At 42.6% G+C, this 125,498-nt stretch overlaps 1 protein-coding gene across 2 annotated transcripts; it reads right to left on the bottom strand.

The window, feature by feature from the left end:
* Nucleotides 1–7,975: 7,975 nt before the first annotated feature.
* DRC11 (dynein regulatory complex subunit 11) lies at nt 7,976–117,625 on the bottom strand. Of its 2 annotated transcripts, XM_075430249.1 has the most exons (19): nt 117,521–117,625; nt 106,727–107,051; nt 103,039–103,152; nt 100,666–100,854; nt 99,881–99,952; nt 88,232–88,419; nt 63,248–63,332; nt 56,306–56,452; nt 51,540–51,615; nt 45,236–45,342; nt 44,932–45,021; nt 38,285–38,346; nt 35,410–35,492; nt 32,534–32,641; nt 28,956–29,155; nt 20,361–20,447; nt 16,690–16,867; nt 12,857–13,095; nt 7,976–8,488 (listed from the first exon to the last, which is right to left on the bottom strand). In XM_075430249.1, the coding sequence occupies exons 1-19, from the start codon at nt 117,529–117,531 to the stop codon at nt 8,375–8,377; spliced, it is 2,475 nt and encodes an 824-aa protein (XP_075286364.1). In that variant the 5' UTR covers nt 117,532–117,625; the 3' UTR covers nt 7,976–8,374. The 2 variants fall into 2 exon arrangements, with proteins under 2 accessions (XP_075286364.1, XP_075286365.1); XM_075430250.1 differs by lacking the exon at nt 32,534–32,641.
* Between the last annotated feature and the right edge of the window lie 7,873 nt (nt 117,626–125,498).

Below are 125,498 nucleotides of genomic sequence, written 5' to 3'. Positions count from 1 at the left end.
TCGTGTGACTCAGGATACCAAAAGCTGGGGCAAATAACGATGTGCCTGGCCTTGAAAGCCAGCATCTCTGATCCTCTTCTCTAAGAGCTTATTGGCCTGAAATGTGGATAAAAATGCTGCTGGAGATGGCTGAAGCAGCCTGATTTGATCCCAGACCTGAACTGCTTTCATCTGGAAGAAGTGGTGGGAAAAGCCCTAACTAGTCCGAGATCAGTCCTCTCCCACTGGACCGTGCTGTGGCTCCAGGGTAGGAGAGGGGCTGGGTGGAGAGGGATGGAGACCCACAGCATGGGGGAGGAGGAGGGACTGCCGGTGGAGGAGGTCCTGTACCCCTTCCCACGTCCACCCCTGCCCCATCCAGCAGCTCAACACGTGGCTGTTCATCACAGGGCTTTTCCTTCTTTTCATGAGCGGGTCAATGGGGCAGCAAGGACCTCTCAGAGACCCTCATACCCCCTTGTCCCATGCACTCAGGACCTGTATGCTCATTGCTATTGTCAAAATGACTTTTGATCCCAAAGTGCGCTTTTGGAAGGAAACCTCTAGAAAATACTCTACCCAGTGCTAGACCCATCTGAGACGCTATGACAGCCTGATGAGGACGCTGAAACCTCACCCTGAACACCTGCTAGAGAAAGCGGTGGAGGAGAACCTGCTGAGGTCCCCGGGCTTCATGACCCTGTTCACCCACAGCAGCAGCAACTGACAAGTTCCTCCTGCTGTGAGGGCAGCAGGTGGACTGGGTTTCTAATTTTCAGGTGATACACTGAGCCAGATAAAAGCCCCAGCCCCTAAACTTAGCAGGGTTTATTGGTTGGCTGTGGGCTTTGGGTGGTTCTTTAGATAATGCAGCACTTCCAGCCCTTTTCCTTCCTGATAGCTATGTGTCAACCATGTCTGTGCAGAAGCTCTGACCCTTCAAAGGAGAGAAGGTGAGTTCCTTGTGTTTGTTTTTTCTGTATGCTGGTCTCTGGCTTTCCTCTGCAGGTCCTCCTCATTCCTGTTCCTTGCTCTCTGCTGCCTGTTTTGGGTTTTGGTGCTGCCGTTGCCTGTGCTGTGAGATGTGCTTCACTCCTTCCTAGGGTTTGCATTAGTCTTTGCCTTACTGCTGGTTGCCTTTTCCCTGTTGGGGAAACTGAGGCAGGGTAGAAGCCCAAAGTAAGGGAGCTCAAAGAGAATATTAGCCCTTTACCTTGCTGCTGGCTTACAGCTGCCTTCCTGAGGAGCAAACAGCCTTATTTTGTGCTTCTCTTCCCCTTTGTTGCTGGGTGCACTTAGTTGTCTTGCCAGTGATGGCTCTCCTGCTAGTCTGAGCAACTTAAAGCCTGAACACGTGTAAGGAGAGGGGCATCCTGCCTATGGGAAACTGCACAGGGCCAGAGCTGTGTGAAGAGATGCAGAGGAGACTGGGAACATGTTCAGCCTCCTTTCGGAGGACTGAGAAGATGGGGAAGGGTGCGGGGTTTGCCTTTCCCACCCTTTGGCCTCAAGGTTGCCGGGCAGGCGGGAGCAGAGCCCGGCAGTGCCCTGCCCAGGGACAGCACCTGGTTTGGGGCTCCAGGAGCTGGGTGCTAGCCTCTCCCTGCTCCCATGTTGGCACATCCCCTATTATTTTCCTCCCCCTAGCAAGAAAGGGGACTCCAGCCAAGGGCTGTAAAGCCAAAGACCAACCGAGGCTGTGTTCGGCCCTTTTGCAGGTGGCAACGGTGTATAAAAATGGGCTCGTGCTTGTTTGCTCTGGGAAAGAAACGTCCCCTCTTCTGCAGCGTTCTCCCAGGGTAGCGGCCTTTCAGCACAGAGCTCAGGAATGAGCCGGGGCTGGGTAGGCGCTGCGCCTTTCATTGCACCATGGCAGCACTTTAGCAGCAGCCTCCAAAAAGCCTCGTTGGCCAGCGGCATCCCAGGGCAGGGAGCTGGGGGTCTAGCTGGAGAACCCCGCTCTCCTCCGGAGAGGATAGCCCCATGGGTGCTGTAACCCCGCTCCCCTCCAGAGAGGACAGCCCCATGGGTGCCGTGCAAAGCCGAGCAAGAGCCCTAAATGATTTGGGGATTTTATGTAGCTTGTTATCTTAAGTGTAGGGTTTTTTTTTTGAAATCCCAGCAAGAAATAATCCTCTTTTTCTGAACGGAATAGAAACGGCTTGATGCCACAAGGCAAAAAATAAAAGGCAGCTCTACCTGGTGCTGTGATGATTTGCAAGGCTAGTGAGAGACTACATAAGGCGTTTTCAAATAGACTCCAATATTTTTGAGTGCTTAAAGAGGGCCCGACTACGTGACACCTTTTTTGAAGCCCTGATTTACAATGGAACCAGGCTGAGTGCATTATAATTTGCTGTGCGAAGTTCCAAAGTCGCAGTACTTTCAATAATGAGGAGAGAAGCCCTAATATGATGAGACTTTTTTCAGTATTGTGTTTAATGAAAAGCTAAAAATGTGCTAATTTGTAAGTCCTGTTGTGGTAGTGGCATCGGAGGCTTTTGAAATGCATTACTGACTTAGGAAGTATTAAGAAAAAATGACATTTTGCTACTAGCAGAAAAGTCAATTATAACATTTCCACACTTTAGAAAATTGCTGATGCAGGATGGGATTTAATAGAACAGTCAGCTTCACTTTGTATTACTAGATTTGGGGGGTTTTGCTGAGAAATGTCGTGAGGTTTTTTTTTTTTACATTCTGAAGGCAACTTAAACAATAAGCTACAACAGACACTGTGTGGTTGGGACTTGTCTCTGGCCAGGGCGTGCTGGAAGAAGATGTATTCCCTTGAGCTGTTACCACCTGAAGTTGGAGAGTTTACCAGCTTGGCATGATGCAGGCTGCCCAGGACCAGGGTAAATCATCATAAATAAAGTTTTAGCAGCGTTTTGCTGTTGGGATTATCTCTCCCTGATGGTGGAGGAGCAATGTGCCAAAGCACTGAGTGTGGTGCAATCAGCTCCCAGCGCTTTGCAAGAGGAGTGCTGTTAATTTATCAGAAAATATTTGAACCAAGAAACTGGAAAAAATGGCTGTCTCTACCCACTGGGCTCTCAATGAAGCTTTTTCCCATCTCCTGGAGTAGAAAACAGCAATAAACTTTTCTTGAGCTCCTGAGGAACGGAGAGGGGGGAGCTCTTGGAGACTCACTGTGGCTGCCAGAGCTTCAGCACTGGTGATAAAAAATTCCGGTGCCGGAGCAGCCGGCTTTTGGGAAGGCAGTGGCGCTCCCAATAACCCTACCTGTAAATCAGTCCGTACAGGCTAGCAAGGCACAACAGCTCATGCAAAACTGGCAGGGATCAGAGACAAGGGCTGGCACCGCTTTTAAGAGGAGTTAGTGTCTGTGATTCAAGGGCTTTGGCCACAGCGGCATAACCCGAGCGCCTGACATAAGCCAGGGACCTAATAATACCCGAGGCGCATTGCGAAAGGATGACTTCACGGCGGCTGCCGCCTTTTACCTAGCGAGGGCCTTTTCCCTCCCTCCTGGCTGAGCGGGACCGGGGCTGCCTTCAGCCGGCTGCGTCCCTGAGGGCTTGCTGCCGGGAGGTAGCGGTGTCTCCTACATGGGTACCAACAGGGATGGAGCCTGGGGTCTACAAAGAGACCCGGGGGGGTCCCATGGGTGGTTGGTGGGTGCTACAGGGCAGCGGGTAGAGCTGATGCCTCGTGGCTTAAGGCTCCACTTGGTTTTGGTTTCTTGCTCGTCCTATTCCAAAGCACTATGGGAGCCTGCTTGCATTTCTCAGGCGTATTGATAGGGCTTAAATCAAATGGTGGACATCACTTCTGAGGCAGGGTATCTGCCACACACCTGAAATCCTGATTGGCACTTTTTTTGCCTTGTGGCAAACTGGTAGTGACTTATTTCTGGCTGGAGCGGGTCTGTCCGCTGCAGCCTGAGTCTCTGCTCTGGCTGGTTTGGCTGATGCCCAGGTGATGGGGGTTGGGGGTTATTGGTATTCTAGGGAGGCAAAGGTGATGGAGGGGGGATTTGTACAACAGGGAGGTGGGCATGAATGGCTCCCAGGTGCTTCCCCTGCCTTAGAGGGAGGCTGAGTGCTGCGACTGTGCTCCTTGTCCACCACCCATGACCCTGCCAAGCTGGCACAGAAGCCTGGGCTGCTACTCCAAGCATAGCCTCAGGGGCTATATTTAAAGCACATTAAACTCCACAGGACAGGGTTATGCCAAGACTTTATTGCCTCTGGGAAAGTGAAGTCGCAGGTTGCTCCCTCTATTTTTGGCTGTTCTTCCCCAAGTGTTTCAAAGGGGAGTTCCTGCTTGGTGTGGTTAAAGCAGAAAGATGGGGAGTGAGCCTGAACACTTTTTAAAAGTCACGTCATATGTAGTTCTCCTGGGTTTGGAGGAAGCAATTAAGGCAATTAATTTATTGGTAAATTATCTTATGATGAAGTACAAAATAACTGCAATGAAACGCTGACATTCACATTAATACCAAATTAGTTACTGTATTATGACTGTTCTTACAATGAATGCCCAGTAATTTAATAGTAATGGGACATTTAAATAATTTAGCTGATAATTCTTTAGATCACTTACATATATAAATGAGCATGACAACTTCTTCTCTCAACTTTGCTGGTGCTGCTGGATTACCTCCCACCACCACACCAGGAGTGTCACACCTGGCACCCCTCTCCACCACCCCTTGAAACTCACCTCTTGCTGGAAACTAAGTAGGAACCAGGGTGTAGCAAAGGGGATTCCCCCCCCGTCAGATTTCGGGGTTGCTGTGGCTGGAAAAGCAGAGTGCAATTGTGCTGTGGCTGGGTTTAGCAAAGCCACAATTTTATCTTTTTTTCGTGGTGAAAGATCTCCAAGTAGAGACGCTCTACCCAGGCCTGGCAGAGCATCCCTAGTCGTGTTCTTTCTGAGAGCACTATTTAGCCTCACAGCAGCGGGGCAGGCGTTGGAGATCCAGCCAGGGCCACTTCATTGAATTGTTCAACCATTGACATCAAAATTACTGTGTGTTGGCTCTGCTTGATGCAACAGCTTCATTTTCAAGTAGCTGCACTTTCTGTAATAATAATTATAAGTAGCATTAAGATTGTTCCTGGTTCTTCCCTCCCCACCTGCCCCTGAGGACTCTCAAAAGGAGAGCGAGGGCTTGGCAGCTATGCAGGGCAGAGTTTGTCTGCTTTAGGGCATCTTTGTCACCCCCCACCCCGTGCCCATGGAGTTGTTTGTAGATACACCTGCTGTGGCTTCCAGACCCCCCTGGGGACAAACAAACAAAAAAAAATGTTGTCTACACTGAAAGCAGCCACTTTTGCAAGCTACACCTGAAGGCTAAATTGCCTCAGTGTGCTGCTTTTTTTTCCATAAGCTGGTGAGTACTGCAGGAAAATCCACAGGCTCTGCCCTGCCAAGCGCACCTGGGATGGTGAGAGGTTCAGGCATCCTTTCTGCATGGGGTCGGAGTCGTGCCCTGGAGATGGATGTTGCCAGTCAACGCGTTACTTTGCTATTGAGATTGCACTGAACCTGCTGAAATATTAGTAAATGGGCTTGCTTACATCCAACCTCAATGCGGTCTTTTCATCACATCACGTTCTGCTGTCAAACCTGTTGTGGAGAGGAGTAGTCTGCTGTTGGCAAGATTGAGGATGGAATTATTCAAATTAGTCTTCTTGCAGATGAGAACAGCAAAAAGGTTTTTAACACAAGCTCTGCCACTTCTCGGGAGACTCTGGCTCTTCTCACTGAGGATAAAGTTGAAGAGTACCTTTTTTAATTTGGGTGTGCTGCCAGATTGTGAAGCCAGCAGCCTGCTATGAGTAAGCCTCTGTAAAGAAGGAGTAAAGAAAGGAAAGCCAAAGTTTGTGGCTGCTCTGCTGGAAGCGATTAAATCCAGGGCCTGGCAGATCAGGCTCATGGGGTCCCTTGTGTAGGTCACGATGAGGCTCCAGCAACCACGTTACTGCTGGGGGAAGGACTTGTATAGGCCACAACTGTCCTGGGGTTTTGCACAGAGGACATCTAGCAAGTGTCTCCTCTTCTGTCATGTGGATTCCCTTGGCGGGGCTGGAGATGCAGCCTCAGGGTTGGAAGGCTGAAACCTAGAGGAGCCCCATACTGGACAGCAAAATATGGACAAAGAGGGCCACAAAAAGCCTGAGCTTGTGCTGTGATAGCATGGCAGCCTATTCTTTCCTCAGGGAGCAAATTCACTTTATTAACCATAGCCATCCAGTTCCCTCTGCTGTGCTCAATGAGATGATTACTGGAGTTGTTTTCTGTGCTCTTAGTTGCCTGTAGGAACTTTTCCAGGCTTTTGTTCAGACTATGCAATTTCTAGGAGCATCTATTTCCAGGAGCATGTTTTTTCTATGAGTTTCTTCTTAGGAGCCAGGAGAAAGTCAATACCATCCCCTTCCCAGCAAGCTTTGTTAGAGCAGATTCTGAAGTAAGTATTCAGGTGGGCTTTTGTCTTTCTGCAGAGTTTCAGTCTTAAAATGTGGTGTGTATTGACCATTTGGGTAAAAGCACAGTTTCTACTGGTCACTTGCCATGGTATTTTTGACAAGATGACCCTGTTCTAGGAGGGGAAGCTGGAGGTGTAAGGGGTTGGGGTAGTACAAAGATGCAGAAATGTTTAAAATGCGATCAGTCCCTTTTACACAGAAGACATACCAATAAGATCTTAATGAGCTGTGAGCAGTGCCATACTTGGGATGCAATGTAACTGGCAGAGAGTTGGTGACAGTGCTGTCCTCAGCCTGCCCTCCCCCAAAGGCGGGTTGGCCTGGCTTCTGCTGGAGGAAACCCAAGCGGTTTCTACAGCAATGCAGCCCTCCTGGTACGTGCCAGCCTGTCTGTAAGAAAGGTGCAGGGAGATCCTTTGACTCCCTGGGGATGGTGTGCCTTGTGTTGGCAGCTCAACTGGTATTGTGAGTTACCTGCTGTCAAGTCAATGTAGGTATGCTGTGGTTAGAGGTGAAAGTAAGTATTTGTGGCTCTCATTTGTAGAAGACCCCTGTGAATGAGATCCTGTACTTGGTATAAAAGTGGTGCTGGCTCCATCAGTGTCATGTAGAATGTCCCAAAGCTTTAGCGTGTTCTAACCACTGTTTATAAATACCTTGCACCCAGAACTGCTGATTTGTGAGCGAACAAGACTGATGGCCTATCAACTGAAACACTGTCAAATGCTGTCATGGGGTCCTTGGTGCATTGTGGTTCTGAGCAGGTTTAGCTCCATGCACTTGCTATTTGTGATATTTGGATGTCAGGCCTAATGCACTCTGTTGGGTGGGAGGTACTACATCACAGCACAAGGTCAGGAAATTTCTGCCTCCAAGTGTCTCAGGTCCTTCTGCCTAGAAGACATTCCTGCCGCAAGCTTCAGGTTTTGCTGCTCGAGCACATAAACAGCCACTGTGATCCCACAGGCTACATCTGTACACGGCGGTACGTGTGGGTTCTGAATGGGATGGGGCAGGCTGTCACGAGTGAGCTGCTTAAACAGAGCTTGCAGGACTGGATTTGGAAGTTGTTGAAGCAGGTCTAGGTGGATTGGGTTTAACACAGCATGAAACAACCTTTTAGGAAGCTCAACAGGCCTATTCCAGATAGCAGAACAGCAGCTGTAATGACAACATATGGTTTTTTTAAGCAACAGGTATATTGCTGTTTGTGCAGACAAGGTAATTGGGCATTGTTTTCTATTGCAAATAGATTCTCGGGACATCCACCAAACTGAACACCACCTGGCTGCTTTGCTTTTGCTTTTGTTCTGCTTATTAATGTTTTCTGTGAACATCCACGTGTGAGTTTGTCTGTGATGAGACATCGAAAGGTGAAACGGTGCCGGTCCTCATGTGGCTACGTAAATATTCAGCTTGTGGTAGATTGCATTAAGTGTCTTATAATCCATCCCAATTAAAAAGCAGTCTTTATAGCTGTAATAGTTTTATTGAGAACTGTAACACATTAGACTTACAGATATATAAAGCAGTTAGTTTTATAAAGCATATAGGATATTAAAGTAATGAAAGACATTAATGTGACATCAATTTTTAAGGAGAGTTACTTGCTGAAATAAATGAGTATAGCCTAAAAGTTGATGGCATGTTACAGTCCTGAGTAATGAACCTCTCTGCCCCTAAAACTTCATAGAATAAATAATGCTTGAGCAAGTCAGTGGTCATTAACTCTTTATCCTCTGAGAGCTGCGTGTCACATTGATGTCTCATCTGATTTTTTTTTAACTTTTAAATATTAATTCAGAAAGGAATTATCTTTCCTGGAACAGCTATAACTTGGTGTGCAGTGTTCTGATATGTCTGCTTTCCTAATGTTGTCTTCTTTTCAGTGAAGTAGAGCTGTGACTGATACTGCCAGATGAAAATTTTTGAGGAAGTTAGTTTTTCTTTTTTCTTTTAATTCCTCCTTTTGTTTTTCCTTTTTCTGCTTTCTCACTGTCTCCCAGTGTTCTGATCCGTGCTTTACTGAGCGGTGTCTTGGCGTACCAAGCCTGAAGAATCAAGAAGCATATGTATGTTTTATTAAAATTTAAAAAGGGAAAAAAGAGAACTTCAACTTTTTACTAGTACAATGCAGCATTCCTTAGGAAAAAAACCAAAAAAACAAACAAAAAAACAACAAACAAACCCAAACCCTTACAATTTTGGCTGGCTTGTGGAGAAGCAGAAATGAAATCCTCAGATCTCCCAAGTACTTTATTATAACAAGTATAGCAATTGCTTGCTTGAAGTGTGTCTCATTAACAGGAATACTTAGCTGGGCCTTTTGTGTTGCTATAGTTATGGAAACGTTAGAACTTCTATGATCAAGCCTATTTCTGAGGTATATAGCTCCTGTCAAAACTCCCTCTGGTCTGAAAACTGGCAATAGACAAAGCATGTACTTCTCATGGCTCTGCAAATCAATCCAGACAGTTTTTATTTCAATGAGAGAGCTTAAGAAGTAAAATAAACCCCAAACATTAAGAACCTGTTTATTGCTTTCAGCTGCCTGTTCACAGTCCTGTGACCTGGAAATGATTTTGGTGTAGCTGCTCTGAAAACTTGCCAAGCTCCTGGACTGTAATGTCGACAAGGCCATGTGACAATAATGTAAAATGGAGGAGAGGGAAGTGCTTTAAAGTTAGTCGTGTGTTGGAATTAGGTTTTCCCCACATGTAGTGTAGGAACCTTTATTGACAACGTCCTGCCTACACCAGAGATAAAAATGCCACTAGGTGTTGACATGATTGATAAAATGCCTTCCCTCTTGCCCATATTCATCCACGTGCTGCCCCAGGAATGAATGAATGAATGTCTTTCCTCTGACCACAGAGCACTATTTAATGCCACAACTGTGTCTCCTCTGCCCTTTGCTTGGGTAGTCTTTAACCTTCCTACCAACGTGGTATCCTGTAAAGTCTGCCTTTTCCGTATGATTCATCCAAAATGCTACCTCCAGCTTGAGCCTGGTAAGGCTGCCTCTAGGAATTTGCCTTGTCCAGTTTCCTAATATGTGTTGGAAATTTAGAGGGAAGTGAAAGCCCTGCTGTTCCTCTCCCAGTCCCAGATGGTCCTTCTAGGTGTCATGCTTCTTATAATCTTTGACAAGCACCCTACTTGGATCTCTTGTCTTGCAGATTAAATACTGTCAGCAGGTAAATGAAGTCTGACAGCTGTCAAATGTCCAGCTGGTTGCTGAGCAGCTCTAGCACTGTGGTCTCTGCTCTAATCGCCCCAATTAGCTGAACACCCCTCCTCCAACGACCCTGACTCCACTGAATAAAACATCATGCAACCTCTCGTGCATCCACATCATCTGGATGGTGTCACGGGAGGTGTTTGGGAGGAACTCCTGGGCTCTCAGTGCAGTGGCCAGGGCAATTGAATTTTGCTGTCCTGAAGATGGTTTCAGGCCAAGACATTCCTGTGTTAGGGAGAACAGACACAGCTGGGACAACATGGGGCAGGGAGAGGCCTTGAGATGGTCCTCTACCATGAGTGGGATAGGAAGGACGAGATGGTGGTTGTGATGAGGAATTGACTTCCCCAGCAGTATCTAGGGATGAAGCAATGTCTCTGGCCTTCCATGTGTGACAGGCCATGAGGCCATAGAAATTCTGTCTTCCCCCCGGGTTTGTTGTACTGGGTATGATGTTCTCCAGACCTTCAGTGGGAAAAGGAAAGAATGACTAACTCCTGCCAACATCTTGCTAGGAGCTTGGTAGGATGGAAAGTTCTGCTTGGTGGGTGCAGACTGGGGAGGTCACCTCATTGCTTATTCTGCGTTGCTGATAAAGGACTGCTGCATCTGTCAGGAGGAGCTGAGTGACTTGTGATGTCTTCTCTTGTTGCCTTTCCATTTCTTTGTGCGTGTGTTTCAATGCATTAAGTTACCTGCTTGTTTGCATGGGATGATGGCTGCTTTTGACTCTTTAGTGGAACTGCTATGTGGGATTAATGAAGGAAACTCCTCAGGTGCAGTTAAAATAAAAGTAGATTTATCACTAATGCATGAGCAACTGAATGGGAGATGTAAGTGACTGATCAGAGTTAAAAATCTTTGCTTGTTGGAGGGATGATGTCTGCAGTTCTTTAGCATGGTTTTTCTTACACGTTGTAAATATTGTGTACCAGTTGCTGCCAGGCAGCAGTAGTGTGCTACTTGGACTGCCCTTTGCTCCTCTAGGACTACAGCTATTTCTGTGTAAGGATTTGTATCAAGCACACTGGTGCAATAATTTATAATTTCAAAAATGTGGATCTATAATTGGGGCAGAAATTTGAGTAAATTGAATGAAGAAATCACATTATTGCAAATTTTGCATTATTTATATTCATTTTGGAACACTGGCAGAATATAAATGTAGAAAAGAGAGATTCATGTTTCCAGTGAATAGAAATCAAAGATTCATCACACTGCTAATCTTCACTTTGAATACTGTGCTTTAGCTGCCCCACTTCAAAAGGGACAAAGCAAAGCAACAGAAAAGGTTCAGCGATGGCAATGATTAGAGGCTCAGGAAGAGCGGCTTCTGTGTGAGATGATGATACTGGAGTTAATGCACGAGGCCATTTTGCCAATCCTATTCCCCTGTGCCGTATTACAGGTGCTGGGGCAAGGTTCCATGACATATAAAGGAAACAAATTTAAGATGGATAAAAGGAAATACTTTCTTAACAGCTGTAATTAATGCAAGGAAATCTCATTGCCATAGGATGCTGAGGACTGTAGCATTGTAGCCGTGTTTGAAATGAAGTACTACCTGCATACTTTGTGCTGTATATAACTGGCACGTTTATATTAAGTGGAATAATATTTTCAAGTTAAACTTGCACTAAATACTACCTCTCATGTTTCAGGGTACAAATGGATTACTACTTGGAGCTGGGAAACACAGGGGTTTTTTCTTTGCTGCAACACTGAACCATTAGCCTTTCCCTGAGGAAAGATATTGGTTTAGATAGGAAGCATGAGGAAAAAAGAGTAATTTGCCAAATATCACAAATGTTGCCTATGCTGAGTGAGCCAAATGGCTCTAAATGGAAATTGGAAAGTATTCAACAGGGTTGGGAGAAATATGCACTGTCATTAGGTTAGCAGTGGAGGAAGACTTGGTCCAAGTTGTTAGAAACCACATCCTGTTTATCTTGCGAGGCACTGTGGCGATCCAAAACCAGAGGGGATTCAAAAAGCAGCATGGAGAGGAAACCTTTTAGTCATGAGAATCGGCTGTTTTATAAGCATGTCTGGGTAGAATTTGGAGGGGTATGGGACCGAGAAAGCTCTTTTGGGGTCTCTTGGCTTAAGTACAGAAGTCCTATGCCATTCAGAGCCCCTGGCACGGGCTGCCTGCAGCTCTCCCCGGTACGTCGCAGGGCTATCCTGTTCGGCAGCCAAGGCTTTTACTGGTGTTCAGTAGACTTGAAGTGCCTCTGTCAGACATTGTGCTGTTTTTCTGGGGTGTCAGTGCTGCTAAGCTGTAGTGTTGCGCTGAACTAGATAGTTCAAGCTCCAGTTCAGCTGCTGTCCCTAAGCTACTAAGTCACTACAGTAAATAAATTGTAGACCTGTACTTAAGCCTGGTAAGCTGTTCCCATCATTAGGAAAACCAAATGCAATACAGTGGAAGCAGAATTAACCACTACATAAAAATAATCCTAGTCTAGGGAAAGAAAGAGTAATTATTATTGAGCCATATGTGGAAAAAGTAGTTGTGTGCAGGGTGATCCATGTATATTTGAGGTACACGTAATGCACCTCAAATGCACTAGGTCTTGCCTTGAGGATTTTACAGCCCTGAGGGTGGGGAGAGGGATGGAGTTTGAGGCAGAAACTAATTTTTGTAAAACCCTGTAATGAGAACCCTTTTATAAGAAAATTCTTGTTTGAAATCCTTTCAAATAAGGGCTTAGAACTTGATTCCTATGTGGAGCACCCTGCTGACCCTGCATGTCCATTTTTTTGCCTTCTGAAGATAATCTAGCCAGGCTTGCTGAACATGTCAGCTCTGAAAAAGGACCAATGCACTGTACTAATGGCACCTGCATGATTTATCCATGCACATGATGGCCTCTCTGCTCAACATGAGCTGGGTGCAGGCAGCAGGTTCAGCAAAGCAGTGTGCCCGGTGTGTTGCCCATGCAGAGTTGCTGCCTGTAGTAATGCCTGTTTGCCTGGCAGATTCAGCAGCCTGGGCTGCCAACCATCCCAAAATGGGGGAGATGGGCGTTTGGTGCTGTTGAGCCATACGTCATCATTCAAATAGTGATGTGCCAACCTATCAGCAGAATTAGCAGTGTCTAGATCAAATGTGCATGGACAAGGATATGGCAGGGGACGATGAAAGACAGACTGTTAACATAGCTCTTAATGTCACCTTAAATGTTTCTTCCTCCTCTTGGTACACGGGGTCATGTTGGGCCAGAGAAGTCATGAACTCTGAGGTCCTCAGCGGCTTCCTGGTCATCCGCAGGAGGCGTAGCTCGCTCAGGACATCTTGCACTGCCTTGATGATATGTCCCTGGGTGAAACCATCAGACAACTTTGCTAGGCAGCTTATGTTCAGCAAGTTGGTGATTATTCCACCGTTCTGCAGGATGGTGTGTTTCCACAGCACTGTTCATCAGCACCCAGAAAAAGGGAGAATGCCAAAGACATGCATTAAGCAAAGCAGGAGAAATATTTCTGCATTTTGAAATCAAACGAGGCAAATAAGGGGTATCAGTTAGCAAAGCCAAGATTCAAATCTTTCTTGTTTGCTTGTTTCTTTAATCTACAGATTTGTAGCATAGAAGCCTTTAGGCACATCTGTTCTTCAACCTTTAGTGATCATTTGTTGGCTACCAGTCAGTACTTTCAGAAAGTCATTAACAGCATATAATGTGAGGTGAATACGTGTATAAAAATGGCGAGAACTACTTAAATATGCATGTGTGCATACACAGAAAGACAACCTGTCCAGAATGTTCCCATTTGGGTGTGTAGAGTTATATTAACCTATATTAACAGCCTGTTTTTATTTCTGTGACCCTGATCACAGGTTACTCCTGCTAACTCAGGGCTGCTATGCGGACTCAATGTCTGGCTTGGAAGCCAAAGGCTTCCAGCTATGCAGGCACATGTTGTCAAGGCCAGGTGTAGATTTCTGTGATTGGCGTTCTGCTTGTTAGCTAAATGGTGAACCTGTTTGTATCTTTTAGCTGTGAACCTCTGACATGAAGGGGTTTTTTAACGTTTGGGAAGTGCCTGAGATTTTTGCTTCCAAAAAATCAAATTAATAGGAGTAATAAATGTTGTTGTTTTATCCTCTGTAAAGCAAGTCTGTCTTGGGGGAACTTAGAAAAACTTTTATGCCATGTCACCACGTTTTGCTTTAAAGCCCTACATGAGAACACTTGGAAAAAATAAGTTTTATGCACAGAGATTAAAAAGGTTCTTGAATGAGACAGCTTGTGGTTTGAGTATCCTGTGTTTGACTGCTCATCTGTAGTATGAAAATGTTGGGTGGAAAGCTAATGGTATTGGATGTTGGGGAGGTTATGTCATGGGAAAAACCTGCCTTACTCTTGCTTTGACTAATGCCGATGCTATGGACTTGTGCCCATAACTATTGACAACTTTGTACTACACTTTTCACTCTGGCAAACTGTGATCTTCCACTTGAATTATAACTATGCTCGATAATTATTGGCTGAATCATTAACTCAGAAAAGAGGAACTGATGCATACAACAGTGAGCACTACTTACGCAGAGCCATGCATTTTGTGCCACAGCTGCTGTTGCAGGTAGGATCACACATAATAAGATATACTGACTGGCTGGGTGATAGTGAGAAACCAGCGCAGGACAGTGAATTTCCCAGTTTAATGATTTGCATTGCATGTTTGTTGCTTCCATCATGCACAGAGTGGAGTATTCTGGTTTGTAACAAAGTAGAGGGCTGTAGCAGACAGGTAGTTTGTGCCCTGTGGCTATGAATACTATGTCATGGCTTTTGTGGCTATGAATATTTGTTATGTCACAGCTTTTCTGTCAAAACAGGTTTCTTTAGTTCTTAGATTGGGTGTTAGGCACTGAAAAATGTCAAGGTTAGAAGGTGAGTGCTCTGTACTGTAAAGATGGTATTTCTGTTGAACTTGAGGGAAGGTTGGAGCTAATAAGCAACAATGGCACTGTCTTAAATGCAACAATGTCAAAGAAGTAAAGCTACAAGTTTAATCTGCTTTAAAATGCCAAGAGTTAACTTTTTGGGGCATTCTTAACTTTGCAGTTGAAATCCCTTTGGCTGGCCCTTTTCTTGACTCCCAGTTAGTGGTGAGAATCCCAGAATGTGATGGTTCCACCCTCAGAAGTGAACACGGCTAAATTCAGTTGCTATCACCTCCTTTCTCCAGTCTTATGTCCCTTATCTGTTAGCAATTCATCAGAGTTGTAGCATAACATGAAACACATGTTAGCTTGCTTCGAGACCTTTTCCCATCCACACTATGAAAATTATTGAATGTGGGAGAGATTTACAATGTGCTAGGCCGTCAAAACCTGTCTTGAGCTTGCCCAAACGTGTATCATCTCAGTACCTTGGCTGCCTCCATGGGAGGCAGTATAAACTGGACTTCACATACAGTTGCATGATTTCTGTAATAAGGTGGCAATACGGAGCAATATTCTAGCCAAGGTACATTTGTGTAGTGAGGTCCCTGAACTTGAATATGGTTTCCTTTACTACTGTGTTCTTCTGGGAGATGATCCACTGGAGATTAGTGGCATGAAGGGAGTCTGGTTTTGTTGATATGGTGATCAACAGGGATAGCCATGATAGGAGACACTGACAGAAGAAACACACCCTTGAGAGTCCCAGTTTGAAGTCTTTGGTGCCATTCTGAATAGTCCAAAATCTTTTTTCCACATTATCTTCAGATTCAACTTACACAGCCCTTCTGCTCATGAGTCATCACATCCAGACTCCTTAGTACCCAGAAAAATATATGAAAAACCACATGATATCTGTGATAAAACCACAGGAAAAAAGATTCTATTTCTGGGAACAACAGTTTCTCTAACAGCTGATTCTGAAGGATGTGGACAAACCACTATTTTTCTTGCAGTAATTGAATCACATTATTATGCTTAACTTCGAGCATTTCTTCCTAGTCAATGTTGAGCTATTCCAGACTTCAGGGTGATTAAAATCTGAAAACAAACTTGCATGCTTGAAAATTTGTCTTTTTTTTCTACCCATGTAAGCTGGCCTAATAATTGTAGAATGGTTTTGGTTGGAAGGGACCTTATGGATCACCTCGTTTCAACCCCCCTGCCATGGGCAGGGACACCTTCCCCTAGACCAAGGTGCTCAAAGCCCCGTCCAACCTGGCCTTGAACACTGCCAGGGAGGGTGCAGCCACAGCTTCTCTGGGCAACCTGTGCCAGTGCTTCACCACCCTCAGTGAAGAATTTTTTTTCTTATATCTAACCTAGATCTACCCTTTTTCAGTTGAAAGCCATTACCCCTCGTCCTATCACTATATGCCCTTGTAACAAAAGAGAAGTTTTTCATTATAAACTTTACTCTTGGCATACAGGGTCTTCAATGAATTTGGCAGACCTTGGGAGGGCCTGTCTATCACCACCTGATAGACTCAACATGCAAAATCATGGATGCTTTTACAATTTCTCTCACAATCTGTAAGTACAGAAGTGGAATTTGACAGTGACAAAACTCATTTCTCCAGACATGGTTCTACTTATCGGGGGGGGGGCCTGAAGTGTGTTGTTTAGAGTATAAAAAATGGATAGGAATAACAGAAATTCTGAATCCCTGTGTAAAAAGCAAAGCTTAAAATAGAAAGTGTGTATTGAAATAGGATCTCTTCCTTCCTACAGTGAAAAAACAGTGTGAGATGAACTCGGTGCATGTTAAACAACTCACAAAGAAATGCTAATCACCGCAGAACAGTATGTTAAACCCTCCTCCCAGCTTCCACTTCCCTTACCTAATCTTTTGAGTAGGCTACGTCAGTATTACCTGAACTGTTGTGAACTGAAAATTTAGGCAATACTGAAATTACCCGAAAATTCATACCTGGGGTGTGAATTAATAAAAAATTCATACCTGGGCTATGAAATTAGATTAAAGTCAGTTCTGAGGTTAACCAGACAATGAACATGGATTTTAAACTGTAGTAATCAACAGGATCACTTGAAATACTTGCCAAATCTCGAAGCATAGTCAGGTCTAGGAATCAGAATAATTTTTTGGTAGACTTTGCAGAAAAGTTTAAGATTAGCATCGAAGGGACGATTGGTGGTTCCCACTAGCAGCACTCTGTCCTGTGCTTTCAAAGCCTTAAGGAATTTGGGGAGGACCTTTTCCAGTCGTCTTGGGCTCGTCTTCAGCGTGTACATGTAAATACAAGGAGGAAAGAGTTGTTGTCAATGCCAACAGTTTAGAGTTAGTGAGGTGAAGTTGTAGACATGCTATATAAAACAGGATTTTGTGTCTTTTTTAGTAGTCTAGTTGTATTTAGTATAAGCGGTCTAGATGTTCAACCTAAGTCGAAAGCCCCTGTCTTCTGAAAATCTGGTAAACACTTGATTCCTGCTTATATATCTGTGTGTTAGTGCTAGTGCCTTTCACTATTGAATTTGCTGGTCCTGTTATTGAAAAGCAGGAAGGAAACAACTAATTCAAAGGAGGAAATCCTGATTTCAAGTTCAGGTATGTGGGTCCAAGCAATATTTCTCCTTGATGAACCTTAACAGATAGAATCCTCCCAGCTCTTGGAGGTTATGCTCTACCAACCTGAGAACACAAGCTCTTTGAATTCAGGATTCATTTCTTTGCAATAATTTACTATTTGACTTTGTAACAATTATTTAACTACTATTTACAGAACAGATGAGTATTGAGTGAAACATCTTATTGGATAGTTATCTTTTATAATGTTCAAGTGAATATTGGTTGGAGAAGCTTAATCAAATTGCTGTGGTGTCAGTCCACCGTTAATAAAGCTGAGAGAAGAACTGGGTTAGGACACTGTATCAGAGAAACCTCATGACTTGGAAGCCTCTTTTGAGAAATGATTGTGACTTAATATTGAAGTCACCAACAGTCACTTGAAAACTTCAGTCTCTACATCACTGTGTGAGCTTTTTTTACTATATAGCAAGCAGGTCCCTGAGAATCTTAAGCTTCAGTTTCAGATCAGCCTTCCTTAATGTCAATAAGGAGGAAACTGTCCTACAAGCCTGCTCAGCTAAAAGGCAGTAATAAACACCTGCGAATCTACATTGTGTGTACAACATTTGTGATCCACTTTTTCTGTTGTCTGCAGTAGCAGATAGCTGATGGAAAGGAGACAAAGCTGTGTTCTTTAGAGTGAAACCTACAGAGGAGGGGAAATTGGGAAACCAATAAGAAATCCCCAAAGTCTTGGGGTATAGTCACACTGTTATTTTCTAGCTAAACTTGTCTTAATTATAGTACGTCTGTTTTCTCATTCTTCTTCTCATGGTCATACTATGCATCTTCCAAAGTTTGCCAGTTGCTTAATCATGATAATGAGTTGACCATGCCTTTGCGCTAGGGCTTAGTTTCCACTTTGGAGCATGGACATGTTACTTGCCAGGATGCTACATCCAGCTCATGCTTTTGTTCTCGGATGAACTCTTCCTACAGACATCACTGAATACCAGCTGCCATGTTTTCATCTCCTCCTTGTTGTGCCTATGCACCCAATGCTCCCAGGAGAGTGGGATGCCTGCACTTGCTCCCAAAGAATGGGCCTACATTGTAAGCACAGTAGGTCTGCCCTAGAGCAAAGGAGAAGTCTTGGCTTTTCTCTTGCTCAGAAGAAAAGGATGTTGTTCCATCCACAGTGAATCAGTATGTTTGCTGTCTGAGGGCATGACTTCAAACAAAACAACAAGCTCTTACCCAGACTTTGCCATTCCCTTGTTGGGAAGCTTTCGGTAATGAACTTGGCTTCGCTGAAGATTAAACTAGCTGCTGTTACATAATTTATCCACAGCATTTAGAACATTGTTTTTTGGGTGACAAATGATACTCATGGATTCCCACTTATCTAGAGTTGGTTACAGCGAGTGATCATTGCTCAGCTTGTAGCAACCTTAATTTTAAATGATTGAACCAGTACTAGAGACCAAGATAAATACTCTCATGTTAGTCCTACTAAGCCAGACTGGCATTTATGTGTCAGCAGCTCCTGTCATGCTTGCAAAACTAATGTGTGTCCATAGTGCACACACTTTGGGGATATGTCCAGAAAGCTAATAATGATGTTTGAAAGAAATGTGTCAGTAGCAAGAAGGGCAGCTGAAGAGGCAAGCTATGATTTCAGCCACCATGGGGACCTGAGCTGGAGGAAAGTGGGGTGAATCATGAAGGTGATACCTATTTATGTAATTGACTGAACTGTTTCTGCATCATCCTTGGAATCTGGGTTACCATAACATATTTGATATTTGACTGCTTTGCATCTTCTAGGGAGGACTGGAGAAAGACTACTTTTGTAGTGGGCATTTGAAGAATTTAAGGCTTTTTTTAGCAGGTTCTCAATCACAGAGCCAGAAATCTCATGGTGGGATGAGTAAAGTGACTTCCACTCCCCTTGGCTTCTTCTGAGGACTGAACTTGGCTCATATTCTTCAAACCCCACCCCACCCTTGAAGTTCTCCTGTGGAAGGATAGCCAGGCTGCCAGTTACAACTGCCTGTCCCTCCTGTCTCATGCTCTCTGCTCCCAAATATGAGTTATGGTGTGAACTGTGTGGGACTCGAGTGATTTCAAGCTTGGAGCCATCCACTCCCACGAAGAACGTGAGGCATTTTGCTTTGCGGAATGCCTACAGGTCTCTGGATGCAATAGCAGGCATAGAGGTGATACTTATGACATAGGCATGGGGAGAAATTTTTCCTTATTGGTGGCTATGAAAGCAGACAAAGATCATGAGTACTCCAGGCAATCTTTGGCCTCTACCTTCAATTTTAATCCCCATCTGCATTTGCTGTCAAGGTTTGAGCCCAAGACAAAGGCTCCCTTTTGGTGTAGGGACCACTAGAGGGCATCAACTACTGCACACCCATCAGCTCAGTCAGCCTACACAGAAGCAACAGCCTCATCCGAGGTGATGCTTCACTGGTCTTCCAAAACACAGGCTTGTGTCCATCCCACTGCCTCAATGCACAGGACTCACCTTAAAAAAAGGCTTAATTTTTCACATAGGGCTCTAAAAGTAAAATATTTTTCAAACAGCATGAATCTAATTAGGATTTCAGGTGAATAGCTCTCTTCTGCAGTGGTTGGGTTGCTGTGCCTATTGGGCAGCGTTTTAATTTTCTTTGTAGTGGGGAAGCTGCACAAGGGAGGAAGGAATGGAAGCAATGGTGATAAGACTCGTGGGAGTCCAAAGAAAATAATCTGTAAATGTAACTATTCAAGATAGGCTCTTTGTTTTCACAGTGGAAATTTATCCTTGTTACTTTATTGTTCACTTTGGCTCCATCCAATTTCTCAAATTAATAGAGCTGAACAATTTAAGCTCATCTTAACTTTTAGTTTCTTGCCTCATATTTTGAAATTCTCCATTATTCTCTTCTACTTTTCAGTGCACTGATGAGCAGTGACTGGACTATTTTTAAATTAAGCAAGTATAGGTGGGTAGAAATGTGACCTATTAGAGGTTTTTAAGAAGTCACAAGACTCTTAAAAGAAATGTTAGTGAGACAAGGTATTATCAAGCAAGCTTTGGCAGATCTGGTCATACTGGTATGTGCTGAGCGAAGAAATACACTTGTCCATTTGTGTCAGCTGTAATTCAATGGGAGAAATTACTTGCACTGGAATAAAAAAGGAGCAACTCACCTCTTCATCAGCTTTCGACACTGCTTTAGAAAATATTTTTTCTGTGTCTCCAATCCACACAACTGAAGGCTGCAATTGCTTAGCCACCTAAGAGAAAATGGGGGAGGGAAGGCAGGAAGTTGATTAAAATGACTACAGTTTCATACCTGGGTGCTTACAGTTATGCTTTTGAATCTGTATTTCAGCAGTTAAAATTAGCCTGGTTTAATTTTTTTCCAGAAAAGTTCAGCACTCATAGATAGCACTGGCTCTGCTCAGCAGTCCTGGCAAATCAAACTGTTTCTAGTTGGGAACCTAACATAAAGATAAGCATAGTTGTGTTCTTAAACTTCTCAACCCAAATTCCGTTGCAGTTTTGAAAAAGGAAGCCTGGACTTTGAGTTCAGTGGCAAACGACAGACCAGCAGCAGCTTTAGACTGGCTGCCCTTGCCCGTAGCATACCTCTCTGGTTTTCCAAGGGCAATACACATGGGGAGACAGGCAAGACGTGGCTATTGCATGAGAAATGAGGGTATTGATCTTTAAGCAAAACAGGCTGATACGCAATCTTCTGGCTTACGAAATAGCACTTAATTTGCAGTTAGCCCAAGAATTATATTGGAACCTGTTAAATTTGAAGGGGTTTGGGGGGTGTGTGGCTATACAAATGGGCTTTCCGGCTCTGAAGTTAGAGGCACTATACCTCTGGTTCACAGCAGGATGGCAGCAATGCTACAGGCTTTTTCACATCTTGCGCTCTCCCCATTGCTATAGAAACGCCAGTGGTTTAGACATTCTGCTGCCAAATTTTAATCACTTTCCAGCGGCTCTCAGAGCTGTGCTAGTTTGCTCAGCAACAAAAGTGATGGCTCGAGGAGTCAACGGGTAACGAGAGAGACAGCATTCTTTCCTGCTCTTTTTTTCCCCCCATTGAAACTGCTGCTTCCAGGAAGGAAGCTTACAAAATCAATAGGTTGTATACATCATAAGCTCAGCGTCTGATTGACAGACAGTGCAGGAGGAATGAAGTCATGAACATCTTGCTTCAAAACACTGCAGTTCATTTTTATGGACGCATTTCAAAAGCCCCAAGCATGTGTGTGTCTGTACAGTAAAAAAGGATTGAAGATAGGGGAGAAGAATAGTAGATGAGGGCTGTTAAACTTGTTTGCTCTGCTGTGCTGCTGATGGGATGAAGTGGAAACAATGTTGTTTTCAGCATGTGACGCTTTATTTGCGGTTACTCGTCAGTCCTAGACTATGTCAAGTGGAACCTCCATGTTCAGAATGATTTCACTGAGGAAAACAGCTTTTTCCTTTGTTGCAAGGCAGGAACTTCAATCTTTAGCACTAATAATGAGGATTTAAAAAATAAAAACATGTCATGAAAGATAATATGAAAAACCTGCAGAAACCAGTGTGTGGACCTAGGCAGTTGTGTGAATGTCTATCTGCATGTACAACTTCAGGGGTAACTTCTCAGTTCAGCAGTGTATTGAGTCTACAAGCTGGAATAAAATGACAGATTGAAATTGTACAGTGATATCATCTGCCTTTTTAAGGCCAGATGCTTTTTTTATCTACCCTATTTAACTATTTTCAGAGGTACGTTTGGCATATTCCTGTACACACTCTGCAAGGTGCCTTTGACAAGGCAAGCCTGTGGCTTTCACTGAACTGAGCTGTGTAGCAGGCTTAGACTTGAGGATTTTCTGCTGGGTGTCCTGCTAGTCAGGGGCTCGGATACCTGCAGCAAGTGCAAGTCAGTCCTACGGATTCGCACTTGCAGGTGAATTCAGTTAGCTCCTGGATGTCTGTAAACAGGCTTGGAGATAAGTGGTGAGAGAAGAGTAATGTGGTAGCATGGTCATATAACAGGGATAGGATAACTAGCATTCTTTGTAAGATTAAGACTTGGAAAGAAAAACATAGGTGTGGTTTAAATTGCTAAAAAATATCTGCAGCTTCTTAAAGAACTGTGTTTGCATTTCATGCACCAGCTATGAAATCTATCGTGATGTGTGGAAACCGACTCGGAGGCCCTTACTGAACTCAGCACCACTAATGAATTGGACTATCAGCTGGGGCTTTCTGATGTTTCTGATGGTGACTTTTACCTTCTGAAACATAAGATAACAACCTGCTCTGTGCGAGCCTGGAGACAGTGTCAGGCGGGACATGAGGCAATGGGAGATTGTTCCCCTTGAAGCCTGCCTTTTGCCCGAGTGAAAACTGGGCTGGTGGCACCCTGTCTACTCTAGTTCACAGACTGTGTGCACACATGCCACCACCCCAATAGACTCTGTGGGATCTGCTGTTATTGTGGTGCTTTCTCCCCACATTTCTTGTGTTTATAATGCTGTTAGTCTCAGCTGCTGACAAGGGTTACTTCTCTGCTAAGGCATGTCCTAATGTTAACGCAAAGAGGTGCTGTGCGTTTGCTTCCTGAGGAGAACAGTCCTCTTCTGGTGGTATTGCTTTGTGCGGGTAATGCAGCTGTACGATGTGTGGGGAGCCGCATAGCTGGTTTGTGATATATTCTCCATACCTGCGTGTCTGATGCTGCAGTGTGATGTGATGGGGGGAATAAGGGTGGGGGAGGTGACAGAGGCTGTAAAAGCTGTTGGAGATGGTTGAAATCTGCTTGTGTACTTCAAAGGGAACCATGTTGTCCCTTCAGTGGGGCCACTGCAGTCGAGGACGTGCAGATCTTCCCCATTTGGCTCAGAGATGGATTCTGTGGTTAGCAGCCCTCTAAAATGGGGCCTTAAGTTTTCAATCAGACTATACTTACATTTTAACTCCTAAAGAAAAGTACTTGCTGTTTTCACACCTGCAGTTGTCTTTTTTTTTTTTGTCCCCTTTATTTCCCCCACCTGGTAAGCAGAAAAGCACTGAATAAGCTCAGTTCTATCTTTCTTAGATACTTTCCTGTGCTTTCTGTTTTGAGGCAATGATCTAAACGTATAAAGTGGTCTGTGTGTAATTTTCTGGTGTTGGTAAACATTAATATGACCAAATTCAACACACTGTATTTGTGGCCAGTTGCTTCTTTTTTTTCCAAAGACAGATCAGACACCCAGAATCCATTGGCATCTAATTTAAATTGTTGGCAGATACATAGCAGACTGTATATCCCCCGTGGAAGCGCTTCATTTGAATTATCCATGGACAGTTTGAATCCATGGATAATTAAATGCACTGTACATAATTAATTTGTAATTGAAATTTTATTAGCTTTGCTGTATGCGACGGTTTGTGGGAGCTGCCAGCAGATGGCCCCTTAACCCTTCTAATACCGCACCGAGCTTTGCTTCGCTCTTCAGGAAAATCATCACGAAAAAAGCCTGCTCGTCCCGCCGTCTGTCAACATTCACCAAAGATCAAATCGCGTTCTTTGAAAGCCTCGGGTTAAACTTTTTAAACCTGAGAGCCAGAGTTTAACAGTTAAATTGCACACACTTGAAAAATACAGAAACTTGATTCTTGCAGGGGACATGTGCACAAGGCTCCTCCAAACTTGCAAGCTTTGGAATACTTTTAAAAGACCCGAGACTAAGATTTTTCTGGAAGCTCAGTTTGCTGTCAAACTGCTCAATCCTCTGTAGTTCACATTCACAGAATTGCTCCGAAGCAGCAAGACACTGAAACCTGTTGTTAGAACTTCTCTGTGGGAGCCTTGCCAGGCAAATATTCCAGGGCTACAGTCTTGATGCCACTGTAGTTTGGTTTGTTAGACAGAAAATAACTATACATACTGTCTTCCCACAAGATGCACTTCATTTTTTTGACATTAGAGTAACAAAAGGTAAAGCTGCTTTGTCACAGAAAGAACACTGTATGTTTGAGCACCGGTGATATTTCACATTTAAAGGGTCTAGGCTTCTAGCAGGCTGAACTGCACCAGGAGAAAGGGTGAAGAAAGCCTGACTGTATTGTTGCCAAATTTCAACTGTAATGGAAGTGTGTTGTGTGGCATGGAAATGCGAAATACACAGATACTTCTGTCAATGTGCTAGGGTAAACTGTACCTCATTCTTCACACTGTCTAAAAAATGACCTGTCTGCGGGGACAATACAGCAGTTGTTACTAATAAATGAACCTGATTCAGTGGAAAAAAAATTGACAGACTTCAAAATTATGTTGCCTCTAAAGGCTGGGATTACATCTTTTAATCTTAAATGAACTCCATCGCATTCCTTTTTTGGTATGACACTTTTACAGTCAACTCTGACTTGCTAAATAGCATAATCAAATAGTCTGATAAGAGTCCCCTAACAGCGACAGTGCTGAAACACTTCTGTAGTTTGCAGCTCTGTAAAATTCCCTGTTCAGTAAAGACAGCTGCACAGCACACACTGAGCTGTTGATCCACATACACGCCTTCTGCGCTGGTATTTCCTCCTGGCCACCTCTTTCCCAACCTTTTAGCCTGGTCAGTGTTGCACTAATAACACCTTCCCATGTGTGGCTTCTTGTACAATGTGCTTTCTGTGTGCCCTGGTGAAGGACCCGAGAGGGGTTGTCTCACTCTGGTAGTGATTAACCTGATGGCTGCCTTATGGTTGCTAATGGAAGGCCAGTGCTTGTCACTTTTATTGCCTTGGAGTTAAGCTTTATGAACTACCTGCATTTTTGTACCTCTGTGTCATGGAGTCATACCTTCCACCTTCTCGATCATTCCTGGATGTGCTTTTGCTTCTATGCATCCTTCACTATCCTTCTTTGCTTCTTTTGTACAAGCTGTGGTGGTGCTGCAGTGTTTCATGCCTTGATGGGAACATGGGAGAGCCATGCCACTGGCTGGCACAAGCTGGCAGAGAGCTCCGTTGAGTGCAAGTTGGCTCAATACATGGAAAATGTGGCTTAATGGAAATATTCCAGCATGTTCTGGTTCACACTTGAAGGATGAGTTTTGTTCTGGGGACTGCTGAGAAGTGCTATATTAGAGACAGATCCTCTCTTTTCACTCCAAAGCAGAGCCAACCTGGCAGGCTTTGCTGTGTCTTTATGGAGAACACAAGTGCTTGGGCTTGGTGTTTGCAGCTTCTTTCCATAGTTTTCTTATTCAACATTTATCTGCCTTACATTTCCTTTGAATAGGCCGATTGAAATGTCGGTGTTTTCCTGCTCTGGTATGAGAAGTCATTTCCTCCGCATGACATTTAAAGTGCCTGCTTTGAGTAACACACAAGCCTCTCTTTTGGATCAGGGCTGGTATGTCTCTTGCAAGTCTCCTCCCCGAAATAAAGGAGGGGGGAAAAAAGAATTTGGCTCTTGCATCTGAAACAGATTAAAGTTTCATTTTTTTCCAATGCTATTCACTTGTTTAGGGTGTCTCCCACAAAACAACTGCCAGCAGCCAACACTCATTTATGGACGGAAAGTTTCCTAATGGTCATTTTATGCTCTCCAGAGTTTCCTTTGATTACAGAAACTGTTGTTTGCATATGTGATAGGTAATCAAAAGTGCAAGGTTACTTTGCCTTTATCACAAAGCACCATTAATTCTTATTCACTAAATCTTGGTGTTTAACAATGGTTACATGGATCATAAGATAACAGAAAAAGGGCTGTCATGTTTCCTGTCATTCACTTACAACTATAAGTGGAAGGTCTGTATTCTGCTTGACTAACTGTATGTAAAGATGCTTCTGGAAAGCTGGAATAGAAAGCTTGCTTGACAACAGTTACTGTTGGCAAAAAGCCATGAGCAGAAGTGTCTGATTAGAGACGTGGTGAATCTTTCAGTGATCACCTTCGTGCAAGGCACTTTAACAAGGTGTGCATTGGTGTGTCTGATAGTAGACTGAGCGCTGTGAATATTAACTGCTACATGTCAGCTGCAGGGTATCATTCACTTCCATGGCTTCTGTGCCACTCTATATTGTACTCTTACGATAATTCAAATGTGTTTACATGAGAATTTTTTTCTATGGTGAAAAATAAACTTTTTTTGACAAATACCAGTGTTCATCAGGAATTTGTTTGCAATGTGTGTTGCCCTTGTATTTGCTTCAGCTTGGGTAACGGTAGATTTCTGCAAACTGGGATAGAAAAGATTCCTTATCCTTTGTTTCCTTGTGGAGCTGTTTTCCTAACATACAAACAATTTCCCTTCTTGCAACTTTTGTCTATTGCCTCTTGTCCTATCGCTGTGTGCCTCTGGGAAAAGTCTGGCCCTGTTCTCTGTGCCAGGCTTGTTAATACTTGCCTTGTAACAGGGTAGTCCCATACTGGACACAGTATCCAGTTGTGGTCTCATAAGTGCCAAACAGAGGAATAATTACTTGCTTTGTGTGGTTGACTACACTCTTGATGATACAGGCCAGTACATGGCTGACTCTCTGCTGCGTGGACACACTGCTGACTCATGTTCAACTTGTTGTCCTTAACCCCTAGGCCTTTGCTGCAAAGCTGCTGTCTAGTTGGTGGGCTACAGCCTGGACCTCTTTGTTCTGCTGGAGCTACTCATCCCAGGTGCAGGACTATGGTACTGGATGGGAGCATTGGATGTTGTAAAGAAGCAGCAACTGATGGCAGGACAAATGGAGTGGATGGCTGTGGCAGGGACTTAAGAGTTCCCAGAGGTGGGAAAAAGGAGACACATTTGGCACTGTCAAGACCAGAGAAAGTGGGATTGTAACTGTAAAGGTGAGAGCCTGTGTAGATGGAGGATTGCTTCCAGCCTGGCTCTGAGAACCTCAGAATCTGAGTTGAGATCATCAGCAGATCAGACAAATCAGTGACTCGGCTACAGGCACAGAAGGTGGCACAGAGAGAGGTGAAACAACCAAAGGGACAGGGAATAGAAATACAACATAGATGTTTTGAATAATGCTAAGACAGGCCCATGCTCTGTCATTGAGAATTTGCAGAGAAATGAACATGCAGATAAAGTATCCCTTGGAAAGAGATACTCTGTGCTGTTTGCTCTGTTATTAGAGGAGCAGAGTTTGAAGCAGTACTGCTGTTGTAGTTAGTACAAGGCACTTTTTGATAAGCAAGTGCCTGGACAGCCCTTGTTCCACGTGATTGACTGCGAGCAACTTCCATCCTGGTAACTCATGGAGGTTCACTGAAGTGTCATTGCTGCTTATGCAAGAGCTACAGTAGAGAAGTAAGCTGGACCACTACCCATAATTCTGGGGGAGGTGTTGGATAATGTTTCCATTTGTTCTTAAGTAATGTGGAAGAATATAAGGGTTTTTATAGACCTATGTCTATACTTACCTGCATATATATGTATTGTGTGTGTATATACTTACATATCTAATGTGTATAGATGTACAGAGGTGTTTTATCTATGTTCTAGTTATTGTATATATTATATAGGTATGTATAAAAAATTTAATATCTTCAGCTGGAACCTTCTACAGGAGTGAAAAAAGCTGCCCTCCTTTCTCCTGTGTGTTTAAAGTCATTGTGCTCTAGCAGGGACTATATGATGGAAAGGATGGTGTGTGTGTGCACAGTGCCTGCAGCCAGACCCGAGCTTTGCTATTGATGAGGGCAGAGAAACTAAGTGGAGAAGGGTGAAATGTGCGGAGCAGAGGGAGTTTTAGCTCAGTCTAATGGCACTAGCTTGTGTCAGGGAGTGCTAGACCCAGTGTTAGTGTTACGGCATCAAAGCTGCGTGATCACAGAACTGTCGCTTTTCCTTAGGCACTGCTCTGACCAGCAAGAAATGGGGTCCTTGGGGATTGCTTTGCCTTTAACTGTGAAACCTGTCTTTTCTAGGGATGGAGGCACCTGTCACAAAACCTGCTCTAATACTGGATTTAATAAAATACATCTGATAAATCCCAGGGAAGGCCAGTTTGAATTCAGTCTTTTAGTAGGCCTCTGGCACTGGAAAAATATTGTACTTGGCTTTTTCTAGTGTGTGTGCACTGTGGTTTTTCTTTCTAAGAGTATTTTGTCTGGAAATGTTTACCAGGTTCCTTCCTTAGCAGAAATGCTAAAGACTTAAAATGTGGAAGAAATCCTGCCAGGATAGTGTCTTTTTTCTAAGGAGGACGTGGGATATGTTCTTCACAGCTCATATGCCTGCTTTCATTTCCAGTCTTCTCATACATTTCTGTTAATGTAATCCTGAACTAGGATTTACTCTTTTGAAAAGCTTCCTGATAGGTAAACAGAGAGCCATATAGGGGAGAGCTGTTTACAGCAACAGTCCCAGAGAGGAAATTTTTGGCCATCTCCAGTCTAGTATTTGATTAAATGCTGCATGGCAAGCATTCCTGACTGATGTGCATATAAACAGAGAAGAGAATTTTCTTTATCTATGATGTTTTTCATATTCAAGGTAACACAATGCTTGCACAAATGTTAATGTGAAAAATGTGGCTACTATGAGTGATTTCTCAAAGCGCATTAAATCCTCCACAGCGGTGCACACACTGGCTGTCAACAAGTGGTTTTGAAAACTTGAAAGCAGGGAAGGAATTTCAAATTGGGCTGGCATTCCTTTGGACCTTGGGCAGCTTTTCCCTCATATGACTGGTGTGTATATTCCTCGGTATGGAGGAACTACAATTCAATTCCCTTTTTGTTCCACAGAAGATGTGATGAACTGAACCATCTTTGTAGAGAAGTACACAAAATACAGTACCTTGAGAACCATGTGAAGCATCATTTGCAGGCCATCCTTGCCTGGATATTTCCCAGTGATGTTGGAAGCAGATAAGTTGAAGAGGTTGGCTCCTGCTTCTGTGCAGATGGCATGGACCAGCATTTTCTTTCCAACACCAGCAGGTCCAGCTAGTAACAAGGCTTTCGTCACAGGAGCCTTCTCATGGACTGTTTGGGAACCTGTAAAAAGTTGTAAGGCACTGTTATTGCTTTCATTTAAGTCTGTCATAAAGGTAGTGGAATGATTCTTCCTTTTTTCTTCACTGTAAATAATTTATAACGTGAATTCATTGTTTCCTTAATATGACATGAGTGCTTGAGTTCACTTTGGTATAACCAGAGCTGTGGCCATAGCGTATCGGAGTTAACATCCCTGTTTGCAGCAAAACTCTACCACCCTTATTTTTTACCTTCTGATGTGTGAACTTCAGTTCTAAATCTATGCAAGCTAAAAGAAAGGTAATTAATAGGTAAATTTTTGAGGATGGACACAAGATACGAGCACTGAAATGGAACTGCTGCTGGTGGCTATGTGTATAGACAAGCCTGGTGCTCTGCTCAGGGACACTTGCCTTCAGTTGCACGGTGGTTGTTCGCTCCCTCCCTCAGCTGTTGGGCAGAGGTTGAGTTAGAGATGTACCTGTGGCTCTGACCTTTGCGTTTGTCAGAGCAGGCCCTCACTTTCTGCAACAGGACACCGGTGTGGACTCCCGTTGCACATAGGGCTAGCAGCATTCCTTTCTCCTCCTGTCTGAAACAACGCCTTCCAGTTTCCTCATCTTTAAAGAAAATAAACTAATGGATTACCTGTTGGGGCTGTGTTTGTCAGTGATGTTGAAATCAAATGCTACCATGTGTTTTATTTTCTCTCCTTTAACTTCTGCCTGCACTTCCCTTTTAGGATGATATTTCCTCTTAAATGTTATTGCTGTTCAGTGAACATTGGAGACTGACTGTTGTCACTTAGGCTAGCTCTGCTTCAAAATCCTTCACTGCTGATACCCCTCTATGCGTGCCTGCTGAGTGTGGTGTCAGCTCATGTGCAGTGGAGCCAATATATGGAACATGGCAGCTGCATGTTGCAGAGCAGGTACGAAGCATCTGCTAGGAGCAGGTGGATCCTTTGCTGTTGCCTTCATTATATTTGGGTGAGCAAATGCCAGAGTTGCTATGCTTCACTTGCTCTGCCAGCAGCGATGACTGCTCAGCATCTTTAAATCTGTTTCTATGGATGCTCCAGGTAAACTCATTCTGAGCTGTAAGAAATATGCTCCATCATCTGGGAAAATCAAGCAGAAATGCCTGTGTTGTAAAAACAGAACCACAGAGAGAGATTTAGGTGACTGACAGTGATAGAACTTGTCTTCCCTGCAGCTCTGTCACTGTATGGATTAAGCACAGGTGAACCTCCAGAGATGGAAGTAGCAGGAAATGTCAAATGCTTTATCCATACCCCCTGGCATTCCAGTAACGTCACTGCCTCAATGCCTAAAAATGTCCTGTGTCAGTAGTAGTGGCTGTCACAAAGTCAGATTTGACAATCCATGTGAGCGTCCACTACTTCTGCAGGTCTTTGGGACTGGTGTCTATCAGACAATGGGACTAGTGGGGGAAACTGGCCCCAGAGGTGATGGGCTGCAGAGGGAGCCTATGGTTTAGCCTGGAAAAGTTCTCAGGGTTAAGGGAGACAGCTAGGTAAAAAAGTATTTAAAACCAAATCCAGTCAGGCTGCCTGTCTGTGTCCTGATGGTTTAACATCCCAAATAAATGACAATGAATGGAGTGCTAAGATGAATGCCATTATTCCACCACTGCGCAGGATGTAGTGAAGTTGTCAGCCACCCAGGCTTTATTAATATTTGGTCTTTCCATACCAATCTATTACTATTACACATAGATTTATTACAAGGGGAGCAGCAGACTCCTGCGTGGTTAAAGATGAAGTATATCTTCTACTTCTCCTTTCAACTGCTTATAATTTTCTCAATGCCATTTAAGCTGGAGCTTTTCTTGCCATTAGATGACTATTTTGAGAAAAACTTTCACTTCTGCACATACACAATTATGTAATGATTAACTAGTTCTGAGGCCAATTAAGTAAAATGTCATCCATAACATATCACCCAAAAGGTGAAACATTCCTGTGCCTTTTTTTTTTGGCTCATGCAATACCTCTTTTTTTTTTTTTATCAAAGGCATTTTTCAAACTGCTGTTGCAAATACATTCTGTTTGTTTAACTAGCGCGGGGTCTCTTCTTCCTAGATTTTTAGCCAATTTTATAAATGGCAGAAAATTTATGGGTTCTCTTTCCTCTTGCCTTGGGGGGGGTGTCTTGGGGCTTGATTTCACTAGATTAGATGGTGTTAAAACATAACCTTGGAGGAGTTACCTGATATGTGAAATACCACACTGCAGTCAGTGCAGACAGGGATAACTGCTGAGCTCTCTCCTAGCTGGCTGTGGTCAAACTCACAGCCGGCCTCTGAGGATTTACCCGAAACCAGTCGAGAGTGTTTTAAGTGGGAAGAGTCCCATCTTGGTTGAAGGCAGGGGTGCTGCCAGTATCCTGTTTGTTAACCTGACTCTTCAGGTTGGTCTGTAGGGCAGCAGGAGCACACTTCTCTACCCGAAACCCGAATGAAGCAGACTTGTGCACTGTTGCTCTGTACTCTCCAAGGCCCACCGAGCCTTTCTGGGGGATGCGGGAGAGCCACAGAGCAGCCTGAGTGCTGGTCCTGCTGGAAGGTGAGCAGAGGCGAGGGAAAAGCAGCAGCTCTGTGTCGTCTCTGCTCTATCTGCCAGAATAGGAGACAGGGAGACATCAGCCCTTTTGCCCTATAAAGGGGACCTGCAGACAGTGACACAGCCTGGGGGAGAATATGCCTAGTTTAAAACCTCCCTGAAATTCAGTCAGGAATGGAAAAGGATGCAAGTGAAGTATGAGTAGAAGCCCTTGAGATAGGCACTTCTTGCAATCACTAGAGTTTGGCTTAATGCCATTTCCAAGTAAAATGTGGGATAGATTTTTACATTAAAAGCAAACAACCCAACCCAGCAAAGCTTTGTTAGATATTGGCGAAGTCTGGCATAAGAATTGTAAGGGCATTTAAATGTTCTCTTTGATGTACAAAATGCGTTCAGACTAATTCCTTAAATGATTGCATTGTTTAGTACTGAGTAACATTAGCCAGCTTGTAAAAGGTAAATTGCAACCTTAGCCCTTCCCTTAACTTGATTAATTTTGATCACTGGAGCTTGTTTTAGCTATTATCTTTCCCAAGTGATTTCCTTTTATGTGCTGCCATTCACAAACTGTTAACATGCAAGCAGAGATGGTATGGAAATGCAATACCTGACAATAGCATGTGCAAGCTCCTTTATGCACTATTAAAATGATATGGTCTTCACTCACAAGGCTTAATTGAAAAACAATTATGCCGCAAAATGCTTTAGATTACGATTAATCAAGCCCTGTCAAAGCCAGTAAAAATGCATGTTACTGACAGGAAGCACAGCCATTGAATTCTGCCCTCTAGTAATTTTTGCTGTGCTCTTACCTAATGGCAATATTCCATACAGTGTTATTAGCTGTCTGACATCTGCAAGAGAGGGCATTGGCTCTGTATCTGCCTGACGAAGTGTGGTCCCCAGATAGCTGTACTCGCCTGTAGGGAGGAAGCACGGGCTTAATAAATGTGACACTGCATTGTTATAAAATGCATAACTCAAGTAATGAAAAACTACCACAGAATACCAATATAGCATGCTCTCAGCAAACCCAGTACCGTCAAGGGACAGGGACTCATACAGGGCAATAGTGTCGTGGAGTGTGGCCCTGAGAAATTTGAAAGGTGAACTGCAAAGGAAAATGAAGTTAAACACACGGTGGACTCTCCCTTCCAGACTGTGGAAAGTGTTCAGTAGAGCAGTCAGTCTCAAGTAACCTTTTAAAGAAACTTTGTGGAGAAGAATCATTAGTAGCAGCATAAATCACGCTGCTGGCAAAGGATTTCCAGATTTGGGATTTTGTAGGGCTGGAATCCCAGTGAACCATGCTCTATCAAAAGGATTTCAAAAAGGAGGAAAAGATATTTTAACAAGCTTTTCCTCTGGCTGCATCACGTCTCAGCTTCTCACTATGTTAGACATTTAAGTGTGTCACCTAATTTGGTGGGGCTCTTTGCTTTGCAGTTCACCTTTTTCTAATTCAAAAAAAAACAACCCCTCCACAAAATAATCCCAGATAATTAAAAATCCCTGACATGAACTGAAAAGATCTAATCTTGCCTCGGCTCTTATTACAGAACCATAATCACATTGCTTGCCCTGTCAAAGTCCATGTACAAGACATGTTAGAGAACAAAGATACAGAAGGGTGGGCCACAAGCAAGAAAACTAGTTGTGGCAAATGTAGTCAATGATTACTTTTTTGCATAATACATGTTATAGTGAATATTATTGAAAAATATTGTGTTTTATTGGAGATAAAAAGGGAGAGCACTAGAGCTTTCTTGAGCAGAGGTAAATTAGCAATGGTTAAGAGAGAAAGTGGAGTTGTTATTTTGGGGGCAAAAAGGCAGAAAAGCCCTGGTGCAACTTCCCCATCCCCTCTGAAGAATAAAATTAATTTCAGGTTTTATCTTTTATTTAAGGAGAAATCAAAAGAACTGGATAGGAATTAATCTTCACAGATTTAATTAGAAGGCATCAAAGGGTTTAATTGCAACTGAACATAAATCACAGTGGATATTCTCTGACTAATTTAGATAAGGTCACCAAGAAAATTAGTTCAGTGATGTCGGTTTGTCATGGGGGGGGGACATTTTGGTGCCTTTACTCGCTGTGTAGCGCAATTCCACTCTTTGTCCTTTCCCCAGGAACCAGGAGTGAGTGACCTTCCTTAGACTTCAGCCCTGTAAGAGCAGAGCAGATAAGGACTTTTTGTTCTGTGGGCTTTGACTGTGTCCTTGGAATCTTAAAGGTGGAGGTTTTTTGGTATTTAAAAAAAGTTGGATCCAAATCCTTGGCCAATTTTAAATGCCTTGTGTAGCTTGTTCTGGCAGCTCAAGCAGCATGACTGAGTTCTGAGGTGGAAAAAGCTGGCTTTGATGGTCTGGGCCAGCTTCTGTGCTGGGACACGTGGGGTACCTGGCACAGGTGTAGGCAGCCAGGTGAGTATCGCTGGACTTGGCACTACTGCGCCCAGTATCTTCTGCTGGGAAGTGAATATTGCTAGTGTAACCTGGAGCAGCCCTTGTGTTGCTTTATGATGCAGAGGAGCCAATGCTTAAAACCTCAGAGTCAAGGGAAGACGGTCCAAAGCCATCTCAGCTGTTAATTATTATCCACTGGCTAAGATGTGCTTTCAAAATATCTGTGGTAGGGAATGTCTGTTGGACTGAAGTGACCTTGATGGTACTGGTTGGGTGAATGAAGGAACAATGGAAATCTTCCATTACTTTACTTCATGATCTTTAGTGAGCATAAAATGGATGGAATACTTGTTAATTCAGCCTTCAACAGTATGGGCAAAGACTCTGAAGGCAATAATCGGTGCTTTTAAGAGTTTATATAAACATGGCATTTGGAGGTGATGTAGGAGAATCTAGCTCTTCTGGCTCAGGTACATACTACTTACAGCCGGTGATGTTGTGGCTTCTGGATGTCTGCAAGTTTAAATAATGGTGGCATTAAACAAGTGAATTTTTGTTTTTTTTGCTGCCAATATTGCTGTAACTGCTGTATGGCACCAAATGCTTTTGGAGATGGTGTCAGACCCCTGTGCAGCCTGCAAGTGGGTTTTTGTTTGCTCTGTGCAAAGCATGGACAAGCATGTCTGACTGCAGGTGCAGGTAACAGAAACTGGGCAAGACGACTATGAAATGCAGAACTAGGCAGACACAGACCTTACTCAAATCAAGGGCCAGATATGCCTCAAAGCACTGCTCAAAGTTCAGGGGCAGTCAGGGAGGTGGCGGTAAGGGAGTGATCTTCTCTTCTGAGTGAACAAACGCTGAAGGTTGGAGGCATGGTATTTACTGTTCTCTGGGAAATATTCTGGATGGATGATGACAGCCAGTCTGTTGTATTTGCAGTGTCTTGCTAATGCCTGGCCAGTGCTCCTTAAAGGATGTTCTGGTTCGACCTCAGGGTAGTTTGTGACATCCAAAAACATTCCAGGCTTCCAGGTGTGAGTGCTTTGAGCCAAGCACCAGCTCTACAAACCTGTCCTGGTTTCAGCAGCAGAAGTGAAAGATACTAAGCACCCTGCAGCAACAGACCTGATTTGCATACTTGGCTTTAGATATTCAAATTTAAAAGTCCTGAAAGTGTAATTACTCACTCTTGACTGGAAATAGGGGTCAGCGAACACTGAATGGCTGGAGGTTTGGTTAGATTAAACACCATATTAGCTGTAAAATGTGTACTTTACCAACATAATCGGTGAGATTCACAGTCCTGGCTTTTATTAGTAATCCTTCTTCCACTAGTTCTTCGTACAGAGAATCGATGGTCCTACGGACAAGAGACATCATTCAGAAATTCTAGGGCACTATAAGTAAAAGCTTAGTTCTTCAATTGCTGGAATAGCTTCGGAGTTATTTATGCTTCCCCAGCTTTATAACTGTAGTTTTGTAGCTCAGAGGAAAAGATGATTAGCTCCATCAATATGAAATCAATAAGTACCATTTTCTGCGTTATGGTAAGGAATGTCTTTTACTACCTCACACACTGCATGGCTCCTGCTCACAGATTCCATTACCCATTTTCAGGTGATGCAAGATCAGTTATGACTTGTGTAATAGACTCATTCATTAATATCAATTACTGGAAAATTATTTTTAAATTATGTAATAATAGCAATCCTAACACTACTATACCTATTCACTTAGCTCTCCAATTAGCAGTAATTCATTAATTCTTCCTGGAATTTATTCTGTTTGCAATATACAGCCTCATCTCATCAGGAACACACTAGAAATGAGTCCCTCAGAGCAAGCAGTTGTCCATCTACTGCAGTGTTAGGGTGATGCTGGCCAAAGGAGAATCGGGGAAAGACATACAGTGGCAACTGTGGCATAAGTTTTCCAGTGGAACGGTTTCTTCCTATCTCCATTAGTGGCTGGAAACAGCTCCCAGTAACTGAGGATTTAATACACTTATATTTGTATCCAGTTTTCTGTTGGCGTTCCCCTTAGACTCTCTTTTGGAGTTCTATCTAAATGTTAATTTCAATTACATATTTGGTACTAGGTTCTACAGATTGATACTGCTTCAAGAATTACATAAAATGAATAAGCCTGTTGGAAATTCTTATTGTTAGTGTGAACAATATTGATTTGAACCTTTCTAGGTCTTTCACTGTTTGTGTACTTTTCGTATCCTTTCTCTTCAATATCTGAGCTTTTTTTTGTCATTGTCACCTATCTTAATTGGGACATTCTGGTATTGCTACAATAAAAATATTTAATAATTACTCTCAGCTGGCTAATAAAACCATATATAATTTGAGTTCTCCAGCCCTTTTCCATTTCAGCTGGGAAGTTTTATGTTTATGCAGTGTTAGTGGCACAATTAATATAGAAGTAGTAATAAGGAAATACAAAATTTAACGCAGCTTCAGTAGCTTTGACTTTGTCGCTCTGACTCTTGCTTTCATTCTCAGTGATTTTATATTGAGTATGCACCATAAAACAAGCAGAAGGTAGAAAAGGACTAACCTGACAGTTCTGTTGGGAGCATGACTCCTACTTTTCTTGTCTTATTATTTTTACTGTGCAAGCTTAATGATGCATGCCCTGAGTCTCCTCCAAGTAAGTGTGATGTGATCAGTCCCTGACTAAAGCCCCCTGTGCCCTTTCCACCATGTCAAAAATGAGATGAACCTGAGCTTTTCCTGGTTGTTTCTGAAATACTTCCTCCTTCCCTGCTCAGTGGGGAAGAGAAAAGCATTGGAGGCAAAATGCCACGTAAACTGTGATTGAAAGCCAGCTACTAAAAAGCCTGTGCTCTTAAATGGCTGCCTGTTTATTAAGTTTGTTTATAAGAAGCAGGTATGTGCAAGAGTAATTTTAAAAGCACAGAATGTATGCATACTTGTTAGACTTTGGTACTGCTCTTGTAAGAGAGGTCATGCTCTGTTATAATCCATGACATGTTTATTTTAAATATTTGCTTGGAGAGGCTTTTTATTTTAAAGCAGGTAAAGAGATCATTGATTGTGTAGCGCTAGCACCCAAATCATCTAGTCCAGGTCTTGCTGTGCATGTCTTGTACAACTGGCTTTGTGGGGTGAATCCCCTGTGCTTCCTCCTGCAGTGACTGAGTGTGTTTGTCTTCATGCTGTTCTCCAGCCCTGCTCCCTTAGAAGCTGGGTCTGCTCCTGCCCTGCACTGCTGCTGGGTCAGCAGGTCCCAGCAGTGATCTCTCTGCGTAGGTGTCTGCATTATTTGTACAGGTGAAAAGTGGCCGGATTATCAGTGAATGCATCACGAGCTCACTGAATGTACTGTCAAAAGAAGAAATCCTCTCAAATCCTCCAAATAGAATAAGGGTGCTTAAAAGAGCAAGGATACACAAATTGCCAGGTCTGCCAGAACACTTATTGATAAAGAAGACTGATTTATATGACATGTACACTTTACCTAAGATGTGAAGGGTGATTTATAGAGTACAGGCACCTGCCTGCAGCCTCACTTATTGGGCTTCAGCTGGGATGGAAAATCTGACAGTCAACAAAACTGCCAGGTGCTTCTGCACCTGCAGAGAGGATGGGAAAGAGACAAACAGGGCGATATCCTGCCTAAATATTGCATATGTTTAGTTTTGCATACTGGAATTAACCTGAATGAAGTTAATGGAGACTGGCTCTAGTGCTGTCATGTTGCAGAATGGGGCTCTTAATTTGTCTGTGGTGTTGAATATGGGGGAGAAACAAGGTTTGTGCTGTGTACCATTAAATGAGTGCTTTGTTGCCCTGTTGTTTGTGGTGCTGTGAAGCCACCAGTTGGGCAGGGCAGTGGGGAGGTTCCAGTGTTCACTGCAAATGTAAAAAAGGTTTTAGCTAAAATGTATATGCTTGAAGTTTGTGAAAGATTTCTTTTTTTATCATCTAGGCTTTTTATGGATGTTTATAGCTGTTAATAAAGAGGTTTTATTTTATTGTAGGGCTCCTGATGCTGGTAAGCACAGCAATGTTGAGATGCTTTTTGTGTAAGTAAAAACTAAAAGGGTTGACAGCACATCTAATGCCAAGAGGATGCAGTCTCTCCTTGTCTGAATCTCAGGTAAACAGGTCCTCTCTTTACCTGTCAGGAGTTAGGTCTTCCTCCATCTCGGGTATCTTTTTCCTCTTGGTCATCTTTTCTTTCTGAGGATCGCAAAACCAGGTAGGAATTAGTGACCTTAATACACTTAACGCACATGTACATATTTGAATGTACCGAAGCAACGGGAGGGCCAGAAGAGCAAATGTTTCAGTGCTTGAATGTGGCCCTTGTTACTGGAGGAACTGAAAGGGAATCATTGTATCCTTGAATGCTCTGAGGGAAGGAAGGCAGGAGGTATTCCCATTTGTAAGTGCCTCACCAAGGCACAGGAGAGGTGAAGCACCCCTCGGCTTGAGAAACTTTGTCCAACCTGCGGATCTCATGTAGATTGATTCCTTCCTTTGTGGAGCACAAGCTCTCAGGTTGAGTGGGTATGGCCCTTACTTGAGAAGGAAGCAGGAAGGAAAAGGGTGTGGGGTCCAAGTAGCTGATCTAGAGGCTGTTTGTGTGTGTGTGGTGTTTGGTTGGTTGTTTTTTTGGTGGTGTGTTTTTTTTTTTTGTTTTGTTTTGTTTTTCACATTGGGGTAAAATATGTAAGCAACTTCCCTGAGGTCACACAGGGTGCTCACAGCTGGACCAGGACCTCAAACCAACCCTCCTGAACCTCTGGCTAGCCTCCTGCCCACCAGATATCCTTTCTTCCTTTTCTTTCCTAATGCCTTGGGGAAGAAGTTTGACAAGGTCAGAAAATCATGACCTGCTCTTCTCTTGATATTCTCACCACACCTTCACTAAGGGAAGATTTTGACTTGTGTGACTAGCTTGTTTACGTACGGCAAAAAACCCATGGAAAACATAAATAAGAAAGATGTGAATAAAGCCCCTCCACTAATTACAGCTCACAAGCCATAAATATGGTTAGGGGATAATTAGCAGTGCAGAGATCATCATTAATCCACGTTAGCGCCCAGCACTGGTGTCCATACTTAAGTTCTGCAAAGCACTTCAGGGTGACTTCAGTGGAACTGTTTACACAGCAACATTCACGCACCATGAGACTTCTTTACTGGCTTAAATTTAGGCATGTGCTTAAATGCTTAGTTGATCAAGACAGCTTATTCTTTCCAAAAGTTTGTTTGATTTCCTGGGAATACCATCGTTTGCTTTATTTTCCTCAATAGCGAATACTTCTGCAGAGCTCTAGAGGTTATGTTGTTGAGTTCAAAAAAAAAAAAAGTCCTACCCAATTAGCTGGAAAATGCTGGGTGTTTCTTACAATGGATAAGCAGTATTCAGAAATCTATCAATTTTAAGTTTTCAGGGACAGTTGCAATGTAAATAACCTATGGTTGAATCACCTGTTAGCGTTTGCAGTGCAACAAACATAATCTAGATGAAAACGCAAATTAAACCCAGAACTATATGGATAAGCTAACTGGGAAAAAGTGATGTCTTTAAATTCTGGATTAGAATAACGCAAACAACTCTGTTTCTGCAGAACTATGCCTCAGGTTTCTTTACACAAATAAGCTTGGCAGTAAATACTCGTTAGAATAAACCAGTGGGGTTTTGTTTTAAAGAACAGGAATGGGAAGAACAAAGCATGTGCCATGCTGTTTTAATGACTGAGGAAATATTGTGACTGTCAGCGGTTTATTTCTGGTGTTCCTCCAGCTTTGTCTCTTTAACCTTTCTTCCAACAAGCTAGAAATTGCATATCATGGGGTCTGACTGGGAAGAAAAGCTCATTTCTACCTATGTAAAGACACTAAGCATATGTTGAATTTATTGGCCAACTGGTATGGTCCTCGAGGCAGTTTCACCAGTAAAATAACTCAAGAGCAAAACAAAAATGAACTATGCAGGGGAAAAAATGTGTTTTCCTAATTAACGTGAGCATTTATGGGAATTTGGCAAACACTGAGATGCGATAAGGGGAGATATGAATTGTAGACAATGGCTTTCCTCCAAAATGTCTTACTGGGAACTGCTTTTATTTAGAAAATGATAATGTTTAATGAATGTGAACATGCTCATCATTTAAAATGGAAATCTCCTTGTTTCTGTCTCTGAAATGTCAGTCTAGCTTCTGTGTAGCCATCCATTTACTTGGTTATTTTCTGCTTTGCTAAGTCACACGTAGTGAACTGCAGTAGTTATTAGTTGGCAGATGACAGAAGACTGTCTTCCGTGCTCAGTGTGATATCTTGTCTTTCTGTGTGGGCTCAGGAAAAAAGCTGAGTAGCTCAGAGGTTGCTACAAGCAAACATGGACCTGATTTGAGAGCAGATTCCAGAGCAGAGAGTCTCTGGCACCAGAAGTGAGATGGTAGCCAAAATGACTCATTGAGGGAACTGTTGCACTTTGGAAGTGCAGGATCTGTGGCACCCTTCGGCTGTGATCATACAAGTCCTGCTGCCATCACAGCTACTGCCACCAAGTATGTGGAAAAGTAACGAGAGGAAAATACTCTTGTGCTTTAAGGGAAATGACGGTGTATAAGCAGCAGTCTATGAAGAGTGTGAGTGGATTCCTTGGATCATGTGTGATGCTTTGATGGGAGGCTGAACAAGTGCAGATTTGCACTGTGTGCATCTGCTCTGGGTTGTGAAGTCTTTCCTGGCAATGCCAAGATATAGAGAGCAGCTTCAGGTATTTGCATTGAAAAAGTCCTGAGACAAAGATGTTCCCACTGATTATTAAGCTCTTGCTAAATGAGGGGTTCTGGTCTGTAATCCCTGCTGGATTTAGCTAGAGCATCCAATTATGTTACAGCCCCCACAGCTGGCTGAGCTCTGGGTGCTAATCTCCATCAGATACAGAAAATCCAACAGGGTTTGTGAATCACGGTCCTCAAAGCCAGCCTTTCCTCAGTTCTGACCCAGCTTGTCTTCTGGCTTTATTCACTATGGCTTTGCTATTACCAAGTCTCTAGACTGATGTCAATATTCTTGTCATAGCCATTGCTATAGTTAACCTCCTGGGGTTTTCTTTGCTTCTGCCTGGCTGCATCAAAAAGGGATATCCAAAGCTGCACTGAGATGCTGGCAAGGCCTATTTCAGAAGCAACTATTGCACTCTTAGGTTCCCATGTCCCCTCTTTCTGTTTTTTCTGAATTCTGGCCATGCCTTTGTCTGTGTGGGGGTGTGTTTACTTGCAATGGGTTGCTTTACCTGCAGTTGGATAGGAAACAAATCCTTGGAGCAGCAGAGCAGGAAAAGCAGCACAATGGACTTGACAAAAAAACACTCTGCTAAGCACTCAAATGTAATTTCCAGGTCGGTAACTGGAGAGAACTGATTTTGGTAGCTCTTGAGTTGGGTGGAAAGCCTATTTAAAGAAGGTAGGTCTGTAGTAGTTTACCTAGCTGCAGATTTCCAAGGGAAATGGTTGCTAAGCCCTCTGGGTACCATGGTTTGGGTACCTGGCATCCATCTGGAATAAATACTTGTAAAGCTGGTGGGTTGTGTTGAGCCACCCAAATCAGAAGCTTGGGCTGTTGGCAGAAAGGGGTGGACTCAGAACAACAGCATTTCATTAAAAAGTTTGCGCTGGTACAAGGATGCCACCAACTTGCTAGAAATTGAATACTTTGGAAAATGCCAGCCCTTTTTCATTCTCTTCAGGTGCTTTATAACACACTTTGTTAGGCTGGGTGGGGACTTAGATGTTCTGACATCTCTTTGCCAGCCTTCCTAGACACCAAGGCCATATCCTTCACTAGGATCAAATCTTTCCTCAGCCTGTTTTTACACAGGTGCTTACAATCCCAGCTGGCTGATCCATGGCTGGGCAGATGATAAGCTGTGACTGTGCATAGTGAAGAAAAGTGCAATTTGCAGGAGAGCTGAATCACATTCCTTTATTTCTGTTGTATCCTCATTCCCTCTCCTGCGACAGATCTGGAGCAATAGGAGTCCAGCGCGGTGTGTCTCTTAAAAAGGACACTTGTGGTCTATAACTTGTCAATGCTGGACCCTAAGGACAAATAACAGTGGGACAGTCTGTGGGGTGAGAAGCTTTCAACATGGGCAGAGGGGCAGGATCCATGCCTCAGATGATAGCAGGGTGGCTTGTTCCATACTAGGTGAGATCCAAGCAGTTTCGGTATTTTCAGACCAGCACTACTGGTCTGGAGACCCGTTTATAATGAGAAGAACGATTTGCCTTTCCACCCAAGATGATTCTTCCACAAAGGTGGGAAATGGGTTTTTTATCTTCAGGGGAAATAAGAGCAATTCTTGGTAGGGTTAAGTGTCAGCTTGTAGTGTTAAGTGGTATTTGAAGGTCTGGAGTCAGTTACAAAATTCAGCCTAGAAAGTACAGTGCATGGAAATAAAGGAGTGGTCTACACATATGACTGGATCTCTTAAATTTTATTTAAGACCTGAGCCATCAGAAACACTAACTGGGAGGGAGCAGTTAGCTTCCTTATGCTTTCCCTTTAGAGTCCAATTCCAAAATGTCATTGCTGAATTCCCTACAAAAGAGACTTTCAGACAGGATTTTGAGCTCAAATAATTTGCTGTGGGTCACGTAGATTTTTTTTTTTTTTTTTTTTTTTTAATACGGACTTGAAATAATTTTTTAGAGTTGTACACTACTTATCCTAAGGCTTGCTTAAAAAGGTAGAGGACATCTGCCCTTGGGTAGTGACTTCTTTGCCATCCAAAAAAGCCCTAGTTCTACTGTGGTGTCTTCCTGCAAAGAAAGTAAAAGAAATCCCTTCTTACAAAAGGTGAGATGGTCAAATGTGGCATTGTGAATTGGGGTATATGCCCCTAGACAGAAAACTCCATTTTTAAGAATTCACTTAAAGAAATTACCCTTGCTGCCTGTTCCCTACTGACAGAGTGCAGAAAAAGTTTTGTATTCTCTGAAGAATGTTGAATCCTCCTGAGAATGCTTTGCAGAATATCACTTTTGGGCAAAAAAAAAAAAAAAAATTACATTGTGCTCCAGATGTATTTGTGTGTACAGTGAGAATCCAAACCCACCATTATTTCACACTGTGTAGTTCAGAGGGTGGATATATGGGACCCAGGATGTGGTAACACAAGCTTTGGAAAAACTACGGGAGTTTTGCTGAATAACAAATTCATAAGCTGCTTCCAGAACTTTCCAGACCATTTCATCCTTCTGGTACAGGTTAGCTTTTCATAAAGCAGATCTGAAGCCTGTATGCACAGCTATGCACACACTATTGGTTTATGGGTTGAGATATTTATGCAAATACTAATTAGAAAAAGTCTTTGTCAATGCTGATTAGATGTCTCAAATAGCTTTGCACAGGGAAAGGTGGGCTTTGACTAAAACTGGATACCTCCTTGCATTTCCCACCCCTAAAACAGAACTAATTTTTTTTCAGAGAAATTCTTTAGGGAACTTGTATTATTTAATTAGTACTTATCTCTTCCTTTCCTTCATTCTCTCAGGCTACTGGTACAACTTGGGAAAACAAAAGTTAAATAACCTCCCTCCACCCAAACCCATTCCAACACTATATTTAAGGAAAAAATACAATGCTAACATAAAGCTTTATAATTCCAGTGTGACATTTTGAGGCATTTTTGACCAGCTGATGTAAATGCTCATGACAACTTTGGGAGGATTGTTGCAATATTTTGTCTGTGTATCTTCAGTGTCCCTAATTTTGAAACAGATTTATCAACCCAATTGGTCTCAGTTTTCAGGGTTGCTCCAGTCTTGCATTATTAAATTGCACCTGCACCTTTGTTGGGTGACAGAGCATTTTTAAAGAGAATTTGAGTAGAAGTAATACAACAGCAAGTATTTGCATGTTAAAGGGATTATAGAAATGAAATACAACATGAGATTAGAGCTGGCTCTTTGCCCTGAGCATTTTAAGTGGATCTGCTGATTGAATGGTAGGGTCTGTAAGCTTTGAGTTATTTTGTGCTGACATGATCTATAGTTTAAATGCTTGGGTAAGGAATTCAGGGAACTGTGAGCTGTGGAATTCTGCATGTGGTAATGCTGTGAAACTAGATGTGAACATGATGGGTGCTGGGCTTCAGTGGGTAACACACGTTAAAATAATGTACGTCTTTAACCTATTATATAATAAACTTGGCTTAATTGTGAGTTCCCAAACCCTTGAACAGTAAGTAGTAACATAGTAAAACAACGTGTACCTGGCTGCATGGGATCTGTGTTGTACAGATAAATGAAAGGTTACAACAAGACATTCAAAGGGATTCTTTTTTTTGTGTACAGTTTTGAAACACATTAACCAGTCCTCATTTAGAAGGAAAACAGCCAGGGCAACTTGCTGGCATGCAGATCCATGTCTGCCTTGGAAGACTGTAGTAATCAGAGCCTGTCACATTAAAGGGAAGGACTGTTTGGATTTTCCTGTTTGACCAGATCGGAGGATTTTAAGAGGGTGTGTATGCCTCTTGGAAATCTGAACTGTCATGTAATGATTTATTTGTAGAATAGTTCAACTTGTCCTAAGCAACATTTATAAAGGGTAAGGAACAATAATAGCAAAGGAAAGCCCTGAAAAAACCATAGGTGAACAGATTTTTAAATGATTCTGACTTGAGATTCAGTAAATGTTCAGGGTGGACATTTTGACACTGATAGGGTTCGCACTGAATATCATTGTATCTGGGCAGAGAACTGATATTTACCCTGAATTCTCACAACTTGTTTCTCTTACCTTTTTATTTCCTTTTTTCTGTTTGTTACTCTTCTCTCCATCCACAGCCAGTTTGAGATTCTCCAGTTTCTGTTGCATCAATTCATCAACCTATCGAGATACGCACAGTTGAATCTTTCTAAGTTTTCTGTTCTGCCACCACACTTCAGACAAATGTTCAGCTAAACAACTGTTAAAGCAAAGAACAGATAGTAGGGACTCTGGAAGGAGGTAAGGTCTATGCTAGGGCCGGTTCTTACAGCTGTAGAAAAAACATATACAGGCAATGTACATTATTAGTGTCTTCTTACTATTGTAAGCACACCTGCACTCTGATCTCTTCCTCCAGTTCTTTCCGTTTCTCTTCTTTGATCAGCTCCGGGTCATGATCCTGGAGAAAATCCCATCCCTCGTCTCTGTTCTGCCAAATGGCTGTTATCCACAAGAAAGAAAAAAGGGGGGAAAAATGTTACAGAAGCTATTGGTTTCTCCAACTGCTTCTGGAGGCAAAAAATATGTAGTGTGGGCAGCTTTTATTAAATTATTAGCTGTAGAAAGTAGCAGGCTTTAGGGACCCTTGCCAAGTTCAGAGCCCTGTTGTGTGAACTTCTGGAAATCTCGAGGTTAAGTTTTTGCCTTGGGCTGTAAATTTGTATCCGATTTCAGGAGGATAATAGGATATGGAGGCTGTCATTTTCTGGTTGTAAAGCTGTATGCCTGGAGTGGTGCTCACCTTCAACAACAGGTAGTACAGTATTGGCAACCTGTGTCGTGCCTGATACTGGCAGCGTTCTTCTGTCTGCTTAACAGCACCATGCTTAAATCTTTGCCGTGAAGAAGTCAAAGATGACTCCTGTCTGAGGAGTGTGCTCTCTGTTCATGTCTCTTGGCTGGCATAATGCAGGCTTGGTGGACAAAGAAAGGTGTTTAATTTAAACCAAGAAGTTGTCTTGTTCTCTCCTGCTTAGTTATCAAATGCCAAGTTAAAGCTGCTGCAAGCTTCTGAGTTAGCCTTTGTAGTAATTCACGTCAGGCTGAAATATGGGCCAGGAGCACTGGAACAGGCATAAAAGCCTGCCCTGAGTGCATGGAAATGGGAGCTGAGGTGACAGTGATCCTGACGCAGCCATCATCTGTATCCAACCCACAAGTGACATATGGCCACGCAGAGTTCAAACTCTATCTGGGCAGTCTTGAGCTTGATACAGTAACTGAGAGGCAGTCCGAGTCTTTTTGGAAAAGAGACATTGCCCACCTGATTGTGGGGTGTTACTTAAAGCAGTCTTACTGTTGTGCAAAGGGTAAGTAATAAGGAGACCAAACTCCAGGAACAAATTAAGCTTGTGCAAACTGATGATCAAAAAACCCATGTTTACGGTAAAGTAGCTAAATATCCTGAGATGCAGCTCTTTATTTTTGTGGAGGCAAACTGCAATTTGCTCCTTAGAAAGAAAATTACACACGGTCAGGCAAGCTCAGTGCATCTCTGAATTCTCTGCTGTTAGTAAAAGGCACCATTTCTTTAAGTGGAAATGCCTCTCTGCTTTCTACATTTTTTGAACTAATTTAAAAGAGGACAATTAATGTCTTTCATTTCCTTGCATTTTGAGCTCTGATAGTATCTTTATAAATGACAGCTGATCTCCAGCAGTATGTGCTAACTCAGTTTCCAGATGATTTAAAATGACAGTGTTCCACTTTAAGACATAGGCTCCTTTATGAATCTGTTTTGTACAGGGCACTTTTTTCTGTACCTACTGCCATTTCTAAGGCACTATAAATTCAGGAAGGTTTTCACAGTACCCATAGGAGATCGTTCACGTTTTAGTCCAGTTAATATAATACTGGCTGCTATTTCTATCCCCCATGAATTTACAGAGTCCAATTTCGTGCAGCGTATTTGTGGCTTTACACATAGGGAATAGTTTTTGCAGGTGAGTAGTCTTAATTCCATAACTGAAAATAGTAGAGATGGAGAAAGTCAGTGGATTTTTTGGTAATGAGGAAAGAAACTCAAAGGTACAGACACTAATTTCTTTAAATTACTTGCGTGTCATCAGATGGCATGACAGATGTCACGTAATATTTCAAGAGGGAAAGCTGATTTGCCCTAGTTAAAAGGTACCTCCTCCAGGGTTACCAGCCTGGAATTTCAGCCTTGGGGAATGGGGAATATTACATGGGAGTTATGTGAATTTTTAAGCACTTTCCTGACTGGGTCAACAGGTTCCAAGTGTAACATTTTCACAGGAGTACTAGGTTTTATGTGTTTATTTTTCATAGAGAGGTACATAGATTTTTGTTCTGTTTTTCTAATAATCATTCATTGTCATTTTGTAAATTGATTAGCAGTTAATATCCACTGCAGGCAAACCAGTGACAGTCCCCACAACTCGGGCAGCTGTCTCTGACATTACCTGGCAACGGGTTTTCCAAGTGCTATATTAGCCACTAGGTTAGAGGTCCCTAATTTTAGAAAAGAGATCAATAACTCATAGGTGTTAGATGCTATGTTATTCTTTTATAGATCAACAAAATGTTTCAAAGTTATTTTTGAAGCAAGGTCAGGAGGCTAAGGATGTTACGTTTTCACTGGCTGGTCAAAAGAGCCTGGTATTTTGTTACAGAAATGATCATCCAGCTACGGGAGCTATTTTTGTGCATGTGTGTACGCAGTGCAATTTATATCACCTATTCTAAAATAGTGCATGCTTATCTTTAGATTATTTTAGATGCATACTTCTCTAGCTCAGGACTCAAAAGACAGCCCGGTTACACTAACGTGGTGGCTAACTTCACCATTGTAGCAGTATTAGTTTTCACTCTGCAGACTAGTTAGTAATTCCAATATCTCTGAATTTCAGAGAACAGTTTGTGACTAATATGTTGAAAAAATATTTATCTGAAGCATGAAGCTTTTCTTAAAATGGCTACTTTCAACCTCCTAGCAAAAGGATTTGAATCTTTTGACTCCTGTTTAAAAACCACACGATATCACCATGTCTTAAAGTTCGGGCCATAGGGTATTTGAGTTGAATTCAACTATCCTCTGCAACACCAAGCACGTCAAATATCAACTGGCCATCTGTATAATGGGGGAAACAGCACATTGCTGCCTCACGGCACAGGGTGCTGCAAAAATCAGACCCATGAAAGATGGAGGTAATGATTCAGACTGCTTACCTTTGCTCCACCTAAACTCTTGTTATTCCAGTGTAAAAAGATGATGTCACACAGAAATTGGCTGTTTCCAACAACAGTATATAAAATGTGTTTTAGATAGAGCTTGGCAAATGTAGTTTAGCAACTAGCAAAACTGCCAAATACAGTTTTAGGGGAATAAGTCTTCATGAATTCCAGTGAAATTTAGGTAGTAGGTCTAGCTTGGCGGGGGGAAGGAAATAATTGGAGTGGAAAAATCTGTAACTGAAATGCTTAGATCTCTGTGAAAACTGATCTACATATTTAAAAATATTTAAACTAAGAAAAAAGAAATCTGTTTCAGGGGATGGCAAGACTTTCCTAATAGTAAGTGTTGAGGGGGTTGTGTGAGTGAAAAAACAAAAACGCTTGTTGTTTGATCAGCTGTCACTTCAGCAAACTTTAGATAAACTCATAAGGGTCTTAAATTATCCCATTGTAGGTATCTGATACAAACCTTTCTTAATCAAGTTCCCTTACTTCAATGATGTTTTTAAGATTTATCCACTAATAAATCTGAACTTCTTTGCAAATTATTGAGCTACTTTTACATTAGAACAGAAAAAAGTTCTCAGTGTAGAAAGACCAAACTCAAACCTCTTTTTTTCCTAAACAATTCTGCTACTGAAATGAAAGGAGGCTAAAATAAAAAATACAAGAAACTGCCCACACTGATCTGGTCAGAAGTTGTTCTAGATTTGATTCTGGAGGCCTTGAAAAAAGGAACCTTATCCATGGCCAGATTAAAAGTAAAATTATTCTGAACAACCACCAGGTAGTATTGTGATAAAGGGTGTCCTGCAATAAAAAGCACTTAGTGCTTGTGAATGAGGCAGGAGACTGCTGCGTGGAGAAATTAGCAGCTGTTTACTAAAAATAAATATGGTGTCAAATAGACTTGGTTCCCTAGGAGGGAAAAAAAACCCCTAGGCCTGAAGTTTAACGGAGCAGCTATAGAATCTCGCTTTGCGCAAGACAGAACTGTAGCTATTCTTTGAAGCTTGCAAGAGATCCCTTTCCACTCAGGATTTCTGGTTGTGCTCTGTGCAGAACACGGTTCCTTCTTATGTGCCTTTAGAGCTGGGGGAATAGCTGTCAGTTCTGGCAGGATGGGCTGGAGATGAGCATCGGTGTTTAACTCTGAATGCCAGGCTGGAGTCTTTATCTACCACAAAAGGATGCTGCCCGTGCCTGACCTACGTGAGCACATTATTGCAGTGTATCTGCAAGGGCTGCCAGTACGTAATGGGGAGATGGAGGTACTCACACTAACTTTAGGTCATCCAATTCAGGTGCCTGAATAGGAACTAAGGCTCCACAGACAGTTAATAGGCTGCTGAGCTGCCCTTGGGAGGCCTGTGTGAGATATACAGGAACACAACACCCCCAATACAGCACTCATCTTCATGCAAAAAAAGTTAGCATGAGTACCCCCAAATGTTATATACTTGCAGAGCTCAAAGTGGTTATTGTCAGGAATGGCAGTGCTGGTGTTCAGATACAGTTTGGGTGACAAACGTGTCCCCCACCCTCTCATAAACTCACTGACTTGTCATTACTTCAGATCGTCACGAAATCTGGGAGTCTCTATTCCTATTTAATTATTGTTTTCTGTGGTGTTTTTATTCCTAACACTGGTAACCATTGCCATGTTTGGAAGCACTGTTTAAAGTCCCTGTGTTGAGGTAACAGCCAGACTTGTTTCCTACAGCCTGGAGGAGAGTTATTTGTACAAATACAAGGAGTTTGTGAATTTGCCGTTCAGCACTGTGTTGAAGCCTGTTTGACCACAGAGCCTCAGCAGGGGTTCCAAGCAGCACTGGAAAGCATAGCTAGTACATCACCTACCCATCAGCAGAGTGCTGGATAAGCACATCACCAAGCCAATGCAGCGATGCAAAACCCTCCTGCCTTCTTCTTGCTACTCTGCAACAGGTAGGGCCTCTACACTGCTCCTTCATTGCTCTTGGGACTCGCTGGATGGGAAAAACTGGTCTTGCTGTTGCTGCTTTTGGATTGCAAAGTGCCATTTCGAGTGCTTAGAAAAGGACAGGTAACCATCTTGGCCAGTTAAGGAAAAGAGGCATTGATGAATTTGATTCTTCTCTAAAACTTCTGCTGACTTCAGTGGGATCTGATGTAGCATTCAAGAGTAGAGTCTGGGATGAACTCCTCTTTAGCTATAAAGTTGCCTTATGATTCATAAAGTGTAAGAAAATCCTAATTGTTAGAAGTCAGAGATCAGGCAAAAACTGTACTGATGTATATTTAGCCTGTAAGTTGTACACTTCTTTCTCCAGCCAACCCAAATCAGGCAGAAAACTTTATGTCAGTAATTTGTCAACAGGAGGGAATAACGGAGTTTTTTCATATGCGGAATTTTAGCAAGATGCTAACTCTGCAGAGTGGGGAGGAGAAAATAAATTTTGAATAATTTTTTTGAGAATAGAACCTGCATGAAATACAGCAAAAATAGCCCCCAAAATCTCTAACTGGGCACACTTCTGCAACCAAGGACTTCAGTTTGGCTTGTCTGACCTTTGGAGTCCTGTTGTTCTGTTCACTTCTAGTTCATGGGACAGGTGCTCCTCTCCATTTTGTATGGGGTGTAAGACTTCTGTGCTCGCTTCCAGGCCTAGCACAAGTCACTGCTAACTCATTTGTGTATCTAGGGTGAACACTGAAGACAACTGTTTGAGACTGACAAAAGGCATCAAGCATAGAGGATACGGGAGAGATGGAAGAGAGCAAGATGTCCTTTTGCAAAAACTGTCCTTTAAATATGAAAAACCTCACTTTTGGATACTTTCTCAAAGTGAAAAACCAGCCAGTCAACTAGCAATTAGTTGAAGTTGCACACACTTTGAATAATGCAAGTATATTCATAGTCCAGCAGCATTTCTTATGCCCTTGCTTGAAAAGATTATTTTCCTATTAAAACATGTAATAAAAAATAATTGGATCATCTGTAGGCTGTGTAAGTGAATGGATCCATGGACATTTTCCATGAATGAGAGGATAGAGACAGGATAAAGAGCTACAGGAGCGTGAAAACATTGATCCTGAAGCCTGATCTACAGTACAGTGCTTTTGAATTATTTGCTATTCAGATGCCATTTTTGTTGCCCTCAGAAAATCCAAGAAAGCCCCTGCATATACATCAAAGCACTTTGGTTCTAGTTTGGCTACTTTCACTTGCGTAGAAATGTACCTTCCCATATGATTATCTTGATAATTTTGAGAGACCCCTAAGGAGGGTTAAGGTACTGAGAGACTCCCTTCCTAAATGACATTGTTTTTCTATTGTCCTAATTTCTGTAACATTCCATAGCTCAGGCAGCTGCACTGTTTGACCTTATAGGAATGAAATTCAGTTTAAGCTGAATTAGAAGAACATTCCAGCTGTAATTGTTATCTTTTCTACTGACCTTCGTATTGACTGTTTCCTTCCTCCATTATTGAAAGGAAATTACTGGGAGCCATTTTCCAGCCCTCCTCTTCTTTCTAGATTGGAGGGGGTGGGGTGAAAAGAAAAATCAGAATATTAATACGTAGAAACTTTGTAAGTATAAAAATAGTTGTAATTTTAATTGATTTTTTTAAAGATTTGTTTTAATTTGAGGAATAAGATGCTGTTGTCTCTTCAAGTAAAATCTTCCTACCAGGCTACAAGGAAGTTTCATCCCCTTCAGTGGAGAGAAGGGGATGTCTGTTCATCAGTTGACCTGCTGAGGTCACAAGAATTAGACTTGGGCGTGTTTGAACATGTAATATAGGGAGGAGACTTGCAACATGTAAATGACATTTTTTCAGTTACTTTTATTGTAGGACTGCTCCCTCCCCCCCTAAAAGGAATTCCCAACTCGTGGGTAATTCAAAACTGCTGAAACCTCACTTTAATGTGTAATCAGAAAGAAAAATAGTGATCTCTGTGTTTTGCAAAAGAAAATATTTTGTTTCAACTTTATCAAAACATTTTGGTGTATTCCAGTCTAACGTAGATGACATTGATATGTTCCGGAAATAGCTAATTTCACTTAACCAGTATCTCCAACAGAAAAACTTGTCAGAAAATTATGAATGTTTCTTCATGTTGTAACAGTTAAGTCCCCAAAATTTTATGAGGTAACAGATATTAGTGGGAAGTTACGTCGTTGTTTAGGGAGGAGGTGAATGTGGATTTATGTGAGAGCACAAGTTCCATCAAGCTTTGCTAGCCAATGTATAGTCTGTAAGCCATGGGTTATCAGTAAGATACAAAGTGCAGCTCCTGGAATAACTTAAAACAAAATGAACCCACTAAATATGCCTCTGTAATTAAGCAGCTATTGCATACCTGCTGTCAGCAGATACAGTTTCAGCCAGGTCATGTGAATTATTGAGTATCTGTTTTTAATTAAAGTGTTATTACAGTAATTAAAGTTTGGGCATAGACAGATATGCAAAACCTAAACATATTTATCACATCTACCCTATGCTCTACAGAAATATTTGAAAGACTCAGGAGTTTCTTCACTAAACATCAAGAAATATTTTTAGTAAAGAATAACCAAGTGTTTGAGGATTTGACACCCAGAGCTCCAATTCTCAGTTACTCTAATGTATTCTCAATTTCTGCAGTGTATGGCACCTTGAGATTCATTCTTGGATCTTTTGCAGAATACTTTCCTTTTAACATTCTCCCATGATATTTCACAGAAAATAATTAAATCATGATGTTCTAAGAGGTATTACTGATAATTGCTAACTATATAAAAAAACAACCAACCAAAAAATACCAACACAAAAAAACCCCACCCCAGAACAGCCTAAAAATGGGTTATTCATTTTTAGCCTTTTAATAGCATTAGACACATCCATGTTTCTTTTATTGTTATAAATAGGCCAACAAATCATTTTAATTACTGGCTTCAATGATTTTATACACTGATGTAAATAATATTGTTGTCAGTCTCATTGATTTTAATCAAAACCACTGTGCATCAAAAGGACAATTGCAGAATGCTGTTCTGTGTTCCCTCTCGCCTCTATTAACAGCAGAAGAGTCAATGTAATAGAAAGAAGTTTTCCCTTTGAAGTCAGTTCACGTATTTTTCTATGTTCAGTTGATTGATTCCACACTTGTTCTGTATTAAATGTGCTAAGGTGCCTTGAACCAACAATATACGTTTCAATCTAAGCAGAGATATGGAAATAACAGTTTGAATATGCTGAATATACTTCTGAAGCTTTCCAAAGCCTAGCCCACGCTAGGTGATTCTCATTCAACATCAGGGAAAATTTTGAATTGACTCCATTGTGCACTTTTGCTATGGAGATTTTGCTAATGGGTTTCGCTAAGGACAAATTGTGTCTCACTGTTCAAAATTTCTGGATGAAATCTAGGGATGTACAGCCTTGCTCATGTTCAGTGAGACAGGTTGCAGCATGTTGCTGGTCAAGGCAGTCCAGACTGGTCTAACATGTGTTCTGCTATTGTAAAGAGGGATCATATGGTGAGGAAGTAGGTGGTGTGGTTTTTTTCTTTTCTTAGGTGCCCGATGGGAAATCAAATCAGCATCTTACAGAGAAAAGAAAACGAAGTTACTTTGATATCAAATATGCCTTTTTAAAGATTGCTATCAGGCTGTTCAGAAATATTTAAATTTCCTTCTGGGATCAAACTCTTGTTTTCTTTAAGAACTGAAGTCAGGAGCAGGGCTTTTTTCTGCCTACATCACTATGACTTATAGCCTATACTTATTTTAATAAGAGTCCTGCTGGTAGAACTTTTCCAAATACTTCTCAACTGGTCTTAGATACTATTTTTTCCCCTGTCAGTATTATAACCTTGGAGAGAATGTTCCCTTTGTTCTTTCTCAATGAACCATAGAGAACCTGACATAATGGCTCAGAATTTTACTTGACAGGACTTGTGACAGCTGAGGAGATGAGAGCAACATGAAGTTATAAAACCCCAGAGCTCTACATTGTTATTTCACCCCATTTCAAAACTTTGCAGAGGCTGTGAGGGGATTGAGATTAATTTTTGGTATTGTTCATTTTTATCTAGTGAAATATGCAAAACCAACAAGGAATCAAATTTATCCCTTGAAAGTCAGGTTTTTAAGCAGATAGATGAGTTGTCATCTGGTTTCCAAAGCTTGGGTTGGGTTTGGCATTTTTTGCCACGCCTAAAGATTAGCATTTCACTTTGACTTAGACTGAAGTGCCTGGAACAGCCTTTCCTATTGTCTGTGTGAGACCAGAGGCATCACAGGGCTCTATTCTGGGCCAGCTGAGTCAGGAAGGAGTGAGGACAAGGACAAAGCCATTAGAGGACACCCTCGTGAATCCTCCTGAAAGGAACTGGTCTGTCTGAGATGCTGTGGGGTTCTATGACTGTGAATGACAATCCTCTTTAAATTCTCTAATTTCAAAAGCTTTTCTGAGCTATTGCCTTTGTACACGTACTTTTACCTAATCTTTCCCTATGAGTTCTGCAGTGTATGTACTGATTTAAGGGCTAACACCACGAAGTGGTCCCACAGAGCTGAACTCAGTGCTAGTACAAGTCACCAGACGTCTTACAGACAACAGACAACTTGGTATCAGTGTTATTTGGCATAGTCTGCTGGCACTACCCTTTCTCCCCATTGCTCCCCCAGGTTGGCTCTGCTCTGCTGCTAAGATACAGTGAGGTGGTACCAGTAACCACCTTCCACTGCTTGCAGCATTATGCCTTCACTAATGCTGTGATAGTGTGACCCTAATGGCAAACAACTGCCTGAAGACACATGTGACCGGAACGTAAAAAATTTCCTGTTTGCACAGGAGCAGCCACTACCCTTCCTAGCTGGCAATGCAAGATCAGGCTTAAAAAGCTTGGAAAACTCATTCATGTATGCTGCTCCTTCAGCCTGCTGTGCATCTTCATTTACAAAGGGAAAAAAACCACTCCAAAACCCCCAAACTTTGTTTTGTATGACCCAAATAGCATCTTTGCTGGTTGAAAACACTAGTTAAGTTACAAGTTCACACTAAGATATGTATCTCCCAACTAGATAGACTGATGCTTCCTAGGTTCATGTAGTTAAGGTTCCTGGCTAGCTATTGTGAGAGCTTTGGCCTGATTAATGGATGTTGTCCAAGACAAGCATCTTTTCTGTTATATGGTTGTTCTAGGGTTAGGACTTAAAATTAATTTGTGTAAAACTTGCAGTGAAGAGTAAACTTTGCCCCAGAAAACTCACTCTTCTCCTCCACATACTCAGTGAGAGATTAATGATCCTTATTAAAAATATATATATATTGTTTCAACTTTGCTTATACTATAAAGTAAATGAGAAATGAAAGCTGCTGCTTCAGCAAAAGCCTACAATTTTTGCTGCATAGCTTGCTTTCGAAGATGCCCTTTGGTCACTGCACTGTTTTACAGGTGTTTTCCTCAGTGAAGTTGCTCCTGGAATAATTTGGAAGCATACCTTCTGTGAAACCAGCCCTTAGTATATTAACCATTTCAGGGAGTATATCATACATTAAGTGGTGTCCTCTGTGACTTGAAGCAAAAAGGAGTTCGTACCCTAAGAATGTGGATTAAAAATGCATGACTGCTATTTACAGGCTTACAAAATACTGGCTTGCAGTACAAGAGAAGCAGCCAGCCTCTATGGAACTGTACTTATGAATTACTTCAAAGTAGTACATGCAAGCTCTGATGCAGGTATCTGACCAAGACCAAGATTCTTGTTTCCTAGTTCTTGTGTGAAAGGGTGACAATAACTAACTTCTCTGTACCCAACACTAAAAGTGAAAATGCTTGGTTAGAGTGTTGGGCACTGTTTTATTATCTGCATAAAAAAAGCGCAACAGTGCTTTGAAAAGTGCACGCACACTGTCTTGGTAACAAAGTTAAAGCCATAGAGTGTATTTTTTCCCCTCATCTATGTCTCGGGCAGCCTGCGCTTATGTCAGCTCTTCCCACTGAGCTGAGTCACGGCCATTCCTAAAATGAGAGGTAAAATTCAGTTCACCAGGACTCATCAAGGTGATTGAAAGGCTGAGTGGGACTGGCCTCCAGCAGTTCCCCTGTCTTCTGAACCCAAGCCTGAAGCCTCAGTGACCAGCCTAATTAATAGCCTCTGCCCACACATGGCTGAAAAGGCTGGACTTTGGTTCTGTTTTCATTAGCTGATTTTACTGCAGGAAGACTTACTTTCTTTCCAGTTTTCTGTGAGGTTTTTCCTTCAATTTTTCCCTTCCCTTCTTTTTCTTTTTTTCCCTTCCCTTCTTTTTCTTTTTTTCCCTTTTGGGCTTTTTCCTGCAAAGCCATCTCCTGCTTGGCAGCCAGTTCTGCAGCGACCTGAAAGAGACAGAAAGGAATGTGAAGAGTTGGTCAAATATTTCCACATGTAAGGTGTGTTATACGTGTGTTGTAAGAGTTATGAACCAGTATGTATCTTTCTTTGTTTTCAGCTCTGCAATATTGGGGAAACATGATATTCAATACACATTGCTTGGTAGCCTCTATGAATCCCAGAGTGGCTGACTATTACAAAGAAGTCCTTTAAATATATGCTGAGGGCACTCCCATCTGCAAACTTTAGCATAGGTGCTGACTATCCCAATATATCATTGGGTCTAGCTCCCAAACCGCAAGGGCTTGTATGGAGTAAGACCAATTCCTGAAACCACCCAGAAGCACAATATCCTAATGATGTACAACTTAAAGTTCCTCTGGGCTTGGACATAGATTATGAATCTGTCTTAGCCTTTCTAACCCAGATTGATTCTACAGAGATGGATTTTGAGAGATTGCCCTGAGGCATGTCTACTTTCAATATGTGGCTACACTGAAATTGTTCTGGTGAGAGATTGGATAGAGATATCGTGAGAAACTCTGGTAGATATACACAGATAGACCAGCATCTTCATCCCTGCAAGCTAGCAGCAGCTCGTAACTTGGTACAGCTACATCATTTTCCATAACTTCAGTTCCTGGCCGTTTCTCTTGTTCCCAGGCACCTTTCATTGTGTTCTTCTATACGATCATCTACTGATGAGTGTAAATCAGAAAATCTGTGGCCATTGAAGTTTATTAATGGATCATTAATACTGGCAGTACCATGAAAGAGTAGATAATAAAAAAATTTCAGTTGTAAGATGTTTCTTGTAACAGCAAAAATATTTGTTTTCTAAAGAATGCCTTGTAATGCATTGAAGACTGGGAATGACGAAAAGGGCTACACTTTGCAGCCAGTGAAATTTCATTAGCAGATTTCCCCAAGCATTTCAGTATCTTACATTTAATTAAATATGGTAATTTAAACCCCAAGCACCATTAAGTCATATCTTGCAGTGATAAGCAGCGAAACATTTAATTCCCCGGGATAGATTAACAGATTGACTAGAGTTCAAAATAGGTTTTTAGTGTCCCAGCAGGCCTGTTGTATCCAAAACCAACAGAGCTACTCAAACTGTACCCTTGATTGTAGCGCTAGTACCCTGCCAGAAATCCGACCTTGTCACCTCCACCCCCTGCTCTGACTGCCTACCAAAGTGTAACTGTAACAGTTTCCAGCATCTTATGGGGTGGGTTTATCCAGCAGGATACCTGTATGCACACGTACGATTGACAAAATGTTTTCATTTTAAGCAGTGTTTTTGAGTTCTGCTGGCAATATTTTAAGTATATCCAGACTCTGATCAGAATTATTTACTTCCATGTTTTTATACAGATGAATGATACTGAAAGAGGTTATATAGAGTTTCTGTTCTCATGAACCTGCTATAATGGGACTGAATGGTTGAATTGTCCTTATCCTTCTGTCTTGCCTTCATCAGTTTTGTAAGATAGCATGAAAAAAATATTTGTTTACTGTTTTCAGAACTGCAGTGTGAGCTATGATGTTAAGTCTTGAATTAACTGCTCTTATAGGGAACAGAGAAAAATGGTGCTTGCAGTTAACACGGAGTGAAACGTATAGTAACGCAAGAAGCCAAGCCTAGAAGCATGCACAGTGACTGTAGCCAGAGGCTGCGTACATCCAAATCACACCTGCACAGTCTCTCTCCTGGATGCCTTGGCAACATATATGTAGTCTGAGCTGCCAAGCAGGTTTGGTGAAATGCTCCAAAGCCATGCAGCTGGCAATGCCCTCAGCATGTGGAGCCTGACTTCTCTGAAGTGGCTCTGTGCTTCCCAAAAGAGAATGACAGAGCAAATATAATTTTTCTTTTTCTGTGTCAGATACACCTTCTTCTGTATACTCTTTTGGTGCTGCTTCTCCAGATCTGCTTTCACCTCTGCTCTAAGCAGCTGCATAATTGCAGAAGACTGGGAGCTGGGGTGAAGCTGGCTGTGTATCTAACCTTGAATGGCTTGTACTCTTCTACACAGAACAATTTCCCCTCTAGCTACAAGAAGATACCTAGAAGAATCTGACAAAAGAGGGGGAAAGAAAGGGAAGGGCAAGCAAAGGTTAGTTTGAGATACTAAGTAATTCACACATGTTACAATACATTTTTTTTCCCTGAAGAAAACTTCATAGTGGAAATAAAAGCAGATGTCTTTCTAAATTATTTTTGACTGCCCTTTTCTTTGCTAGGTTGACTCTTTTTGAAATGATGCTGAAAGCGCTCAGAAAACTCTTAATATTGGGGAAGAGGATGTACATTAGTAAGAACAGCCAAATTTTAGCCGCCTTTTTTTCTAGTTTTGCTGTAGGACTCCTGTTGTGCTAGTGATGACTCTTCTCCAGTAATGTTTTCTTCTGAGGCTGAAAAGACATTTTCCTCTAAACTGATATCCCACAAAAGTTGCATTGACATTTCATACATCAATTCAAGTGTGTTTCCAAACTCTCGCAGTGCAAATCCCCTGGAATGGATTGCCCAGAGAGGTGGTAGATGCCCCATCCCTGGAAACATTCAAGGCCAGGTTGGATGGGGCTCTGAGAAACCTGATCTGATTGAAGATGTCCCTGCTCGTTGCAGGGGGGTTGGACTAGATGATCTTTAAAGGTCCCTTCCAACCTAAAGCATTCTATGATTTTGGAGTGTTGTTTACTTTTAGGTGTGCACCTGCAAGCAAAGCTTTAGCTGTTAAAAACAACCCCAGCGATCTGTTTCTTGCAGGAATGAATTCAAAATGTTGGGTGGAATTTCATAGCTTTATGGGATCTTGCAAAATCTTATGGTTGGCTTTAATAGACTGTCATGCATTTCAGTCCATGATTGATGCATGCTTTAGGATTTTTTCTATCTGGCAGATGTTGCCCAAATGTAGTTTAACTCACCAGTTAAACTCTCGCACTCTTCTGTTAATGTTCTGGCAAACATTTCAAAACATTAGTCTTTACTGAATGCGTTTATGAGAAATCTGAAATCTGTCAGCTTTGCTTGGTGTAGTTGGTGGTGGGTTTTTTTTTTGTTTATTTGTGGTTTTTTTTTTGGGGGGGAGAGGGTGAGTGGTAGAGGTGAAAAGGGGTTGTTGATACTACCTGCCTTTAGGCATAAAATCTAGACTACTGACTTCAAGCGACAGAGATCATGATCACAGGCAGTGGAGAGCTGCTGGACTAGCAGTCTAACTGCTGAATGGCTTCATTGCAGTGAATTGTTGTCTGGAGGTGAATGTATCTTCTTGTTATTTATCTTAACAGAGACTGAGTAACTTTTCTGTCCTCCTGCAGGGTTAACTTGAAATAATTAGAATATTTTAAGGCTTTGAGGAGCCTAGCTCCAACTGATGGTACTGTGTACTTAGCACTTGTGAAAATCCAGCCTGATGATTTCTAAGAGGAGCATCCAGAATAGTATGGAACAGAGAAAATAAGGGTGAATGCAACTTTAGGCATCTACTTCTACTGCTGAAAAGTATGCTTGGTGCATTTGCTGTCAGGATAAAAGCATATTTGTAAAATGCTGGATATGAAATAGTACAACTCCACAGAGCCTCTTGGGTCTTTCTCTAAACTTTAAAGCTGCTTGTGATGCACTCATTTGGTAAAAGTGAGTAAGATGCTATATTTGGAGATGTGTGTGAATATTGTAGTACTTGGCTGCATAATAGCATTTTACTGTCCCTACCTGGGAAACAGTCAGGGTTACTAATTAAATATTAACTAACTACTGGGTATTTTTTACACTGCCATTTGCAATCAAACTGATTACTGGGATTCATGGGGATTTTCAGCTGTTGGTAATAATGAATACTAATTAGTGGCACAGTATTGCATAGAGTGCCAAGCAAGTATCAGGAGAATATGTCTGTAGAGCAGCTAACACGTACTTTTTCTCACCCATTCTCTAGATGCTGCTGGATCAGATACTGCGATTACAGTAACATGGAAACGATTTTGTCCTCCATGTAGCAATCGAATGTACAACCAAAATCTTGGTAAGTAAGCATCTTTTTTTACTGATACGTTATTTAATATTGGAAATGAAGTGGGAGCTGGGAGAGAGAGAATGTGCCTGCTAAATGGCAACTCTGGGCTTATTTTCATGGTGATGAGACTTAATGAACTACAGGAAGAAATAATAATTTTGCTGGCAGCAGTATAAGGACAAAGCTAAAAATTGTAACATCTGATGATTATCTTTGGAGAAAAACATAAAAAACTATTAGGGACAGGCATCTGAAACAGATGCAGGGAGATTTCACTGATGTCTCAGAATCTTAAATTTCTCTTGAAGAATATGTAAAGAAAGGCTTCTTTTTAGTAAAGAGACAGTACATGTTTTTCTGACTAAACCACTGAGTACTTTGCATTAGGATCTCTTTGGCATATCTTTTTGAAATGTATTTGTAAAATGTCATGAAAGCAGTTTGTTCAGAAGACCAGCTATATTGCAAAGTCAAGTAAGGTCAGACTTGTCAAAGGATAAAGAAATATAGAATGTATAATAATGCAGCAATGGTTCGTGAAGTGATTAATTTGTATTTTATTTTCCCCAAAGTGTCTTTACCTAAGTCTTATAAAATGCTCGCTTTTTAAATACAGTTCGGTCTTGATTTTTCATGGAGTTTAACTTGGGAGTAACCAACCTATTCACGGAAAGTAATATATACAAGAGGTGAAATCTTGTCTCCCCTGAAGTCAAGGACAAAACTCCCATTAACTTCAATGGGGCCAGGATTTCATTTACTATGTTGCCCAGTAGACCAGTGTGGAACAAAACCAGTTGCCTTAGGGATTTTTAATATGCGGCTGACTCAGTTAAACAAAAAATGTTTTACTTGTCTGACATTCAGGTAAAATCATGATCGTACTGAACTTTCTTTTAGCAGCTGCTTTCTGGATATCTGTTAAGGTTATGTGACATATGTTCTGCTCTAGGTTGTGCTGGCTAAAAAGATGAAAAAATGGGGCCTGATAATCTTTGAAAATCAGATAATTGCTAGTGAAAATTTGTTTGGAAAATAGATGCAGTTTTTTTCTTCCAGGTATTTTTCTTTTGTGCAGGGAAAGCAGGCAATAAAACAACCTCTCTAGACTTTCAGCTTGCTTTATTTTTTTTATGCAAAGAGAAAGCAGATGCCCAGGAAAGACAGCAAAATAGCTGAAAGTGGGAATTCAAAGCTGGGAGTTGGACAGGAAGAATGTGTGTCTCCAGAATCTACTACTATATTCAATTTCTTATATAATTTCTTGTAACTCTTTCTGAGTTGTGTTTATGCTTGTTGGTAGTAGGTCTAATTAGCATCACATTCCCTAAAGCCTTCTTTAGAAATAAGCCATGCCTGCTGAGTGGCTCCCCTGCTGCTCAGAGCAGCCAACAGTGTCTTCTCAACTCTGGCATGTGTCTCTACTTCAGAAGCGGAAAACTTAACCGATGGGTTTCCTTCACCCTGTCTGGGACTGAACAAGAGAGTGGCTTCGGTACAGAGGCCAGCAGGGTTGACCTTAGCATACTCTGAACTTGGCTAAAACCAGGAGCATGCCCTGAGCTCAGTTTTAGTGAGCCCCAGAGAGCTGTTTGTAGCAGTTGTCTTTTATGTTTTTGTAAGCAAAGTAACTAATGGTTAGAATATTATACTTTATGCTGGGCTAGTCTGTATTTACGTCTCTTCAAAACACACAGAGACTGCTAGTATGCCTCAGGCTTTTCCCTGTGATTCCAGGAAGGACTGAATCCAAAATACTGTTTTACCATACCTGTGTTAGATCATCAGTTGGAGGCAGCTGATGAACACACCAGTCTGTCTCAACAGGGGAGCTTTAGGGACCACAGAGTTCAGTTGCTGACTGTTCAGTTTTCCTAGCCCACCAGTAGCCACCATGCCTGGTTCATTCAGCGGCCAAATCCTGCTCCTGTGTGCAGGGCTTCCTGTTCATAAATTCCCTCAACAGACTCATCATCCTGTGAAGATCATTGTGGTGGGTGGAAATGGCTCCAAGTGCTGACCACTGCCTCAACTGGTCTTAATCACTTTGTGTGACACTCAGATGATCAGAGGAAGAGATTATCAGCCACTTGTATTAGCCAGAGAAGTCAGAGGAGGGATTTTACCAGGAAAAACAATGAAGTTCACTACAAGAATGTGTAAGATAAACTAAGATACTTCCTTCACCTGAATGTTCAGGCTCCCTCAATGATGCTTGGCAGTAAATCAAGGCTTAGGCCTACCTGCTTAAGAAACCCTTCTCTGCTTAAACTCCAGTAATTATTGTTGGACTGTGCTGATACTGAATGCAAATGCGCTGGAACTAATTTCAGCCTCTGTGGTAGCCTTGGAGGCCTATTTTAAACCAAGGCTCTTTAAACTGTTTAGTATATATTTCTACTAGTAGCTAGCACCAGTCTAACTACATGGATTTTGCAACAGGGGAGCAACTCTTTGTAGCTGAGCCCTTTCCTCTTAGCTCCCTCAGACATCTATCTGCCTGTAACTCGCACGCTTGAGCACCTTCCACCATGACTAAGTGGCTACACATCCTGAAAGGGAACAAATTCTGGTATGTGACTTTCATGGTTTACCCTGGGAGAAAACAATTCTTTCACTTGCAGCAAAAACCTTTTTTAACTATAAGGTTCCTGGAGTGCTAGAGGTGATTGTTCTGAAAAATTGCTACTAAAATAAACTGACACGTTCTGTGGCAATTCCTTCCCCAATCCCATTAACCTTTTTTGTTAGAGAAGTTGACAGTACCTGCTCTGGAGTTTTTTGAGACAGGATAGCCATTGAACCTCCTGCCTTTTCAGTAGGATAGTCAGGAAACTTGCCTACGATATGCCTGTGTGAGAAACAAAAGATGGAAAAGGAGTTAAAATCCATGATTTTTCATCTGGTTGACAAAGATACTAGATGGTAGGGAAGCATACACTCTCTCATCTCCTGCTCAAAAACAGAGAGTTGGATCACTTCTTATGGCAGTGACTTATTGTCTAGTAAATTCATCAAAAAGGTTACCAACCTCTGTCTCTTCTCCCATGGTCCATCAAACACTGAAAGTTGTTAGGGAATTTCTTAAGACTGCACATCACTTCATAACCAAGAGACTTAGCTTAAAGCGTTCATGTTTGTAGCTCTGCCTTCTGCTTTCAACACCTAGCTTTTTCAAAAAAATTATTTCAATCAAATTTTGATGTACAAATTCCAGATTGTAGTTCCATGTCAGGATCTCCACCCTCAACTGTTTCCAATGTACTTGCACTATTAGGTGGCGATAGAAGCTGGTGAGGGGGCAGAAAGTGACTTTGTGGTAAGATTTAAAGGATGGCATGGGTAACAGAGTGTGCTTCCAGACCTTTCAGAAAGAGATTAAAAGATATAAATCATAAATACAGTCCAAAGGCCATTTACATTGATAAGGCTGTTCCACTTCTTTAATTTTTGTAGCTTTTTGGATTATATTGGTAACATTTTCTGTTTGTTTGGTAATATGAGGAAGATTTTCTGTTTCAAAGAAAATTCTGATGTTTCAGAAAAATCCTTGTGCTACTTTCAAATAGAATGGTAACGTTTCCTCTAAATGAAATGAAATTTCCCTTGAGAAGAAAATAGCTCAGAAAGATCTGTGCGATTCATAAAAATTGTTTTAATTTTTTTAAAAACAGCTAGTGCCTTAAGGGACTTTCCATTTTAAACTGAGAACCTTGGAACAGAGCATCAGTTATGTTTCTGTAATACCATGTGTACAACTTGAATCCCTAGATGGTATTAACGTAATACAAATTACAAAAAAACCCCAAAAACATTTGTCTGTGATTGTAAGCTCTGACTCGCATGTTCAACAATTACTGTTCTATATGCAAACAGATGCAATACTTCGGTCACTGCATTCCCAGAAACCAGTTTGCATGAACAAAGGGGTGTCATTGTTTGTATATTTTTTTAAAAATCTAGTATGAATGGGGTTTTGGTCTCAGAAACCTGCATCATCTAGTTTATTTAAGGATAGATCATATTTCATTTTTTACAGACAGCTAGAAAATAGCTCAATTTTATGTTAAATGCAATCTTGTTTTAAATGCTGCTACAAGTCTGGCTTACAGCAAGAAATCTATCAAGATCTGATATTAAGGCTGTTGCTACTTTACTAATGCCAGCTGGGAGGAAGGAAAGGCAATATGCACTGCGGGTGAAGAATCAGTTTGGAGTCCACCGCCCACTGAATGTGGTATCAGTGTCAGCTTTCAATATTTATTAGTGTTACATTTGGTATTTGTATTAGCTTTTTCACTTTTAAATCATTGATAGCTCTTGGAGGTGGAAATATTTACCCTTTGGGTATGTATGATGAGTTTATATCAGTGCTGTAGAAAATATATCAAATTCTGAAATATAGAAGTGGGTTCCAGTTTGTTTATAATCTGTATTTTCTGTGTGATTCTTCTGCTCGCAGCTGGTGCAGATGTTTAGGATGACACGGCTCATCTCATCTTTTTGTAGTAGCTACAGCAAGTGCTTATGTTGAAAAACAACTTGAGGTGAGCAGAAGGCAATGCCAATATTTTCACATAAATGCAAGAAAAGTGTCAGCCATTTACTAACCATTCAGCTGCACAAGGACCGGGTCTTTGGCTGAGGGCAATGCAGAATGTAAGTTCCCATGGCCATCGGTGACCCTGAGAGCAGACAGCTACCACACATTTCAGTCCTGCTAATTCTTCAGGAACATCTGTATTTTTCTTTCTGGACTTCATCCTTTCCTGTGTACTTGTTGTTTAGCATATCAATTGCTGACCAACAGTAAGGAAGCAGTATTCTGAAGTGTCCTTTCCTTATCTGATGTCTTGTGGGTATTCCTTTCTCTTCTAGGTTTAAATGACTACAACTTCAATCTTGTAATGCCTGGAAAGTGTGCATATGCATGACCCTTACAGACAAATTCCTCTCTTTAAGAAACCCTCCCAGTTCAGAGGTTAAACCAGGGATTCATTTGGCCTGTAAATCTGCACAGAAAAATGCAGTCTTTGATCTTCCTGGTCAAAAGTACATTTTAAATGTAACGAATCTCAATTTTCATTCCCCATTCACTTTTTGGCAGCTTTCTACTCGGAGACATCACAATGGGTTGTCTCATGCGTCTGTCATAAGATACCAATTTGGATTCAACTGCATCTAAACTATTTTGTATAAGCTTGTTTTATTGCTGTTAATAATGACGAAACATCAGGATAAAATGAGCAGCCAGCATGTGCTCCACAAGCAGCCAAGGGCATTCCGATATCTTTGTTCCATCAGATATGCTACACATCATCCATGGCTCAAGAGAGATCCATGAGGCATATCCCACATTGAACAGGGAACTGCTCTTGAATAGGGATATTCCACACACATAGGATGATTTTGAGCTTGCTTTACAGTTCAAAATTGTTCAAATAAGTTTAGACTGCCCTTCCGTTTCAAAACTTCCTAGAAACAACACAGTATTTGTGATCAGAGCCAGTTCTAAGGCTACAATACTGAGAGAAGATTATATAAGAACTTGCTCCAATCTTGAGCCTAGCATGCTGTTTTGTTTTGCTGGAAGAGCTTGAAGGTGGAAATCCTTCTTGGTTCCACCTGTGTGGGCAGTAATGGCACATCCATGCTGTAAACCAAGAATTACAGAAGGTGGAGCTGCAGAGGTTCCCATAGTCAGCAACTAGTCTGAAAACTCATCTGGGGAGTAGTAAAGCATTATACCTGCACCTGCATTGCTCATTGACTCCAAAAGTTGAGTTGCAAATACCAACACTGTAAGTATTTAGCTCATTAGAGATCACTGGGTATGAATTTTAAACTAACATTTGTTATTTAGATTGCTCTCTTCGTTGAGTAATAAAAGACTGCTTGGTCTGCATTTTCTCTAATCTGCCCAGCATTTATTTTCAATATTCATAGTACCTTGACACTTTCTTTGTATGTCAGTCACTATATCTAGCTGGCAGATTACCCACGCTGATACCCTCTCTTCACGTCACTGAAAAGGGAGCAATATGCAAAAACTAAACTGGTGGTCAGGCAAGCCTGAAAGTCTTGTTGTGTGTCGATGAGGAGAGGAGACTGTAAAAAGCTTAAGCTCTTGGTAAGAAGAGTATTGGAGCGTGTAATATATTTGAGAGATATGGTACATGTCAGAAACACCTGGTTCCGAGGCAAGTCAAAACTCAATGAATCTGTTCCTTATTAATGTCTCAGCATTTGCAGGGGAATAAAATATCCAATTGTGCTTTTCCAGCATCTCGTAAAAATGTGCAAATGCCAGAACTGGAAGAAGAAACCCTTACTTTCAACACAATTGCTTCAGTGGGAGTGCTGACAATGTGTTAAGGACTGCAAGCAAAAGCAGAAGCAAATTCTGTTGTAACTATCGGATTTCATATGGAGGATGCAGTTCTAGTAAAACTGTTTGCTTAAATGAAATTTGTAAAAAGTATGACTGCTTGGTAGGACTGGACTTGGCGGCTGCACAGAAACCAAGTAAGGTGAGACGGAAGGGTAGGGCTAGGAAGAAACCTCCACCTTGTGAGAAACTTCAGCAGTAGCCTAGGGAAGCCCTTATAAAGACCCCAAATCCTGCTGCTTCCCAGCCTGCAGGCATGGAACCAAGGGTGGTTCTTGTGGGTGACCTGCTCCCCGTTGTGTATTCACAGCCCACTGAACAAACTGTGTTTGGGAGCCTTGCTTGCATGGCTGCAAATCAAACTGATGAGTGCCAGATACAGTTCACAGTAGGCAAAATGTCTTTTTTTGGGCCACAGCCACTGCTTTAACAGAATTAGTAAATGCTTCTGTGCTGCAGAGGACATTGCTGAAGGGCTGTGGAGAGGGGACCTTTAGAAACTGTGGTATGTGAGAAATCCATTACTTTTCTGGAAAGCAGCGAAATCCTGTCAATGGCAACATAGCATGGGTTTGGTAAACGGCTTTACAGAAAAGCCATCTAATCGGAATGAATGGGGTCCTAAATCTGAATCAAACCAGCTCAGCCGGAAGAGTAAGGGGATGAACAAAGGTGAAGAAGAAACGATCCTCTAGCTAAGAAAGGAAAGGATCTGATGGGATTCTTATGCTGCTTCTCAAGTTACATTCTGTTGTCTGGTTCACTGTTACTGCCCTCCCCCTTTCCAAACTTACTCCTCTTGCAATAACTTAGATCTGTTAAGTGTAATTGAAAAAGAATGATCTTTTACGGTCTGCAATGCAAATCCTTTTCTCTCCGATAAAAGGGTGTAGCATAGGGTTCTGGCCCTTCTGGGCTCCATTTTGTTTTAGCGTACAACCCGCATAAATGTCTGGGTTTTAACTAGGTTCAAATGGTTCTTTAACACCTCCAACTCGCCACCAGACCGGGCATGAGTCAATGTGATTGGCAGTCTCTGCTCAGCACCAAATGCTGCAGCTCCTCAATTCTGACCTAAATTCCTTGTCTGGGTGATGACCCTACCCTGCACTCGTCCCATCTCCTGCTTCCTCTGCTCCTCATTACAGGAGCGCCACCATTTTTTCTTAAGTGTTTTCTCTCCATTCCACATTGCTCAGGGATGGTTATAGTTAAGGCTAGATATGGCTGTTGATTTATGAGAACACATCATTGATCTAAACATTTTGTCTTGTAATAGACTCAACAAGTTACTACTTACTCTGCTCTCTGGCATGATTTTACATGTGTTATTCTTTCTTTTTGGCCATGGCTTCTCTAGCTAATTGTATAAAAGGCCTTGTCAGGAAAAATAAAAAATTGTTCTTTGGAGGAAAAAAAGAGGATTTAACTCTTTTCAGGGTAAGAAAGGATGTGGGCCGTGTGCAGAAGAAAAGGCATGAATGATGGCTGTACACTCTAGGCAGAGGGACAGCAGAGTGTTCTGTGTATAAGGACAAAGGTGGGGGAGAACATTTTATAAAAATAAACTCCTTGTTCTGTAGTTCTTGCCTGTTTCTGTGACCCCACCTGATATGAGTTCTCTCAAACTACTTAAATACCAGTGTTGGTTTATTTTAGGTGCCTTTGCCATGGAATTTTCTTTGCTTTTGTGCGTGTGCTTTCTTTAGCTCTTTGAAAATCACTTCCAGAAAAAATAACCTATGCAAATATAGAATTATTTATAAAGCAAGATTAATTTCCATAGGCTTCTTGTCATCTTTAATGGGCTTTGACATAGGCATATTACAACTAGTGTTTTATCTAAGGTCCTGATCCTCCAAGTGTTTGCTTATATATGCGATCATTATGCATGGAATTAAATCCGTGGAGCGACTTGCAGGGAGAAGTGTTTGGAGGATTGGAAACTTTATTGTTCTGGATAAATATTCAGCTTTAAAAGTTTAAGATCAAGTGTTGCGAGACCAACAACGTGCAAGAAGAAACACTCCCTTGGAAGAATGAGTGTGAAAGTTTTGTGGGGAAAGGTGATATCTTTTATTACAGTAACTACCATGACTAGAAACAACAGGCGGTCTTTGGGGTACCCAATACTTGCCTTAGATCTGAAATGGTAGAATTGAGCTTCAAAGCCAAGTTACAGTTGGGAACAGTTGTTGGAGGGGACAGACCTAAATGTGGAATGTGGTAATTCTCTCTGATAGTTTTATTAGATGTAGTATTATTGGCCAGGAAAGGTAGACCTTTGGCTGACCCAGTGCAGTTCTTAAGCTTCTTTAGTTCTTACAGTTAAATAGTCTGTTCTGCTTTGTCATAAAGTTATTTTACCTTTTAAAGGTTCCTCCTGGTCTTTTAAGGATAGCAATAGGAAATTAGTGTTCTCTACTAGCGTTTCCATTCAGACAGACTTGGGCATGAGCTTTCTCTACCAGGACTCCTGGTTCTCCCTGCCTCCTGCTGTAAACTATAGGGGAAAAGGATTTTTTGACCTATGGTTTACTTCAAAATTCTGACAAAAATTATTCCTGTTTTAAAATGCCAATAGGTTTTCTCCTCGAAATGAATCGGAGACATGGGAAGGTAGCTCTGCAAATTATGGCTAAGGTTTCGAATAGAAATAAAAGGCAATATAGGCATGAATAATGCCAAGAATAAATAAAAAGGGTTATTTTGCAGTTCCAATATAAGATTAAATTAAAAAAAATAGAAAAATCAGAACAAAAGTTTGGCAATATCAACACTCATAAAATGTTCTGGTACTGCTGATTTTGCATGTTCTTCTCTATCACTAGGAGAAGACTGCAAAAAATTTTCTCAGAGCTCAAATCTGAATTAACTCAGGACTGGGAGAAGTCACATCCCGACCTAAGTAACTGAACTCTTTTGTAAGAGTTCATTATATCCAACTCATACAGAAAGCTTAGACAATCCTAGAGAAGATGTGCATTAAATTGACCCACTGTCGCATGGTGATGGAAATAAGATTAAAGAGACTGGAAAGCAGACTCCTATAAGGTTATTTAGGTTTTTTTGGCCTGACTCCTGCAATGCAGAATAGTCTTGGGCAGAGCTGCTGGTAGCCTGGCGTGAGGCTCTCTGCATTAACAGTGAAGGCATCTTCTGGTGGATGTCCCATCCCTGGCCTCGGAGGGAACGGTTTCTGAGCTAGGAGGAGGGCACCTCACTGTGTCACACGGCAATCTCTAGTCTGCAGTATTTCTGCCATTGGCCTTGCCAGGCTGCCTTGTTAGTGAGGAATCCAGCAAACTGACTGTACATACTTGTGTTAGGGTAAAATCCTGCTTATCAGAAACAGGCCTGAGAGAACCAGAAATCCTGACTTTCTGCTTCTCTGAAAGCTGCGGAATAGATACTGCCATCCAGTGCTGCACCAGGTTTTGTTTTCTAGGTCTACACTTCTTTTAGTGCCTGTCTTTCTCTTTTGGACTCGTTTGTGACCCTGTGTTTACCGGAGCTATGAAGCAAGCCATCTTCCTCGAGGGGCTGTCTCGAAAGGTGAAGGGCTGCTCCCCCTTTTTCACAGTCAGACTGTCCCTAGGCTCATTTCCAGTGTCAGCTTCCTGTGGACTGTCTACAGCCTTTTGAAGAATGTGGTCCTGTCAACCCAGCTGTACGGAGGATGGCTGCAGCAACCCTTCCTGCCGGGGAAGAACTCCTCGCAGGGCCCAGCACTGCGCCTGGGGGACCTGGCTGATGAAGTAAGAGTACTCCAGAGCTCACAACTCTCGTTCATCTCTATTCTGTTTTGATTTTCTTCCATCTTTCCATTATTTTTAGAGCAAGCTCAACGATACAGAAGCCGGTTCAAAGAAATGCCAGGTCAAATTCCCCTTGCATTTACTGAATTCCTTACCTTTGGTCAGCTTATCCTACCTTCACTGAATGCCGAATCCTGACTCATATTGGCAATATTTCCTGTGCTTAGTATTAAACCTGAAAGACTGAAACAATTATGGCCAGTTTTAAGCAAGATTACTTTAACTCAGACTAGAAGCTTTGCGGGAATATCTTTCCTGCAGAGTCAGCCAGAGGGAATCAACAGTACTTTTATTAACACAATATGAATTCTGTAAAGAGCAAAATAAAGCATGCAATTTTTGTAGCAATGTCAGCCAAAAGAAATAACTTGCCCTTCAACATCACAAGTTTCTTAGGGATCCAGAGTGAAATGGAGTACAGACAGCATTTTATTTTATTGGATTTGTTTGAGAAATTCGAACAATCACTTTTGCTTTTTACAAGTCAAGGTGTTAGTGAAAGAAAACTAATTTCTCTGGAAGGGAAAGCAACCTTTAAACTGGGCATGGCTGCTTTAAATTGTTCTGCCATGGCCCATCACTTGAACCCGAAGATAATGCTTTCGGGAGGGCTGAGAAATGTTGCCCTGGACAGGTCGCCCACCTGGAAAAGTGCCACTTGCACCAGAGCTCTGTGTCAGCTCTCTCAGGACTTTGCCCTCCTCCTTGTTCTGAAATGTTTTTGCATATGCTGTATTTCTTCTGCTGCCACCTGACTGTGAAAGGTACTTGAAGCTTCATTTCAAGGGTATTAGTGGTGTAAGCTGACTAAAAACTCTCTGAAGTGACTGTGCTCTCCCCGAACCTATTGCTCATATGCTGGATGGATAGTTGCGTGCATGCATAATAAATTCAATGCACTTGGGGCATGTCAAACTCCCTGTACGTGCTATGCAGCATATGCACCCTTTATATCTGTCTGGAAAATTGGGGACTAAGAGCCTGAAAATGAACAGAGAATCTTTGTGCTTTGATCTACCCTTATTTAAATACTGGAATAAATACTGCACGGCACGCGAGAGTAATACATAGCCTTTTGTGTCAGCGGTTAAAACAACCCAGCATACGTGATGTAAGTGTGATGAAATGATGTGGTTTTTACCTGGTTTGTAACTTTAGCTTGAAGAAGATGGGTAAATCTGAGGTGATAACGAAGGTGGCATCAGACACAGTTCAGCAGCTAGATCTCTTAAGTCTGCCTTGCCTCTATTGTACCAATGCAGAAATACAGTCCAGTCTGGCATGACTTAAACTTGCCTCGTTTTTTTGCCTCCCTGGATGAAAATGATCTGTATGTGCATCCTGTCCTCTCCAATCAGTATATCATGGCTGTCCCGTTGGTTCTTGGATCACTGTGCCTCTGACCTGCTGCCTGCCCATGATTTGACTTTAAGCGTTTGTAAAGGACAATGTGTAATCGGCATCTGTCAGGCATCACGTTACTGCTTGGCAGAGTGGTTTGCTACTTCATTTAGGACTGATATCGTAGTGCTGTGCTAACAGATCTACTTGTAGCTAAGACTGTGCTTCCCTCGAAAAGCACTCGTGATGCAGAAGAAAAACTTCAGTGGGGAATGAGAAGCTGAAAATAGCATGTAGCATGTTCCTAAGTTTTAACAAAGGCAACCAAACACACTGCTCTCTATTTCACTGCTGCTGGCATTCTTATCCACTCCAAGAGATGCAGTTCTCTGTGGTTTGCAGGAGTGTTGAAATGAACTATGTAATGATAAATCTGAGGCAATTTCATGCATATGAAAGCAGTCACAGTGCTTGATTTTTCAATGTTCATCCCAATTGGCTTGTGCAGCCTTATTTGAATAAATCACAATCAGGTGTACACAGAGTGTAAAACCAGGAAAAAAACTGTGACTGATACTGAAGAATAGTGCAGAGAATCTATATATAAAGTCAGAGATGTTTAGAGGCTCCCGGTCAATGCTAACAACAAAATAACTCAGTAGCAGGAAAAATAATTCAGGGTCTCTACTTTGGCAACTTAACAAGTGTGAAAAAAGCCAAGGAGAAACACTCCAGATGAGCTCAATTAGAAACCAGTCTTAGGCTGGTATTAAGACCATTCATTTATCAACAGTGTTAATTGAAAAACCCAATCATCTCCCCAGTCGAAGAAACACATTGCACTGCCTTGAGATGCCATGCCAAGTTCATTAACACTCACCTTTTAGTTCTATGAAAAAAAGGGAGTGCTGTATTTTTGTACCCGTTTGGTGCATCTCTTTCATGTATAGTCTCCTTAAATTGGCTGAAAATGTGGACAATCTTAGAGACCGATAACGAATAGAGTGCCTTGTGTAGAACTTTGGCATTGCCTCTCTAAATGACTGATTTTTTCCCCGTCTTTCCCGGATGGTACTCACTGGGACACACTAATTAATTATGAGCACAAAATGGAGGTTTTTTAATTATCGTTTGTTTACGTGATGGCTTAATAATATGCTTTTTGAGCATCTTGCTGGTAGATGAGGCCGGTGCCGCAGAGAGTTGCTGTACACGTGGCATAAGAGGCAGACACCTGGCTGGAGACCCAGGGACAGGCATAGGGATGTCCTCTGGGAATCTCGAGCTGCACCTGCAGCCCACTCCTGGTAGAAGCAAAGTGCCTAAACATCTGTAATTTCTTTCTACCAAAGGGGTATAACAGGTAAGATGCTGTGAGAAGTGCAATTTGAAGGCTGAGGTTTGAAGGGAAGGTTTGCTCGTTAAATCTTAGGGCTCTTATCTATTTTTTTTTTTTTTTTTTTAGTACTGGAGGTCTAAATGCATTACTTCACAGGCCTGTATAGAGGACCGGTTTTCTGGAATGGTCTTATAGGATAGCAGAGCTCCCCAGGGCAAAGAACGTAAAGATTAGGTTTGGACAGGAATGAAATACAGGCACATATGTGGGAGAGGCTACAATCAGCTGCTCCCACCTTCACTCCCACTAGTTCCCAGGCCTCCCGCAACTGCAAACCTTACAATACATAAAGAATAAAACCATGCATTATACATGATTTCCTAGCAGAGGATGAAGGTGAAATGATGTTTTGGGCATAGCATTAACCCCTCTGCAGCAGCTAGGAGAGCTGAGCCAATGATGGGAAGCACATGTATGCAATACGAAAGATGGCAGAGCTCTGGCGCTGGAATTTGCTCCCTTGGAGCAATTGTATTTTGACTTGGAATACTTTGAGGACTCCTGCAGCTACACAGACTGCAGCCTTTAACTTATAGCTGTGCTTTAAACCCGTATTCTCAAAATTGGTTGCTGGATTAAATGCTTTCCAGAAAAATCTGCAGGAACAAGCCAGTCTCTCTGTGTGATGGGGAATACAAAACAAGAGAGTAAACTTCCTCTCCAAGCCATGAAAGGATTACTGCGTCAGTAAGATGCTCTAAAAAGAGAAAGTGGAGTACTTGACCAGATTTTAATTAAGGGTAATGCAGTTTCCTGGTATTACATAAAGACCTCAATACATACCACACCAGCTCTTTTATGGCTCTGTGCTCTTTGCCCAAGTCCAACACTATTGTATTTGGTAGGGTATCTTACTGAGTGGCATTATGTTGATATAGTTATTTTGCACAAGTAGAGCCTAATGAGAACTAGCAACCCTTTTTACATGCACTGTTAAATGTCTTTTATTCAGCCTAGGATGGTAACTCTTAACAGTGCTCTTGCATAAGTCCTAAGGATGCCTGACGCAGCCGACAAAATATAGCTAGTTTGTGATGTTAATACCTGGGTGTGCTTAAAGCAAATTGCTACAAATAATTAGATTTTCTGTTGTATCTGCACAGGACTGAAATGCAGCATGACTTAAAAGCGCTGGACTCTGACCTGGATAATAAAAACAACCTGCTTGGTGGAGTCTGACTAATCTCCCCTGCGCTGAAATTCTCAGTAAAACTGAAACATATTGACTCTGGAAAGGAGTGCACGAGACTCAGGTTTCAGGAAAGTTCTTGTTCTTCCCACAGAAATACTATCTTCAAACCTTTTCAGTGTTAAATCAAGATTCAATCCAAGTACAGAATTTGGATGGACCAACTTTAATGCTAACTTTGCCTTGGGAAGAGTTTACCTAGATGCTTGCCAAACCATGCAGCACACTGCCTACCTAGCAAAGGGGTAGTTTGTTGGTCTCAGGAGAAGTAATCAGCTCAATGGAAAAAAGATGCCATGTCTCAGATGGCTGTGACATGCTTGCTAACTGCCAGACTGCAGTCAGTGTACTGCTGTCACCTGGAGCCTGTGCCAGCTAGTTCACTATGGCAATCTAGAGGCTGATGGGATAACCCGCTTCTGCTGCCCGTGTCCTTCTCCCCTCTCAATTCCCCATCATTGCTGCTTACCCCTACTGGAATTTGACTTATGCCCCATATTGAAGGGCATAAACTCATTCTATTTAAATATTTCTGGATGTTTTATTAACCATCTAAGAACCTACTTTTACTGAAGCTGTTCTCTCAATCTTGGTGTTACCTTATGGCAGCTGAGTCTAACTGTGTATTTGATATTTGACTCAGAGAGATGAGCTGTTTTGTCCAAGGTACAGGTGAAGGAGGGCAAGGAGAAATGAGACTTGAGGGGAAAGTGCTGGCAGTGGTGTGGTAGATATTACACTGATTTCTAGGGGAAGCCTGGATTTTCTATGCTAGATGATGCAAGTCTCCTGGGTGTGGAATTCACTTGAAATTCAGCACTCAAGTAACTTGTCAACATTTTGTTAAACAAACATGTTGGCATATTGAAGGTACAATGATCTGAATCAGCCTTATATTCCTTCAGACATTCTGCCGCTACAATCCCCAGTACGTAAACTCCAAAAAACCCACTCTCAGCAAAAACAGTGAAACAATTGTATTTCAGAATTAAATATACCCCTCTCCTATCTTGTTAGAAAGCATAACAGGCTGTCATTCCCAGTCGCATTCTGAGCCATAACTCTGCATGCCTTTATTGTCTCCATAGTTAAATCTGAATTCCTGACAATCAAGTCTTTCTTTATATATTCACCTGAGCTTGCTTGCTGACATTTGAGGACTGCTCCTTTGTCTTTACATTGGACACCCTTAATATTTTCTATTAGCCTTTTGTTCCAGTTGTCCTTATTTTTCAAACTGGTAACTTACAGGTTTTTTTTTTTTCCAGTTATATGCCTTTTTTATCCCTCCTCTGATTCTGCCTCTCCAGCTCCTCGTGACTGTTTCTTTTACCCCTCTGCTCTGCTTGCATTGTTCCATGCTATGTTTCTTTTCTTCCTCACTTGCCTCCTTTCTTCTTTGCATTCTACAGAGGCAAGGCTGAAAATGTCTTTTTCTGTCTCTGCTCGCTTCTCCAAAGAGATTGTTCTGTAGAGCAAGGGCTGTAACTTGGGAGCCACTGCTCTGTGCTTCGTGTTCATTTTTACTCTCCTTACTTCTAAGCTTTTCCTTAGTCTTTCTCTTCCCTGAATATCCCTCAAACACCTCTCCTCTGCCAGCCACTGGCTCTTCAGTGCCTCTCTGTCCTTCCACCAGGCACCAGTGGGACTTCTGATTCTTTTTTCTCTGCCTGTTTCTTGTTCCTGCATCCTAGCAGATCTTCATTCACTTTGCTGTTGGAAATGGGGAAGTGGGAAAATCAGTTCTTTCACCTGCTCTGCATTAACTTGCTGGAGAAGATGCCTCTCCCTGTGACAGAGCGGAGTGAAAAAATTGCTGGACTTGGGTCTCTTCCTCTTCCCCTTGGGATTCATTCCCTTTGTGCTTTCTTACTGATTGATTAGGACTCTGCTATGCTGGTCAAACCAACAATAGATCAGATTGGCAGAGTGGACCCCACTGGGCCAAGGTGGGTATTGAGCTGGATTACTGGAACAGAAACCGGCTCTGAGGTGAAAATAAGGTCCCAGTTATTGGTGTTAAACACCGTATTTGTCTGTTCCAGCCTTCAGAATTCCTGTCTGCTGCATTAGGACTCTGAGAAAGGAATAAAGAAAGTGCAGTGTGGAAGAACTGCAACCTAACACATCCATTGAACAGGGCAAGCTACTGCAGCATTTTTCAGAAAAAGCCCAATTCAGTCTTTAAAACATGTAAAGCAGTATTATAATAAGCTGCTGGCAAGTGTGAGTCCCTGAATGTAACTGATGTTTGTGTCTGTGTGAGTATCTATGACAACAAATAAATCTAATGTTTGGGAAGTGTCCCTGAGAATATCAGTGGGGGGTTTGTTGCATTATGTCGGTAATACTTAGCATTTTCAGACTTCTAATTCCTAAGTATTACTATAGATGGGTATGAGTGCTTTAGGAAAATGAACTAGTTAATTACAAGATTTTTTTCTTGTTTGTAAATGGGACCAACTCAGAGTAATGCTATTTACTTCAGCTGATTCCAGACTTCTAGACATATAAAGCAGTGAATATTTTTAGGAGCTTTAATGCTAAGCAGGAGGTTTAGACTCAAGGTCAAGGGACTGTGGGTCACTTTCGGCCATTGCAGGAAGGTAGAAAAAGAGGATCTAACCTAAATTTGTCAGTGTTGCTTCTGTGGTGCTGCAAACCTAAAAGTAGAAAGCAAATGAAGTCAGGAAGTCATCCTACAGAACAGTGCTCAGCATGGTTATGTCTGTGAGATCAGTGCTAGAAACCCTAGCAGGATAGGACGGAGCAACTTGCCCTTGTACTAAGACTTCAGAAAGGCTTTTGACATGTTCTCCCATAACATCCTCCTAGGGAAGCTCAGGAAGGGCTGGATGAGTGGTCAGTGAGGTGGATTGAGAACTGGCTGAATGGCAGAACTCAGAGGGTTGTCGTCAGCAGTGCTGAGTCTAGTTGGAGGCTGGTAACTAGTGGTGTCCGCCAGGGGTCAGTACTGGGCCCAATCTTGTTTAACTTCTTCATCAACGACCTGGATGAAGAGTTAGAATGTACCCTCAGCAAGTTTGCTGATGACACCAAACTGGGAGGAGTGGTAGATACACCAGAAGGCTGTGCTGCCATTCAGCGTGACCTGGACAGGCTGGAAAGTTGGGCAGAGAGGAACCTGATGAGGTTCAACAAAGTCAAATGCAGGGTCCTGCACCTGGGGAGGAACAACCCCATACATCAGTACAGGCTTGGGGTGGACCTGCTGGAGAGCAGCTCTGCGGAGAGGGACCTGGGTGTGCAGGTGGATGACAGGTTAACCATGAGCCAGCAGTGTGCCCTGGCTGCCAAGAAGGCCAACGGCATTCTGGGGTGCATTAGGAAGAGTGTGGCCAGTAGGTCGAGGGAGGTTCTCCTTCCCCTCTACACTGCCCTAGTGAGGCCTCATCTGGAGTAGTGTGTCCAGTTCTGGGCTCCCCAGTTCAAGAAAGATGAAGAGCTACTGGAGAGAGTCCAGCGGAGGGCTACGAGGATGATGAGGGGACTGGAACTTCTCCCTACGAGGAGAGGCTGAGGGAGCTGGGCTTGTTTAGCCTGAAGAAGAGAGGGCTGTGAGGGGACTTTATAAATGCTTATAAATATCTCAAGGGTGGGTGTCAGGAGGATGGGGCCAAGCTCTTTTCAGTGGTGCCCAGTGACAGGACAAGGGGCAATGGGCACAAACTGAAGCACAGGAAGTTCCATGTGAACATGAGGAAGAACTTCTTCCATCTGAGGGTGACAGAGCCCTGGAACAGGCTGCCCAGGGAGGTGGTGGAGTCTTCTTCTCTGGAGATATTCAAGACTCGCCTGGACAAGGTCCTCTGCGGTCTGCTATAGGTGACCCTGCTTTGGCAGGGGGGTTGGACTAGATGACCCACAGAGGTCCCTTCCAACCCCTACCATTCTGTGATTCTGTGACTGGTTTTGGTCCTCTCATTTTTTTTCTTGCTGAACAGCAGCTGTACCATCAAATACAGGTACTGAAGCTTATTAGAGTTGGACTCTATGATCTTCAAAGTCTTTTCCAACCTAAATGATTCTATGATTGCTTTGGTCTTGCTCATTGAATCTATTTTACTCTGTTATACTGTGCTCTTAGGAATGAGGGAGCGAGGAAAAAAGAGGCGTCTTGTTTGTATGTGCAGAACTACACCTATGGCTGTCTCCACACTACTGCCTAACTTGCTGGAACTGGGCCTGTAATGGAGAGGCTATGGATCTCTATAAAATATTTGGAAAAGTTATGCACCAAAAATGGGACTCGGAAAGCCCAGTCATTGGGAGCACTGCAGGGAGGGGCGGAAGGTTGTGCAAGACCTATTGCCTTATCCAGGGCTTCATGGGAAATGCCTTTCATGTGTGCTCGAGAATCTGCTTGCTGTTGTTCCTTGTGTTCTAACCTTTGATGATTAACCTTATCCTAGCTCCTGTCTCACATGAACAGCTGTGCACACTCTGCAGTGCAGGACAGGGATTGACAGCACCAAAACAGCTGTACTAATTTTCCAGTTCTGGTTTTAGCACTTCCCCAGCATCATTGCTTGACACTATCCATTACAAAGCTCTGTTTCTCAGCTGATCATGGATTTGTCCAGCTATTAACCGTTTGGGCTGAAAGTTTAGATGTTGAGCATTCAACTTACGACATATGGGTCTGAAAACACTGGCCCATGTGATTCAGGTTCTTCCAAGATTAAGAATAGTTAAAGACATCATTTTGCTTATGCTAAATAAATGAGAATGTCTAACTGGACCCATCCTTTTGCTCCCAAGTTTTAGAACAAGGAGCTGTAACTTGCTTTTGGTCTATGGTCACCGGAGGGGTTAGAGATTTACGACTGAAAACTGCTGAGGCTGAAACTGGGACTGTGAAATGGGGTGGGGAAAAGGTTAAGTCTGGGCAAAGTGATTCAGAAGCAAGCAGGTGGAGGAGAAAAGTGGAGGAGGAGAGACTAGTCTGAAGAACCATGCTCATTATGGCTTGGCAAATGTGTGACTGTTCAGATCTGAATGAGCTCTTAATGTCACTAATGCATAATTTATACTCAAGCATGGCAAGAGGTGTGCAATGCAAATCACGCCTGATGAAGAGATGAATGTGTGCTTGCAAACGCTTCAAGGCTCTGAGCATTCCTGCAAGATGCTGAGGAAACGCTGCATCACAGGCAGAAAGCCTATGACTGAGCTTTTCAGCAGAAAAGCCTAAAGTGCCATGGCACTGAAATAGCTTTCCCTGATCTTGTACTGGTGGGGAACTGCCTGGAGAGCAAGTCCTTGGGGAGAAAAAGCATGTGCTTCTGCCTGTCTGTAACATCCTTCAAAAAAACATGATTTTTATTAACTTGTTCAGAAACAACATCTTATTCAGTGAACCCACCTAGAAGCTGATAGGTTTCTGCTTAGAATTAGGACTTTGCTGTGTCAGATAATATCAGATCCTGCCCCCATTTCAGTAACAGGAAGTCAGCAAGCAAACTACTGGGGAAAGGGAGATCATTCAGGGAAGATCACTAACACCTTTGTGATTTAAGATATCTGAAAGTCTATCTGGAAGGGAATAGCAGCATTTGGAAAGCTGCTGAAGATGTGCTTATGTACAGTGTTGGTGCATGTGGTGATTAAATGCTAGTTGATGAGGATGACTTAGATTGAAAAGCCCTTGGGAATCTTGATTTGCACCTGAGACATTTTAAGAATCTTCTTTGTTTCTTAATTATTCCAAACTTTTGATAGTTCAGAGAGCAAAATTAAGGATCAGCAGCAGGCTCCTTGGCATATGTTTTTAATAACTGTGTGGAGGCAACAATCATAAATTGAAGTGTAAATTCAAGAAGCCTTACAAAACTGGAAAGGCAACATATTTCAGAGTCTGTGGTGACTTAGAAAGCAGAACTAGTGATGGTTATCAATGCCTCTCTGGAGGCCTGACACCAGTGTTCAACCGGTCTTACTGTTTCAGATATCTGCCACCAAGATTTATCTGTGTTTCACCAAGTAGGAGAAATACATGAATCCAGGGGCTTCCGGCTGATCCCCCCAAAAGCCATCAAGCCGCCTCCATTAATGTCGGCACACTCGTAAATTTTTAGCATGCACTGAAGTAGGCAACTTCTGCCAATGCACAGAAGCTCCCAGAGGTGTCCCCTGCCTCCTGTAAATCCACGGACACCCAATAAAGTAGATTAACTGCAGATGGACTTAGTAACAGTTGTCCCTCCTGTGGAATTATAGGGGTTCACACTTTTAAGAATGTGGTGTTCCCATAAGCAAGAAAACAGGACTGAAGGTTTGTGTGAGTGTGGTGGGATTTTTTTTTTTTAGATGGCTGTCAGAGCTAGATCATTGGTTCCAATCAATGGGAAAACAGGTTGCAAACTGTGGGCTGCACTCCTCCCTGCCATACACAAACAATCCTCTTGTTTATGATAACTTAATTTCCCTCTGTTCAAAGAAACCCGGTGGGCTGTTTGCTCTGGTACTCCGCCGGTGAGCCACTGATGCATTTGCATTCCATTCCCTCACTCCCTTCAGCCCTAAAGACGTCTGCCAAAATTAGTCAATAGATAACTACTCAGTGGAAGCTTTAAGAATGTGTTAGGAAAGGCTCGAACATTACCCATTAATGTTTACAGCTCCTAATTATGTTAATTAATCAGTCAGAGGTTGTCTCACCCAGGAGCCCAAAGGCAGGATTTTAGTTCCCACAGATGTACTCTAAACTAACCGGCTCAGACTCAGCGGCACGGCTGCTTGCAGCGAGGAGCTCAGCACGGTCTAGCTGTCAGAACATTTATGCAGGGCCCTGGACAGGTTTTGCTGTCAGAGCTATGTTCTGTCACGGCTGCATTGTTCCTGTCGGATATTGAAGCTACCTTTGGCTGTCTACACGAGGTACAGTTCAACATCTGGGAGCAGGCTGAGCCATGTTCAGGAAGACTGATGTTAAACATAAGCTGTTCCTGCAGAATGGCCTTTTAGCATGAGAGCGCTTTGTACCAGCACTGATTGTTATGATAGAGATTACTGCCTTTGCAAAATCTGAAGTTGTTAGCTCTGCTAAAAACAGAGGTGAAACTATTGATGGAGAAAACAGACACTGTCTCTTCTATCCCTTTCTTGGAGGCTTTGTAAAAGACAAGTCTTGTCCCAGCGTGAAATATGCCAACTATTCTGTGTCACTTGATTTTGAGACGAACAGGAACATTTCCTTTGTGGAAGAGATATTTTGGCTGTTTAAAAACAAAACAAAACAAAAACACCCCCCCCCTATTTTTTAATTTTTCCTGAGCTTGCTTTCTTGTTTGCAGTAGGCTTGATGAAAGAACAACACAGAAGTTTTATTACTTAGCCAACACTCAGCAAAGGTGCCCGCTCACCGTATTTATTAATATTTTTGTAGTTTTGCATGAAGACAAAGTATCTGGGCAGAGGAGGACACCCAAGCCTGTGCCATCCTCTTTCAGAGCTTCATCTGCACAGTTCAGAGCTTTATCTTCACTCTTCCAAGGAAAATTACAAGACTCGGAGAAGATACCCAGCCCAGACTGCCTGCAGTGTGATTCAGCAGAAGTTTCTACTGGATTTGTACTATTTCCTAAAGAATTCAGTTTGTGTAGGCTTTCAGTGCACAAAATACAGGAGAGTAGGAGAACGTACATTCAACTCCAGTGAAAGGGTAAGGACAGGAGAAAACTGCGGTGCAGGTGCAGATGTCCTTCAAATTTAGTCCAGCTCCTCCCTATCTAGTGGAATTAGCTGACAGCTCCTTATTTATATCCATTTGCAGAATATCCTGATTTTTTCATTGAGGTTACAGGTGCTTCTGGCTGGTAATTTTTGCTCCTGAGTGGAATGTTGCATACAAGTGGCTTGTTGAGTGTGTGACAACGCTTTAATGATGACAGGGGAAACAAGTAATGACAATATGGATTAGGTAAAAGAGCGTGGTTCCTCACCTATCTATAAATGGCTCCTGTGGGCGGTAACTCCTGTCTGTGCTGAATATGAAGCACCAGATCGCAGAGAGGCGTTTTTTTGTAGGTTCCTACAGGAGAAATGCCCTTGCAGAGGTGTCATGGAAGAAGGGAATGCATCTTCCAGAGTAACGGGGCATTGTATGGAAAAAGGACTGATTGAGGAGCTGCTGATGTCTCTGGTTGGTTGTGTTCCAAGGATTTCCAGACTGGAGCTTGCTCTTTAAGAGAACTGGCTGCCTTAGAGGTGCACTAAAACTGGTTATTAAGCAATTTTCTTATCAGCTGTTTTGTGAAGTGTTGCCATATTGTGCAGAGACCATAATCCATGCTCTTTGGTTACTTGGAAAGCACTTCTGGCAGGCTGAGGTGCCAGATGGGACTGAAAAACAACACAGGTCTGGATGGCCTTAGAGCAACAATTCCTCCGAAGCAGAGCTGAGGGGGTGCGGGGAGGGGGTGCCACAGCTTGGCACGGCTGAGGTGTCATCTGTCTCTGTCCTGTTGGCAAGCCTTCAGCTGCTGATGGATTGCCTGGCAACTTGCACGCACGTTAACGTGAACTTCATAAAAAGCAGTGTGTACAGAGTGTGAAATGCGAGACGGGCAGTGCCTGACACAAGTGAATACTTTCCCTGTTCCGTGGAGTTTCAGTGCAAAACCTCTCTCTCCATTCATCTTCCCCCTGCCGCCTCCTTCTCCACCCCCTGCTACCTAGGGAGTCCCTGAAGAGGCGTATTGGCAGTAAACTCAGCCCAACAAAACAGTCTTGTGAAAAAGGGAAATATAACATGATCACTTCCTATTTCTTTCTCTATTCCTTTGCATCAAAGCTTGGGCTGGCTGTCAGGAATGTTCCAAATGAATAAATACAGCGCAGGAACCCCCCGCTTCAGAAGGAGTCTCATTCACTCACCATGAAGCTTGGCCAATTCTTTTTCTGACAGTACTCAAGTCAGCGGGCAGAGCAAGAAGCTCATTCAAAGCTAATCAGTAAAGTGTAAACCTATAATGAAAGCCCATTTACCCCTTGCCTCCTCCTTCCTCCAGAAAACCAATCCCCAAATCTGTGGGAATAACACATAACGTACATAAAAGTTGCTATTACTTAGATCCCCTGTTATTAGGTCAGCAATGCCACTGATGAAATGCTCCCCAGAGCACTGAGCAGCGGCAGATAAATCCTCTAAGAAATTCACGGCATAATTTGTTACAGCTAGAGGGCATACGACACATTACAGCAAAGCCTGTGTATTAGGCTCTCCCCTGTGATTCTTGAGGCTATCTCCAGTAATAAAACCCTCATCCTGATTTCTCATCCTGATTTCTCATCCTTCGTATCGATTTCTGTCAGAGAAGACTTTTCTTGGACAAAGATACTACTGTATTTCTCTGCATAATAAGGGGATCCTTCTTTCCTCTTCTCCCCACCCCTATATTTATCTATTTATTTGCTTTTTAGGGATGACCCAAAGGAAGATTTGGAATATTTGGTAACTGTTGGTATACACAGTGGATAAAGAGTGGAGAAGGCTGTGATGATAGTTTTTGCATATGCATTGCAAAAACCTGAATGTGAAGTTAGAGAAAAATGTTTCTGGTCTACAATAGTACAGGAAATTGAAACTAAAACCCCAGCTATGCAATTGCTGTATTTTAATATGAAAATCTGTTATTAATGTAATGGATAAAATCTGTGGGAGTCAAGTGATTAAAATCCAGACTCAGATGTATATAATCACAGCAAAAGTTAATTTTGGAACATTTGTACTCCTGCTCTACAATTCATATAGCTACCTTGAAAAAAAGGGAGGCTTGGAGGTACACTGCCTAACGCTTTTTTAGAAAAACTTAAAAAAAATATAATCTTTCTTTACTAGTATGGTGGCGAGGGACAAGGCCAAATAGAAATCTAGAAAGCTTTATGTGAATAATTTGCAAGCCAAATAAGAACAGCTCCACAGAAGTCAATACAGATAAACAGAACAACGGATGGTTAAGGCTGCAAAATGCACAGTGTTATACCAAAAATGTTTTGTCTTCTCTGCAGTGGGATTGCTATAAGCAACTGGAACTTGCTCATTTAATCTACTCCTTCGGGTTTTGCTTTATTTTGTTCTTTTAGAGCCTATCTTCATTATAAGCTGTTTGGGGTCTTGAAATGACTGAAGATATGCCTGTTCCCTTGTGCAAAGAAAGTGGTAAATATTTATAGCAGTTCTTACAAGTAGAGAAATTTAATGTGTGCTCATTGCTTTTGTAATCTAATAGCAGCTGTTCTGAAAGACAATACCTGCTAATTGTATTTCCTATCACATCCTTTTCCAATTGAAGGATAAAATATGGAAGTTTCGGTTTATTTTTTTTTTAGTACATACAGCAAAATTTATTCAAAAGAATATTTGTTCCCCTTTAGCTATCTGTTTATTCAATAGACTATGGAAAATTGTAAACTCTGTCAAAAAGTCTAGTTAAAGAATAATTTATAAGCTACTTTTAGCTGTTGATCTCATAAACTGGCTTAGTGGAGAGCCAAAATATATCCTGGCAGGTAATAATTAATGTAAACCTTGACACTTCAGACTTGGCCCATGGTTCAGCAGCCCAGACAGGAGCAGGACACAACTCCTGCTAGTTCTGCAGTGTCTCTGGCATGCACCACTTGGAAAGCTTGGCTCTGCATGACACACATGCTCTCCATGTGTAGAAATTTGCTGCTTTTTTTTTTTTTAGCCTATTTTGGATGCAAGTGAATGTCTGCGAGGAAAATTATTTTGGTCGCTTAGAGGCTTCCCATGAAGAGCAGGATGGCAGGCTCCTCACTCTGACCCCTCTCAGTCCCATAAATCACTGCATCACTCAGCCAGATTTGAATGAACTAAAATATTGAGTGATATCCAGCCTTTGCTAAAGCTCATGGCACCTCTCCCACTGGCTTCACTGGGGGTAGGATTTTATCTACTACACTGCTAAATCACCAGAATAGCTTTTATCAATGAGATCTGCCTACTCTTGGCTGAAATGTGCTTTACTGATTTTTAGATATGATGCTGGACAGTTAATTTTAAAGAAGGGAGTAATAGGGGGTATGATCAAACACACTGCCAAGTCTGTCACTGCCCCTCTGCCCTCAGAGGTGACCCTGTACTCAGGCAAAACACACAACTGCACTTGCAACATTAATTCAACTGTGCTCTATCAAAATGATCCGATCTGGCTTAAAACTGCTTTTTGGTTAATCTTTTTTAATCTCACATTATTTCAGATGGATGGGTAGAGAAGCAGCTCTGTGGTTATGCTACGAAGCTGGAGGTGCACCGTTTTCTCAGTCTATCTCAGCTGCAGCAGAACAACACGTCTGACTAAAGGCTTAACTATAAGTAGCAGTGCCATTGATTAACTCTGTGCGTGGGTATATCTTAGCCCCATTTAATATAATCGCTTGCTCGGGAAAAGCATATCCATAAAGCTAGCCAAGGCCGGTTAATGTGGTCCTTATATTTAAACATCTGCTTTAATCTTTGTTAATTTTGAAGTCTAGATGAGATTCAAGACTACTGAACCTGACTAGACCAGACAACTTAAAGGTTAGCTAAAGAACTCCTCATAACTTGGTTAATCACATATTTATATGCTAGAATACTGACTATGTCTGCCTACAGCCTTGAAGTCTCACCTAAAGTTGGGCCCCTGGGCACATCTGGGGTATAAATGTAGGAATGAGGTCCCATTTCACTTGCAAGGGCTACTGAATAAGAAAGGTCAGCGTTTGCACTCCACCTTATATCTTGTGAGTACTTCATAGATACAGGAGACTGAGGTCGCTTATACATTAGGTAGCAAGGGTTTTGATGAACTCCTCGTTCAGCCGTGCTTCTCCACCTTCCTTGATCAAATGATGGCTTCTGCTTCCTCCCAGCGGTCTTTAGGGTTGGCTAGGCTCTTGGTTGGCTCTGCTGTTAGGTGTGTCTATGGAACAGATTTTACTTTTAATAATTTCTTGTAACTGTCCTTAAAGAGATTTATGGCTTAGCCTTATTCTCTGGGAGATGGACTGCTCTCTGCTAATCTCCTGTAGAAACATTGTTATTGGTTCACACGGTATTTCAGTTAGTTCTCCTCAAGCTCTCGAGTCAAGTTAATTTGGCAGAATTGACCTATGTTAGAGAATTACTATTAGATGAATAATATTAAGCAAAGGAAATAAGATCTTTCTGTACCTCAGAACACGCTGGGAGTTGTGGGGAGCAGCAGGAAATGGCAGCTCAAGAAGTGTGAAGACTGGGCCCTAGGAACGGGGTTGATTTAGGGAACGGGGAAGTGCTTTGTAATAACTGAGGTTTGTAAAACCAGCAGTCCTTTCTAAAGGAGAGCTAGATGGGGTAGAAATATACTAGAGTCTTGAGTGTCTATAAGAGGCAAAAGTACAAGAAAGAAGAGAAATGGATTGTGGCAGACCTGTGAGAGTGCTATTTTTGATTGCCTTATTTTGCTTTTAACAAACACTACACTGTATATAGCCACCAAAACCTGCCTGAAGTAGCTGAGGAATAAATAGAGCAGGATTTCATCAGAATGCATTTGTGTTTCCAACCGGAAACCGCATGCTGAAGGCGGGTCCAGTACACTGAAAAAACGACGAATGATTAATGGACATGACACTAGTCCACAAGACAAACCAAAGTTCTGTAACATCACCAAGCAGTTCAAGACACAAAAACACTGGCAGTGTTTTTGCACAGCAGTTTTATGCAGAGCAGCTGAAAATTTGCTGCTAAATCCTGGAACTTTTGGGTGCCGCTTTCCAATTTACTTTTACATACAAACCCACTGCAAGGGGTAAAACCTGGAAAAAAACACCTATATCATAAACCCAGACTATATTCCTCATTACAAGGCTTTACAGTATTGTCATATTAAAATTGCCAGTCTCCAAACTTCATCTAGAGTAAACTTCCTGAGAGAACTACAGGTGTCAGCACTCGGCTTAAAAACGTGTAAGTATGTGCTTAACTCTACTGAGACGTGAAGTTTCACTGAGATCAGCAGCACTACTTAAGTAAAGTTACATTTGGGGGAGTGTCTTGAAGGTCAGGCCTCAAGTACAAACGTACTTCAGACTCATATCAGCTGCTGGATAAATACCCCCAGCAGGCACCTGGACTGCAGCACCAGTGCTGTGACATGATTTGCTATAGCAAATAATTGTATTTCTGCCTCGTGGAAGGCTGTGTTCTCTCTCTTAAATCTTGCTTATTCAGACAGGGGAAGAAACGTCAGTGTTTCTAAACTTGAAGTATGCTGCTCATAATTACAAAGCTGGAGCCCAAGCTAACACGTAATCTGAACATGTCCCCCTGCTTTAACGTCTGCGGACCTGATTCTGCAGTCAGTCTTTCAAGGTGCACCTCTGATCCCTGCTGGACTGTGCAAGGAGTGAAGTGCTGTTCTGATTTCCCCAATTAGGAGTCCTGCTGCTCAGGAACTTCGTTCTGCAGCTGGTGTAGAACTAGTTCTGCAGCTGGGACTGAGATCACCACTGTGAGATGGATTTTGCAATTTTGAAGAACTGCAAAATCAGGCTTCTTGGGGCAAATGGACTTATTCAGGGTCAAGTGTTTATCTCTGCTCACCGGCACTCAATGAGACACTGGCCAATCTGATCCTGGAGGGTTTCCTTGATGTGGAGCCCCTCGGTTTCTCTCAGCTTGTCCTTGATGAATACCTCCTTGTGTCTCTCCTGGACCTCGCCTTGCACAGGATTTATTTGCCCAGCATGCATCTGCGAAATACTCGTTGCCTTTAAGTGAGGAGGTAGACTCTGAAAACGACAAGAGGAGAAAACAAACAGTAGGAATTAAAAGAAACTTAATACAAACTGGAATGCCAGGTTGACAGTGAATCCGAGCTTAAGCCTTAATTTATTTGCGGGAAGCCAGGAAAAAACTCTGTGCTCATAAAAAGTGCCTGGATGCACACAATGGTCTATTGTTAGTGTTTCAGCATTAATTAACAACATTGCAATGCAGAAAAACAACCCTTCCAGCATGGGATCCTGGGATTTCAATGAGACAGGTGAGAAAGCTGCTGTTCTGCAAATGCCAACTTTATCCATGTCAGAAGAGTGCCAGAGATTTTTTTAATTGAATTTTCAAATGTTTGGACTTCCTATTGGTACTTCTAATTAGCCAGTATTGTTTTTAAATTGTTCACTTGAATTTTTATATGCACTGCTTGGTCAGTGGTTTCCTGGTATTTTTTTGCAGCTGGTCATATTCCTTTAGGAAATCAACTTCCCTTGAGGAACAACAACAAAAAAAAGAATAAACAAACCCCCAAACACTGTAATAAAAATCATAGCTCCCCTAGTTTCCCATGATTTGATAACCTTGGCAAGAAGGACTTCTAAGCCAGTTTAAAGTCTTACACGAATTTGTGCTTTGTGATTGATTTTACATGTGTACTTTGAGAGGGAAAAATGAAAGTCTTTCTGGTATGCAAATACAGAAGCATGAAAAATACCATCTGTGTGGGTGGCCTGAAACCTCACATTTTTTTACTTCGCAATGGTTGATAAACTTAAGATGTTCCCAGTGTTTTACGAGCTATTACTACCTTGTAAGCGTAGAGGAAAGTGTATTTTAAAAATTAACTTGTAAATTAGCTTTGGGTTTTTTTTTACAATTCTAGAACAAATTATTTTCCACATACTTGGGAATTAGTAATCATATTGTCTGACAGCATATGTCAAATTTAGGAATGGAAAAGAGGAGAGAAAAAAATGATAATCTGGTTTTGTAAAATGGTGTGTTTTGCTCTTCAAAGTTCTGACTATCTGACATATAGGTGGCAGCATATGTGAACAAAAGCCTAGGACTGTTGGTTTGCATGAAAATAACCTATACCTTTCTGGTCTGGCTTTCCAGCTTCAGAATGTATTGTCCTTAAATCAGCACATGTCAGACTAATTTAGTAATGTGTTCTCCTTTCTCTGGTGATGTATTTTCTAGTGTGCTCCAAGTCCTAATTCCAGAGGTCTCCCGCAAAGACAAAAAAGCTTCTATCAAAGGTTTGGCCAGCTTATATTTAAGATCTGTTATTCAATGTTTTTCCATGCTTCGACCAGGTTCCAAAAATCACTAAGAAGTGCCAAGCAAACTTGGTTTCAGAAAGTACACAGCGGGACTGCACACCATCCAAAGTCAGCGCAGAGGCCCCTTTCAGGAAAGCAATTTACTGCCTTCCCTGCATCTGTGATGTGTGACTCGCACTATGCAAAAGGAACTGGTCAAGGCCACCGGTGAGAAAATATTCAGGAGGAAACAAGAAGAGCAGCATGCTTTTGAACGGCGACTGCATGATGCTCTCTTCCTGAATATATGACCAAAAATGTTGCCCTTTGCTCGGAGATGTTACCTTCGCTCGTGTTTCGGTTTCCACGGAAGTCAAGTGTTTCCAACCTTCACCAGAACCTATTTTTAAGTCTGGCACAGCTAATATTAACACTGCTTGTATTTCACCTGGATTTCGCTATGGTCTGCCTTACTAATAGTACACAAACCTCAACAGCGAGATGCGATGATGCTTTCTCAGGGCTTATTTGGAAACCAGAGGAGGACCCACGAGGCTTGCTTCCCAGACTGAGATCTAGAAACAAGATCCACTTCCCTCAGGTGGTTTCCCACTCAGCTTTTGCTTCACGACGGTAATGCTCAAGGGACTGCTCTTCTGAGAAGTTCCCATCAGAGTACTAGTGCCTAGCGGTATTGGTAGCAGGGCTGCTGCCGAAGAGATGAGCCAGCTAGAGCCAACATGACTCCTCCCTGTCTTTGTATACTGCTGTAGCACAGTCTGAGCAGATACTGCATTATGCACAGAGGACAATCTACTAGATTTCCTAACTAGATGCTCACCAGGGGAAGCTGTGGAAGAGGTGTTTCATTTAGAAATGTGTTTGCCAGCGTTTCCTGCTGAAGATACGTGAGAAGAACAAGGGATAAGGGAAAGAAATTTGGGAGCACAAGAGAGGGACTGAATGAGTATTTCCATGAGCAAAAGTGGTCGTGAATGCTGAAGATGTCCTGCTGGGGGGGCAGAAGGCCTCCCCTCCTGTCTCCTTTGGGAAGTGACAGAATCCATATTCAAGCCTAGGCAACTCGGTGAGAGGGGCACAAAGATATCTCCAGCTCTAGTGAGGCTGATCTGCAGCCGATGCAGAACGGCAAGGTCATGGTCAGGACGCATCTGAAGGCTTAAGGGTGAAATGTTGTGAGATGGCTTACCAGATGAATAGCTTATTGATCCTGGGAATGGGCAGTTCCCCCTCCACCCCAACTGCTGGATGCGTGGTCCCTCCCTTTGCCTTCACAGGCTCTGGCACTGTGGTGAACCAGTTCAGCTCTCTAAGAAGTGGAAAATAATCCCTTTTATCTCCCACCTCCTCAGGGTAATTGCCTCCCTGCATAATGAGGTGAATCAGTCAGCCAAGGAGGCAGCTGAGGGCCAGAGCCATAGCCAGGGAACTGGTGGGTGAGCATGGGACCAGAACAACATGGACAGCAGGATGGTCTGTGCAGCAGCACAGATAGGAGAGCTCCTGTGAGCAGTTTCTGAACCCTTGCTCCATTCAGCTCCTCCTCTGAACCACTCTTTATTGAGTCTTGAGGGAGCCTTCGACGACTGGCTACTTGTGTCTGCGAATTTACTATCAGCGTATCTTTCATCAGTACCAAAGTCAGATGAGGTAAGAACTGTTTGAACTGGCAAGAATGTGCCCACATGAGCAAGACCAGAAGTAGGAGATTCTTATCTCTAAGTGAATTAATACAGACCATATCTACACTTGAGTCCAGAGTCATGAAGCTGGTGTGGACACAATCCAGGTAGCTGTAAACCAGCTGGCTCAGATGCTGATAGCAACAAGGCTACAGAACACTCTCTGGTTGCCAAAATCCAGCGAGTCCTGAGTAAATATTTGTGCAGCTACCTGTCTAAGCACCATACAGTTATCAATGTATCTGCTGATACTAGTTTGTGAGCTGCCCTCGAAGCCCTAAGGCTGAAGTACAGACACAATCTTGTAAAACAACTTACGAAAGGAAGCTCTGTTGTATTTGCCCTTCATGGTTTTTTTTTTGTTTTCTTTTGCAAAGACTGTTTTATCACAAGAAAGTGAAAGAAACAGCAACGACTTCTACCAACCAGAGTCCAGCTATCCACTTTTGATAACCAACTAAAGAAAGGAATGAAATGGAAAGGGGAAGCTGGTAAGACCATATGCTCATTTGTCTCTTTTTCCAATTCTATTGATTTCTTCATATTTTCTGTATTATGGTATGTGGAAAAGGGTTTATTTACATGGAGGAAAAGGCTGTTGATGATGTCAAATGTGCTGTTGTTTGATTGCTTCCATCGCTGGGAAAGCGGAGTTGGCCAGATAAGCTGGGGAGGAGGGTAGGTGTTGAGAGGAGCCAACAAGATAAGATGACATGGCAGGTACAAAAAGACACTTGAACTGAGCACGAGACCACGCTGCCAGGCAAGCTGATGTGATGAGTAGCAGGGAGACAGGTTAATAACAAATGGCATCCTTTGAAGCTGGCCTAGCACTGGACAGACAGTTGCCAAAGCAGGGGCTCCTCCTGTAGTGCAAAGCTTTGGCAGTAACATGCTCCAGCTCAGATGGGCGAGGGAGAGCACGAAATGAAGAGCAGAGCTGGCTGTGATAAATGAGCCCTGAAGGATTCATGGCCGACTAATGTGGAACATACTTAGCGCGCCCTATTTATGTGTGAAGACCAGGAGGCCAACGCATGTCAGGAACTGAAGGCTGCCTTCTGTTCTGGGTGAGGAGGAAGAGGCAAGCGCTGAACAGCAGTAAGGAAATGACGCCACAGTTATTTGATTGTAAGTAAAACTGTGCAGGTGAATGTACAACTGGCCTGACTTTCCATTCTGTTACTTTGAAATCAAAGCAGTTATATCTAAAAAAAAAATTGAATTCGAGCAAAACAAGGGTGAGGAAACATCAAAAGAATTTCTGTGTACGTGGGCTAAGTAAAATGGAGACTATAATAAAAACTGCTTCCCTGGCCTGTAAGAACTGATCCAAGTGTACTTAAGGGTGTGAAGGATCAAGAAAAAGAATCAGTTGGTAAAGTATAGGCAGGGAATAAAAAGATGAACTAGATAAAAGTTGAGTGTGGAAGTTAATTTAGCAACATAACCTAAAAATAGACACTTCAGGGGCAGGAGCTGCTGAAGAGCTATAACAAGACGTCCAGAGGATGTAACTGTACCATTGTTTTAGCTGTCAATTTGCTACCATTTGTTCTGCATTTGTGATTTTGTCAAGTAAACGACAAACTGATTAAAAAAACCTGAGTCCTTGAGCACTTAATGGGTGGTATGAAATGTCTTAGACTATGGCAACAGCTTAAAAAACCCAAAAGGCTATGAATAGCATAGGTGATATGAATTACAGAACACTGCCTCCACCTTCTTGCTTTGCAGTTGAAGAAAGCCCCTATGTTAAGCTTGCTTTCTTTTGACCACAGTGTTCTTGTCCTTATCACAAAAGCACGTGTTTAGGATGCTTTTGCATCCTAAACCTCACCAGCTTCAGTGTTTAATGCATTCCTAACCCTGCCTCAGTAATGAGGAGACAACTGCAAAACCTGGGACCTTCATCTCCTCTTCAAGCACTCTTGGGTCTTCAAATAGCGACAGAGTCTATGTGACAGCCCTGGTGGAGTTTGTGTTCTCTTGTCAAGGAGCAGACTTCAGAAGAATGTATGTCTAAAAAAGCTTTGGCCATCTGAGGATGCAAGAGAAAATTAGGTAGTGAAATGGCAGAAGGAGTGCCAAGACAGATGGTCAGCATGAGAGGGTGGTTTCAAACTGCTCCAGCGGGAGTGCTTCCCTGCTGGCCGGTCTCTGACCTGTGCCTTTCAGGATTGTGGATCAACTTTCCATGTGTCCGCATGCTTGTTCCGGAGCTCTAAAGAGTTATACTGAGGCAATATGATGAGTGCTGCTTTTATAGCCTTCTATACTTCGTGTGCACATTAAGGAAGATAAAAGCCAATTTATTTCTAACATCACTTCTCTCTGTGCTTCTAATGTTTCTGCTTCTGAATCCAAGGGAGGCATTCTACAGTAAGACACTAATAAATAACTTTTCCTTGGGGGAAGAAGCACTTTTCCATTTTCAAGAAATTTCTTTGGCCATGTGAAATTCAAATTTGTTAACTTTCCCTACAAACAGCAACTCATTTAGAAACAAATTACAAATATTAGATGGAGACAGTGAACTTGATAATGCAATGCTGCCACATAAGTTGTAGAATAATGCATCTTAATGAAGGCTTCCCATGTGAATAAACCATTATATTTACAAGCTTTTCACAGTTAATGACCCAGAACTGGATAACGAAACTCACATTTTTAGTGTGGTCCTCTGTCAGCAAAAGTATACATATTAATAATTGATGTTGCTGTAAAAATAGGACATAATATGAAGATTCCTGAGTTTGTGGGAAAATAGGACTACATGGTCCATTAACTTAAAATGCTTATCTAATGTTTGATGGGCTTTGTCTTTAAAATCCTTGTATAAATTAATAAGGCAAAATGGACATTTGTCTGAAAGAGTGTTTTATTCCAACTCATCAGTTGCAAGTATGCTGATGAGGGAGCTGTTTGATTCTTCCGTTCTTTACTCCTTCTTCCCATACCCTCCCCGAAGAGAAATCAGGATTTATGAAAGTGGAAGACCCACCAGAAGCAGGAGGGAAGAAGTTCCCTACACCTCCCAGGTAAGGCAAAGTGATGGAGGTCTCTGTAAGCTTTCCCTTTTAGACTTCAGAACGCAATTGCACAGATCACTCTTTCCTAGCTTGAAAAGCCTGCTTTTCTGCTTAGTCAGCTCAACAGCTCTTTCCAACACAGACTGCTTTATTGTTCATTATAAAACACTTAGAGGTGTGCAGGCTGGCTGAACACGCTTAAGGCTACAGCTCTACACATAGGAGGCCCCATGCTGTGGAACTAACTGCTCTTCAATTGTTCTATTACGACTACACTTACAAGGAAAGATAGTCTTCATTTCAATGAAATAAATACATTTCATTTTACTTCACGTTTTAAGGCTAACATTCATATTATGCCTGAAAGGTAGATTTACTGCAGCTTTTATTACTGGGTACTTAATTTAGGACAGCTTCTTTTCTTAGACCTGAAACAGCAGAGCTGAAGCGTACGCTGAACCGTTTTATGGGACTTCTTCAGTAAATGTTCTGCTACAGACAGTATTGTCCCTAATTGTAGTCTTTTGATAGACGTAGTAGTTGTGTAGTGTTTTGCTGTAGATGGGTCTTTTTCAGAAGTAGTATAGTTTGCTTCTCTGAAGGGTTTTATTTCTTAAGCAAAGTAAGTATTTTCAATGGTCATTTGTTTTCACCCGTAGTGAAAGTGAGATTTTTGTATTTTTTACATTTGGATGACACAGACTAATAACTCCCTACTAGTAGACTAAAGGAATTTACCACCTAAGCAACTGAGGCCCTGTTCTTTACTCATGACTGTTATTCTAATAACAACAGTAATTCTAAATTCACATGGTGATACGAATTCTCTTTAGAAGTTCGATATTGGAGTTAGCTATGTTCTTGCTTTTTTATTTCCTCAATGTATTTTTGTCTGGCTGCAGGAGGAATGCATTTTAAAGACGTCGCTTGTCTTATGAAGATTGTACTCATATAGGTTCCATGGTACACAAATGGTGATAGCCACATCAATTATATGGCTGAATTCCCGAATTAGGCAAAAAAAAAAAGGAAGAACTAAGCAAAATATATAGCATTCATTAAAGCTTCCCTACTATATGATTCACTTCAATGGCTTTGCCAATTAAAGTAATTGTCATATGCATTCAAACAAAGCATTTGTAGTGAGAGGTCTTGTTAGAAAAATACTGAAAATGGTTGTTTTATAGATTTATATTATATGTACAAAAACAATATTGATATGCAATACTTTTTAATAAGATGAAAGAAAATTTAAATTGGAGAAAACGTTTATATTCATGACCATATAAGTTTATATAATTTTGGTTATGGCTATTTCCAGTATTGTATCTGGGCATGCTGTCAAACTTCTACTAAAAATGGCAAGTATGTTTTGGACTCTGAAGGGCTGTGATTTCATTGTTAGTGTGACTCTAGCCAATGAAAGCCAAATTATTTAGCGGGCTTCTTGCTTCCCAGCGTCTCTCTATTTAAAAAATAAGCAGGTTTAAAATTTCTATTGAAAACAGGGCAGATTAGTTATCGCTGTTTAGATGTATATGTACGCCTGGTGAAATAACATAACTTTGTGCTGACATCTAAATGTCATCTAGGTTGCAAGTTAAAGAAAGTCATTTTAATCTTATGCTTGATAAAAACAGGCCTGGTGCGTACCACTACTGTAACTGCCCAGTTTCAAGAGCTAAAGAAATATTTTAAATTTCACTTACTCATGGAGTTTGCAGTTTGTTAAATCGCATACAATATTTATTTAGTCATAGTCAAATGTTTATGCAGAATGCTGTTCTGGGAAATGCTAATTTTTTTTTGACTGGATGAAATGAATTATATTTGTCAGGAATTCGAAGAACAAGGAATGTTTGGTAGACTGTTTTCTCAGATATAAATAAAAGCATTATCCAAGATTACATGCCTAAATTAGGGTATGTTTAAAAGAGCTAAGAAGGAAAGAACAGTGTTTTTATTTAAGAGCACGTAGATCCTTTCATGTGGAAGGGATATAGAAGACGGAAGAATGGTGGAAACACTGTGTGAGAAAATCATAGATCAGCATGTATTGTGCCACTAACTCTTTGCTAAGGGCTGAAATTACAGAATAGAGCAGTGTGAGAGTTGTGTAACTGTAAAACAAGAGGTGTATCTGTAAAACAAGAAGGTGTTTACGTGTATGCATGACCAAAGCATGCAGGGCTCAGTCCTACAAATTGTTTAAGTGTGCAGAGCACTTGGGTCCAATGGGATTGATTACTTGTGCTTGTTAAGTGAAAACATGAGCAAGGGGATGATGTCCAGGCCTTTGGAGTACTGCTGCCTCAAAGTTGCAACAGCAGGCTGATCCCCTAAATTGGGAGGGATTTTTGTCTTGGCCTTTTGTATTCCTTGTTCCTAGGCTCCTCCTACTCTTCCATAAATCAGTCTGATTGCAAACTGTTTATCCTAACATTTTATGTCAAATAGAGCTTTTGCTCTTTCCAGTAGCCTATGTTTTCAGATTCTAGGTATAACCTCCTGCAGGGTCTACCCTGTTAGGAGGGTCTGTTAGCGAGAGCGCTGAGGGTAGATCCATTATTAGGCTTGGGCTGTTTTGCTTTTGACACCGAGACAAAGCAGTTGCCAAAACTATCTGAGGTGTTTAGTGACAGGGAACTTACAAATGTCAGAAACAGACAAGCAGAAGTACGCACCCATTTAAAAACTGCAAAAATGGTATACTACAATGGGGATGTAATGGTAAAATAGAGCAAGGAAGTACAGATTTGGATGGTGCATGTATGTTTTAAAGACAATTTAGTATGTTTTCTTGCAATGTCAGTGTGGCTGGTGTGGCTTAAACATAGACCTATGCCTGGAACATGGGTTATGGTGGTCACGCTGGAGCTGGTAGTAAGCAGCATTGTGGCAGCAATGGGAGGAAGATCAGGAAACAGGTCAGGATACAGTTATCAAGATATATGAGCTCTCAGTGAGGCTTGCTTCTCTTTACAGATTAAACCAGTATTGCAAATCGTGATTTATCGGACATTGAAAAAAACATGTGCTGAGGGAATCATGCTGTTTCTGCAATTAAGCTTTAATAAATAATAACAGTAATGAGACTTTACTTTTGAGCCAGGAAAAATCCCTGGAACATAGGCTTCTACTCTGTCATCAAGCAAAAGATGAAACAGAATCAAATTCCAGAAAAGATACATAAATTTTTCTGAAGTAGACAGTAAAGAAAACAATACTGAATTAAATAAAAGACTGCACAATTCCTGGTCTCTGTTGCACATATTTCCATATTTTTTAGGCCAACACCACAGAATTTTTTAAAAAAGTAATTATTCAGGACTTCAAATGGACTAGCTCTTTTTGCAAAACAGTCTTTATATTAAAATAACAAAGATATTTTTTAAATAGCTATAATTATAAGAGAAATTATATTTATTGCAGTAGAAGTCAAGTCTCCTTTGGGATGGGCTTGGAGTAATGGATGGCTAGGTCTTCTAATTTATCTAAGTCGTGCAGCATTAGAAAAGCAAATTCAACATATTTACACATGAAGTTCTGTGGTCATTTTTTAGAGGGCTGACGTGACCATACATCAAAGGGACTTGACCTTTGGAGCTCACTGCCTATCTATCAGTGTGAACCAATGCCTGCTTACCACTTGCTTCCTTTGGAGATCATGGAAGGGAATGTGGCATGAAAAGTAAAAGGGAAACACAAATGGGGAATATAAAAACACTGGAATGATGAACAGATTTTTTTTTTTATTTAGAGGTATGCATTTTTTCCCCACATCCTTTGATTATATATTTGATAAAGAGTAATGAGTCTGAGTACAGAGTTGCAAACATCAATTCTCTTGCTCCTAAATAGAGGTCAGGAAATGAATACACTATATGTGTTTGGTTTTAATTCCCTTCATCCCTATGATCATATAGATTTCCTCCCCACAACTAGGCTTTGTACATCCTAGTTATCAGTTACTCCCACCCTTTGGCCACCATGAAAAGAGTGCTTGGCTGTCAACCCTCCAATAACTGATACCAGACTTAGATTTCCTTCCTAAGACTCTAGTTTTAAAACTCTACAGAAACTGTCATGGAAGTTGATAGGAAATGATCCCTTGTTTTCAAAAGGTATAACTTTCTAATTAATGTTCAGTACATCCCAAATATTCACCATTTTAGTTCTGTACTAGTTAAAGTTTCTGATAATTTTATCTTAAACAGAGGCAGAATTGGCTCCCAAAGCTCTGCTTAGGTATGCTGGCTACATTTACTGTTAATGAACAACTAATATTGAAGGCATTAATCCATAGGATGTTACCTGTATTTAACATGGCAGAACTTTGGTAAATGTACAGGTTACTTCCTAAAGATAAGATTTTCAGGTTGCTCTTAACTGATACATGTTTGTGAGATGTATGCTATAGGCACAACTGGTTTTCATAAACATACAATATAGCTAAAGACCATTCCATTGCTTGGCAAGAAAACCCTCCAAATTGTCTGGGAGAGACAGAAAGCATATTTTAATTCAAATTAAATGATTAGTTTATAAATTAATCGTTTAAGAACTGTAGAATGTGGAGGTATGAATAAACCTACCGAACATAGAACAGTGACGAATGTGTCTGTAATGTGGTGCTGTGAAGCAGCGTTACTAGAAATTGGTACAAGGGCTGCGCTGCTGGAGTTGGAGAGCTGTGAGTCTTGGCACCCATTAGTGCTTAATGAAGGCACCCAGAGAACTGGTGGTGGCCAAAGAAAATGTCGACTGTAAGGAGTTTATCCTTTTTCTCAGGTACTTGCTAGGAATGAAGATGGTGGTGGTGGGAGGAGATGTACCTTCTCTAAATGTGGAAGAGATTCGTACTGGAAAGGGTGCTTTCTTTTTTTTTTTTTTTTCCTTTCACCCCACGCAGTCTAACTGACCAGGGACAGCTGTTCACTTCCCTGTAATTTCGCGGTGTGATGTCAGGAATGTTTGATTATTTCTATGTGGACTTATGGAAATACTGATGTATTAATATGGCAGTTCTAATGTCCCCTTTCTCTACTCTTAACATATATACACTGTGGCTTGCAAAGCGGTGGGAGAAGAAGACTTTTTTGCTTTAATTCTACTCCAGGAATAAGGCAGCTCAAGTGTCTTGGAATTATGAATTAGAAATTGATTAATAAAATTTTCTTGCTCTGCCATGCCTGAGTCAAATTCCCTAGAACCTGGGGAAAATTCTAACACCGTCTGTTTCCACATCTGCCATATACATTGGACTATGTATATGTAGCACAAAAGCATGTAGCCTAAGACAAATTGTACTAGTCCTGTGCCATCTATCATTTCAGTTTAGTTCTGTGTTCCTTAGAGACTCCTTTTAAAATAGGAAGAATCTTAGAAATTAATTTCTCATCTTCTGCTAAATTACAAAATTCTGAAGAACAAACAGACAGTGGCATTTTATATTCTCTAGGCAGCACTACTTACTATCCCCAGAAATATCATTTCCTCTTCTCTCATTTTCTCTGTTTTCTTGCGCTGGATATATCCACGCCAAACCTGAATTGTAAACAAAACTCTAATGAGATAAATGGGCCTTGCTACAGCTTCCTTTACTGTCGCAGACACAGGAAAAAACAAATAGAGGAAGGAAAGGTACAACAGACAATTGAAACTATTACTCTCTAACAGGTTGCCATCTGCTATTTTTTTTTAAAGCAAATTCTAAAGTTTGTTATCCCTTCACACTGGTATATCTAGCTTCTAAACACAACATCATCAGGGTTCAAAAAATGTTTAGACTTAAGATTTTGACTGAGCTCCTGTTCTTGTCAGGCTGAAATATTAATCTGTAAGGACTTTTTCTGGAATTTAGCGGTTATCTCCCTTTCTCATCTTTTCAAGTTATGGAATAAACTCATTCCCTGCAGATCACAGGAAAAGGCATGAATTCCCTGAGATGCACTGGATTCCAGCGGGATGACAGAAAGAGCAACTGAGGTCATAAAAATCAGAACGGAAAAACAACATGTAGGTTATAAAGTCATCCTGCATTGCCAGTGCAGGACTGTTTCCCTTGATCTTGCATCTAGGGTCCTGTCTCATTTTGTTAAGTGGTTTAAATGATGTATTTCACCTTGCTAGACACCCTGAAAGCTACGATTTCAGAATGCTCCCCACCCTGTGAGCTGTGTTTCTGTCTATTGCTGTTCTTCTGCACAAATCATTGTCATTTGGTTCTGGCAGAACTCTTGTTAAATCAGAGATTTCACCTTTTGAATGCAAGTGGCAGCATCATCTGGATTTGGACCCATCTGGACCTGAGGTTTAGTTTGTCTTTCTTTCTTCTCTGCAAGGTAAATTTTCTTCATGAATTTTGCTCGACAGCGGCCTTGGCGAGCCCGTTCTGCAACCTGGATCACTTTAACAGCTTCTTCAAGTGTCATGGCCTTGACTGGTTTCTTCAACGGCACAGCCAAAAAGGAATGGACAAAGCAAGGTATTAGAGTTATGTGTTTTGTTAACTGCCTACCTCAGTTCGCAAACGAAACAACCTATGAACTACTTGTGGAAAATTTCTAAGACAAAAAATCCCTTTCACAAACAGCAGAGACTCCTGTTTCACTGCTATCTTGCAATATCTTGGATGTTTGGTATCTTGAGAGATGTGTTTTTACGAGGACCTTCGGGAGAAAGTGAACCCAATGTATGATAAGGAAAGCCAGATGCTGTAGTGGGAAACAAGCATGGCTCTGTATGGCTTATACGTCCTGCTGAACTCTATCCATTCGGGGTGAAAAACACAACAAGAACCACAGGGCTTTGTCCTATTAAAAGCAGAATTTCTTAAGCCATGGAACATCTTCCTTTTACTTTTCTGAATGGATGGGTTTCTGGATACGCTGCTGGGACCCCAGCTCTCTGCTGAATGGAAGGACAGGCTGTTCTGAGCCAGCCCAGGCCTGGTCAGTCCAGCCCAAGTAGAAGAGGCCTGGGGAAAAACATATCGGAGCAGTGCAGCTGGAGAGAGGGATGCCCCTTCTCACTCCTGAGTTAACCCCTCATGCTCCCCATGGAAAAGCTGAATTATTGTCCTTTCTTGATATTAATCCCCCTATTGGAGACAGTTCACTTTTGATGCTTCTATATTGTGTGGAGCTCGCTATATTACATTTTCAGTAGGGCTTTCTCTAACAGAATTACATAGCAGGACAAACAGTCTGCAGAGCAGAATCCTCTGATGAACTCCACTGTATCGGATGTACGTTAGACTGCTTGTAACAGCAGTGCTATGGATGCTGAAGAATTCAGTGGTCCGTTACATGGCAGTTAGGATTTCCTGAGCATACACGGCTTGCTATGATGCATGCAGAAGTGCTGACAACCCTCTAGCAATCCCAGCGGTGACTGAACTGGAAAGTGCAGCACAGGGCACTGGACTCACACTGTGTGAGATTATTCATGTTTACTTAATCTCGTGCCTCTCTTGTGGCATCCTGGCAAGGGAGACCTGGACCCTGCCAGCACCTGAAGCGCAAGAGCCTGGTGCTCGCAGGTGAGCTGGCTGTACACCAGATAGTCTCATCTGTTATGGATGTCGCATTGAAAAGGGGTGAGCGCAGAACTGTGGGAAACAAAAAGGCTTCAAGATGTAATGCGCTGAAATAGAGGAACTCCACAGACCAACAACATCAGACTACTGGAAGAGTAGAGAATTTACCCAGAGGTTTACTGCGGAGGTCAGGAGGACTGCAGCTGCCCATTAAAGTAATCTAGCAGGGAGCCTGTGCTCTGTCTCCCTAGACTGCCTCTGACTGGTCCTGCTTCTTTCCCTGGGAACCTTCCCTCCGTTGCTTTGTGGGATCAATGCACAGACTTCCCCCACCAGCTTAATTACTCGTGGAGAATTCAACAGTAGGGCCAGTGCAGCAGTTTGACTAAGTGGTCTGATCAGGACTGCCTCTTCTGGCTATAACATCTATGAATCTAAGTTGTCCAGACATGGGGGCACAGTTGTTTGTTTCAAGGGGTTAGCAACGACTGCTTGCAGGCAATGCGCCACTTCCAAAAGGTCAAAAGTATATCAAGTCCAGAACAGTCTTCACCGCACCATTCGTGTAGTTCTCTGTAATGACTTTTGCTCTGCCAAAACTCAATTTTCTACTCCTCCTAGCAGCTGCACCTCTATAGCTGCACAGAAGAGACTGCAGTCATTGTTCAGAGGTTATAAACAACTAAGTGCTAACAGTTGTGCTGACCTGAACTCTGAGTTTTGACCGTTCCAGTTAGGAATCCTGGTTCAGTAAAACTTAAGCCCAGCTTGATTTCAGTAGGACTAATTATATGATGCGAGTTAGCTAGAAAAATAAAGCACCTACTAAACTTTGCCAGCGTGCTGCCCTTTCTCTAACATTCTCATACACATAAAGCAGAGTCCATTCATTCCAGTCTTAACCAGGCTCAAGGTGTGACTGGATATTGTTAGAGAGCAAAATTTAATGTTACTATCTATTTGTGCTTTATCTGTAAACAGACTTTTACTTCCTAACTGCTGTAAAAGTACTTTTCAGTGACTCGTGTTCAGAAGTGTGGCTATAAACTAAAAAGGTTAAGCATGTTGTTACGTAGCTATGTGGTACACTTACCTGTGTTTGCAATCCAGTGTTAAGCAAAATCTGATCAAGGATTTTCTCCCTCTGCTGCAGGACTTCCAGGTTTTCTTTAATGAAGTACCTTGGGACAGGTACTTCTATGTCTTCCTGCAGGAAGAAGTAGTCACGCGATGCTTTTTAGAACTGCATTAAAATCACATTTATTAACTGAACACCTTTACAAAGCAATTACATTGGACTGAGATTGCTGAATATTTTGGAGTGTTGAGGAATTTGACCTGTGTAACAGCTGCTGAGCTGTTACTTTGCAATCACTTAGGCCTAATTCAACAAAAACAAATAAATCAACCCAGTTTCTGAACCGCAGCAGCCCAGAAATCTTTCTTTTCATAATGGCTCAATTATATTATCAAACTGTTAAAATATTTGGCTGGGTTGCCAGAAATTTGAACATGATTTCCACCAAATTGAATACCTCTGGTTGTACAATCATCCCACTATTTTTTTTTAATTGACATGAAAAATAGATCTGTTCTCTTCCTTTTTTTTTTAACTATTACTAGAACTCAAAACACAATTCTGTTTGTCTATAGGTATTTCTACCTGTAAATGAACTGTCACTGTCTGTGACTGTGATATCTCAGTTACCTCTCAAAATCATGCATGATTAGAAGTGGCTGTATTTACTTGTTTATATCATCAAAAAGCTGTAACTGATTCACATTTCTACTGATTCTTCTCCTGTAGAATTTCACTGTTGTTGAGAAATTAAAAAAAAAAAGACAGGCAGACAAAAATCTACCCCAAAAATCAGGAGGCTGCGGCGTGCTGTAACCTGTTCTTTGTATTGAAGACTGGAGACAATTCTTCAATAATAGTTACCAGCAAGTATATTTCTTTGGAGGGGGGCAGGGAGTGGAATGTGTCTTCATAGGTCTGGTTCAAACTGGTGCCACCTTCCCTATATACTGTTTCAGAAACATCTAGAACATCTCCTCAAGCTAGCGATTCACCCAGAGGGGTGGGCGGAGACAGGCAGTATACTTACCCTGTCGTGCTACTCATGAGGGGATGTACGGTCTAATTTGTCCCCAGGTATATGTGGGCACTTGGTTCTTTTGCCCAAGGAGCCTAAGACACGTACAAGACTTGATGGTGCGCTATCAGTGCTCTCTGTTCTGTCTGCTGTGGAAAGTGGTGGGCTTTGACCTGTTCAGGGAGACCTTTGACTTATTCCTTTGCAACCTCGATGCTACCTCTAGTGCGAGCAGACACAGAGGAGAACAACACTTGCTATGAAGAGCAAGCACTGCTCCTGGCTTGACAGAGACGCATGGTAGATGTGCTGTTTGTGAGCTCTAAGGCCTTCCAATTTCTAGAGTAAGAATTTGCAGTGAAGGCTGTGGCCAATGAAAACAGCCACCGCAAACTGCCAACTTGCAGATTTCATCACTAAGTCCCACAGTTGCACACAGTGCAGACCGGGACATCCCTATTATGGCAGCATAAGAAAGCTTCTAAGTAGGACTGTGTTTGTCCCTATTGATTTTATCACTGCAGAAGACTGGTCTGCTAAAGCTTCTAAATATTTCTCTTGTTAAGCTCCCTGTTTGCACCTTCTAACACCCTTGATTGTTGATGGAAATTACTATATGTTGTGCTTTAAGAGTGCGAATCACTCTAGGTTGGATTACAAACCCATCTGTCTTTAGGTATAAGAAATCAAATGCTTTGTCTGGGTGCCCTTGCATAGGATGAGAGGGCTTTTACGCTGTCAGGCAGCAGCGTGAGTCAGTCACTGTAGGTGTGGTGAGTATGTCTGATGTCTAACCTGGGCTTTAATTACAAGTGATTCTGGACTGTGACTTCTACTGACTGTAAAGATGAGATCAAAGCCATAATACTGGGGCTGGAAGTCGGGGGGAATAGGGAGACTACTCTTCATAATCTCTTTTTGTGACCCAGCATTGAAAAGTTAAGTTTGTGATGTTTATCCTTAAGTCAAATTTACAGCTTTTCAGCCACTCCCGGCTCCACATGGGATTTGTGTATCCAAATACCTTTACAATTACTCCAGGAAATGGAGTAACCGAGTGTTGGAAGGCAACTTTATGAAGAGATGAAGCCCCGAGCTAAAGAAGGAGGAAGCTTGGCCCTACAGTGACATAGTAAAAAGTATGCAACGTAATTGCATAAGATATAAAATGAGACTACTTGGGTGTGTTCTCTGCCTACAGTCACGCTGGATTTTAACCTATGATAATATGGTGAAAGGGAGGACTGGAGATATTCTTTCTCGGCAGATTCTTTAAGAAACAGAAATAATTTGTCAAGTACTGGCTAGTAATTTTGGTTTGGAACCAAGAATAAATGATTATTTTATTTAAAAATATAAAATGTATTCTATCTACTATGGAACATAACATTTTCTTTGAAAAAGCATGAAATCTCTTTAATGCCTTTTTTTTTATTTTGGTAGGTAGGTATGTCGTGCCTTCTTAAAACTAAGGTGTAGCACAGGAATTTGAATTTATGTTTGTTTTTTAGCAGATGTCAAGCATGACTTTTCAGGCTTGCCAACTTTTTGCTGCAGGTGGATTTACTGATAAGTCATAAAACCAGCATTGCTTAATGATTCAAAATATGGTTTGAAGGATCAGTTTCCTCGGAGGTGTATTTATACTCTCCAGTATGCCTTCTCACAGTTTAGAATAGTGCTTTTCTATGACTAATGTAGAAGGTAAAGAGCTGGTGAATGTTCATGGTACTTACTATCCTAAATTTTCAGAGTGAAATACGCGTGCCGTAGCAAACAGAAAGATGTTTGCAAATCTCAGAATTATGCTACAATGATATTACGCAATTTATCTCACTTTATAACTGGGATCCTGAAAACAGCAGTAAGTTAAGCTCAAAGTCTTTTTCTTGAGAAAAGCGGTTAGCAGCAGTACCTAAATTTGACAATAGGTGGAGCTGTCTGCGAGAGAAGTAACCACCTTTTCGCAGCCAGTTTTTCATTCGGCTTTTAGAGCACAGCTTCAAGACTTCGCCTTCCTGTCATATCCGTCTGGTTTAGCGGGCTGTCTGTCAGGGGGCTGCTTTTACATCAGGCAGTCCTGACCCCCGGACCTTAAATATGCTGGCTCCTTGACAGTAAGAGACTTGTCTCACGTTTCTCATTTTGGTAGTTGGTCGTACTACAAACTACTAGACCAGACCATGCAACTTGTAGTGTTACCTGTGATCTCTGGAAGAGGCCTGAGGCCAGGCTGATTCACAGTGATTCCAAGGGCAGACTGAAGTGGATAACTGACAACTTAGTTATCAGTTGCCTGTCTTCTATCTAATTCCACACTAAAATCAGGCAGAGTCTGCTGTCATTAATAGCAAAGCTGTCTAAGCTAGTATGGCTTCACATTAGGACGTGTGCAAGTGGAAGAGCCGCAGAGGCTTTGCTGCTATAGAGAAGCAGAAATGCACATACTGATCAAGCAGATCAGCTTTTAAAATCTTACTCCAATATGTAATGCTCATCATGGATCAAATATACTCTAATCTTTAATAAAAATGCCATAATTTCTGGTCACCCAGTACACTAGCAAACGTGCAGGAAGATAAATTACCTGGTGGAACTTGAAAGACTACAAGTAAATGTGACTGTTCTTAAAATACAGGATAGGTAAAATTCCTATGAATTTGTTCATAATAATGGTAGACCTACTGGGAGAAGCTTTAGATCTTCCAGGATGTTATCAATGTAATGACACTCTGACTTCTCCAGCTCCACCATCTCTTTTTTAATCTCCAGGATCCGGCCAATCACACCATCTAGCACTTGCCGAATCGCTGTCCGTTTCTGCTGGTGAACGAGCTGGTCATGGGCCGTCTCCAAGTCACGGAAGATTTGCATGTATTTGATGTAGGAAGCAGCTAGCATCTTGAATACTTTCACGCGGTCCTTCTCTGGCTGGAGGAACTCTTCTCTTTCTCTCCGGAGCTGGATGTCGAGGTCTTTCTGGGCATCTCTCCACATCTTATTGTAAGTGCTAATTGAAAAGAGGAGACTATGTTAACCTGACATGAAAGCAAGAGTTAGCACACAATGATGCCAGGGCTCTATGTGTGTGGATTTCTCGAAAAAGCAAGCCTGGAAATGTAAGCCATTGTATTTATAAGGAGATTTTAACTACAATGTATTTTAAAAACCTTTAGCAAAATTTTCTCTTTTTGATGTTTTTAAAAATAGGAATCTTAAAATGCTATTTTATTAATGAAAGCTGAAAAGTTAAAAACTTCTCCACTTTGTCCTCAGCATGCCTGAAACATCCTTCAAAGGCTTGAAGCTGCAAACTCCAACAGTGCCACAAATTTCATTCAATTGTGCTAATTGAGAAGATGATTTAATAGAAAAGCTATCTCCCCTGAAAGCCTTTATGATGGGCGAAGGTCTCTTTTAGGTGACTTCATGTTTGGGATGAGGACCAATTGATGTTTCTAAAGTGTGTGTTGCTTTTCTGCCTTTCTGAAAGAGTTGCTTACAGCTAATTGTAGGGTAAAAGCTATAACTGTGCTAATGCTACAGCGTAGCTGTGGGCACTATTTCGAATGTGAAGCTAGGAAAATTATTTATTTCTATGGTAGCAGCTGTTGCACTCCAAGCAATTGCTAAAGATCTGATCTGGTGGCTAGAGGACTATGTGATATGGAAGATGTCATCCAAGGCCAGCTTCCATTCCAGAAGGGGTAACACTGTTTACTTGGTAGTTTTGGTAGGAACAGGTGGAGCTCTGATGTGAACATGGACTGGCTGTCAGTGGTTTGTCACGGTAAAAGCAGATCAGTGCAGAATACTGTGGGAAATCATCCTCAAGGGGCAAGAAACAGACCCTGGGCAATGAGGCTTTTATTCAGAGAAGAGCTCAAACAGCAGGGTTGTGACTGAAAGGTACTAACATCTGTGGTAGTGAAAGACCCTTTTGGGTCCTGTTCTACCTGTAACCTCTCTTTTCCAGGTGGAGACTCTCCACTTGAGTGACAGGCATCAAAAAATCTTATGTCTTTGAAACTGTTTCTCTACCAGCAGAGCTAAGATATTTCTTCTGTGCTGGGACTCAGTTATGCTGGGAGGAAACCAGTTGATTCACGTTGCCAGGTTTGCAGGAAAAGTAGAAAACTGGGCTAAGGTAACAGGGAAATCCGACTTAGACCTAGGTATAAAGGCCATTGGTCTCAATGGTGCAATCTAGACCCATCCATATGCTTAACCTAGCTATCACTTGCCGTTCCTAGAGCCCCACAAAGAAGGATGAAGACACTAAAAGGCTCTGCCTCCATTACGTGAGCTTTCAGAGAAGACCTCTTGCTGATCTGAGCAGCATTGAGGGAGTGCTTGTATATTAATTCTGACAAGAAAGCTGGGCAGCTGTTAATGTTGCTCGTGCTTCATAATATATACCTAAATTGGAGCTCTGACAGCTGATCTTATCATACCCAGTCTCGGGAGTACAGAATGACCCGAGGCGTGTGCTGCAAGAGGGACCAATGAGGTGGACAGGACAAGCTCCAGCCCCGTGCGTGCAGTGCGTGCTGCATGTCCAGGATGCTGACGGGGCTGCTGGGACTCCCTGCAGCAGTCAGCAAAACCACCAACAATCTGAACCCTGCTATTGAATTTGCATCATTAACTTTTTAAAGTGCATATTATACTTCTCAGCTGACCCAGGTTTCTGCAAGATGCAGCTGGTCTTGCTTTTCCTAATGCTTCTGCAGCCCACCCAGGTCTTTCCCCTTCCTTTTTTCCAACTTCATTTACATCCCATTGCACCACCCGAATCACTCAATTGCAGCAATTAACCCAGGTGCAGGAGATAAACAAAATAAAACCAGCAGAGTGGAGAAGACTGGCACAAACAAGACCAGCATTAGCTTTGACCTGAGGGCTCTGCTGGTTGATCACTGGGAGTTTTGTACGCTTCCTCTAAAGTCAGGACACGGAAGAACGTATTGTGGGGAGGTTCACGGGGTTTTCCAGCGCAGGAGGATACAACACGGTATTGTACTCACTTAGCTGTGCCTACTCACAGACCATTTGATGGCAGGGAGGTTATAAATCTTAGAGGAAGCCTGGCCATACAGATTGTCCCCACAACCACACCACTGATTTATGAGCAGCGGGTATCCTCAGGCTAGAGCGTTTCGAATGCGGGTTATTGCATGGAGACAACAGATTGTGCGATGATGAGAGCTGACTCCATGACTGTCCACTCCAATTTACAATAACCTCCCTTTCTGCCTCCTCTGACTGAGGAACGTCAAGTGGTTCCTCCTGCTGAGCCAGCTAATATCCTGTTTCTTTTTATATTTTGAATGACTTTTTCAGGGAGGAGTGAGACGGAGTGCTCCAGCCCTTCAGAGTATGTTAATGTAGGGCGATATAGATGGAGCATAATTGCTTCCCTAAAGCATTAGTTTATCAGATAAGCATTAAGATGATTGCAAGCTCGTTGCTGTGGGTCAGACGTTAAGACAATGGATATTATGGTATGTTTGTGGCTTTTGCAGCAGTGATGCTCTGTGTAAATGATGTCAAAAGCAGGGACAGGCCCACTGGAAAATGAAGTACTGAAGGAAAAGCTTGATGTGGAACTGCTAAATTTTCAGCTGTGATAAGCTGATTGCTCCTGTGTCCCTGTCGCAGTCAAGGTGACTGACACCTCGGGGGGACCTGGTCCTAGAGCTTCAGTTTGTTAGGCACCCGATGGGGAACAGCAGGTACTTAATAATTGGACAGTGCCAGCAGAAATGTGATTTGCGTGTCTCTTTGGTTCACCCTGATTAAAAACTGGAGAACACATGCACAGCCATTTGTTTCCCCACCCTAAAAAGGATTAAAATAATTATTTCAGGTTTTACTTGTGTTCAAATGGGAGCCCTTCTGGACTAGTTTGAAGGATCAGATGTGCTTGGTGTTAAGAGTCTGTTCTGGGGGCCTTGGCAGAGCTGCTATAATGCTGAGGAGCCCTTCAGCTTTGCAGACAAATGTGCTCAAGGGTAGTCAGGAGGAGTAATGCATGTCTTCAAGATTATACATTAAAAGCAAAGGACAGGACTGCTCTTCCTTGCCTGTTCATCAGACAGTGTGCGACCCCTAAGTCCCCATCTGAATTTTTGCCTATTTGCTCAGTCTCCCTTTGCACTAAGTTGTAAACTCCCTCACAATTGCTTCCACGTGCTCAAGGGGGAGTACCGTGCAGCCTTGAGTGTGCTGGCTTTTTATTTACTGTTACTGCTTCAATTTGTAGGCTTGTTTCTGTTCTGCAACGGGTAGCTCGTGAGCTGTATCCGTGCCTGAGGATGATACTGTACTGGAAATGGATTAGAGCATCTAACCAACGTATCAGTGTAGGTAACCAGCAGGACTGAGCACAATTTTCCTACTCAAGGCATAAGGTTATTAAAACCTGGAAGAGAAAGAAGAATGTCTGTCAATCTCTGCATGTGTACAGCAGTATAAATAATGCTGCAAATTGTCATAGCAACTACAAAATAGGAGCGTTATGGGGAAAATAAGCAACACTGTAATGGGATGAGGAAAAAGCACATAAAATGACTTAACTTCAAAATCCCCAGAGTGCTTTCTGGCAGCTTACAACTTGGAGGGAAGGTCAAGGCTTTACCTCCTAACTGATGTCCCTTCTCTTCACTCCCACAAAGTAGAAATGGAGTCTAAAACAAGGGCTTAAGAAGACTCTTTTGCCATAGTGTGACTTCTAGTTCGAATCTCACTTTTATTGCTCAAAATAAAGCCTGATCTGCTTATTTAGAGTGAAGCTTAAGAATATGTTTTTCCTGCTCGAGTTTATCCATAAGCTACAAGTCTATCATCAAGTTTAAGCGTAGAGATGTTTAAAATCCTGCCAAATTATGCATTGCCTCGTTTTAATATTCAGAGCCCTCTAATTCTGCACATTTGTTTGACCCATCTCTTCTTACACTTAAAAAACCCTGTCAGTTTTGAGTGCAGCTCAGGTTAGCTTGCTTACTTGTGTTGAATTGGTTTGGAGACTTAAGCGTGCCCTTCTTGGAAGGATTTGTGCTGAGCACACAAACTGTCCCTCAGACCACTTTGAGCCAGCAGTGGAATCTGGCATCAGTGGGGTTACCTTTGTGTGTGTTTTTTCTTTCCCTTCCCCGGAGGCGTCTTGGTGTTTTTACTTAGCTGCCAAAGGGAACACTATTTCTGTTATTCCAGGACGTGGCACAGTTTGCACTCCAAGCTGTCTCTGGATTTGTCTATGGGCTGAACCCAAGCTTCTTTGATGCTTGGCTTTTCTGGGCTGTCCTCTGAGGACAGAAATATCTCACTTGCACATGCCAGCCATGTAAACGCAGAGTGTAAGTGCTGCATGGGCCCTACTATTTTTTCTGATGGGTGGGTACATGTAAAGAGATAGAAGGGAAAACATTTGACTCTGACTCGGCCCAGCTCTCTTCACCTAATATGGAAACTCCCACTTGATTAAATGAGCACTAAATTGTGTGTGCGTGTTAAAACATTTCTAAAGCAACTATGCTGCCACTACCTGAATTTCTCCTTTCTCAGAAGATGAGACTGCACTGTGCTGGGCTATCTAGCAGAGAGTGGAGAAGGCACCAGCAGGGCTTGCCAGCGGGTGTGGGGCTAGGCTGCAGCAGGGCCCTGGGTGCCGGAGCAGGGCTCCTGCGGGCACAAGCAGCCCAACATGTATTGCTGCCGTGCAGCCCAAGCCAACGGTCACGGAGCAGACGAGAGGCGACCGAGACGTGGGTCTAGCGACAAGGAAGTGTGTGTGGGGGCCAGTCCTCGGGGTCTCCTCTAGATCCTCGGGGCTTGACAGGTCAGCCATTGTGCTGAGCCCTGGGCAAACACGGGGGAGGGAAACCCTGCCCTGCGGCCTCTGCAAAATAAAGAAACCAGAGACAAAGGTTGGGAGGGGAAAGTGAGGCCCCGAGAGGAAAAGGGGCTTGCACAAATGCTGCTGCTTTTCTTTTTTCCTTCTCTCTTTCTAAAAATCACCAGACTTAAAATGACTGCTGGCTTACTCAGGTCAGCAGCGTTACCTGTTACAACCTGCTCAGGTATTGCGTGGAGATTGCAGGGCTGAATATATTATATGAGCAGCCTTCCCTTGCCGTATTACAGACAAAGCCTTTTTGGGGGTGGAGAGGTGCAGAGACAGAGCTCAGTGTGGCCTCATGACACAACCAAATTGACTGAAAAGTTGTCTGAACCAATTTCAAAGCCTGTAGGCTGCAGCCTGGAGCAGGGCTGACTCGGAGGTCTGAGTATGGTCAGGCCTGCCTCGCTCCTGAAATGAGATTAGGCTTACAATGACACCGAACTCCTTAGCTGGTGGTGAACGTCACGCTGCCATATGACCTCCCGTAAGTATGTTTGCTCTTGCCATGATGTTTTACAGAGTTTGAAGCATTTGGGGAAAATAAAGGATAAACCTCAACAGGATTTGGTTGCGACAGGGGAAGAAAACATACAGCCTGCTGGCATTATTAACGTGAACAGCTCTATACTTGTGTCATCTCCAATTGCAGCCTTGGGTACTACAACAGAAAGTGACTAGGGTATAAAAGATTTCTGTGGCCTAAATGTAATGGGAAACTGCAGGGGAGGCGGGGAAGCCTGCTTCGCTAAGCAGCAGTGGCAACACCGCACCTCAGCAGGTCTCGAGCACCTGCTCTAGCCAAACTCACACGGCCGACTGGAAAAATGTTTTCTGTTTTCTCACAGGAGGACACTGCAAAGCGATTCAGGTGGGGGAGGCATTATTCCAGAGAGCTCTTTGCTGTAGCAGGCTCCAAGGGCAATCCTGCTGTCTGTCAGGCTGCAGCTCCTGCCTCGGCTGGAGGCCCTTTGCTTTCAGGTAAGGAGAACAGCAGCCTCCTCTCCTTCGCTTGCAAGCGGCATTCCTCCTGGCCAGGGAAAAAATGACAGGACGGGGAAGGAGGGCTTTGGTAACTTTGATCTGATCACTGTGTAGCATTGCTGCAGCAGATACTGCAGTGAGCTCTGATCTGCAGTGAGACGGATCTAAGAGATGTTGAAAAACAGGCCAGAGCTGAGAAGACCCTACCTACTCAATTTGCCAATACCGCATTTTACTGGGTGTGGTAAATGAAGTCTGTGTTGGCATTAACCATCCTGTGTGCATCACTTTGTTTTCTCTTCTTCCCTTAGTGAAAGGAAAGAGCAATTGCGCGTCCAGCTGCCTAGCTGCATGCATGAAGGGCAAACGCTGTGCCTGGGTGCTGCTCCACCTCTGCTAGGATCAGGAGGCTTTAAGCTCAAGGTTAACACTGTCTCCTCGGTTTCTTAAAACTATAGTCTCTTCTTTCGCCGTTTTCTAGCACAAGTGCTGCTGGGATAGTTCCACTGGCAATGCTTTTTCCCAAGGAGACAACGTATGAGTAAATGCGCGAGACCTCTCCCTACCTGCTCATTAAGGGAGCTGCAGCTTCGAGTCTTAGTTGTGAACATTTTGATTCTGTCTCTGTTTTCCTGCTTTAATGTAAGCAGGATGACATGCAATGCTCACCAGAGGTGGAAAGAGCAGCAAAGATGAATCCACGAATGCTTGGGAGATGTATGACAGAGAACATGCTAGGAATGCCCAGGAGGAAGCTAATAATTGTGGTGTTTGGATGGAATTTGAAGAATACGGCCTGGGGCCACACACTGAATGAGGGGATAAAAAGAAATATTCAACACCAGCCCGATCGCTGAATGAGGCTGGGGGCCCGTGGGAAGAAAATAGGATGTGATCGCAGCATAAGAAACTGCATCGTAATGCAGCCACTTAAAGTGGAGTAGAGAAGAGGGAATTAAAAGTTGCACTGACATTTTCTTACATTTTGGTTTTGCAGCCTTAATTTTCTTTAACCGAGCTTTGGGGATGTAATATAAAACATAGGTCTCCTTTGGTTGTTTCTGTCGGAAGCAGAGGGGGAGATCCTAAAGATCTTCTCTTAGATTAATATTTAACCACTGACTTAATGTAAGTTCTATTTGTGACATGAGATTAAATTTTAAAGCTTTTTGATTGTTTAAAGCTCCTTGGGGTGGCAGTGGCAAATGTCTTGTAGCTGATTAAAACCTGGTACAAATGGTAGCGATGCCAAGACTGAACTTTGAACGTGTCTGGACTTAGGGCTGTTAGTGAAAGTTAAGAAACTACTGGTCAAGATCCTAGAGGTCAAGTAAATGGTAAACAAATTCATAAAAGAGGAGGAAATGCAACAGGAAAACATAAATGCAGAAACATGTATGTAAATCTCCTGTTCAATGTCTGGAACAAAATGTCCATCTCTATGCAAATGCTGGGGTTTGAGTACTTTAGGAAGCGCGATACGTCCAGCACTTCTCGATCAACCCTCGAGCCAATGTAATGGGCATGCTCTCCCGTGAGCGCTGCCACTGTCCGTAGAAAACGTCATGCCTGTCCGGGCACGCTGACTTTTCTTTTGGCTGGCTGCTGGAGCTTACGGACCCTAGGAAAATATAGCTGAGCGCTTCCCTAGTGTCCTGTCTCCATCCTGCTACAACGCTTACCAAAGCAGTGGAGCACCACGTTCCCGTGAGCTGTAGACCACACCTCTGTTAAAATCACGGGGCGAATGCGCCTCGTAAACTGACTGGAAATAGTGAAACCCCAGCCACGTAAATCGCGTGCAGGGTGACTGCGCTGCGAATGCTGCTGGTCTGACCGCCCGACCTGTGGTGCGTTCCAGACCACTGCCCTGCGTGCACACTCTGTACGGCCAGCACGTCCAACCGGCCGCGCCAGGCGCATGCAGTTTCTCTCTGTGTGCGTAGCAGCTGTTCTTCCAGATGTCTAAAAAGCAGCTGTTTACCTCAAGCTCAAAGAAAAGCTATGTGCCGTGTAGCATTTCTATACAGGACGCAGGATGTGCCTGTACAGTGTTGGAAAATCAGTGTTAAAGACCTGACTGTGACTTTGTGATGTGCCTGCCTCTTCGCAGGATGGAGTCTGTCTTCCATGCGACATGGCAAGATAGGCAGCCATCCCTGTTCCCAGGCAAATAAGGTGGTGTCCCCGAAAATATTTTTGCCCAGATCACCAAAGTTCTTTCTCATAAACTCCATGCATTATTAGCCCTTTGTTTCACTGCCTTCAGGTAAGGCAGTCTGTTATAAGACATTGTTGTCACGCGTCTTTTAAAATACTTTTCATTTAGCATGATTTATGGTACACAGCCAGGATACCCTCATTACAGACAGTCATGTAACAGTAGCCTCAGTAACTTACTTGAGAGCTAACTACGCTGTACCTTGCAAAACAAGATAGCCTAGGACAAAAGGAAAGCATGCTCCTATTTTGTAACTACTGGCATTGATTACAACTCGGCTCTGCTGGGGAGGAACGTGCAAGGCTGTGAGTAGTAAACTTTAAGATAAAATTTTTATAGATTTGCCAGCACTGTCAGCCCCAACCATTTAAAAATCATGAAATTAAACCTTCAGGGCCATGTATATTTAGGTAAGAATTTAGTACTTTTAACTTTCCTGATGGTTTGGGAGCATTGTTGATTCACATTTCTTCTGTGGTTTTTGTTTTTTTGGCTGAGACTCTCAAATGATAACCTGAATCCAGTTGCTGCGACAAGAAAGCACAAACTGTGCAGAAAACTTAGCACACTGACTGAGGCGTAGAATACAGAAAACAAATCTCTCCATCCCAATGGTTAACTCCAGCTCTACAGATGCAGTGGCTGATGAACTGGTGTATATTGACTTGTGCTTGCGAGGGACTGGATTAGCCCAGCTATAAATGCCGTGCTGTGCACAGCAATAGAGTGATTATCGTTAAGTGAGCCAAGCAGCATCAATATCAAATTGGAGTCCCTTACCGGCATCACTACCTTGTTTGGAAACAGAACTGTACATATTTTTGTCATGTGGTGCAGAGATGTGTAACGTGTTTATATGGACTTGCCGTTCAATGGTGGAAATGCTCAAGAGCCCTGTCTCTAAAATTAAACTGAGTTAAGCAAAAGAGCTGAAGTACAAGTATTTTCCAGCTATGCTCAGCTCAATTCCTTTTGTGTTAATCTAGCTCAAATAAGAGCAGCCGTGATTCAGACACTCAGTAGGAATGACAGATAACAACAGATTCTGAGATAACTCTCTTGGGAAGAGGTCAAATGCTACTCCTGTGGTTTTGGGGTTGGTTTGTGGTTTGGTTTTTTTCCTTTTAAACAACGCAATGTAGATAACTATCCATTTGTGAATTCACCTTAACTGAGTCACCACACCCCGTGCGAGGATTAGCGCTGTTACAAGCCAGGCCCTGCAGCGGATTAGCCAGAGACCTAACCAAGCGCTCCTCAAACTTCGGACTGCTGGAGGCTGTGCTGGGTCTGTGACCTCGGCCAGAGCCTCTGCACAGTCTCTGCTGTGCCCCGGTGACGTTTTTTCTTTATTCCTCTCAGCTCACCCTTCTCTCCTGAGCCAAGGAGCACAGAAAAGGAAGCTGCCTGGCTGGAAAGAGGTGACGGTGGTATCTGGCTGGGACTGCAAATGCTTGGAGGCAGGTGGCTGGAGGTCGGGCTAGGGCAGACCCAACGTGGAGATGACAAGGGAAGCTGCTCCAGTTCTGGAGCTGGAAGGATGGTCTAGAGCCTGAGGGGGTTTGACCTGCCAATGAGATGGAGTTTGAAAAGCGGACCCTGAGGGAGCGGGAGGCTTTGAGGCTGGTACCACTGATGCCAGAGGAGGAGAAGACCACGGGCACGGTTTGGATACCATCAGGTTTGAGCGGGCTGGAGCTTGAACATGCCAGAGAGGAGCAGCATCAGCAGATACTGCCTCGGGACCCACGCTGCTGGGCCTGGAGGCAGCACACAGCCAAGTACGGGGGGGCAACAGTCTGAAGGGAGGGCGTCGCGAGGCGGGTGCTGGTCTCCTCTCCCAGGTAACCAGCGACAGGACGAGAGGCAATGGCCTCAAACTGCGTCGGGGGAGGTTTAGATTGGATATTAGGAAAAATGTCTTTACTGAAAGAGTGGTCAGGCACTGGAATAGGCTGCCCAGGGAGGTGGTGGGGTCACCGTCCCTGGAGGGGTTCACAACACGTGTGGATGTGGCACTGCGGGACATGGTTTGTAAGAGAGGAAAAAGCATTTTTTTTGCAAGCGGGGAAGGGCCTGGTGCCTGAGCAGGAATGACAGTAACGTTGGCCTGCGCACGGCTGAGGTGATCCCACCGCTTTGGGAGCTGAACCCCCCCACCCTTCAAAGCCCCCTTCGGGCGCCCGACCCCCGCTGCCGCCTCAGGGCAGGCCCCGCACCGTCGGAGCCGGCGGCCCCGCGCTGGCACCGCAGGCCTCTGCCCCCGGAGCTACGAGGCGGCGGGGCGGGGAGGTTTTTACCCCCTTAAACGCGGCTTTCGCCCGGGCACCTGCGGCCCCGCGCCCCGCCGGGCCCCCCGCCCCGCGCTACTCACGCCTGAGACATGCCGGCGGCTGCTCCCCCGCCGCGGCCGGGCCCGCCGGGCACCAAGCCCCGACACCGAGCCCGGAGCCGGCCCGGCCCGGCCCGCCCTGCCCTACCCCGGCGGCTCCGCGGCCCCGGCAACCGGGCGGCCTGCGCGGCCTCGCCGTTACCGTGGAGACGGGGGCGGGGGGAGGGGCGATCCTTGCCCGGTGCTGCTTCGGGACCTGTCCTGGGAAGAAACTGTTCTCCTTTCTATTTTCCTTTCTATTTTCCTTTCTATTTTCCTTTCTTTTCCTTTATTTCCCTTTATTTCTCTTTATTTTCTTTCCATTTTCCTCCCAAGGGGTTGTCCGCGTTGCATTCACATTCTTCCTCTATTCCCCCCCCCCCCCTTTTTTTTTCTTCCCTTTGCCTGAGTACCTATCCAGGCAAGCTTCTAGCAATTTCCCCCCCCCTCACCACTTCAACCCCATCTTATTTTTATTTTTTTCCCTCGCGACAGCTGGGAGCCTGCCTCGGGTGTTGTGTTTCCCCCACCAGTTGCATCCCCAAACTGGGCACATCCGCACGCCAAGGGCGGCTGGGAGCGACGTCTGTCTCCATCCCACCTTTGGGTGCTTCACCACTGCTGGCAGGATTTGATCTTTATTTTATTTTTTTATTTTTTAAATCAGCAATGGGGGAAACGGGAGAGCGTTGTGATGGAACCTATAAGATCAGAGCCGGAATTTCTGAGCCCTGGTTTGGCAGGAGGCTGCTTCGAGGGCAGTACAGCTGTTTCACCTTCTTGTAAACGCTGTGTAGCTGGCAGCGATGCTGGAGTTTTCAAAAATAATTGTTTTCATTTACTGTCTGTGTGCGGAGTAAGAAGCATCCCTTTCAGAGCATTAGAAAGCTCCTTTTTTAAAAGGGAAAAAATCAAAGCTAGCAAGACAGGATTGCAGCACATCACATTTTTTTGGAGAAAAAATGCGCTCCTCCACAGAGCGGGTGGGGAAGGGAAAAAGCAAGAAGTTTGGGACAAGAGTGTTTTGCCAGAAATCACATTTTTTGCTATAGATCTCTGGGTGTCTGCGTTCCTTTGCTTTTTTTTTTTTCTTTGTCCTTCCCCTAGAAGCTCCGGCTCGTATAATTAGGTGAGACTCTTGGCTATCGAGTTTTCAAAATAAAGTTCCTAGCCCCCACGGTTTTGGAGGAAAAGCCTAAAAATAAGAACCTTGAAGGATCAAGACTGTAATAAAAAGCATCTAAAGTGTATTATTTTTGGAGCTGTACAACGGCTATGCCCATTGCATGATTTCTTTTAGTGTATTGGATCGGTGGGGGTTTTTTAGGAGTGACTGAGCTTGAGTACCAGTTGCTTTTTCTTTGGGGGGCTGTTGAAAAATGGTGTAAAATCCTCTTATAATTTGCTGTGTTAATATGAAAGTAGTTTTTCATGCTGGTGCAGCTTACATCAGAAATTTGTCTGCTTCCTTTCAACTCATCCATCTGCAGGTCAGGGGGATCTCAAGAGCAGTAACTACCTTGTGTTTTGTTCTTATTTAATACTGTAACCAAGTCTTTGCAGCCCGGATGAGAACCTCACATTTTTGTCTCCATTAATGTGGGTATTTGTACAGCCCCTTTTTTGCTAAACTTTTTTTCTTCAGCCAAGAGTTTTACCTGCAGAGTCCCAGCAGTACTGTTTCTATCAGTGCACGTGGTTTTAAGGACCTTTTCCAGTAGACCTTGAGATGCTGTTCCCAAATCTCCAAGAGAAAGGAAGTAACGCTTGCAGCTCATTAAGTAAATTTAGGAATTGAAGTCAAAATGAACAATGACCTTAATTCATTTTTTCAGCAATGCATCACTCAAAACCACCTTCTAAAATTAATAGCCAAGCAACCCATTGCATGTATTTGAGACAAAAAAGTAGGAAGCTTTCTGAAGCAGTTGAAATGAGTGCAACAGGATTGCTTGTTACGATGCGGGTGTTAATTATTAATCTGAATTTATTGTTGTCTGTTAGCACCTTGGTGCTACAGTGCAAAGGATGGTCTTTATTGTGTTAGGAACTGTATTAAAGATGAAGTAATGCCCATTGCTCACTTCCCCCCCCCCTTCTCCACCCCACCAAAAAAAAAAAATTTGGAGGAAAGCAAACATCTTCCTTTTTAAAATGGGAAATTAAGCCACAAAAAAGTGATGTGCGTGAGATCGTGCAGGGAGCCTTTGCACGAGCTGAGGGGCTTTTTATTTTCATCAGTTTGTAGGGAACTTGAAAAAAATAATGAATCACGTTGCTGGGAAAAGTCATGCAGTAAAATTAATTATGAAATAAGCAGAGCTGATTTTTTTTTCATGGGAAAGGAGCCTGCTTTGTAGCTGAAATAGGAGTAGCGTACAACTGAGAATAAGTAATTGGTTTAGCCTAAGAAAATAGACATTTATAAACAGAAACTGGGGAGTATGAGATGTTCTGGTTTGCTGTAGGTTTCCAGTTGAATCCTTGAGCTTTCAAGTAATTTGAAGTGAGAGGATGCAGGTTTGCCTGGGCTGTTCAGACAGTGCTATATTCAAAGGACTGCCCTGTGATGTGATTTCTGCTGTGGCTGTATCTACGCTTCAGGTTTGTCACAGTCACTCTCCATCCTCATCTCCAGCTTTCTTCTCCTTTTCTTTTCTTTATCTCCCTGCTCATCTCTTGCCCTGGAGCATGGCTGCCTGACTGCAACTGAGGTCCAGCGGACCACTGATGGTCAGTTAACACTGTGAAGTATCTCAGTCTTTCCAGCCTGTGATCATGCGTCTCCCAATAATCCCTACAGGCACCAAACCATCTGAGATCTCTAGGTGCCACCAGAGGTTAAAGGGATTTGTAGCTGTTATCCCACATGTTGTGTATTTTTTGTATAGCACCGATAGTGACTTCCTTGTTCAGATCGTGTTGTATTAAAAAATAAAACCATGTTATTTAATCTATCCAGCAGGAATAGGTGATGGGTTTTATACAGATGCCAAAAGGAACATGCTGTAATTCCTTAGGCTCTTGCAAACATGAACTTAAAAGTTCTGCTGCCTTGGAAACTAGGTGCCATCATTTTTCAAAAAGTCTTTTATTACGAGCTTAAGAGGTGACTAGTGAGCTTACAAGGGGAGAACACATAAAACTGGAGGGCCTTGTTCCTCTAAACGCAGGTCCCTGGCAAAGAGCTTAGTGCACCTGTCTGCTATTGAGTAGGGGCTTAAGTAAAGCAAGGAGTATAACAGGAAAAATGTTCTGCCTTTGCAACTCGTATTTCAAAGTGCTTACAAAGGTCTGGATCGTCTCTCAAGGCACAAGATGGAAGGCAGAGTGGGGTTTTTTTGCGTGTTGCTGTGAGTCAGGGCTTTTTCCATCAAGTGGGATGGATGAGCTGAGGCCACTGCTTGTGATCCTGTTGCTTGTTTGGCCGTGGGGACGGGCGTGAGATACCTGTGCTGCACCTCCCTGGGGTGTCAGATGTGACGTGCTCCGAGAAGCATCTCTTGCTGACCTGCGGGGTCACTGAACAGGCCCATTTGTGTGCTACAGATGAGCTGGATGAAGCTGGGCTTGTGAAAAAGTGCCAGGAGGGTGGATTTTGCTGGATGTCTCACTGGAAAACCACCTTGCTACATAGCCCTATCCCGGAGCGCCTGTGTCCGTCTCATCCTGGAGGGCTCGACAGAAGAGCTCTACTACAAGTGATGGTGGCTGTGACAGCAATTACAGCCGGGTATCTGTACCCAGATGGGGACCTGGTTGCAACTGAGTTGCACAGCAGGTCTGTGAGTCCAGGGAATTGAGAAGTAGGACCTCTGACAGCAAGTCCGCGAAGATGTTGCTCTGGGCTTCCTTGCCGACGGGAGTTTGGTTTTCCTTCAGGCTTGGTGTGTAAAGGAGCTCTGGGTGGCTCTTGGCTTCAAGCGTGGGGACTTTGGTCTGCCTTGTGGCTTCAGTGCCAGCTTCCAGCTGACGCTGACACCCAGGAGGGACGGCTCTGCCAGCTGGGCTGCACTGACCGGTTCATTTAACCTTGCGATCAGTCGCTGAGCTATTTTGCCAGTTAGCGTTAAGTACTGGATCTACAGGAGGTTTGCTGCTTGCTTCAAGGCTAAGTGAAGGGGATTTGTCGGCAGTCAGGTCTGTTAGACTTTGATGTAGCACCAGCATGTTCATCAGGCCCGAGCATGGTACATGGAGGAGGAGGACTGGAGCAGAATTAGAAGGTATAAAGTTCAAATCTAATTTGAAGAATTTTCCCTCTATCACTTAAATGCGGGAAATGTTCCTGTGGTTTCAGGTATAAAATGTCATACTTCATAAGGAGCATGCGTTTTAAATCTCAGCCAGATATTAAATGCCATGCCACACTCCACTTCTCTTTTTGTTAAAAAGTAAGACCCGAAATCATCTCTCCTGAACTAATGTTGTTCGATAACATTAAAGCTTTCAAAAGAAGCCAGTTCAAATAGCATCAGCTCTCTGTCACGAGGAAACATCGGGGAGTGTATTGATTTTATTCTGTATTGATCATTGTTCGTTGGCGTTTGGCTATTTAATTATCTAGGATGCTGTTCTTAAAGATGCCTACCAGCATAAATCTTGAAGTCAATACAGATTGACAATTAACGTGCACCAGATGTTTTTTCTTTTTTTTGTGAGAAAGAAATAGAAAAAGGGATTGAACTTGGGCTTCTGGCAATTATCCAAGTAATTTGTTAGCAGCAGTTTTAGAAAACTGGTTGGCTTGAACATTTGGCTTCAGCTAGCAAGTTTTTAATAAATTAACACAAACACTGTGTCAAGCGTTAGCCGCTCATGGGGGCAAAGGTTGCTTCTATATTATTCTGCAAAACAAATATTTGAAATAAGTAGCATTTCTTTTGGTTGTGTAATGTGAAGAGGTATTCAGTATCGCATGGGAGATGGCAATTCTGGACAGACCCATTTCCATTCTTTTAAGATATGCAGTTCCTCAAACCATTTACTCACTTTATAGGCTCACCAGTCAGCAATTTAAAATTTTGTGTATGTTTCTCTCTTGTAATTTTGATGGAAAAATGACAAAAAGTTTGACTGTTAATACTGGCTATGTGTGCACATTAATCACTGAAAACTTAAAAAATTCCTAAGCTTTTAAGCAAATGTGGAGAAAACACTACATGACATAAGCTACTATCTGCTCCTTTCGACTGGAGCGGGCTTTTAGTTGACCTGAGCCCCCATGTCTCATGCCGTGGTCAGTGGGCAGGAGGTTTGTTGGGACCAGCCTGCTGGGATCCCTGTGTTGGTGAGAGCTCAGAACAGCAAAGTGCTGCTTGCTTTCCGCGGTGGGAGGAGGACGAAGATGCTGGTCTCTGACACAGTCAGTTTGTACATGTGCTGTTCACGGGAAACATAGCTGTGAGGCATTATCATGAGTTTATGGGGCAGCAGTCTTGGCTTCAGCTGTCCTAGTCAGTGCTTGAGGTGGAGAGGCTGTTGGAAAGTCCTGTGCTCTCCAGCTGAGGAGCTGGTTTTTCTGAGGATGACCACAGTAGCAAAGGCAGCTCAACCCTTCAGGGGTCAAGTCTGGATCAGGAAGATCCCCTTCCAGGCCCACTGTCTGATTGAAGGGAAGCGCTTGATCTCTGGAACTTGATGTCTTTAAAGCCAGTGACCGAGGGTGACTTGGGTCTGAAGGAGAAGGGACGGTAGCCATCTGCTTTAGAAGTTTGTTGCCCAGAAGAGGAGCAATTCATCTGCTGTTTGTGCACGTAGGCTGTTGTTTCATTGTTTTGTTTTGTTTTCCCTCCCACTCTCAAGAAAAGCACCTGTTGAGTTAATTCTCTTTTATTCAACTCAAAACCAAGGAAGTAAAACTCCTTGAGACGCTGAGCAGCTCAGCTCGCATTTCCCCAGGTTTCGGGGGGGGAGGCTCTAGCTGGCACGTTTTGAAGGCTTCCAGAAGCAAATCTATTAAAGCAGGGAAGAGAGAATATGAGGGAAGGGAATACTTAAATTTGCTGGATATAAGGATGACCTGAGTCACGTAACATTAGTCTGGAAAGGGGAGATACCTTGGAACTTCACAGGTCATTGTTCAGGATGGTAAGAACTGTTCTAGAGGTTTCATTCTGCATCTTTAATGAAAAATAATTTGATTTTAAAAAAAAAAAAAAGCCTCTTACTAAATTGAATGCATCCTGCTTTGTGCTGAAAAGTAAGAAGAAAGCAGAACAAAATGTCAGCAGAAAGTAACCCAAAAATACAGTGGTTTTACAGGGAGCCACAAGCCATCAGCAGCTGAAATTTGGTGGCAGCTTTTGGTTCTGCAAATGTCCTTGGTGCACTGTGTATTCTGACCCCAAAGGCTGGGCAGCCAGTGCTGCCTGTGGAGGGAAAGAGCTTTCCCCAGAGGATATCTTAGGAGAGGACCTTCCATGTCCTCTCTAAGTTCTGGAAGAGCCTCTCTTACTCTGCTGCCCATCAGGATCCAACCTTAAGTGCTGAAGGCTAAGATGGATGAGCGATTTCCATGATCCCTCCCCGGTAAATGCCCGTCTCTTTGTGTTTAGGCTCTAGGGGCATTATATCCAGTATGCGGGGACTCAGTTTCCATCTGGAGTGTCCCAGAATGAGTTACATTCGACTGATGTGGTTGTATTATTGAAGCAAAACCAAAAACTTATGCCCAGCTAATTTATTAGTTATAGCAAGAGCTCAAGGGTTAATGATATCCTACCTAGAGCTGAGGGAACAATACAAGCCAAGTGCCTGGCCGTCCATCCCTTCCACGTTGCACGTGCGTCACTTCTGTGTGGAAATGAGTGTGAAACTTCTCAATTTTTTTTTTTTCCTCCTCCCGGTTCAACTTCTCATGCTATAAATAAACGGCGCAGTGTGAGAGAAAAATGAATAACGAGGGGCTGTAGTTTTTTAGGTGCCTGCAGCAGGATGTTTTCTTGATTATCCTGTTTCTTGTAAACACAGCGATGGTTTTTGTAGCCCAGATGTAGAGGCAGCCCGGGTTAATTGTTCAAACACCTGCTGTCCTTGCAAATGGACCCAACGCAGCCCATTGATAAAATTCAGACTCAGAAACCTGCAGCATTAGGCTGAGCTCCTGTAGATAGACCCAAAAGAAAAAAAAAAAAAAAAAATCCTTGAGGATCTGACATCCGCCCTGGGGTTTTTTTTTCCCATTATATTTGATTGGGAGGGGAAGGGAAGCTCAAGATTATTTTCTTCCCCTGCTCTTATTCTCACAATAGCAATAAAAACAATACTCTCTGGCTTCGAGGTGGTAAACAGTGAGAAATAACAACAATAGCTCACTGTGCAAGGATGCAGACAAATTTATGAATGAAACTGGTGGCTGCAATTTTAGTTTACAGGCACGTCTCTGCTTTTGGTATGGTCAGATGAAGTAAAAAGACCAGAGAGAAAACAGCTCCTAACTGTTGCGGTGTTGTAGCTGGGAGTGAGCCCAGGGAAAGATTTTGTATGGGTTGAAGAAGGGTAGCACAGGTTTTTTCTGCTTCCTCCACCAAGATCAAAGCATGAAAGAAGTGAATTTGCTCAGTTAAACAGAGGCTATGCAGCATTTTCTGTATCTGATGCTAGCCTACAGTGGTGTAACACCTTCGAGACTGCAGTTACAGCTCTTCCCAGGTTGGCTATATCAAGTAAATAAAATCAGATGGACCCATGCTGGGACAGGACTGCTTTACAAGGTGCGCAATAATGCCACCAGTCCGTGGAAGAAAGGGGTAAATTTTAGACAAAGCCATCAAGTAAACTTTTTTCTGCAGGCACAGGTCAGTTATGCACCTTCTATGCACCTGAATGTTTCTTTGGTTGGGACTTGAGGGCCAAACCCTGCTTTTTGGGGAGAGGAAACCCTCCCTGGCTCTGGAGCAAGAGGTCAGAGGGTTCAGGTGGTTGGTCAGGGCAACGTGTGGTTTAGCAGCCTCTCCTCAGATATGAGACTTGTTTTACA

The sequence above is a fragment of the Opisthocomus hoazin genome, chromosome 9 (genome assembly GCF_030867145.1).
Source record: "Opisthocomus hoazin isolate bOpiHoa1 chromosome 9, bOpiHoa1.hap1, whole genome shotgun sequence".
NCBI lineage: Eukaryota > Metazoa > Chordata > Aves > Opisthocomiformes > Opisthocomidae > Opisthocomus > Opisthocomus hoazin.
Note: the sequence above shows the minus strand (reverse complement) of the source record. Positions and strands in the feature narration are given on the sequence as shown.

Excerpts from the sequence above, each read along its gene's own strand:
- DRC11 (XM_075430249.1), bottom strand. Across the intron at positions 29,156-32,533 it reads GTATGGAATATTGCCATTAG|GTTCCCAAACAGTCCATGAG; the intron begins GTAAGAGCACAG and ends AACTTTTTACAG. Across the intron at positions 8,489-12,856 it reads AGGAGGAAGAAACATTTAAG|GCTTGGTACGCCAAGACACC; the intron begins GTGACATTAAGA and ends TTGATTCTTCAG.